Source organism: Sus scrofa, chromosome 6 (genome assembly GCF_000003025.6).
Source record: "Sus scrofa isolate TJ Tabasco breed Duroc chromosome 6, Sscrofa11.1, whole genome shotgun sequence".
Lineage (NCBI taxonomy): Eukaryota > Metazoa > Chordata > Mammalia > Artiodactyla > Suidae > Sus > Sus scrofa.
In genome coordinates, this window is record NC_010448.4 from 147,171,123 (window position 1) to 147,315,301 (window position 144,179).

Genomic DNA, 144,179 nt, shown 5'->3' on the forward strand with positions numbered 1-144,179 from the left:
AATTGAGAAGTTTAACAACTTTTCGTATATGTACCACTTGTATTTCTTTTGTGAATTACTGGTCTCTGTTCATATTCTTTCCCATTGTTCTTTTGACTTTCTTAGTGATTTACAGAAGCTCTTTATACATTACAGATACCACTCTTCTATTATGCATACAGTGGAGTTTTCTTCCCAATCATTTTCAAGAGTATTTCCCTGGATATAACATTTAAATCTTTATGTTATCAAGCCTGTTGATCTTTTATTTTGTGAACGGCTTTTCACTTCAGTATTACAAAACTAAATTTTTTATACTTTCTCTTAATACCATTATAGATTTAAATGTCCAAGTCAATTTAAAGTAGACTTTTCAGGGGTTCCCATTTATGCTCAGCAGGTTAAGAACCCGACATAGTGTCTGTGAGGATGCGGGTTCAGTGCCTGGCTTCGCTCCATGGGTGAAGGATCCAGCATTGCTGCAAGCTTCAGTGTAGGTTGAAGACTCGGCTGGGATCCCATGTGGCTGTGGCTGTGGCAGTGGCGTAGGCTGACAGCTGCAGCTCTGACCCCTATCCTGGGAATTTCCATATGCCACAGGTGTGACCTGAAAAAGGAAAACAGACATAATAAAATATACTTTTCAAAATTCAATGGACTCTGTTCACCAAGTGTTTTCCTTGGACCAGCCTGTGGCAGTCTGGTGCCCACGCTGCAGGAATACTTCACTCAGGCTGCATGCAGAGTGATAAGTGCAGAAATGAGCAGGGAAAAGTAGTACTAAGTGCTGTAGGAACATTCACAGGAGAACTCAGAGATGCCTGTGGGGACAAGGTGACGTGAGCTGGACTGGAAAAGATAAAGAAAGGTTTAACAATGACGAAAGAGAAGAAATATTCTAGGAAGAAGGAATAGTATATATACAAAGACATACAGGTCCCAGAGAGCTAGACATGTTTGAAGATTAATGTAGCCATATCTTTGGGGTTTTTGTTTTTTTATTTTAATTTTATTTATTTATTTATTTTCATCCTTTGTCTTTTGAGGGCTGCACCTGAGGCATGTGGAGGTTCCCAGGCTAGGGGTTGAATCGGAGCTGTAGCTGCCGGCCTATGTCACAGTCACAGCAACGCCAAAGCAAAGCCACGTCTGGGAACTACACACACCACAGCTCATGGCAATGCCAGATCCTTAACCCACTGAGCAGGGCCAGGAATTGAACCCGTGTCCTCGTGGATACTAGCTGGGTTTGTTGACCACTGAGCTACGACGGGAACTCCATCTTAGTTTGAAACAGCTGGAGCACAGGGGCTCATGGGGTTGTGGCAAGATACGCATTTGAAAAGTTAGTCAGGGGCCTTGAAAAATGCACATGGCTTCATAAACTTCTGAGTCATCACTGGCCCCAGGATTCACTTGAAAATAATCTGAGGTTAGGGAAGTGGGTGAAGGATGAAACAAGACTGGCCAAGAGCTGATAACTGTTGAAAATGAACGATGATTGCATGGAATTTATTGAACCTTTCTCTCTCTCCACCATTACGTATGTTTGGATTTTTTTTTTTTTTTTTTTTTTTATGGCCACTCCTGAGGTATATGGAAGTTTCCAGGCCAGGGATTAAATCCAAGCTGCAGCTGCTGCAGTGCCAGATCCTTTCATCTACTGCCCTAGGCTGGGGGTCAAACCCAGACCTCTGTAGCACCCTGGGCCACTGCAGTCAGATTTTAACCCACCGTGCCACAATGGGGAACTCCTAGAAATTTTCATAATAAATATTTGAAAATTGTCACCTTATGCTGCAAAGACATTCTTGATGTAAAATAATATTGGAGAGTTGTCATTAACAGTTTTGTTGAGCTTTTAAAAATCAGGTTATAAATCAGTAAACTATGATTGCATGTATGATAAGTAAGGAGATACTCAGAAAACGGGGCACCAACAGACTAACAGAGTTCCCCTTCTAGGTAGAAGAATTTAGGGCATCATTCTATATTTCATTGCACTGTGTAAATGTTATGTATCAAGTTGTATTCATTTTAAATCATAAAAATATATTTTTTCACTTAACAAGAAAATTAAAAATCCAATTATATAAGAATAATTGATATACGTACATGACGGACAACTGTGCCGTTACTAAAAATTGTATTTAGGAAAAGAATACATTAACAGAGGGAAATTCTTATCCTATAATGCCAACAAGAAAGAAGATAAAAATCCATAATATTATAACTATACATAAGAGAAATGTATACACAAATGGCAAGAAATTGAAAGATAGTGCCAAACTATCAGCCATGGCTCTATGGGGGCAATGGGATTATTACTAATTTATACCTCACCGCTGATATGAGGGCTTTTTTTCACACTTGTAAAGTCATAGAAACAATATGTGCTTAGTAAAGAAAAAGGGGGCGGGGTGTAAATTAGTGATAGTTTCGTTACCCATCTTTCATTGAACTCTGTCTTTTTGATTCCAGAAAAAATACAACCAAGGTATAAGTGACGGAACATAAAAAGGAAAAACACTTCAAGGTAATTGTAAAATGTGCAATTGTCTTCCTCTTTCCAATTTTGGCCAACGGGCATATCCCATCTTAAAGGTTTATGAAATACAGACGTCTAACCAACAAAAGTGATTCGTGAAACCAGTTTTCTGGCAGAATCGTATGTTATATATGGCAATGTAATCCTGATTAAGAATTTCACTTCTTAGATATAACACTTAATGAATTTAATAACTGAACTCTTTTGCAATTGTCCCATAACTTAAATGTAGATACGCAGTAATAGAGAATACACCTTCTTTTCAAGCATACATGGAATCAAAAAACTTGAAAAATATAAAATAAAAGCATATGGAGTTCCTTTGCAGCACAGTGGGTTAAGGATCTGGCGTTGCCACTGCAGCAGCTCGAGTCATTGCTGTGGCATGGGTTCAATCCCTAGCCCAAGAACTTCTGTATGCCTCAGGTGGGGCCAATAAAAAAAAAAAAAAAAAAAAAAGGAGTATGGAAAAAGTCTGTAATGTTTAAATTTGAATTAGAAATATCAGTGTGAACTTAGAATTTTAAAAAATACATTTTTCTTAATTCTGTCTAATGTCATCACACAGCAAAGAGCAGACTTGGTGCCAAAATCTTTTTTTTTGGTCTTTTTAGGGCCATACTCGTGGCAAATGGAAGTTTCCAGGCTAGGGGTCGAATCAGAGCTTTAGCTGTCAGCCTACACCACAGCCACAGCAACGTGGGATCCAAGCCACGTCTTCAACCTATACCACAGCTCACGGCAACGCCAGATCCTCAACCCACTGAATGAGGCCGGGGATGGAACCTGCAACCTCATGGTTCCTAGTCAGATTCGTTTCCGCTACACCACGACAGGAACTCCAACCATTATTTTTTTGCCACATTTGCTTGCTTGATAACTAAAGGTCAGCTTGGTTAGAAAAATTCATTCTTTCTTTAAAAATATTGCTTCATTGTTGTTTTTTTGTACATTGAATCACTTGGTCTTTTTACCCAAAGGTCTAGAGGAGATTTCCTGGACATATAAGAATGTCTTGGAGTTCCCGCCATGGCGCAGAAGAAATGAATCCGACTGGGAACCATGGGGTTGAGGGTTCGATCCCTGGCCTCGCTCAGTGGGTTAAGGATCTGGCGTTGCTGTGAGCTGTGGTGTAGGTCGAAGAAGCAGCTCGGATCCTGCGTTGCTGTGGCTGCACTGTAGCTCCAATTTGACCCCTAGGCCTGGGAACCTCCATGTGCCAGGGGTGCGGCCCTAAAAAGACAAAACAACAACAAAAAAAGAATGTCTTAAAGTTGACTATTCTGAGTCCATTTTCAAAGTTTCAGAGTGTACTTTCAATACACAGTGTCCCTTTCAATATATAGATTCAGAATTTATTTATTTATTTATTTACGTATTTTCAAGGGGTTGTTGTTTGTTTTTGTTTTTTGTCTTCTTAGGGTCACACCTGAGGCACGTGGAGGTCCCAAGGTTAGGAGTCGAATTGGAACTGTAGCTGCCAGCCCACATCACAGCCACAGCCACACCAGATCTGAGCTGCATCTTTGACCTACACCGAAGCTCACAGCAATGCCATATCCTTAACCCACCGAGCGAGGCCAGGGATTGAACCTTCAACCTCATGGATACTAGTTGGGTTCATTACCATTGTGCCACAGTGGGAACTCCTATTTGTAAGTTTTTATTGAATTATAGCTTTAAACATTGGCTTTGATTTATTGTTTTCCATCTTTATAGAATTACAGGTGTATTAGATCTTCTTTGTCTTCTATAATCATTTTCTTTCTGGGCTTTTCACTTTTTAATTCTCATGGAAATTTCCATTTCACTTTTCGGTATCTCCTTTGTACACTTTGCTGAGTCGATTCCCACTTGTGCATCTTGTAATTTAGTCCAAATTTTGGAGATAATTGCCATGTCATTCATTTTCTTTTCTGTATTCAATTAATTCTTATTTCACACATTTTCATTTTGTGCCCACTTATACATTTGTGAATTTCTCATTTGTGATGTTTTTTCATACCCTTTACGGCTCCTCTAACCATGTTTGATTCATATTGGAGTGTGTGCTATACCATCTTCTGCTGCTTTAGGGTTGAGTCTTGAGGGTTTCATCAGCTGAAGAATTTTGATTTTCAGTTTCTTTTTTTTCTTTTTTTTTTTTTTTTTGGTCTTTTGTCTTTTTAGGGCTGCTCTGGAGGCATATGGAGGTTCCCAGGCTAGGGGTCAAATTGGAGCTTAACAGCTGCCAACAGCCTACACCACAGCCACAGCAATGCAGGATCCGAGCCCTGTCTGCGACCTACACCACAGCTCATGGCCATGCCGGATCCTTAACCCACTGATCAAGGCCAGGGATCACACCCACATCCTCATGGATGCTAGTCGGCTTTGCTAACTGCTGAGCCACAACGGGAACTCCATTTATTTCTTTTTAAAAGTAACTTAGTATAGATGTCGGCTGCCTTCATGTGTTCATTTTCAAAAGTTTTGGATTTTGCTGGGCCAGATGTTTCTACAGATGGTGAAGGATTTGCATGGTTTACTAATTTTTTAGTTCAAGTGTGCCCTCTTCAGTTAGTACAGTGAAATACAATTTCTTTAATGAATAGCCTCTTGGGAGCGGGTAAGGGAAGATTACAGAGATTATAGAAGACTATCAAGTGTGTTTCAGATTTAAGGAAACTCTTATTTCTGTAGAAAACTTAATTTTCACCAACTTCTTTTTTTTCCCTTGGCCACACTCATGGCATGTGGAAATTTCCTAGGCCAGGGATTGAACCCATGCCATAGCAGTAACAATACCAGATCTTTTAACCACTAAGCCACCAGGGAAACTCCTCCACCAACGTGTTTATTCTTCCCTCTTCATCACTCAATCTCCAAGTCCCTTGTTCTTTCCCAGAAGCTACACCTGTCAATCTTTAACATGTCTAGACACATTTAGACCTATGGGTTTTTGTTTTTGTTTGGTTTTTTTTTTTTTTTTTGGTCTTTTGGCCATTTCTTGGGCCGCTTCTGCGGCATATGGAGGTTCCCAGGCTAGGGGTTGAATCATCGCTGTAGCCGCAGGCCTACGTCAGAGCCACAGCAACACAGGATCCGATATGTGTCTTTGACCTACACCACAGCCCACCGTATCGCCGGATCCTTAACCCACTGAGCGAGGCCAGGGATCGAACCCACAACCTCAGGGTGGATTCGTTAACCACTGTGCCACGACGGGAGCTCCAAACGAGGAGTTCTTGATGGTGCAGCAGGTTAAGGATCTGGTGTCGTCATTGCCGTGGCTTCAGTCATTGCTGGGCCCAGGTTTGATCCCTGGCCTAGAAACGTCTATGTGCTGCAGGCATGACCAGGGGGAGGGGGAGAGGATGTTAAATGAATCCACTAGTTATAAGCAGAAGGAAAAAACTTTATTTCTATCAAATTAAAAAGTAGGAATCAATCTTCAAGCAAGATAAAATAATCAGTAACACAATTAACAGGTAACAGCGCGAGTACAGATTGGACTACAGGTTTAGAGACTTGGAATTAAGGACATTCACCAAAATTAAGAGGGCTGACAACTCACTGAGGAAAAGCACTGATTCGTCGTAAACACACAACTTCTGGGGAAATGGAGCTGACATTTCACAGGACAGTAAACCAAAGACAAGGCGTCCTTAGGTTAGAGAACTGATGTGAGCTGGAGAGGGATCACAGTGAAACGCCATTCATTGGAACTCAACAATTCCCCGAGATCTGTTCATCTCAAAAACAAGAATATACAAAAATCAGTAGTACAAATTCTCATAAAATGTGAAAAGCCCTCTAAGCCCTGACACTTGAAGCTTAACCTAAAGACTGAGTTTTCATTTTCTTCCCTTTATTCTTCTCCAAATCAAACACAAAACATTGTTTTTATGTAGCACATTTCTGACTTTATACCCAAAGCTTTAAAACGAGGGGTGGAAAAAAGGTTTTATGCAATGGAGTTAGACGCACACGTCATCCCCGGGGAAAACCTTCGAGGTGCGCTGCTCTTTTGACAAGTTTTTAAGCAGGAGATCTTGTATTTCAATCTTTTATTTCCAGCATGACACTGTGCTTCCTTATCACCAAAGAGGGAATGAACATCCATGTCACACAAAAACTTTCGGCCTCTTGGAAATGTTTTAACCATGCCTCTCTCTCTCTCTCTCTCTCTCTCTCTCTCTCTCACACACACACACACACACACACACACACACCCCTGATCAAATTACGCAGTTCCCTGAAGCATACAGATAATGGCATTTATTTTGGCAAGAATTGTGCAGTTTGCTAAAAGAAAGATAAGGAATGGCATTTATCAACAATAGTAATTAAAACATGTCTCAACAGATGGAGGAAGCAGATTTTTCTTCATAGTTGAAATGAACCATGGAAAGGGTGGTCTTGCCACACTTTCATCTGGAAACCCGACTGGATCAGTTAAATACACAAAGGGGTGATAACTTATATATATGACCAGACCACATTCCATATTAAAAGAAGTTTCTAGCCCTAGCTCAGGAACTTCCACATGCTGTGGGTGCAGCCAAAAAAAATTTTTTTATTCAGTCACTGGGTTCTTCTTTTGAAACACAAAACAGACACGAGAGGTGGGCAGCGGCAGGGGGTGAGGGAAGCCATAGAGAAAAAGCTGTATCATACTACAATAGAGAAAAAGCAAGAGCATGCTACACGCACAACTCTGTCTTATGAATTGCCTTTCTGGCAAAATTACTGCAGCAAGGAACATATTGTCTAGTCAAGGAAAGCTACGAAATGAAATGCATCAGGTAGCTGTGAATGCGTCCCCAGATCCTGGGACCCAGCAGAGCACAGATGAGACAGATGCCTCTGTACATACAGTGTGCAACTACCACCAGGACCCGTTTCCTGTCTCAGCACCAGAGCGCCAAAAGCAAAGATTCCAGGTGGGAGCAGATATTGTTTTACCTATTCATGAGACTAGGTGAACTAGGCAAACATACCAAAAAGGCCCTTTGAAATTTCCTGATTAATCCCTGTAGGCATATGAAAAGATTAAGTAAATGGGATTGTTTTTAAATACTTGAGGCAAGATAACAGAGATAGTATTAGCTATTCCATAGGGCAATTGAGGGGATTTAATTAGACAATGGGTGCAGTGTGCTTAGTACCAAAAAAGAGTAACTACCAAGAAGGCTGATACCTTAACATATTTAGAAACGTGCTCCCTTTGTGATCTGAGCAATGACCTCCCCCTCCCCCCAGCAGAGGGAAAAGTCTCTTTAAACAAATAGCCAAAGACAACATTGAAATCCGGTTCCAGTGAACTACATTGTAGAAAAAGGCTTATTTATACATTTGCATAGGCCTGTTTCTGAATGTATCCTGTCATTGACATTATAAACAACAGAAAGCCACAGCAGCATCTCTCTTTCAAGAATCCTCCATCACCTATGTCTATTCTTATCACCTCCCCTGCCCTGCACACCCTGGGTGTAGCTGGGGCTCCCCTGAGCTTGGCGGCAGGAGGGTGCTGGGGGTGACCCTGGCAAAGGCAGGTGAGACACGACTGTGCATGATAAGCAGGGCCGCCACATCAGAGGATGGGCAAAGGCGTGGATGTGGCCTTGAGGATCCCGTTAATGTGTGACGGCACACGGGGAAGACGGTACTCTGTACTGGGTACCACTTGTTGACCTGCTAGCTCTTTGGGAAGATGAGATATCATCAGGGCCTTGTCTGCGGGTAGGAGGGAGAGATTTGTTCTGACATCCGGGAAGCAAAGTGAGTAGTGTCTAGATGGCTCCCAGGAGCCCAGGACTGTGTGTGAGCACCATGCCCGGGGGTAGGGGGGGAAACACACCTCAAGCATAAAGGTCCCTTCAGCGCCACAAGACCATGGACACTGAAAGGGTAGGCAGGTGAGGACCATGAGCTTGTCTGCTCCACAGATTAGCCGGGACCCAAGCCAGCCTACCTCAACCTCAACAGCCTTTCATTTCATTTATACGTGAGTAGTTGTGGAGGAGCAAAGGCTCAAACTCCTCTAGCAGCTTCTTTTGCTTAAGAAAAAGGGTGGGTGGGGGGAGGAAGAGTCCCACACAGAGCTGAATACCGCCATGGTGAAGTCTGCTGTTCTTGATGTGAGGCCCCCTAGAAATACAAGTGAAACCAAGCAGCTCAGCGCCATGTGTTGCTTGGGACACGACGTGGGGAGTTAAGGTCCAGGAGCGGAGTCAGGAGAACATGGGGGTGAGTCCTGTCTACACTGCAGCAGGAGCCAGGGCATGATGCTTCACGTTTCTGACTCTTGAACTGTCTATAAAAATGGGATCGTGCCTATCTCAAGGGATGCTGGAAAGATGAAACGAGCTGTTTAGGAAGGTCCTAAAACGGAACCGAACACTCAGGAGACCTTTGGGAAGTGGGAAGCCTGTCAGGATGAGGGAAACCAAAATGAACGAAGGGCAGGCTAGAGGAAGAAGGTGATTGGAGGCAGGGATCTTGGAAATCTATTCTTTTTGTTAATTATGAAAGAACGTCCCACGTGGCGGTAGAAGGCCAACCCAAGAAAGATGTCCCTTTAATTTCACCTTGGCCAAAATATTTTCGAGATCATTAAAGGAAAAACTAGACTTTGTTGTAGAAAAACACCAGAAAGAGATTTTGGGGCCACTGAACATGAAACATCATCTTTCAAAGATCACGGAGTCAGTGTTTGGTTTTTACTGGTCCAACCCAGCAAAGTTGACGGCCCTCAATACAGGGCAACCTCCTCTGAAACAGCAGACGCTGTGGAGACACACTGATGACCAAGGCTGCCTACAAGTGTCTGTTTTGCTGGAAGGGAAAAGCAAGGGAAGGACGGTGGCATGGAGAATGGATTCGGGGGTCCCCGGGCCATGTCCCACACCTCCATTCCAAAAGCAGTGATGACCCTGGGACATCCGTTAAACACTAAGAAAAAGGTATGAAGGGATTTCTGCTTCCAAAAAAAAAACCCCACTCACTTTCCTCTTCTGAAGAATCCCTGTGATCACCGTCGCGTTCCACTTTTCCTGGCTTGTGGAAATGGTCTCCTTGGGAGTTCCCGTCGTGGCGCAGTGGTTAACCAATTCGACTATGAGCCATGAGGTTGCGGGTTCGATCCCTGCCCTTGCTCAGTGGGTTGACCATCCAGCGTTGCCGTGAGCTGTGGTGTGGGTCGCAGACGTGGCTCAGATCCTGCGTTGCTGTGGCTCTGGTGTAGGCCGGTGGCTACAGCTCCGATTCGACCCCTAGCCTGGGAACCTCCATATGCCACGGGAGCGGCCCAAGAAATGGCAAAAAGACCCCCCCCCCAAAAAAAAAGGTCTCCTTGGCAGTGCTACTCTAAAGGGTGTAATGTTTCTCCTTTCAGAGGTGTTTTTCTCTAAACCTGGTTCCCCAGGAAACCAGAGCTATATCTGCAGGTCTGATTTTCACCCCATCCCCATCAACTGGCATTCAAACGACTCGCCCAAAGCACGCAGAAGCCACTCTCATGCACTGATGTTTTCCATACCCCAACTGGGCACTTGAATTGCACAAACCTAAAAAGTAAATCATCTCACGTCACTGTGATTCAGAGGATGAGGAGGAAATCCGTCTATGTTTCCACTAAGAGAGCCAAAGAACACTCACAAGGAGGGGGACAAAAGGGAGAGGAACTGGCGAGAGCTGGGGCAGTATTGTTAAGGACAGTGGACATGTCACCGTGCAGAATCCATGGGTCAGGGTACAGACTGGGAACTCACTGAGACGTCTTCAGAACCTAAGTAAGCATTTCAACACCGCTGACGTGCTGACATCAGCTTCTTTTGTTTTTTCACCAGTATGAAGAGTCAGACAGAGGTGACTCCTAGGAACAGCAAGGGACCCTCCCTGGGGACAATCATGATGCATAAAGAGGAATATTTATTGCTAAGGCAACAGGAATAAAATTTCATTGTCCTTCCCAGAGGTGAGCAAGAGTTATAAAAGATGGCCACCAAGTCTGGAAACCAGGCAAATCTTGGTTTATTGATATTACATTCCAATGAATGACAAAATAGTATGAGCTCTATTTCTAGACTTCATGGCCACCCTATAGAAAGCATCTTTGGAATAGAATAAAAAATTATGATTTTGTTTTCCCGTCATCGTAAACCTGTCATCATCAGTCTAGGCACAGCTAGTGCAACATTTTCCTCAACCCCACAGGCTCCATTCCCTTTACCAACTATTTATAATATACTTGGGTCACTCACAGAAGAAAAACGCTATCAGCATCGATATTTAGCAGCATTTTCAAAGTACATTTTTTTTTTGTCTTGACTAAAAAGCTAAACTATTATTTTAGTCCAGTAATTCCATACAGTCTTAGTTCTATACATAAGATATGATCTTGTAACATGTATGGAGGTGAATGAGTCCCATTGTGAGGGCTCCCCAAAGACTCTGAGGGTTTGATTTTGCTACAATCAAAGGAGCAGTGTCAACCCATGAGAGTCAGACCAGCAGTTTAAGGAGACCCTTCACATAGCTCAGATCCTGGTGCACGAAGAGAGCCAATACCATCCCACAGCTCTCGGCTCTTAGAAAGGAAGTGGAGAGGGGAAAAAAGCAGTAACAATTTGTATTTGTAACAGTCTAGGAAGGGAGAAAATAGATGTAAAAAAAATAGTCTATCATGGTAGAAACCAAATCCTCTCATTCCAGGATATCCGGAAAGGAGAGATTCTGTGATTCTATGAAGCATGGATGCAGAAAGGTGTCATACCTAACAGAAAAAAATGAACTGTGGAGAGCCACTCAAGGCCACTGAGAGCAGCTGGCTTCAATCCCACTGTCACCAGGAGGGCGTCTATGCCAGGACAAAGCTAGGCTCCAGCCCTTGACATTCTCAGGCTTCCTAGTGCTGTGGTTCAGCCTTTGGGGGCTGGGAAGAACCAGGGACCACCACCCTCACGTGAAAAAGGCTACTATGGCGACAACATGGCTGTCAAATCAGCTAGAGCTTGGGTTACACACATGGGAAAGAAATCCAGCCTGTACGTGCTTGCTTGCTTTCTTATGAAGGACCTGAGACATGTGCAGAGACATCTTAAACCTGTGGAGGTGACCCTTCTATTAGAAAAGCAGAAGAGCCTCTTCGTTAACTCTTCCTATTCATTAGTTTTCTTATCAGTTCACCATTTAAACTAGAAAAGACGCTGCGAGCTATCTCGGCTAGCTTCTAATAGGGACACGGCACCAACACTACACATACGATTGGATGAATGGACCATATCTTCCTGCTTCTTCTACTGGGTGGGCTCAGTATGCTTCTTTGGACTGAATAGGTGTGATCTTGTTCGAGAAAAGTGTGTAAACATAGGGCCAGATTTTGTTAGTCTCCGTTCCCGAAAATTGGTGGAGCACTCCTCGGCCCCTGAAAGACAAAGTCCAACAATAAGGCATTTTTAGGTCTCCTTTTGACATATCACAGCAGATGAAGATCTCGTGGTCTATGTTACATATCAGAAAGTGACAAAACAGTCCCTATAAATGTCTCAACATGCCACTGAGGCCTATCTTTTTTTTTTTTTTTTTGGTCTTTTTGCCATTTCTTGGGCCGCTCCCGCAGCATATGGAGGTTCCCAGGCTAGGGGTCCAGTTGGAGCTGTAGCCGCTGGCTTACACCATAGTCACAGCCAGGAGGGATCCCAGCCGCATCTGCAACCTACACCACAGCTCACGGCAATGCCGGATCCTTAACCCACTGAGCAAGGCCAAGGATCAAACCTATAACCTCCTGGTTCCTAGTCCAATTTGTTAAGCACTGAGCCACAACGGGAACTCTCCGGGCATATCTAAATAAGGCCAGAGCTTCTGCAATTCTGGCTGGCTTGCCATCATGCCTCCTTTTCTTCTCCGCTTTAAAACATATCAAAGAGCAACATTTTAAGGACAATCCCAAATCTGCCTCAATACACACACTGAAAAAAGCAAATCAGGGACACTCTCTGGGACTCTAAAACCCTTAACTTACAACAACAAATCATGAAACGCAAGATACACCCTAATAAGATCAAGAACCCCTGATCTTGCTAAAGTATTTAAGGACTGCAAGGTTGGAAAGTGATTATAGCCGAGACTGTACATGTGGTCATGCAGCCCGGATATGGGTTTTGTTTGGCTTTCATGCTTTTGTTCACAAAATCTGTTGCCAGTATAAAAATTGGCATTTTCTTCCACAGAGAGAGCCTGATTTCTGCGTCTCTTGAAAAACCAGAATCATTGGCCATAATGAGCTAGCTTGAGGGCCCCTGTGGTGGTGATAATTGGCTGGAGCAACAGTGGAGTTGTCCGGTTCAACTGTCACTCAATGGCCCAGCTGGACACGTCCCCTGCCAGGTTTGATACTCATTTCCAATACCTGCCTGACCCCTGTTGTCATCATTTTGCAAACTGTAATTTATAGTTTTAGCATTTCTTTGGCAACTCCCTCCAGACACATCTAGGCCAAAAGTCCCTTCTAATCGTCTATTCAAATCAGATATTTACATGTGGGAGTGTCAAAATAGAAATTCATTTCAGTCCTGTAAGAAGAAAAATGAAACTAAGTCTAGAGGCAGTTTTACAATCAGACAGAGATGACAAGGTTTCAGTCCTTATAAGAGCTTCAGTATAAAAGAACCAGGCATCCTCTGGTGTTCCCATCGTGGCTCAGTGGTTAACGAATCCGATTAGGAACCATGAGGTTGTGGGTTCGATCTATGGTGTTGCTACGTGGGTTAAGGATCTGGCGTTGCTGTGAGCTGTGGTGTAGGTTGCAGACACAGCTTGCATCCCACATTGCTGTGGCCATTGTGTAGGCTGGCTACCAGCTCCGATGACACCCCTAGCCTGGGAACCTCCATATGCCATAGGTGTGGCCCTAGAAAGACAAAAAAAAAAAAGAACCAGGCATCCTCTGCCAGGTACACCTCTAGCATTTCATCTGACTTGCACCTGGGAGGTACTATGCCTTTAGCTTAAAGAAACACGTGCCCACCACAGTCCAATGTCTTTCCCAAGAGGCTCCACGCCATTCTGGTCGCCCATCTGCCATGGAAACATCAAAGCACACTCACTTGTATAATTCGATCACTGGCTTTGCCACATCCTTGTACTGTCTTAGTCTGGCAGCAACTGCTTCAGGTTTGTCGTCTTCCTGCTGGATCAATGGCTCACCAGTAATGTCATCAATCCCCTAAAATACCAGAAAAACCAGTTAGATGGCTGGCAGCTGGACCATGCTGGTGCAAAACTATGTATTCACCTTGGACTCCCACCACGTGATGTGTGAGGCCTGGGTGACAACAGTGACGGCGCAGGTAGTTCGAAAAAGCAAAGGCACTCGTTAGAGTATGTTAACCTTTCTTCATGAGAGCGGACATTAAATCTTGACTAACTTCTCAGATCTTTCTAGTGCTTTTGATAAGTATTACCTTTAACTCACAATTCAAAATTCCAGGCCAACTCCCCCAACAACAACCGACCATTAGACAATGTCATTCTGGCCCTCGAAATAGTCCTCGAACTGGTTTCTAAAGGCTGAATTCTCCACATGGAAAAGAAATGTCTCAGACCAAACGATTTACTTGGGAAAAACACTGATGGAGGAGAAAGTGTCCATCTCTGCTACCTTTCAAATTCTACCATGTAGCTCTTTTGATATTAATCTTACTCAGCTTATTCTACTAAAGCAAACAATGACATCTAAAGGTAGATTAAGGAGTTCCCGTTGTGGCTCCGGAGGTGAAGAACCTGACGAGTGTCCATGAAGATGCAGGTTTTATCCCTGGCCTTACTCAGGAGGTTAAGGATCCGGCGTTGCCATGAGCTGCGGTGTACATCACAGATGTGGCTCAGATCTGGCATTGCTCTGACTGTGGTGTAGGCCAACAGCTGTAGCTCCAGTTTGATCCCTAGCCTGGGAACTTCTATTTGCCACAGGTGTGGTCTTTAAAAAAATAAATAAAATTTAAAAAATAAAGACAGATTAAAATAGGCATGAATCATGACTATGAGAATCAGGAACAAACATTCTGAGAACAGAAAAACTGTAACCAAAAAAAATCTGATGTATTTTCACCTTCTCGGAACCTACACATACTTACAAAAAAGCAAAACGGCACAACCTAATTTGCCTCTCATGTCCACTACTAGAGAAGGACGGTAGTTATAAGAAACAAATCTGGGAGTTCCCGTCGTGGCGCAGCAGAAATGAACCTGACTAGGAACCATGAGATTGCAGGTTCAATCCCTGGCCTCACTCAGTGGGTTAAGGATCCGGCGTTGCCGTGAGCTGTGGTGTAGGTTGCAGACACGGCTTGGATGTGGTATTGCTGTGGCTGTGGTGTAGGCTGCAGCTGTAGCTTCGATTAGATCCCTGGCCTGGGAACCTCCATATGCTGTGGGTACGGCCCTAAAATGCAAAAAAGAAAAGAAAGAAACAAATCTGGCAAAAAGCAGGCTACGGCAAAACTAAAAGGCTCAGGTATTCCATTGGAAAATTCAAAACTGGCCGTAAGTTTGAAATGCCCTAAAACTCCATTAGAGCTCAGGACCTTAGATATGTAACCTGCACTGGTGAGCCACATAATTATCATCTGTGTATTTCATGGCTGATGCCCTGGTGAAACAGGAGAGATGGGGATGGGAAAAGGCTGTATATCAGCTATGTTCCCCTCTCCTTGATTTTACTTATTGCTGAAAAGCTCAGAGGTCATTTCTGGGACTTCAGAGCACCAGGAAACACAACCAATTCCAGAAAAAGCAGAATGACACTAGGACAACAGTGTCTGGAGAGCTTGGCCACAGCAGTTGACCAGGTAGCACTTTCACTGCTGTCTTTGCAAAAGTGTTGTAACTACAGGTCTTCTTTTAGGGAGACCCAGTCTTTGGGAAGAAACTCAGTATTACAGCTTCTCAAATTTGAAGAGAATCTTTGCATCTGCAGATTTAGGCAGAGAAAAAATATGAAGCCTTTAGACTCCAATGCCTACTCAGAACCCTCTTTTCCTCCCTATCCATTTTTTTTTCTCCATACTAGCTTCTTAGGATGGAATGAAAAAAGGGATCTAATAAATAATAAAGGACCTGAAGAACTTAAGATTTTTAAAGTGAAGACTGCAAAAGGAGACTTAGCGCTTAGCCCAAATGGAAAGGACTCATAATGACGACCTAGGTCACCCAGGAGCTAGGAAGGCAAGCTTAACCCCTAGAAGTAGTTTTCTGTATTTATTACTGACTCTAACTTATATTCAAGGCTAACCTATATTAACAATAACATATATTCCATAAATGTTAACTCAGTGAGACACAAGAGCCACCGCTTCCACACTGGTATAATAATAAGTAACACTATCAACACCAAATTAACTGAAACTAAGAATTATCAGGCTGGGAGTTCCCTTTGCGGCTCAGTGGTAATGAACCTCACTAGGATCCATGAGGATTGAGGTTCAATCTCTGGCCTCCAAATAAGCAGCAGTGTAGGTCACAGTCAGGGCTCAGATCCTGTGTTGCTGTGGCTGTGACACAGGCCGGCAGCTGCAGCTCCGATTCAATCTTTAGCCTAGGAATTTCCATAGGCCACCAATGCGGCCCTAAGATATTTAAAAAATAAAAAAGAATTATCAGACTGAACTAATTCATGTCTTGACCAGAAAGAACAATAACTCTTTAAATGAATTTGTCTGGAGTTCCCATCTTGGCACAGTGGAAACGAATCCAACGAGGAACCATGAGGTTGCGGGTTCAATCCCTGGCCTCACTCAGTGGGTTAAGGATCCAGCATTGTCATGAGCTGTGGTGTAGGTCACAGACGGGACGCAGATCTGGCATTACTGTGGCTCTGGCAGCAACAGCTATGATTAGACCCCTAGCCTGGGAACCTCCATATGCCACAGGTGTGGTCCTAAAGAGACAAACACAAAAAAAATAAAAAAATAAAAAAAATAAATGAATTTGTCAGAAGTTTCTTTAAACATGTATCTTGATATGTGTTTAATTTTATGTTAAATGCATAGATGGTATAGTTTGAACTTCTTTTTAAGGGCAATCTTTTATTCCTCTGCCCCTCCCAACTCCCTATACTTCCTCACTCCCACCACACCCAGGACCCCACTCACCTAACCCTGTTCCTTATTTTGTCCCAGCTCCCAGGACAGATCCTTCATACCTTTATCCCTACTCATAATGAAGCTAGAGAGCAGTTATAAAACACATAAACAGATGTACATAAGGGGGGTTGTCACTTATTTTTCAAAAGTCATTCCCACTCAACAATACCCATGGGAAATATTTCTCCAGGTCAAAGAATATAGTACTAAGTCATTCTTTTATTTATGTATTTATTTTTACTGAATATATAATATTCCAAAATGTGGGTATTCTCAAATTTAACCACCCTTATAGATGAACATTCATTTTCAGGTTTTATTCTTCCCACTACAAACAGCACTGAAATGAGTCCCATTTATGTGCGTGACCTTACCTGCCAGTGCTCCCATTTCCATAGATGGTATGCCCACAAGGGGGTTGAGTGAAATATGTATTTAAAAATTTTAATCTAGGAGTTCCCGTTGTGGCGCAGTGGTTAACGAATCTGACTAGGAACCATGAGGTTGCAGGTTCAATCCCTCACCTCGCTCAGTGGGTTCAGGATCCGGCATTGCTGGGAGCTGTGGTGTAGGTCGCAGACGCAGCTTGGATCCTGCATTGCTGTGCCTCTGGCATAGGCTGGCAGCTATAGCTCCAATTCGATCCCTAGCCTGGGAACCTCCCTATGCCGTGGGTGCAGCCCTAGAAAAAGACCAAAAAAAAAAAAAAAAAAAGTAATGTAGATGGCAGGGTTGCATTGTCAAAAGCAGTATTTCACATTGCCCAATACAGATGAGTCTTCCCAGTACCCAACCAGCAGTGGCTGCTGTACATGTTACTTTACATGCCTTGACTCCTAGTAAATATTTGTTGGCTATGGATATTCGCTCTTTTTGGAAGAGCCAGTTCATATTGTTCACCCACTCTTTAAATGCAATGCAATGTTTTACCTCTTTCTTGTCAATTTGTGAGAGTGCTTTATCTATTCTTACATGTACATGAGGTGGGTTGAAGTCCAGGTTATACACCCTTCCACTAGAAGGGTGAATCCAGCGCCGGCTGAGACGATCTTTGAGCGTTTCAAATGGAATGTTCAAAGTGATCACTAGATCCAGGTCACATATTTTGTCCAAGGCTTCAGCCTGAACTAATGTTCTAGGAAAACCTAAATGCCAAAAACAAAACATATCAAACGCGAGACACTTCCCAATTCCAATCAGTTGTTGAAATATTTTCAGTGACAGAATAATCAAACGGGCACATAAACTACCCAGAAAGGAGCTTTCACCAGGACTTTCTATCTACCTCTGTACATTTAATATGAGAAGAAAACATGCTACTTTATATCTGGCTTAAGCATTTGGAACATTCAAGGTTAAGGAGTCACTCGATAAAAGCAGAAAGTGCTACAGGTCACTAGACAAGGTAGGCTCAGCTCCAGACTCTGGGCAAGTTATACCACCGTCACTTCCTCTTCTCTTAAAAAATTGAAGGCACAAAATTTTATCTGTGTCCTTTTAACTCTAACAGCCTATGAGTACATTATTCTTTGGCTACCACTATGTATACACATGTTTTTTTAAGTCTAATCAAGTCAAGAAAGATCCTTCACTCAAACCTTCATTTGAGCTGGCACCTTAAGAAGGGAGACTGGAGTTCCCGTTGTGGCGCAGCAGAAATGAGTCCAACTAGGAAACATGAGGCTACAGGTTCGATCCCTGGCCTTGCTCAGTGGGTTAAGGATCCAGCGTGTCGTGAGCTGTGGTGTGGGTCGAAGATGCGGCTGGAATCCTGCATTGCTGTGGCTCTGGTGTAGGCCAGTGGCTACAACTCTGACTAGACCCCTAGCCTGGGAACCTCCATATACCGCGGGAACAGCCCTAAAAAGACAAAAGACCAAAAGAAAATAAAAGGGGTGGGAGGAGACAAAATTCCAATCTCAAAAAGAACTACTGGGTTTTTTTGGGGCGGCGGCCGGGGTGGGGGGTTGTTTTGGGTTTGGTTGCTTTTTAGGCCGCACCTGTGGCATATGGAAGTTCCCAGCCTAGGGGCTGAGTTGGAGCTGCAGCTGCCGGCTATGTCACAGCCACAGCAATGGGGGATCCAAGCCACTGGTTTTGTTGTTTTAAAATGTCTGCACCTGCAGCATATGGTATGCAAGGTCCCAGGTCAGGGAATGAATCTGAGCTGTAACTGTGGCGCTGTGGCAAGGCCAGATCCTTTAACCCAAAGGGCTGTGGCAACACCAGATCCTTTTACCCACTGTGTGGAGCAAAGAATAGAACCTCCACCTCCACAGTGACTCAAAAGCTGCTGCTGTCAAATTCCTAACTCACTGCACCACAGCAGGATATCAAAGAACTGGTGCTTTTTAAAACTATTTGGATACTGCAAAACTTATAAATTCATCCTAGTTTTCTAAATGAGAGGAAACAAACTAAAATTGAAATTTGGACTCATGGTCATCACTTCTTTTTTTGCAGCTAGCTGACACCAAATTACATACTTTTTTTTTTTTTATCCCGAGGGATTGATCTGTTTTAAACATAACTCCAGGTTTGGCTGGGGTGGGACTATACAATAGTATCTTTTACCTAGAGTTTGTCTGTTCTACTGAAAACCTTAGGGAAGCATAGATAAGGGTTAGTCATGGATGAGAATTCTGATTTCCTTTGGTCTTAAATTTTTCCCAGTTACACCCAACTCACCTCTTCCCACAACTTCACCTATAGGTTTCTCATCCTGCAGCCTAGGCTCTCGTGCCAATAGCCACCCAGCTGTATCTTCTCCTTCCTCCCACACTGACTCACTGGCTAAGCATCCCCTTCACGTAAAGGCACCCACATGTTGGGAGATTATGATTAGAAGTATGTTCGTGGTGCTTTTGCAATGATAAGGCAGGTGGTGCCTTGCTACTCTTTTATGGCTTCTAATTCTTTAAACTGAGAATATAGTATTTTCAAAATGGTCTTTAAATAAACTGCTAGCTAGATTTTTTTTCTTCAATCTCAACATAATTTATGTTAGATCAGATTAAGACTACTCGGTATTTGGGAAAGTAAAAGGTCAAATCATATGTGCCCAAGATCAGAACAATGCAGACACCTTGGCCATATTCGCCCTGGAAGGCAGATATTCCCAGCACAGAGCGGGAAAACACTAGAATAGTTATCGTCTAGTGTTCTAATCAGTGTACACCCTCCTTTGATTAGTCTCCCTTATTTTGAAATAATTCAGTGGAATTATATGACTCTTGAGTTCTGTAAATTCAATATGTAACCTTTCCATTATGGAATGGTTTGATTACTTTAATATCAGTTCAGTAAGCAACTTTTCTTTTGATTATTAAGTTCAAAAACAAACTGGGGGAGTTCCCGTCGTGGGACAGTGGTTAACGAATCCGACTAGGAACCATGAGGTTGCGGGTTCGATCCCTGCCCTTGCTCAGTGGGTTAACGATCCGGCGTTGCCGTGAGCTGTGGTGTAGGTCGCAGATGCGGCTCGGATCCTGCGTTGCTGTGGCTCTGGCATAGGCTGGCAGCTATAGCTCCGATTCGACCCCTAGCCTGGGAACCTCCATATGCCGCGAGAGCGGCCCACAAAATAGCAAAAAAAAAAAAAAAAAAAAGACCGAAAAAAAAAAAAAACCTGACTTTGAAGTTCCCATTGTTGCTCAGTGGTTAACGAACTCGGGTAGTATCCATGAGGCTGCGGGTTCAATCCCTGGACTCCCTCAGTGGGTTAAGGATCCGGCGTTGCCCTCAGCTGTGGTATAGTTCGCAGATGCGGCTTAGGTCCCAAGTTTCTATGGCTGTGGTCTAGGCTGGCAGCTGCAGTTCCAATTCAACCCCTAGCCTGGGAACTTCCATATGCTAAAGGTGTGACCCTAACAAGCAAAAAAAGAAAACACCAAAAACCAGGGAGTTCCTGTTGTGACTCAGTGGTAATGAACCCGAGTAGTATCCATGAGGATGCAGGTTTGATTCCTGGCCTCACTCAGTTGGTTGGGGATTCAGTGTTGCCGTGAGCTTCGATATAGGCTGGCAGCTGCAGCTCTGATTCAACACCTAGCCTAGGACTTCCATATGCTGCAGGTGTTACCCTAAAAAGCAAAAAAAGAAAAATGGAAATAAAGAAGTCTGCAGCCAAAACTACCCCAAATCAATCTCTTTGTTCTTTCCTCAAACCCATTTTCAAAAAGCCATCTTTTAAAGCAGTAACTTCCAAAGAGACTTTTGGAAGACTCTCCAAAGAGAGTACAGAATAGAACATTTCATTCTTTTTAATCTTCTGTTTTAGAGGGTTCATTTTATGTTATATATTTAAAAAATTGTACGTGTACCTCATTTATAAATACATATCTATATATCAAAGATGTAGACGCAACATTTTTACTGATGAATGTACACAAAGAATTTTAGAGACCCCTTTAAAGACCTACATTCTCAGCCACAGTTCCAGGGCCTCGTGTTCCAGCATCACTAGCCATAACCCTGAAAAGGAAACACTCTTCTTTATTTTCTGGGTAGAAGTTGAAAGCTGAAAAAAGCCCTAGGAAATATGCAGCTCTAAAAGAGAAAAAGACAGTTCCTCCAACAAATAAAAACTCAATCTAGGAAGTTCCTATTGTGGCTCAGCAGTAAAGAGCTTGACTAGTATTCATGAGGATTCTGGTTCAATCCCTGGCCTTGCTCAGTGGGTTAAGGATCCAGCTTTGCCACAAGCTGTGGTGTAGGTTGCAAACTCTGCTCAGATCCTGAGTGGCTATGGCTGTGGCGTAGGGCGGCAGTTGTAGCTCCAATTCAACCAACCACCAGCCTGGGAACTTCCATATGCCACAGGTTCAGCACAAGGAAGCAAAACAAACAAACAAATCACACAGCAACAACACTCAAATCTTATTGGCTAAAGTTTCCTTGTCTAAGAGGGAAGAAGCAAGTTGGCTCAGCTCCCCAACTGATTCCAAATGCTGGGGGCCTCTGGAGGAATGGGTGAGAAATACAACTGTGTGCAAAAGAAGCTGAATTCCCAAGGAAGAGATTTCAAAAGCCTGTTGGGTGGTGCCTACCTACTGGGCTCTCACACTCAGACCAGCTGACAACCACAGAGCACCCTTCATTCTGGTGGCTTAGAGGCCTCTTGTTAGGAAGACAGCTCTTACCATGTTCTCCCTTTCACAAAACAGGCTCAAGGTGAAAGAACCAGAGAAATGAAACATCTAAAATGGAAGAGTTATGCTTTAAGATGTTCATATTGTTGGAAAGCAACTGTCTCAGTGGTTTAGAAGTAATTAACAACTGAAATGTGTCATTGCACAATTTCAAGGATTCTCCATCTGGCAGGGTACAAAGTGACAAGGACAGACCAAAAAGAAAAGGTTAGGGATGCTCAGATTTCAACCCAGGCTGATGAGAACGGAAGATTTAGGAGGAAGAATAGGACTTTTTTTTTTTAATTTTTTAAATGATCCAAATGATTTCAATACATATCCCAATTGATTAAGAAGAACCACCAAACTGCTCAGTAATAACAGCAGTGGAGGTGCAGTATCAAGAATCTGACAGCTGGGAGTTCCCATTGTGGCTCAGCAGGTTAAGAACCTTGGGGATGAGGGTATGACCCCTGGCCTTGCTCAGTGGGTTGGGGATCTGGTGTTGCTACAAGCTGCGCAAGGTCACAGATGCAGTTCAGATCCAGCGTGGCGGGAGCTGGGGCTGGGGCAAAGACCTGCAATGCAGCGCTGATTCGACCCTCAGCCTGGGAAATTCCATATGCCGCAGGTGCAGTCCTAAAGAGAAAAAAGAACAATAACTTGTCACCTGCCCCATTGGGGGGGTAATTATAACCACTTCTGAGCAGGTACAAACCCCTTGGAAGAACGAGTCCCCTGTGACCTCGGTTAATGGGAAAACTGGGAAGGAAGCCCACAAACAGAAGCAAATCTTTCCCAGAGTCCCTAGGCACCTAACTCAAGCCACCTGTTAATGCCATTCCCCTGTCTGGTGTCTTAGCTCTAAAGAAAGTGTGCCTGGGGACAAAGGGTTCGGTCTTAGAACAATGGACCAGACGTCAAAGATCTGGGTGCCTGTCGTGGTTTCCTAAGGGAGGAGAAGCAGCCTTAAGCTAGACACGCTCAGGGCTCAGTGTAACCTGTATGTTACTGATGGGCACAAGCTTTGGAATCAGACACACCCAGATCTCAACCCCAGCTCTGTCCAGCCATAACTGAGAACTCCCCCTGGTTTTGTAATCACTCTGATCTTTAGTTTTCTCAGATATAAAACACTGGTGTATTAATTTGCTGGGGCTGCGAAACCACAGAACCAAACTTATTTCTCATTTTTCTGGAGGCTAGAAGTCTGAGATCAAGAGGGTTGAGGCCTCCCTCCTTGGCTTGCAAATGGCCATCGTCTCCCTATATACACACTTCTCCCTATATACTCACACGGTCTGTCTTCAGTGTAGGTCACACTATACTCACATTTCCGCTTCTAACAATGGCACCAAGTCAGTGCAGGTGAGGGCCCACCAGAAGTCCTCATTTTAACTTAATTACCCTTTAAAGACCTTATAGCCAAATACAATCACATTTAGAGGTGCTGGGGGCTAGAACTTTCACATAAGAATTGAGGGGTGGGGGACACACCCTCGAAACTGAACCTGAAAATGAAGGGTAATCCCTACTGCACAGGGCGGTTTTGAGGATGAAAAGAGACAATCGCTTGTAAAATGTTTAAGATGCCAAGTGTTAGGAACACAGTGAGCGCTCAGTAAAGGGCTGCTGTTACTCTTGGTAGAACTCTCCTATTTTCAATTCAATCAAAAGGTAGCAGGAAGGAAAGGTTCCCATCCACCAACTCACCCACTCTTAATTCCTTTTCTGAGATGCTCTGAAGAGTTTGGGCAGTTGCTGGTGCTCTTGTGCTCTCTGCCACAATTATAGCTCAGCACGTCCAGTTACAGACCACATAGATGCCACATTCTGGGTTCCCCCCTTCCCAGTCTCTAATACCTACCGGGTACTCCCTAAGTTTGGACATGTATAATTTGACCAGTCCTCCTACTGGTGGATATCTAAATGCTTTCCAATACACTCCTATGAGTATCACTGCACAGGAATTGAAACATATGATTAGGGAAAAACAGCCTGGCAGACAGGAATATAGACTCCAGAGAATAAACTGCCTGGGGTGGCAGTCCACTTGGCTTGGGTACCTAACCTCACTCTGTATCTATAAAATTAGGATGAAGATACCTAATTCGAAAAGTATGTGGGAGTTCCCGTCGTGGCGCAGTGGTTAACGAATCCGACTAGGAACCATGAGGTTGCGGGTTCGATCCCTGGCCTTGCTCAGTGGGTTAAGGATCCGGCGTTGCCGTGAGTTGTGGTGTAGGTCGCAGACATGCGCGTGCACACACACACACAAAGTCTGTAAATCCCAGAATGGTGGCTTGTCCAGGATAAGCTGCTGTGGGAGCAGTGGCAAATTGGGGGAAAGGCCATGTGGAATGGAGATAAAAAGACAAAAAAGCAAGTCTGATGAAAGGAAAGGCATGAAAGATAAAAGATAAGCTTGGGCTTCAATAAAACAGGCCATGCATGGGGAGACGGAATAATGTTTTCACATGGGAGAGTGAATCTCCTCAATATCGAAAGAGACAAGAAAGAAAGTAGCATCCTAAGGGAGACTCGGGTTTTCCTTAAGACAGAAAGTAGAAAGAGTATTCTGCAAAGAGAGTGAGGGAGTTTGGGAAAGGGGAGAAAATTGTAAGGAAAGAGGATTCCAGAGAGTGCGTTGGAAAAGCCAAGAATCAGTGAAAAAAGAGAACTGGATTTTTTTTCTTTTGGTCTTTTTGCCTTTTCTAGGGCCACTCCCGAAGCATATGGAGGTTCCCAGGCTAGGGGTCTCATTGGAGCTGCAGCCGCCAGCCTACACCACAGCTCATGGCAACGCCGAATCCTTAACCCACTAAGCAGGCCAGGGGTCGAACCCACAACCTCATGGTTCCTAGTCGGATTCGTTAACCACTGAGCCACGACAGGAACTCCAAAAGAGAACTGGATTTTAAAAAGGTTACAGGGCTGACTTAGCTTAATAACCAAGCATCATGGTTGGAAGTAACTCGCTTCAAATACTATAATTCTCAGGGCAGATGTGGTGTCCTCATGTCTGAAGTGGTCACCATGTAGGAGAAAATGTTCCAATAAAAATGTAGAAAGGAGAGCCCCCGGCCATGATGACTAAGCAAAGTCCATCCAACGACCCCAACCACCCCTCCCCCATGCATCTGCTTCTGTAAATTTGGTTCCGCAACGACTACCTTGCCTGATGTCACTCCCGTCCAACTAGCCAAGCATGGACCCGGAAGACGTAGCCCATAAAAGCCTTGTGAAACCCTTCTTCCGAGCTCAGACTCTGGAGAGCGATCTCCTCTGAGCCCACCGGCATCATAAACCTGAGTTCCCCAACTCTCCGAGTGCTCACTTGCTTTCTCGCCGGGTAAAGGAGCTGATCCACTGCAGCCACAGAGCTGCTGGAGCTGGTACGCTGCAGCCACAGGGCTGTCGCCAGAGCGGATACACTGCAGCGCAGGGCTGCCGGGTAGCTGCCGAAACAACCAAGTCCCTGGAGACAGGCATGGGCTCCAGTGAAGCCCAGGGTGCAGTGTCACAAGCCTGAGGGGTCACAGGTCCTGGAGAGGGGCTGGCTGTTACTCTGGTCAGGCATCACGGAAAGGCTCCACAGGGGGAGGAGCAGGGGTTACCCGTCTATGAGATTCTTACTATGCGGAACATCCTTCAGCCTACGGATCCTAGTGTCCAGACTTCAGAGCACACAGTAGGAAACAGTATTGTAGAAGACAGCCTGGGAGCACCAGCATTCCTTAAACTGATTTACGTCCGTGTCTCAAGCTGGGCTAAGCAAACCGTCAAAGTAATTCACAATTACTTCTCATGTCAATTAACTGCCAAGAAGGTAACATCAGAAGAGGTACAATGTGACCAGCACGTCTGATCAGCTGGATAAAGCCATACATTTCTTTCTTTCTTTCTTTCTTTCTTTTTTTTTTTTTTTTTTTTTTTTTTTTTTGTTGTCTTTTTAGGGCTGCACTTGCAGCATATAGAGGTTCCCTGGCTAGGGGTCTGATGGAGCTGTTGCCGCCGGCCTACACCAGAGCCACAGCCATGCCAGATCCGAGCCGCGTCTGCAACCTACACCACAGCTCACGGCAACACCGGATCCTTAACCCACTGAGCAAAGCCAGGGATCGAACCCTCAACCTCATGATTCCTAGTCGGATTCGTTAACCACTGCACCACGATGGGAACCCCAAGCCATACATATTTTTTAAGTGAACATGATGTCAGAGCCGCAGTTATAAAGATTAGTGGAAACCTGTCAAGCAAGATGCCCCTGTTTCAGGACATGAGATGATCAGGGTGACTTGGGGGGAGGAGGGAGCTCATGAGAAATGTGGGCATTCTGCTCTAGAATCTATTCAGTTACCATTTGATATTCACTGATCCGGGTTCTCTTCTGCAGATTTACACTTCGTGTGAGATTCAACTCCATGGTACTTTGAATTGCTAGGATACTGGGATTTGAAAGGGAACAAATAATTAGCAAATATATGGAATGTTAAAAGGTGATTCCCCCGGAAGTCTTGTCATCTGTATTTAAATAAGAATAGCCACTCTGAACACGGAAATATTTCAGTGCATACATAAAGTACTTAAATGCATTCTCAGAGTTTATCTTCTGTAGTGATTTAGACTAGGCAGGCAAGGATGACACTGGCAGGCCCAAGGACAATCTGCTGCGCCAGCTGTGGGTTTATATTCTTCCTTAAATATGCTCGATTGTGGTGCCTATTAAAATTCTAAGATCCTTAAGGACTGGGGCTGTTTATTCCTGCAGTGTCCAGGATATGGTCAGATGCCATGCGGATATGGTTTTCCTGGCGAGCTGGGATTAGGGATGAAGCCGACTAGATGCACACTCAAATTCTGTCAACAGGTGGCAGCATTAATAATCTTTCTGCTGAGAAAAAACTGCCACAACATTGGGGTATGCATTTATTTTTCACTAAAAGTAATCCTCAAAAGACATGCTTTTCAATGGCTAGCAGTATTCCAGCCTCCTTAGACAGCCTAGTCCAAGTGGATACATTCCATTACTGAGGAAAACAGAAAGCCTAGCAGGTAAAGTAAAATAAGGATCCTAATTAAGCATGGAAAGCTTGCCTTCCTCCCTTAACTACGTATATGAGGCTGTCCCCCTGCATGGGTTCTGATCAGGAATATGGAAAACCTACCCCATGGGGTACCTGTCACTCATCTCACAAGTAGAAAAGATGCGCTGTCCTGTTCAAACAGCCAATCCATGTCCAAAGTTAACATTGCTCCGTAGTTAAAATTCTCCCAGGGAGTTCCTGTCGTGGCTCAGTGGTTGAAGGAATCCAACTAGCAACAATGAGGTTGCGGGTTCGATTCCTGGCCTTGCTCAGTGGGTTAAGGATCCGAGTTGCTGTGAGATATGGTGTAGGTTACAGATGTGGCTCAGATCCTGTGTTGCTGTGGCTCTGGCGTGGGCCAGCGGCTACAGCTCCGATTCAACCCCTAGCCTGGAAACCTCCAAATGCCGCAGAAACGGCCCAAGAAACGGCAAAAAGATAAAAAAAGAAAATTCTCCCAGAAACTATCGTGCTATATCTAATTATGGTGCCTGAGGGTTGTTTTACCTGTCAAAAGATTTACTAGGTGCGAGCAGATGTCACTAAATTCCCGACTGGTATGAAGTTCCCAGCAGTGCTGGCCACCAGGCCTTGACACGGGGTCCTCTCAGCCATGCCGAGAGCCTGTGGGAGGGCCACTGGAGCAAGAGGTGCCACACCAATAAGCTGAGGTGGGGGGCAATTGGGGACGAGGACATTTCTGTTTCTCTAATTTAGGGTGCATTCACGCCAGAGGAAGGGTGCTGAGCCAGAGTCCACCACTGCATTCCCAAGCAGAGAAGCACTAGATGGAAAAAAAATGAGAGTTCTGAGGAGTTCCTGTAGTGGCTCAGCGGTTAATGAGCCCAACTAGTATCCATGAGGATGCAGGTTCAATCCCTGGCCTCACTCAGTGGGTTAAGGATCTGGCACTGCTGTGAGCTGTGGGGTAAGTGGCAGACGCGGCTCAGATCCGGCGTGGCTGTGGCTGTGGCCAGCAGCTGTAGTTCAGATTCGACCTCTAGCCTGAAACCTCCATTTGCCACAGGTGTGGCCCTTAAAAAAAGAAAGAAAGGAAGAAAATAAAAGGACAGTTTTGAGGGCAACTTCCAGCAACCTCCTGGGCCTACCAGATGTGAAAAGGCCACGCAACATCATGCCCTGTTTCTACCTCCATTGAAATCTGGAGCCAACATGGTGGCTTCTGACCATCCATCCCACCCCTTCCCAGCTGTTGGGGAAACAAGCACCAAGGTACAAATGCAAGGCACTGTTCATCACAACTGATGGCTGAAGGATTAAGGCTGAAAGCAGTCCATTTGTCCTCCAGGGTCCTCCCTAATCCAGTGGCATTCAAACCATTCACACCGGCAACCAGAAGCCTGAGTAGTAACTTAAACCGCATCCATTAAAATCTGTTTTATGAAGGCCTTTTCTTTTTTCCTATCTTATCTGTTTACATAATATTTATTTGTATGTGTATCTAAGACCTCCATATTCCATTTCAGTGAGTTTTTATAACAGATGGGGAGACGATTAAGAAGCAGCTGTGCTCCAGATGTTGGCAACATCCTATCACTTTGTGAGTTCCACATTTCCCACGATGCCAAGAGAGCTCTGGGGCCGACTCCCTGCTCACTCTCAAGGACACTGGCGGCTCCTTCTGCTATATATCCTAGAGTTTAAGAGATCTGTGACCTGTGGGTACTGCTCAAGGAGCTTAAGTTAGTAGTAAACGATTTAAAAACCTAGATATGCTGAAGTTCCCGTCGTGGCTCAGTGGTCAACGAATCTGACTAGGAATCATGAGGATGCAGTTCGGTCCCTGCCCTTGCTCAGTGGGTTAAGGATCCGGTGTTGCCGTGAGCTGTGGTGTAGGTTGCAGACACGGCTCGGATCCCGCGTTGCTGTGACTCTGGCCTAGGCCAGCAGCTACAGCTCCAATCCGACCCCTAGCCTGGGAATCTCCATATGCCACAGGAACAGCCCAAGAAATGGCAAAAAAAAAAAAAAAAAAAAAGGCAAAAAACAAAAAAACAAACAAAAAAAATGCCTAGATGTGCTATAATCAGTACTTAGTGATCCACCAACAAATACAAGATACAGAAAATTTGGTTTTTCACCCACAAATTTGGATCTTCAAAGTGGCCTATTGAAATTAAAGAATTGCTATTAGGTAGGCATTCTTGGGGAAATGCTCAGTGATGTGGATATCCTCTGGCATTAGCATAAGGATTTTTCCTGTTTAAGGACATTGATGAAACTGCTAACTTAAAATCCCTGTTCTTAAACAAGTTATACTAAAACCACTGAGGCCTTTTCCCAGTAAGGGAAGATGGATAGTGCGCAAAGGAAGGAACAATCATCGGCAAATCCTTTGCTTAAAGGCTCTTCTGTGTTACAATTCTGCTTGCTCGTTCTTAAGAACAAATTGGAAGACGTTCCCTGCGGTGCAGCGGGGCAAGGATCCAGCATGGCCACAGCTGTGCAGCAGGTTGGATCCCTGGACCAGGAACTGCGACATGCCACAGGTGCGGCCGAAGAAAAGATAAGAATAAAGAACAAGGGAGTTCCCACTGTGGCTCAGTGGTTAACGAATCCAACTAGGAACCATGAGGTTATGGGTTCGATCCCTGGCCTTGCTCAGTGGGTCAAGGATCCAGCGTTGCCATGAGCTGTGGTGTCGGTCGCAGATGCAGCTCGGATCCTCCGTTGCTGTGGCTCTGGTGTAGGCCGGTGGCTACAGCTCCAATTGGACCCCTAGCCTGGGAACCTCCATATGCTGAGGGTATGGCCCTAGAAAAGACAAAATAAATAAATAAATAAATAAATAAATAAATAATAAAACAAATTAGAAGAAAATTGGCCCTACTGTACCTCATGAAAACAAAAGAAATTTGTGATTTTCACCACAGGCCCACACTTTAGCCCAAGGTAGACAACACAAGCCAAGTATCCCCTCCACAGGCTCGGCTCAGGCTACAGGTCAGACCTCTTTATAAGCGGACATATATTTATAAGTCTTTTTTCTATGTGTCAGACACAGCGGAAAGGAGTGGAAATACAGCCACGAACAAAACAGATATAATCTCTTTCTGAGAGGTACATGGGGGTGGGCCCGGGGGGGGGAAGGTACCAAATTTGCAGATAAATACCTAATACCTATACATGTTCCTTCACAATTTAACTAACAGAATGTCTCAGTATTAGAGGGTTTTTTTTCCCCCTTTATATACAGTGTGTTCTTTTGGCATTAGGTATTTAGGTATTTATCTGTAAATTATAAGGTAAGAAGAAAGAGTGACGTGGGTAAATGGGATGCTCCAGGAAGGACTCACTGAGGAGGGGTCATTAGGGTAGAGACTTAAAGGCAGCAATCAACATCTGGAGGCAGAGGCGCTGGAGGTAGCAGGCGGAGGAAGTGCAAAGGCCCTGAGGGAGGGTGCGCCTGGCACAAAAAGGTTCATAAACTATAAACAGTGTCTTGCTCTCTTCTGCCTCCAATGCGATTGAAGGCAAAAGAAAACATAGCAACAGGGAAAGGTGAAACAAAATAAGATAAAGACAAAGAATATCCAATGTAACATCCAATATAACTCAACTGCACATCAAAAAGACACACTGTATATAATGGGGAGTGAGGGCCCTAAAACTGAGACATTCTATTTACTTAAATTATAAAGAGACAATTCTTAAAGTTCTCTGCAGGCTCAGCAGGTTAAGGATTCGGAGCTGTGGCCCAGGTTCAATCTCTGGCCCAGGAACTTCCACATGCAGCCATGAGCAAGGACAAGAAAGAAAAAAAGCTAATAAAAAATGGGAGAAAAGGGAGAGGAGATGAGAAGATGTATTTTAATAGCAATAGCAAATGAGCTACGTGCAATTGAAGGTTAATGACAAAACAGGCCCAAAGACAGAGAAACCATAGCTTAATATCTAAAGTATATGGGAACTTAAATTTTTAAAAAAAATTTTGTTTTTTTTTTTTTGTTTTTTTTTTTTTGTCTTTTTGCTATTTCTTTGGGCCGCTCCCGCGGCATATGGAGGTTCCCAGGCTAGGGGTCGAATCGGAGCTGTAGCCACCGGCCTACACCAGAGCCACAGCAACGCGGGATCCGAGCCCGCGTCTGCAACCTACACCACAGCTCACGGCAACACCGGATCGTTAACCCACTGAGCAAGGGCAGGGACCGAACCCGCAACCTCATGGTTCCTAGTCGGATTCGTTAACCACTGCGCCACGACGGGAACTCCTTAAATTTTATTTTTAACTTCCTCGAACTCATTTTTAATATTAACTTTGACATTTACTCAACTCTGTTTTTGAGCCTCAAGAAGTGTTTAACTTTTGCCACCACCCACTTTTCCAGCCTCACCTACTCACATTTTCAGCTCTAGGATCACCCAACTCCTTGTGGTTTCTAGAACACACCGTGCTGTTTCATGCCTCTATGCCTTCTACACACAGCATTCCCTCTGTCTAGAATGTGTTTTATTCCCACTTTCAAAATTCAGCTCTAGGTGTCACCCTCTCCAGGAAGCCTTCCTAACAGCTGCCTCCCTCACCCCTGAAAGAAGGCCACTTTCTCCTCTGTGCTACCTCATTTCTCCCCTCTCATCCCCTTCACTGATACTCCCAAGATCCTATAGGGATTGTAGTTTATGCAGCCTTTGCTCCTCCTAAGCTATGGGGTCAGGAAGTGTGCTATTTCCTCTCAGAGGGATCTAACAATGTGTACTCAATGCTTTTTTTTCTTCTTTTTTTTTTTTTTTAGGGCCTCACACATGACATATGGAAGTTCCAAGACTAGGGGCTGAATCGGAGCTGTAGCCACCGGCCTACACGACAGCCACAGCAACACGGGATGAGAGCCTCGATGCATCTACGACCTACATACACCACAGCTCAGGGCAACGCTACATCCTTAACCCACTGAGCAAGGCCAGGGATCAAACCCACATCCTCATGGATACTAGTCGGGTTGATTACCACCGAGCCATGACAGGAACTCCTCAATTCATTTTTTGATCTCTGAACCAAGTTTTCTAGAATGTGTTGAAATAGCTGTATACAAGTTTTCCATAAGGCCCTGAATGCTTGCATGTTAAAATCTAGTCATTCCCTGAAAATACAAACTGAATAAACAAAGTCAGGATTGTCTACCACATTAAGACGGCTCCTCATCCTGGGCAGTCAGTCACATCATTCAGAAGAAACCCACCAAACCCTGGACAAAGGGACAGAGTCTCAGGAGAGAATCCAAGGAAATGAAGAAAAGATCCAGAGTTTTGCCATGTCTTTCAGTCAGGTACCCTGAGCTCACACAGACCTAAGGACACTGGACAAAGGAAAAGTCATAGAGTGAAAAAACCAGGTTCTTACAGTGTGGATTTAAATCAGAGATGAACCTTACAAAGACTTTACGTATTTTGTTAAGTTGCTCAGCAGTTTATTACTGAAATGCTAGGCTCTAACATCTATATCAATGTCTGTATATACATATATCTCTTTCATTTTCATATTCATTGCTATATATGAGTGAGTTGAGAAGGACAAGCCTGGGGAGGCACCAAGGATGATGTCTTTAGCACTCACTTTCCGTCCAAGGTATGAGTACACCTACTGCCTTAACAATTATCTAAGATGCAAAGGACATGTGACAATATTATGAAGGTTAATGAGTAAGATAACCTACTACCCTTTTATATAGACACACCACATACACATACACACACACAGAAAGCCTGATTCTTTCTTTCCCAAAGAGAATGTCTTCAGTAACCTTCCAAACAAGCTTAGCATTCATTTTATTTTTGAAACATACCCTATTAAAAATTTTTTTTAAAAATAATAGTAATAAAAAAAAAGAAACATACCCTACATTCACAAAGGCCAGAGAAAAAAAAATTGCCCTTGGTACTTCTTAAAAGATGTGATTCAGAAGACATGCCACAACTTAGAATAGATTTACAAGGAGATCCTGCTGAATCGCATTGAGAACTATGTCTAGATACTCATGTTGCAACAGAAGAAAGGGTGGGGGGAAAAATGTAATTGTAATGTATACATGTAAGGATAACCTGACCCCCTTGCTGTACAGTGAGAAAATAAAAAAAAAAAAAAAAACATTTAAAAACAAAACAAAACAAAAATAAATACAAGCACAATGAAATACCATTTAAAAAAAAAAAAAAAAGAAGACATGCGATTGTCGGCTTTTCTTCTGTAGGCATGTGTTGCCCAGTGGGATGTAACACTCTTCAGAGGCCTGATTCAAAAGAAAAATGCTGTATAGCACAGGAACTATATCCAATCTCTTGGGATCGAACATGATAAAAGATAATATGAGAAAAAGAATGTTATATACATGTATGACTGGGTCCCTTGGCTGTGCAGCAGAAATTGACAGAACGTTGTAAATCAACTATAATAATAAATTTACAAAAAAGAAAACTAGGAAGGGGATAAGGTCAAAGCAGTTAAGGGTACCAGTCCAGGGTGGTAAAACACATGTGCAAAACCAGGACGCAATACGGTAGTGCCAGCACATGTGGTTTTGTTCCCCAGCATCTACCTTTTCCTTGGACACCGAGGGCTCTGAGTACACATCCTGGAATATCTGAGGACGAAGATCATTCAACTCTCAGGGAAAACAAAAATACAAACACTGCACACATTCAAGTGGCTCTGACTTCTCTGGCTTGTGCTTTAAAAAAAAGTCCCAGAATTACCCACAGAAAACAGTGTTCAGCACTGCTCAGAACGAATCTAATGGAAAAGATGACCACGGCCGACACGATGACTCGCCTTTTAAAGGTATCATCACCAATGAAAAGGCTAAAATTATATCCTACTTATAATTCCAAAGTTCAAGGTACTTTCTGTGAAACCGAACTTTGACAAAGATTTGAAATGTTTTGATGCCGATACTTCACGGTATCTGGGAGACAATTCTGTTACCTCTTGGGATAAATTATGACCAAGTCTGAGAACGTGCAGGTTACGATTTAAATGCACCTTTTCAGCAGTCAAGTTTAGAAATGAAAAAAAAAACAAAAAACAAAAAAACTATTACCTAATGCACTACACTACCAGCCCCATCTCACTGCCAGCTTTTTTTTTTCTCTTTTTTTAAGTGAAGAATCTCTGTTTGAGCTGGTTACTGTTCCCTAGCTACTAGATCACCTCGTAAGCAGTCAATATACTTTTTTTAAAAAATGGTTTCCTGGAGTTCCCGTCATGGCTTAATGGTTAACGAACTCTAGTCGTATCCATGAGGACGTGGGTTCGATCCCTGGCCTTGCTCAGTGGGTTAAGGATCCCCTGTTGCCATGAGCTGTGGTGTATGTAGGTCTATGGCTACAGCTCTGATTCACCCCCTAGCCTGGGCAACTCCATATGCCATGGGTGTGGCCCTAAAAAACAAAAAAGAAAAAGAGAAAAGAAAAAAGGTTTCCTAACAAAATTAGAAGGCTTATTTGTGCACTACAACCAGCTGGAAGTCGGTGTGTCTTAAAAAGTGGATATTATTTTTAGAAAACTGCTCTCACACGTGAAACGTCTAAGGGAATTAAAAGGGAAAACCCATACCTCTATACACATAGTCACACATAAAAGAGGGCTTCTTACCCAACTGAAAAGGGTCCTGTGAAGGCCAGGTGGGGCTGAACTGTTTTTAGCACGGACCCGGCTGACCAAACCCCAGAGCCCTCACCAGGCCCAGGCCCCACCACCCCCGGGGGAGCCTTGGCTGGCGGCCACGCCACTCACTTCCGCCCGCCATTTGCAGGACGCCTCTCGACCGCCATATGGACCAGGAGGATGAGTCATCCGTCATCCCCAAGTCGCTTCTTGACCTTTCCACATTCTATCACCTTCAGCACGCTCAACAGGCACGTCCTCCCCAGAGCATGTGCCCTGACAGAAGGTGTTTCGAAAGCGCCACCGAGAACTTAGCCTTCCTGACGGCCCTCCCTCTGCCAAATGGATTTATTCCAGAGCTTGAAAGAAAAATCACAACCCAAAACCGTGACCAGATGGGTTTTTCAAGGAGAAACGCTACAAGCTAAATCAGTGAGGAGACTGACGTACTTCACCAAAAACAGGCCTGGATGTACAAGAACTTGAACGGTTATTCGCCCTGAAAGGAGACGTTACAGCAAAAGCAAAGCAGTGAAAAGACACAGAAAACATTTCATAACCGAAGCTGACTTTTAGACGTTGCCTGGCTAAATAGTTTTTCAACTATTTTGGAACATAACACTTCACGGAGTCACCAAAAAAGAATTCATGACCTGCACCTCGTGTACAGCAAGTCACAAAAGCTCATACTTACAGAGCACTTACTCTATTCTTCTAAGCACGTTCCCTATATTCACGTAACTCCATCCTTTTCGGAATCTCTGTTTTCCATGAGGAATAATTTTTTAAAAATTAAAAAAAATAATAGTGCAGAGCTAAGGTAACTTGCCCAAGGTCATCGCCAGTAAACGACAGAGCTAGGTTTCAGAGTGGGTGGTCTGGAACTCACTGGAAGGAGTAGTTATTAACCAACCACCTTCCCAAAGGAGTTTAACATAGATGATGCTTTTCTAAAACACATTTTTAAGCTTACTTAAAACTACCCAAGCCTTACAATTAAAGGATGTAAACTAGCGAAAATACTGTGAGGTGGTAACAAAGCTGAAGTTCTGCTTTGCTTTTTTCAGCCATGGCAAACAGCCACACAAAAAGTAGTGGGGGGCTGACTTTTGTGGGTGGAATGTCTAGAGTCTGGAGAAATAAACATAGCTGGAGAAGTGCAGGGAAGGTGATGAGAGCCAAGAAACTCCAACAGCCGGGCAGGCAATCAAGAAAGGCCAAGAGCCGGCAATACCTAACATCAGTTACAACTCCTCGCAACCCTTCCTCCTCAATGCATTCTTTCAAGAACGGTAATAGAGGTCCTGCCATGGCTCAGCGGTGAGCAAACCGGACGAGCATCCCTGAGGACATGGGTTCGATCCCTGGCCTCGCTCAGCAGGTTAAGGATCTGGCATTGCCGTGAGCTGTGGTGTAGGTCGCAGATGCAGCTTGGATCCTGCATTACTGTGGCTGTGACGTAGGCCAGTGGCTACAGCTCCAATTAGACCCCTGGCCTGGGAACTTCTGTATGCTGCAGGTGTGGCCCTAAAAAGATCAAAAAAAAAAAAAAAAGGTACATCCTCTCCATCTCACTGGTCTTGCCTCAATTCAGGCGTTCAACATCCCTTGGTCCAATTATTCCAACAACAATCGCTTATACGTCCTTTTGTCACCACCTCCTCCCTATCCCAGTACCTAAATGCTCTACTGCGAACAGAAGTCTTTCTGGGACACCAAAAAATCTGATCACGTGACTCCCCTTCTTTACAAGGCTTCAGTGGCCCCAATAATTTCCAGCCCCACCATCTTCGTACAGAATCAAAGTCCTCCACCCCAGGACCTCCCCAGCCTCTCTCTATTTGCAGGCCCAAGAGAACACCAGGCTAAGTCATTCCTCTCTTACCCATCACACTGGCCCTCTGCTGAAAAATCCTTCTCGCCCACCCCCATTCATCAACCTGAAGAACATCTCTCTATTCATCTCTTTTTCCATAAAGTTGTTCCAGGGAGTTCCTGTCGTGGCTCAGTGGTTAACAAATCCAACTAGGCACCATGAGGTTGCGGGATCGGTCCCCGCCCTTGCTCAATGGGTTAAGGATCCGGTGTTGCTATGAGCTGTGGTGTAAGTCACAGACGTGGCTCAGATCCTGGGTTGCTGTGGCTCTGGCACAGGCCAGCGGCTACAGCTCCAATTCAACCCCTAGCCTGGGAACCTCCATATGCTGCAGAAGCAGCCCAAGAAATGGCAAAAAGACAAAAAAATAAAATAAAATAAAATGAAATAAAGTTGTTCCAATCCCACCTCCCACCATTAGAACAGATAATTCTCTCCTTTGTGTCCTCGGGGTACCACATAGATATGATTTTATCATACTGTCAAAACCCAATTTTTTACACATTTAACTCCCCTCCTGGGAGAAGTCCCTTAAGAATAAAGTATCTTGGGAGTTCCTGTTGTGGCAAAGCGGAGGCAAATCCGACTAGGAACAATGAGGTTGTGGGTTTGACCCCCGGCCTCGCTCAGTGGGTTAAGGATCCAGCGTTGCTGTGAGCTGTGGTGTAGGTCGAAGATGCAGCTTGGATCCTGGGTGGCTGTGGCTGTGGCACAGGCTGGCAGCTGCAGCTCTGATTCGACCCCTAGCCTGGGAACCTCCATATACCATGGCTGCGGCCCTAAAAAGCAAAAAAAAAAAAAAGAAAGAAAGAAAGAATAAAGTATCTTGTCATATTATCAAGAGCACCTAAGCATTCTAGACACATAGTAGGAGATTTATTCATTATTGCCTAAGGAATAAACACATGCATTCCACGGGCCATTACAGCCTTGTTCTTTTTTTTTTTTTTATGGCTATTTTACTTTATTATTATTATTTTATTTATTTTTTTTTTTTTTGTCTTTTTGCCATTTCTTGGGCCGCTCCCACTTTTTCTTGGCTCCCACTTTTTCAAAATGGAAGACACCCTAGAAAGATACGACCTACCCTACAGCCAACTTTTCAGAACACCTACTAAGCAAAGAATATAAGTCAAATAGTAGAGTTCACAAAGAATGGTCCACGGGCAAATCCCAGATGTTTGCAGTGGGTGTTGAGAATAGGGCAGGAGATGCTGTGCTCGGGCTCAAATAAACTCAGAAAATGCCTCATGGGAGTTCCCGTCATGGCGCAGTGGTTAACGAATCCAACTAGGAACTATGAGGTTGCAGGTTCGATCCCTGCCCTTGCTCAGTGGGTTAACGATCCGGCGTTGCCGTGAGCTGTGGTGTAGGTTGCAGACGCGGCTCGGATCCCGAGTTGCTGTGGCTCTGGCGTAGGCCGGTGGCTACGGCTCCAATTGGACCCCTAGCCTGGGAACCTCCATATGCCGCGGGAGCGGCCCAAGAAATGGCAAAAAGACAAAAAGAAAAAAAAAGAAAAGAAAATGCCTCATGATGTCTCCTTCTAGGAAGAGTTAAATCACATCATGTTACAGGCTCATGAGTATCCTAAGAAATTGGTTAACTTTTGACTTAATAATGTTGGATAGGCAAGTGAACCTCCTGTGCCTCAGTGTTTTCATCTATTAAATGGAGATAACAGAATCTACTTCATATAGTTATTGCACGGATTGAATGAGGTAAAGTCAAATGTTGAGAATAAGCCTGGCACCCAATACATGCTCAAAATAAAAATAAAAATTGCTCGAATTTATTATTTTATTAATTTATTTATTGCTTTTTAGGGCTGCACCCACGGTATACAGAGGTTCCCAGGCTAGGGGGCAAATCGGCACTATAGCCTCCGGCCTACTTCACAGCCACAGCAAAGTCAGATCTGAGCTGAGTCTGCGACCTACACCACAGCTCACAGCAACGCCGGATCCTTAACCCACTGAGCAAGGCCAGGGATCGAACCCGCAACCTCATGGTTCCTAGTCAGATTCGTTTCTGCTGAGCCACGATGGGAACTCTAGCAATTTTTAATTTTTTTTTTTTTTTTTTTTTTTGGTCTTTTAGGGCCACACTTGCGGCACATGGAGGTTCCCAGGCTAGGGGTCCAGTTGGAGCTGTAGCCGCTGGCCTACACCACAGCCACAGCAACGCGGGATCCGAGCCACGTCTGCAACCTAGACCACAGCTCACAGCAACACCAGATCCTTAATTTTTAATATTTAAACAGACATTTTCTTAACATATTTGACTACGGGGTCTGTTTATTCGCCTAGCCATTATTAACACTGTACTCTTTGAGAAACATTGATAAAAAATAAATACTCCACAACGTATTAGTCATTCTGGAGACCTTTGGCTCCAGACTTTAGGGGAAATTATAGGCAGTCTGCTAATTTCAGGGTAGGAAGTTCTCTATGGCTTCTCTGTGGCTGGCAAACATCAAGGTTTCAACTGTCACAACTTCCTGAAGCTTTACTTTCACCAAATTAAGATAGGACAGAATGTGTAACGTGAACTAAAGGACAACCGCTCTGCAGTAGAAAGTTGTTTGTTTTTTTTTCTTGCCTTTTAGGGCCATGGCGTATGGAAGTTCCCAGGCTAGGGGTCAAATCAGAGCTACAGTTACTGGACTACACTAGAGCCACAGCAACGCAGGATCCGAGCCTCATCTTCAACCTACACCACAACTCACGGCAACACCAGATCCTTAACCCACTGAGTGAGGCCAGAGATCAAACCCACAACCTCATGGTTCCTAGTCCAATTCTTTTCTAGTGCACCACAACAGGAACTGCAGGAAAGAAGTTTTTTATATAAATCTTGTTATCTGCATTTTCTTTTCCTAGAAAGCAGTATATTCATCAGGTTTCTGTTTTCCTGCCCGAAGGAATCTGGCTATTTAAGCAGTCAAATAGTCCACCCAGTCCATTTTTTTCGTTTAGAAAAATCAAAAGATTTATACTGGGCAAAGTATATAAATCTTAATTCCAGCTTCCCGGAGTGCAAAATATGTGATTATTTTGTGTGTGAGCATCTGCAGGCATTCTCCTATGCAAAGTATCATATAAATTACTAACTAAAGTGTTTTGATTCTTTTTTCTTTTTTTTTGGCCGCCCCACAGCCTATGGAGTTCCCGGACAGGGATCAGATCTGAGCTGCGGTTGCATCCTAAGCCACAGCTGCAGCAATACCGGATCCTTAATCCACTGTGCCTGGCCAGGGATCACACCTGCATCCCACTGCTCTCAAGATGCCACCAATCCTGTTGTGCCACAGTGGGAACTCCCTACTTTTTTTTTTTTCCTAAAGCAGTTTTTATTTAAATTGAAGTATATAGTTCATTTATAATGTGTTAGTTTCAGGTGTATAGGAAAGTGATTCGGTTATAATATGCGTTTTTTTTTTCAAATTATTTTCCATTATAGGTTATTATAAAACATTAAATAGTTCCCTATGCTATACAGTAGAGGTCCTTGTTCTGTTATAGTAGTGTGTAGATGTTAAATCCTCAACTTCTCATTTATCCCTGCCCAACCACTATCCCCTTTGGTAACCATAAATTTGTTTTCTAGGTCTGTGAGTCTATTTCTGTTTTGCACATTTTTTAGATTCCATATAAGTGATATCATGATATTAGTCTAAGTTGTTTATAGTAATATTACATTGTCCCTCCATTTTTACAAAAATAGTAGTATGTGATATATACGAAACTGCACGTAGCTTTTTTCGCTCAGTAATTTATCTTAGAGTTCTGTCCATATCAACACGTAGGTACAGATTATTTGGTTAATGAACATACCAAAACTAAGGCAACTCTAAGACAGATATGAGTGTCTTGCTATTTACACATAACACGAAAAATAATCATCCTTGAAGATATTTCTTTAGGCAAAAAATCCAGCATGGAATTCCTTAATCAAAAAGTACAAAGACTGTTAAACTGCCCTCCAAAGGTTGGCCATTTTATACTCTGAAAAATACTTATATTCTACACTCAAAAAGTTGTTCAGATTTTCTATCTTTGTTAATCTGATAGGTGAAAAATGTTAATTAATGCTTTTAATGTGTGTGGCTTATCATGAATGAAAGAACTTCTGAGTTATACTTATGATGACTTAGTTATGGACACAAAAGGCACCGTCAAAACTGGAACAATAATGAGAATTCAAGTTGATGACTCTAGGGATGGGAGTCGGCAGCCAGAAGAATTAAAAGGCTTCACCACCCAGGGTTCCTATTATGTTGCCAAAGTGGAATATGCCTATTTAGGTGATTGAACATTTTTTGGGGAAGAAAGCATTTTTTGCAACCTGTAAGAAGTATGCAACTGTGCAAGAAAACAATGACCCAGTATTGGCAGAAAAGCCCAGGGGACCCACAGGTTGAACTCACCATCCAGTAGCCAGTGCTGGCCACGCCTATTCTCCAGCTCCGACAGCATGAGGCGTGTGATCAAGTGGTCTGGGACCAAGAGACCTTTCTCTATGTACTGCTTTGCCATATCACCAACTTCTATTAAAAAGATAGAAGAAAAAAAAGAGACACTCAAAAAAACATTTCTGAGAAAAAAAAGCTGAAAAATGCTTTTTCTGACAGTTTTGCCTTCTCTCCCATCCCTCCTTGATGGCACAAGTGGAAAGTTTCAGGGAAAAGCATTTGGAGGCACTTTTCTTTTCTCTTTTGTCATTTTAGGGCCGCACCTGTGGCATATGGAGTTCGCAGGCTAGGGGTCTAATTGGAGCTGTTGCTGCCGGCCTATGCCACAACCACAGCCACGCCAGATCCAAGCAGCATCTTCGACTTACACCACAGCTCACGGCAATGCCAGATCCTTAACCCACTGAGTGAGGCCAGGGATCAAACCCACAACCTCATGGTTCCGAGTCGGATTCGTTTCCACTGCACCACGATGGGAACTCCTGGAGGAACTTTTCCAAATATTGGCTCCAGTCATGGTGGCACTGTCTCCCAAAGAATTATAAAAGCATCTCTTGAAGATATACACAGACCGAAATGAAAAAGAAAAGGAAATATAATTAAGCAAAGAGAAAAATTAGAGTAGGAAAGTTGGAGTCTAGAGGGTGGCACACAAAAACTCAGGAGAGAAGTCGGCTACTGCCTAGAAGTGAGCCACACATCGAACCCAAGCCTCCGACCAGCCTATGATGACAAGGAACCAGGATCAGCCACATGGTTCATGGTATACAGGAGACCAAAGGAAGCTGAGAGCCTCAAGGAAAAAATTTCCACTGCTCTTCTAGAAAGAACACTGGCTGATACAAATAGCAACCAGTTTATTTCTCTCCATAAGTCTCAGTATAAGCAGATGGCACCTTGCTGACAGCAGTTGTAAAAGTAACTCAGTCTTATTAGTGGAATGCCAAGTTCATAAAAAGATGTGGGTATTTTTTGGGTTTGTTTTTTTTTTTTTTTTGTCTTTTGAGGGCTGCACTCATAGCATATGGAAGTTCCTTGGCTAGGGGTTGAATCAGAGCTGCAGCTGCCAGCCTACACCACAGCCAGAGCTACACCAGATCTGACCTTATCTGCAACCTACACCACAGCTCACAGCAACACCTGATCCTTAACCCACTGAAAAGGACCAGGAATCAAATCCATATCCTCATGGATTCTAGTTGGGTTCATTACCACTGAGCCACAACAAGAACGCTGAGATGTGGATTTTTTTAAAAAATAAATAAGTTTTTTCCAAAGGAAAAATGCTCCTGGGGAGTTCCTGTTGTGGCTCACCAGGTTACAAAGCCAACTAGGATCCAAGAGGATCCCTGGCCCTACTCAGGGGGTTAAGGATCCGGTGCTGTCGTGAGCTGTGGTATAGGTTGCAGATGTGGCTTGGATCCCACATTGCTATGGCTATGGTGTAGGCCGGTAGCTGCAGCTGCAGCTCTGATTCGACCCCTAGCCTGGGAACTTCCATATGCCATGGGTGTGGCCCTAAAAAGGAGGAAGGAAGGAAGGAAGGGAGAAAAGGAGGGAGGAGGAAGGAAGGAAGGAAGGGAGGGAGGGAGGGAGGAAGGAAGGAAGGGAGAAAGGGAAGGAAGGAAGGTCCTATGTTAATTGAAAACTACCTCTTGCATGTGCAAAAGGTGGGTTGCGTTCAAGAGAACAAATTAGTAGCTTAAATCTGTTAAATTTCTAGGAACTGAGTTTTTTTTTTAACCCTGATGAAGTCCTCTGCTCTCCTGGGATCTAATAATGAACCATCAAGAAACACATTCTTGACAGGCCAATTAAGTTCTTATAAAAACATAAAGCAGAATTATATTACTGGGAAAAAAGCTCAAGAATCATTTTGCCACCACCTTCACCTTGAATTTAAAATAGAGCCTTTCCTTCCGAAGAATAAGTCTACACTCCTAACTGCAACCTCCACACTGAAACAGAGACTGAAGTGTCCTACCACCAGACAAGGAGCTCAAAGTTAGACCCAGGGGTGTGGATTCACCAACATGCTGCAAGAAATAGAACATAAATGTGGCTAAATGTGAATGTGAACAAAACACATTCATGGAGGATCTGTTGACTGCATACTATGTAACAGGTAATATTCTACAAATATAGCAGTGAAGAAGAATTGCAGTTCACTGATACTTAAGCAGTACTACTTTTCTTAAGAGCAACAATAGCAATCCTTAACTGTGTACATAATACCCAGGCGCCATGCTTTAAGCATTTTATATGTGCTATGTCATTGAATCCTCATTTAAGAGTCTCACCTTCAGATAGGAGTAATACCCATGTTTTCTGTGATTTGGGTTTTGGTTTTGATTTTAGCGCCACACATTTGGCATATGGAAATTCCCGGGCTAAGGGTCGAATCAGAGATGCATCTGCAGGCCTATGCCACAGCCACAGCCACAGCCACAGCCACAGCCACAGCCACAGCCATGGGGGATCCGAGCCATGTCTATGACCTACACCACAGCTTGCTGCAATGCCGGATCCCCAACCCACTGAGCTGGGCCAGGGATCGAACCCACATCCTCACGGATACTAGTCTGGTTCATTACCACTGAGCCACCACGTAACTCCAATACCCATATTTTTCATGACAGCTTTATTGAGATATAATTTACATTCCATAACATTCAACACCCTAAAGTATACAATTCAGTGGTTTTTAGTACTCTAAATATTGTGGAACCCAACACAACTTCCTAATTTCAGAATGTTTTTATCACACTAGAAAGAAACCCTGTACCTACTATTAGCAATCACTCCCCATTCCCTCCCACTCTAGGCCCTGAAGACTATTCATCCACTTTCTAGATTTGCCTATTCCATCCATTTCATACAAATGCAAGCACACATTGTGTGGTATTTTGTGTCTGTTTTCTTTCACTTTGCATCATGTTTTCAAGGTTCATCCATGTTGTACCATATATCGGTACTTCATTTTCATGGCCAATTATCATTCCATTGAATGGACATACCATATCTGGTTTATACATAGCTCAGTTAACAGCCATGTGGGTTGTTTTCACTTTGGGGCTATTCTGAACAATGCTGTAATGAAATTCGTGTACAAGTTTTTGTGTAAACATATGCTTTTCAGTTCTCTTGGGAATCTGAAAAATAAATCTAGTCTGTCAGACAGAATGCTGAGAGCGACAAGGTTGCTGCTTACTCTGCAGGGGGTAGTCCAGCCCCAGAGCCCATCAGTCTTTAAGCTGGATACAAACAACAAATAGGAGAAAAACCAAGATGGGAACTGACTCCAAATATCCCACGAGAAAACAGTTAATGAGTAGGAATTGTCTTGTTTGGAAAAGAGAAGACCCAGAGTCCTCATCATGGCGCAGCAGAAACAAATTCAACTAGGGAACCATGAGGTTGCGGGTTTGATTCCCTGGCCTTGCTCAGTGGATTAAGGATCTGGCACTGCCATCAGCTGTGGTGTAGGTCAAAGATGCGGCTTGGATCTGATATTGCTGTGGCGTAGACTGGCAACTGTAACTCCAGTTGGACCCCTAGGCTGGGAACCTCCATTTGCTATGTGACCCTAAAAAAAAAAGGGAGAAGACAAGGAAAAAAAAAAAAATGAAAGAATAAGAGAAAAAAAAAAGAGAGAGAAGACAAGACCTGGAGAAGGATAAGGACATGATAATAATTTACCTATAACCTGATACTTGACACATGGAAAGGGCGTATCTTATTTAATCCCCGGGGATATGAACTGGAACTTGTACTGGGAATTAGACAAGTGTAGGAAAGGCTGCCTAGGGAAATGTTTGACTGCAGACTCAAAGACTCCCAGGTAGGGATATTACAGAAGGATTTTGAAGACTGGATTGGGAGTTGGGATTTCAGCTCCCTTCGGGTGGACAGATTTATAGTCCTGGGATACATTTGGACTTAATCATGTAACAGCATCCAAAATGACACCTCTAAATCCTCTGAGCATCTGCTAAGTGGCTCAACGTGTACCTCCCGCTAATTCCTCAAACTTATCCTGTCCAAAACTCTCTCGTTCCCCTCCCACTGTTCTTGCCCTAGTTGTCTCCTGCCTCTATTGGGTAACAGAGTCCCCTCTTATCCATAGGTTCCCTGGGATTCAGTGACCCGAGGTCCAACAACAGTCTGAAAATATTAAATGGAAATAAGCAACTCCTAAGTTTTATTTTTTTATTTATTTTATTTTTAAATGAGAGTAACTACTTTATTTCTTAGAACCTCTTGCAAAATACATCCCTTAGTCACCCACATTACTTCCTTTCAGAAGAATAGAATAAAGTATATTACCCCCAGCTCCTTCCACCCTCTCCTTTCAAATGACCATGAGGACTTTATTTGGTTTTTGGATTTTTTTGCCATTTCTTGGGCCCATCCCACAGTATATGGAGGTTCCCAGGCTAGGGGTCGAATAGGAGCTGTAGCCCCTGGCCTACGCCAGAGCCATAGCAATGCGGTGATCTGAGCTGCGTCTGCAACCTACACCACAGCTCACGGCAACCATGGATCCTTAACCCACTGAGCAAGGCCAGGGATCAAGCCCGCAACCTCATGGTTCCTAGTCGGATTCGTTAACCACTGAGCCACTACAGGAACTGTGGCCATGAGGACTTTAATACAAGTATGCAGGCATTTGCTAAAAGATCTAAGTTTGAGAAGCACCAGTGAGGACCGATGACCTCTAAAGATGAACTGACCTAGACTGTCAAAGGATCAGAGAGTTCACTACTAGGGATTCACTCCTTGGGGATTTTGGCCTCGTGTAAACAGGTTCCCCTTTTTGGTGCATAATTTTGAAGAGAGTACTAAATATACCACACTCTTACTATTCAATCATGAGCAACTCCTAAGTTTTAAGTTGGGCACCATTCAGAGTCTCACGATGAAATTTCCATCCTGCCTGGGAAGCGAATCATCCATTTTTCCAGAATATCCCATCAGTCACTTAGCGGTCTTGGTTATCAGACTGATGGTCTCCCCTCCATACCGCAGTGCTCAAGTTACCCTAGTGTACGTAGCATGATCCAAAGTACAAGAGTGGTGATGCTGGCCATGTGCTATGCCAAAGAAAAGTCACAAAATGCTTCCTTTAGGTGAAAAGGTGAAAGTTCTGATAATGAGAGAAGTCGAGAACGTGTCTGCTCAGGCTGCTAAAAATGTATGGTAAGAACAAATCTTCTACCTGAGAAACTGTGTAGAAAGAAAAGGAAATTCATGCTCGTTTTGCTGTTGCACCTCAAACTCCAAAAATGATGCCCGCAGTGCATGAAGTGCTCAAAGATGAAAAGCATTCAATGTGTACAAAAATATATTGAGAGAAATAGACAAAACATCCACAAAACTTTCATCACCTATCTGTTCATGTTTTTATCATAACAGGATACTGCTATAATTGTTCTATCACATTAGCAGTTATGGTTGTTAATAATCTCTTACTGTGCCTATTTTACTTTATCATAAAATTATGTATCGATGCCATTCCCATGGCTAAGACCAATCACTTAATTTGCAGGGCCCAGCACAAAATGAAAATATGGAGCCTCCTTGTTCAAAAATTTAAAAATTCAAGATGGTTGGAGGGGGGGGAGGATGGGCTGGGGGTTTGGGATGGAAATGCTATAAAACTGGGGGGTTGTGATGATCATTGTACAACTATAAGTGTAATGAAATTCATTGAGTAATAAAAAAATAAAAATTCAAGATGGCAACAGCAGGACATTAAATTGGGCGGGAAGGGCCTTGTGTGTCTTCACAGGTCACATGCCCACGGCAGTGTACAATTTGGAAGGGGTCCTGGAGTTGGTGTGGTGGGATCAAAGGAGGCTGTGACAATAAACCAAGCATACCAGAAAACCTCCTGTCCCTTGAGAGAGTACCTTGAGCTAACCCATCATAGATGGTGCAACTCTGAGTTCAAAATAGCTCTGTGGAAGACTTCCAGAATCGTCTCAATCCAATTTACTAATGGAGAGAAAGATCTAAGGACAACATCCTTTCCCAGCTATTTTTGGCAGCCTTGGCTCTTCTTTGGCACAGGACAAGCAGCATGCCCTCTAGTCTGATGCCTTCCACCACATCTCTCCGTGCCCCCCATGAAAACGAGGAACAAGCAACAACAGCCAGAGCAAGATGGACTTAGCCTTTCGGCATCTGAATGAAGACCTCACTACAACAGCAAACTCAAATACAACACTGGTCAGAAGACAGGTCCATTGCAGAAAACAGGACCTTCATGTGCCCTTGCTAGTTTGCTTGGAAGAGGCGGCAGTATCATTAAATGCTAGTGCCAGCAGGCTTGGATAAAACACATACCTGACCCAATTTCGCAGGCAGTATTCCAAAGAAAGGCTGTAGACATACATACGTTGTCTTACACAGCTTTTGCACCCTTGGTGTGTACACACTATGTGCAAACACACACACACACTCATGAAAATAATTCATAAACCACCAGGAAGTTTTCAAAAATAAACTTAATAAATTTAGAGTAACCAGAAAGGCCAACAACTTGCATTTATTTTTAAGCATCACAACAACCTCCCCATCGCCCATAAAAATACTAATCATGTTTAAGAAATCAACCAGAACACCAGTGATTAAGGCTGCATTAGGAAAAACTTTCTTTAGAAAGGGAAATATTAAGTGTCAGATTACAAAATGGTATTGTATTATGCAATATGTAAAGACATATTACCATCCTCAATGTTACATGTATTAGAAGAAAAATCAATGATCCACCTATTTTAGAATAGAAATTTTGTGGCAAAGCATCTTAAAAAACCTATTCCTGAGATCCTGCTGTATAGCTCTGGGAACTATATCTAGTCACTTATGATGGAGCACAATGGAGGATAATGTGAGAAAAAGAATGTATATATATATGTGTGACTGGGTCACTTTGCTGTACAGTAGAAAATTGACAGAACACTGTAAATCAGCTATAAAGGAAGAAATAAAAATCGCTTAAAAAAAAAACCTATTCCATTCAGGTACTGCCGAATATATAAATTTAAATATATATATAAATAGATATAACCTTGAGAAATATGTTTTTTTCATTTCTAACTAGATCAGATAACATAAATTTTCAAAATTAAATACAACCTATTAAGTTGCATTTTTAGGAGTTCCCTGGTGGTCCAGTGATTAAGGACCCAGCATTGCGTCACAGGTTCGATCCCTGGCCCAGGAATCTCTGTATGCCTGAAGCATGGGCAATAACAACAAAAAATGTTATATATTTAAAATAACACCAAGTTTGGAGGTCCAGTAGTGGCTCAGTGGTTAGCAAACCTGACTAGTATCCATGAGGATGCGGGTTCAATCCCTGGCCCCCTCAGTGGGTTAAGGATCCAGCACTGCTGTGAGCTGTGGCGCAAGTCACAGATGCAGCTCATACCCCACGTTGCTGTGGTTGTGGTGTAGGCTGGCTGCTACAGCTCTGATTCGACCCCTAGCCTGGGAACCTCCTCCATATGCCATGGGTGCGACCCCAAAAAGACAAAATGGCAAAAGATGAAGTAACACCAAGTTTTAAAATTTTAAATAAGATAGAACTTACCTATAGTCATTTCTCCATAACTCGTGCTTCCAGGATATGAAAAAGATATTTTTACTGGCCTCAATTCTTTCAAATTAAAGCTGCCTACATTCAAACGAACAGACTAATTCAAGCTATAGCCACCCTAAATACTCCAACTGCCAGCTTATTCATTCCAAAGACTGAATGACTTCCTAAAAGAAGCAAAGATCCAAAATGTGAAAGATTAACTGCAACGGTAGAGTGGCAGAGGGCAGGGCTGGTAAGCCCTGCTCACTAAGGGGAAACTGGAGAATATGGGATGTGGTTGGTTTTGCTGCATAAATACTCTCTGAATCCACTAGATACTCAGTTGATATTCATTCGGCATCTACTATGTGCCAATCCCTGTATCAACCTCAGAGGAAGCCTGTCCCAGAGCTTGAAACCCAAACACTGGAAGGAGGTGCTGGCTCACACAAAGTTTTCAAAAGCAAAATTTTATGGAATTTTACTGTCAGGCAAAAATAAATAAAGTAATTAATTAATTAATTAATAGCTGGTAATTTTCACATTAAGTTATACAAGCTCTTACTTTGCCAATAAAGTTCCATGGAAATTCATGTAATGAAATAGAAAGAGGCTATTGGTCACAAACAAATCAGATGCTGAACCTGCCAGCCGATTCACCTTTGACCACTGAGGAGCCATCCCTACAATCCTAGTACGGAGTCATGGAAAGCAAACCAGGCTCCCAATCTCTTGACACTGGAGACAAAGACATTTGTTTTAACAGACGTCGAGATTAAAACTCTGAGATCAACTTTAGTCAGGTAAAATCCACTGCTGGACTGGAAGTCTCTTCAAACCAAACTTCAACTTGTATTAATACTTTAAGCAAAGGCAAGGGAGGGCTTTTATTTTATTTGAATATATTTCTTTTCGTCATATTCTTTAATAACTCACCCAGAAAGTGCCAGCATAAGGACAACAGCAAGGGTGTTTGGCAGCATGGGGCCTCCAACCTGGCAGGCTGTGACCCTGCCAGAACCCCACCAGAGAGGTTCCATTTTACCCTAATCTGTCTCAGGCCCTCCAATTACTCAGAAGCACAGGTGAAAATCCTCTTCCCCCTCAGGAATATGCCACTTATCCATCCAAAGTTTTCTGTGCATCTCCAAACCAGGCTCTGTGCAAGGCACTAGAGATGCAAATAGAAGGACACCTCCAAGAATGAGGAGAGAGGGGAGGAGTGGAACAGACTGGTGAACAAATATATGCTCGGAGTTCCCCGGTGGCCTAGTGATTAAGGACCCAGCATTGTCACCACTCTGGCTTGGGTTTGATCCTTGGCCAGGGAACTTTCACATGCCCGGAACGCTGAGCAAAACAAAACCAAACAAAACGTATATGCTCTGGATCCCCATGAAAGATGTAAAGAGCTCAGAAGTCACCACTATGTCCTAACAAGTAAACATCTAGAGACTAAAAGATAAACAACCCATGGCCCTCAAGACTGGAGAGACAGACAGGGGAATATGAGGGGTCAGTCAGAGTTCCCATCATAGCTCAGTGGTTAACGAATCCGACTAGGAACCATGAGGTTGTGGGTTCGATCCCGGGCCTCGCTCAGTGGGTTAAAGATCCGGCGTTGCCATGAGCTGTGGTGTAGGTCGCAGACGCGGCTCAGATCTGGCATAAGCTGTGGCTGTGGTGTAGGCCGGTGGCTGCGGTTCCGATTAGACCCCTAGCCTGGGGACCTCCATATCCTGCAGGTGTGGTCCTAAAAAGACAAAAAAAAGGGGTCACAGATCCCCTGAGCAAGAAACTCAAAAATGGAAGCCATGTGGGCAACCAGTGCCAGGAAGGAAAACCTGAACTGTAACTGACAAGCTGCTGGAGACTCAATGTGCTCAAAACTCAGGAGAGCCCAGTCATGGGGGCAAGCCCATAATGTTATAGATTTTCCTCCAGAAGTTCCACCAGAGTGCCAGAGTAAGTATCAGAAGAAAATTCCCTCAGCCTTCTGGTAGGGGGAGGAGAAAAGGAAACTTTTTTTTTTTTTTGGTCTGTTTTTTAGGGCCACATGTGTAGCACATGGAACCTGGCATTCGAGCCATGTCTGCGACCCACACCACGGCTCATGGCAACACCGGATCCTCAACCCACTGAGCAAGGCCAGGGATCAAACCAGCATCCTCATGGATATGAGTCAGGTTCGTTACCATTGAGCCACATCAGAAACTCCAAAAAGGAACCATTTTTAAATGGCCAGATCACTCTGTTCTTCTTAGCAATCCCAAGGCAGTTTCATCAAAGGAGAACTATATTTAATCTTAAGTTGAACCTTGGAAAATAAATAGCTTCAAACACAAGGTTCATAATTAGACTACAAAAATTCCCAATGTCGTCTTGCCCCTGGTACAAATCGCAAACTGATTTTATTTCCACTTCAAGGTTAGGCTTCAGAAGATATGATTCAATATTCAGCAGCTCCCTCCTAATGCTAATCTAGCTCCCCCCCACATCCCATGATCGTGTGCCACTGTCCTTCACTCCGCCGCTGGGAGGAGTGGTCCAAGTTGCATACCTAACTATGTCAAAGCCCCGCTCAAAACACTTCCAAGGGGGAGTTCCCTTGTGGCACAAAAGGTTATGGATGCAGTGTTGTCATTGCCGCGGCTAGAGTTCAATCCCTGGCCTGGGAAATTTCCATATGCTGCAGGAGCAGCCAAAAACAAAAAAAAAAACAAAAAACCACTTCAGAGGGATTCTACTGTGTGGCTTTCAGGTCTCTCCAAAGATCTGGCCCCCTCTGCAGCCTCCACGATTTTCTCTGATCACCCATCTGATCCCAACACTTCATCTCTACTCTCCAGCCCCAGGTCCTTCTTCCCTCCTTAACTTCTCCAAAAGAGGTTGGGTCCCCTGTATATGCTCCCCTGGCATCCTGTCCTTCCTCCATACAGCACATAGAACATCTGTTTTATTTCTCACTGCAGCACTATTTACAATAACCAAGACATGGAAACCGCCTAAATGTCCATCAAGAGAGGATACGATAAAGATGTGGTACAGGAACTCCCGAGGTGGCTCAGTGGAAATGAACTCAACTAGTATGCATGAGGACGCAGGTTTGATCCTTGGCCTTGCTCAGTGGGTTAAAGATCCAGCATTGCTGTGGGTATGGTGTAGGTCTAAGACACGGCTCGGATCTGGCATTGCTGTGACTGTGGCCTAGGCTGGAGGCTACAGCTCTGATTCAACCCCTAGCCTGGGAACTTCCATATGCTGCTGGTGCAGCCCTAAAAAGACCACACACAAAAGAAGATGTGGTACATGTGTACAATGGAATATTACTCAGCCATAAAAAAGAATGAAACAATGCCATTTATAGCAACATGGATGGACACAGAAATTACATTAAGCGAAGCAAGCTAGGCAGAGAGACAAATAGCATATGATACAAAAAGAATTTTGATTTGTAGGACATAAAGACTCCAAGACTTCAAGGTCAAACTTAGGGTTACCAAAGGGGAAATGTAGAAAGGCAGATAAATTGGGATGGTGGGGTGGGCACATACACGCTGCTATAGATAACTAACAAAGACCTACTCTCTAGCACAGAGAGATCTATTCAATGTTCTATAATAATCTACATGGGAAAAAAAGAATGTGTGTGTGTATCTGATTCACCTTGCTATAAACCTAAAGCTAATACAACAGTATAAATCAATTAAACCCCAATTTTTAAAAACTGAAAAAAAAAAAAAGTTTTAGTGTATGGCAAAGCAAGAATTGCAAGGTGCAGGACAGCGGTTGGGGTCATGGAAAAAGGGCTTTGGGGGGCTTCTAGGACACTGATGATATTCTAGCTCTTTGGCTGAGTGGCAGACACACAACTGAATCCTTTAAATCACACACATACTACACATCTTCTTTTTGTTCTGATTGCCTATGAAGTGATGGCAACCTGGATACGGAAGACAGCTGGATGAATGTCCACAAGGCAGCAAATTCCCAAGATGCTGGGCTAACTCCCCAGAAATAGCTACTCAATGTTCTTTTTGTTGTTCAAGCTAGAAAATGCTGAAGAGTCAAAGACCCCTGGAAAAGACCTAGATTCCCCCCCCCCATAAGGCTGCCTACATGAGGAGAAACCCCCGCCCACTCCCAGAATCATCCTTTCTCCAAGATGTCAGGGAAGGACCACACACACAAACACACTACAAGGAATAGTCAAAAATGAACTCCAGGAGTTCCTGCTGTGGTGCAATGGCATCAACGGCGTCTTGGGAGTGCTAGTTCCAGCCCCGGCCCGGCACAGTGGGTTAAGGATCTGGCGTTGCTGCAGCTGCAGCTTAGGTCACAAGCAGGACTTGGATCTGATCTTGGCCCAGGAACTCCCTATGCCTCAGGGCAGCCAAAAAAAAAAAAAAAAAAGAAGAAGAAGAAGAAGAAGAAGAAAGAAAAGAAAAGAACTAATGCTTTGTGACTCTGCAAACCACAAGTTCTTTATTCCCTACTCCTGATTGGTAGCAATATTTTGGCACTGAAGTACTTACTTGAAAAAAAAATTAAAATGAAGAAAAATTTTATCTTATAAACGGTTTATCCCTGATATCACTTTGGTGAATCTTCTAGTAATAAAATAAGCTTTTTAGAAAAAAAACTTGGTTAAGAAATAAAGTCCTTCTGGGGCAAAAATTAGGGAAGAAACCCCTAAAATTAAGACATTTGGGCACTGACAAGTGACTCATTTCAGATGTCCAGGATTCACCCTTCAACTGGCCTTGCTCAAAGCCAGACTTTATTGGAAGTTCTCTTATGGCACAGAAGGGCAAGGATCCAGCATTGTCACTGCTGTGGCATGAGGTTCAATCCATGACCTGGGAACTCCCACATGCCATGGGTGCAGCCAAAAAAAAAGCCTAGGTTTCCTTTCCTTCACGCCAGAAAGACATGGGTTTTTGGCCTTTTTTTTTTTTTTTTGCTTTTTAGGGCCACATCTGCAGCATGTAGAGGTTCCCAGGCTAGGGTTCAAACTGGAGCTACAGCTGCCAGCCACAGCCACAGTCACAGCCACGCAGGATCCGAGCCACATCTGTAACCTACACCACAGCTCACGGCAAGGTCGGACCCTTAACCCACTGAGCGGGGCCAGGGATGGAACCCGCAACCTCATGGTTCCTAGTTGGATTCGTTTCCGCTGCGCCAGGACGGGAACGCTGAACATAAGCACTTTGGATGTTAGAGTACATTCTTCTGGAATGTGAAGCAAGTCCCTGCACAAAAGGGACAGGGGCACATACGTCCTGTCATATGCTCTGTGTAACCACGTTGCCTCCATTAGGTGCTGTATCTTCAACTAAATAAACAGAAGACTTGAAGGATTTCTGTACAGCTGCTTCCTACCAAACTCTTAAGCACCCTGCAATGCTATACCTCCCGACTAGTCAGCCTCTTCCTCTCCACAGGGCCCTCTCCCTCCTCTGCCATCCTCAATACAACTCCCAGAGGCCTTCCACAAATACAGTTAGCATTAATTCGCTTCCTCCTCCAACAACAATGTATTCCCTGGCCTAGAGAATGACATGGAAACTCCTACCCTTGGCGGGAATGTAAATTGAATCTTTTTTTTTTTTTTGTCTTGTGAGAGCTGCACCCTAGGAATATGGAAGTTCCCAGGCTAGGGGTCGATTCGGAGCTACAGCCCCTGGCCTACGCCACGGCCACAGCAACATGAGATCAAGCAACGTCTGCCACCTACACCACAGCTCAGGGCAATGCCAGATCCTTAACCCACTGAGTGAGGCCAAGGATCAAACCTTCATCCTCATGGATGCTAGTCAGATTCATTTCCGATAAGCCACGACAGGAACTCCAAGGGAATGTAAATTGGTCCAACCACTATGGAAAACAGTTTTGGAGGTTCCTCAGAAAACTAAATCTAGAACTAACATGAACCAGCAATTCCACTCCTGGGCATCTATCTGGACAAAACTATAATTCAAAAAGATACATGCACGCCTATGTTCATAGCAGCACTATTCACAGTAGCAAAGAAGCAACCTAAACATCCATTAATGGATAAATGGATTATGAAGATATGGTATGTATACACAATGAAATACTACTCAGCCACAAAAAAGAATGAAATGATGCCATTTGCAGCAACATGGATGCAACTAGACAGCTGCTAAGTGAAGTAAGTCAGAAAGAGAAAGACAAATAGCATATATCACTTACATGTGAAATCTAAAATATGGCACAAATGAACCTATCTATGAAAAGAAAACACCCTCAGGCACAGAGGACAGACTTGTGGTTGCCAGGGTGGGGAAGCAAGAAGCAGGATGGACTGGCAGTTTGGGGTTAGTAGGTGAAAACTACTACCTTTAGAATGAATAAGCAATGGGGTCCTATGTACAGCACAGGGAACTATATCCAATGTCTTTAGATAGACCACAACGGAAGATAATATAAGAAAGGGAATATATATAGACAGACAGGTATAGATGTATATGTGTACATATACACATACTTTAAGAAGAAAAAATTTTTAATTATTTCTAAATGGCCCAGAACTACTCCTCAAACCTCACCTCCCACACAGGTCTTTTGTTGTCCAACTTTTGACCCTTTCATTGTGTAGGCAGAGGTCAAAAGGGACCTTGGTCTCTTCCCTCAAGTCATCAACAGACTCATGGAGGCAAGACAGGAGAGAGGCACAGTGGTGACAGAGATGAGCCTGGGATGGGACACAGAGCTGGACACCTCAATCAGACCTCAGCCCCCAAGAAACTTCTCGCTCTGGAGGTGGATTCTGAATGGCAGGCACAAGTTGGCTGGAAGAACAACTTTTCAGGCACTAGTGTACCAACCACCTCACAGCCATGTGTTTTCCAATTCATTCAGAGTTCCCGTCGTGGCTCAACTGAAACAAACCTGACTAGTGTCCATGAGGATGCAGGTTCGATCCCTGGACTCACGCAGTGGGTTAAGGATCTGGTGTTGCCGTGAGCTGTGGTGTAGGTTGCAGATGCAGCTGGGATCCCGTGTTGCTGTGACTCTGGCATAGGCCAGTGGCTGCAACTCCAATTCCACCCCTAGCCTGGGAACCTCCAAATGCCACGGGTGCAGCCCTAGAAAGACAAAACAAAAAACATAAAAACACGCAAACAGAGTAGTAACCCCCTCTGGGCTGATGCCAGTCCACGGATGCCACTTCAGATTAGAAAAAAAGCATCCCTTTAGAAGCTGCCCGTTCCTCCAGGCTGACTCAGCTGTATGCCAGGGAATACAGCTTGGTGGACAGAACCAAGGCTGGACTTGTAAGCCCCCACCCCCCACCACAGGTTACGGTCTATATACATCATACCTACATTTCACTCTACTTGTTGAATGGAGGTTGTTAATAAGTCCTCCATATCGGATTATAGTTAAGGCCAGAGACTCTTTTTTTTTTTTTTGTCTTTTTGCCATTTCTTGGGCCGCTCCTGCGCCATATGGAGTTTCCCAGGCTAGGGGTCTAATCGGAGCTGCAGCTGCTAGCATACACCACAGCCACAGCAACGCACGATCCGAGCCGCGTCTGTGACCTACACCACAGCTCACGGCAACGCTGGACCCTCAACCCACCAAGGCCAGAGATCAAACCCGAAACCTCATAGATCCTAGTCGGATTCGTTAACCACTGAGCCACAACGGGAACTCCGAGACTCTCTTATTTTAATGATCAATAAGAGCCACTTTACTTGAAATGAAGAACTCCAGGAGTTCCTGTCATGGCTCAGTGGAAACAAATCTGATTAGTATCCATGAGGACGCAGGTTCAATCAATCCCTGGCGTCGCTCAGTGGGTTAAGGATCCAGCATTGCCGTGAGCTGTGGTGTTAGGTCAGAAACACGGCTCAGATCTGGCATTGCAAGGTGGCTGCTGCAAAGGCCAGTGGCTACAGCTCAGATGTGACTCCTAACCTGGGAACTTCCATATACCATGGGTGCAGCCCTAAAAATAAAAACAAACAAACAACTCCATCTTTCTATCCCCAAGGTCCTACAAATTAGATGTTCTTTCTTTTTTTTTTTTTTTCCTTTTTATGGTCTCATGCACAGCATATGGAAGTTCCCAGGCTAGGGGTTCAACTGGAGCTGCAATGCCAGCCACAGCCACAGCCACAGCAAGGCAGGAGGATCCAAGCCACATTTGCAACCTACACCACGGTTGTTTCCAACACCAGATCCTTGACCCACACTCAAAGAGGCCAGAGATCAAACCCACATCCTCACAGGCAATATTGGATCCTTAACCTGCTGAGCCACAACGGGAACTCCTAGATGAACTTGATCACTCCTGTTCAATAGTCCTGATAAGCACAGTCCTGACTTGAAGGTAAGTCAGGCTCAGGAAGCCGTCAATCACACAATAAGAGTTATGTACAGCAATGCTTCCTTTAAATATTATCTCTTCTAATTTTTTGGCAAGCCTCGAATAGCTGAGAAAAATCAATTATTGAATTAAGCAAAACATTTTATTGTCTGACTTCTCTATATTAACGGACTGGGCGTACTTTCATCAGTAGGTCTCACAACTGTTGCTTCTGTCTATTCAAACGGGTGAAGGAAGATCATGACCACAGGTGGTTGCATTTGGATCCCAAGCCTGACCTCTTCACAAGAAAGAATCTGTTCTTACAGGTGGATGCCTGCGCCTCTTGAAGCCATCTGACATTCTTAAACACCCATAAGATGTGCCTGAGTCAACTCTTAGAGATTTCTTGGGATTAAGTCTCAAAGAAAAAAGATTCCAAACTACTTTGGGGTTAGTAGATGCAAACTATTGCCTTTGGAGTGGATAAGCAAGGAGACCCTGATATATATATATATATATATATATATATATATATATATATATATATATAGCACAGGGAAGTGTATCTAGTCACTTGTGATGGAACGTGATGGAGGATAATGTGAGAAAAAGAATGTATATATATGTATGTATGTATGACTGGGTCACTTTGCTGTACAGTAGAAATTGACAGAACACTGTAAATCAAATATAATGGAAAAAATAAAAATCATATTAAAAAAAAAAAAAGGAGTTCCCCGTCTTGGCGCAGTGGTTAACGAATTCAACTAGGAACCATGAGGTTGCGGGTTCGGTCCCTGCCCTTGCTCAGTGGGTTAACGATCTGGCGTTGCCGTTGCCGTGAGCTGTGGTGTAGGTTGCAGACGCGGCTCGGACCCCGAGTTGCTGTGGCTCTGGCGTAGGCCAGTGGCTACAGCTCCGATTGGACCCCTAGCCTGGGAACTTCCATATGCCGCGGGAGCAGCCCAAAGAAATGGCAAAAAGACCCAAAAATAAATAAATAAATAAATAAATAAATAAATAAATAAATAAAAAGGCTCCAAACGACTAACAGAAGAAGCAGAAAGTTTAGTGTAAAGGAAACAACTTGCCATTCTCAAAGTACCGTACAGACACTTGGAAGTCACCCCGGGGGAGAGGTTATACTAGGCTAGACTGCCAGACCTGCTGCCTCTAAGTTTTACCCTAATGGTTTCCTGATAAATCACAAGACATTAGGAATTGTAAACTATTTCTAAAGATAAAGTATCAAAGATAGCTTTATACCTTAATGTAAAATAAAAAACACTGACACTATAAAGTAAGACTTCAACCCTCTTTGTTCTTTGTTCCTTTGGCCATCAGACTAAGGTCCCCATGTCATTGACCGAATGTCTCTCCTGAGGAACAGTGACTTCACAGGAGCACATCCGTCCTCAAAACCTCTCCTCTGCCATTTATTCTTGGGCTGAGAAGATATCTAGCTCATTGCAGGGACCATCAGTGTTGGTGGGTTTTTGTGGGGGGTTTTTTTGGCTGCACCCGCAGCATGTGGATGTTCCCAGGCCAGGGATCGAGCCTGCATCACAGCAAGAACCTGAGCTGCTGCACCGACAAGGCCGAATCCTTAACCCGCTGTGACACCAGGGCATTCTCAGTATTGGTGTTTTAACCCAAGGAAATTGCAGCTGAAATTATTTGAATTTGTGATGTATATAACCGAACACTCCCTAAGTCAAAAGAAGATTAATAGTAAAAGCAAAAACGAAAAAAAGTTTCCTTTCAATCTAGATATGAACCTAAATTTATGTGAAGTATAAATGTTGTTTCTCTTTACCTGGAACTGTAAAATTAAAAACAAAAGAATTTGTAGTATGATTCCTTTTGAGGCGTAACTGACATAACATGTTAGTTTCAGACTTACAACATGATTTGTTATTTGTATATACTATAAAATGATCACCACAATAAGTCTAGTTAACATCCGTCACCATACACTGTTATAATTTTTTTTCCTGTGATGAGAACTTTAACGATCTGGTCTCACCAACTATGATGGAAAAAATAAAAATCACCTAAAGAAAATAAAAATAAAATAAAGATCTAGTCTCTTAGCAAGTTTCAAACATGTAATTAACTATAGCTGTCATGCTATACATGACATCTCCAGGACTCACTTATAGCTGGAGGAGTCCCCTGATGGTATGGCAGGTTAAAGATCCGTATTATCACTGCTGTGGATAGGGTTCGATCCCTGGCCCAGGAACTTCCACATGCCGCAGATGGGAAAAAAAAAGTTTATAACTGGAAGTCTGTACCTTCTGATGCTCCCACCCCCCACTTCTGGCAACCATCAGTCTTTTCTCTGCATCTACAAAGCGCCAGGCTTTGTTTTGTTTTTTAGATTCCACATATAAGCGAGATTATACCGGTGATTTATTCACAATCCCTGCAATTTTAATCAAGGGACAATACCATTTTAAAATTACTGGGATGGCTTCACAATGAGGCAAAGAGCCAGTATAATCCAGGGAGTTCCCACCAGGCTGGAACTCTGGAGTTTGGCTCATGTGGCCTCCATGTCACTGCCCACAGGACCAAACACACCCCAGTTCTTACTGTGGCCTCGAATTTCCCGGCCTTGCAGCCTAGAGGACTGGAGTCCCAATATGCCTCAAACCCATGCCAGGATCCTTGCAACCTCCAAAATTCCACCTCTAAGGTGAGAAGAGTCAGCTCAGGGACTAAGGAGAGTCTCCCTCCTTTCACGGGCAGTGAAGGCGCTGATCGCAAGACCCATCCTCCAGGTGGGGAGTGGAGTCCAGACCCGGACACAGGCCCCCACGGCCTGGTAGTGTTCTGTCCTTCATATCTTGCCGGGAAGGGGGGCCAGGGCTTCATGTGCACTTCCTGGAAATAAGGGCCAGGGCTGCATTTGCTTTTTTTCTCTCTAGCCAGACTGGATATTTACATTCACTTCGTCTAATTCTGTACTCAAGGTCCAGAAATGTGTTGGCAGAGGGTATGCGTCTCTAATACCGAAGATAAAAATATGCATGGACAAAAGCCATGACTTTGGGTAGGGGAGCGGCTTGCATGACTGAGAAAGGTGATCCAGGATCTAAGAATCCAGCAGAGTCTTTATCCTTAAGCTTCCTCATCCCAGCAGCAGATCCAATTATTTGATTCCCCCAACGGATTGAAAGAATAAAACACACAGTAACTTCCTTTTAATACCTGGAATGAATCATAAGAAAAGGATACCAGAATTTCAAGAGCCAAAAAAATTGTGGATGTCCTATGTCAGGAGTATTTTCTTGGCCCAGAATAGGAACACATGCATTTATAGACACACCATGAACATCTGGCAATGGACCACATGCTGCCTTACATAAGCAGCCGAGGAGAAAAAGCAAATTGGGATAAAGGCATCAGAAGTTGGGCAAGAGAATAAATGAGAGAAGGCTTAAGTAATCCAAAAGGTTTGCCAAAGATGAGTTTTAGACTCAGAGTGTTTAATCATCTCCTCAAGCTCACCTTCAGCAAGTTTGCCTTGGCATCCACCGCGCCAGGCACTTGCAGCCCTGAAGCGTAAGATCATACTTCAAAGCTCACAAGCTCTTGAGAGATTTTCTCTGCTTCTCTTGTAACCCTACCACAACCCAATTACTAGTCCCATTCAGAAGACAGGGGGGAATTTCACGTTCACAGCAACATAAAAGGAATTCCTGCCCCTAGCAAAAGAGCCTGGGTCTGGGTCTGGCTGTGCCAGGCACCTTGTCGGCGTCCCCTCTGTGTGCAGAAGGATCTTGGCTGCAGACCTGCACAAGGGGAGCTGCTGTTTCCTCCACTGCCATCTGCTCAAACAGGATGGATTGCTACTGCTGCCCATGGGGGGGTTCGTCTCGTCCTCTCTCTCTGCCTGCCTCCCTCCCTCCATCATAGCTTTCTGGCAATCCTCTGCTGGAGAACTACTGCAAGAACACCCCAAATGGGTGCCTACTCACCAGCCTCCCAGGGCTGGTAGCAGACAGTCCTGGCAAAGGGAAAGAGGAGGAGGGAAAGAACCAGTGCTAATGCTCTTTGCTGCCAGGGCTCCCAGTGGGGTCAGAAGATCCACTGAGGCCAACATGAAATCATCCTTCACCACCAGCCAGATCAACAATAATAATAGCAGAGGGCAGATATTATGAAAAATAGTATGGAGGCGCCACAAAAAATTAAAAATGGATTCCTAGAGTTCCCTGGTGGCCTAGCAGTTAAGGATCTGGCACTCTGACTTTTGCAGCACGGCTTCAGCCCCTGGCCTGGGAGCTTATGCATACCACAGGTAGAGTCAAAAAAAAAAAAAAAAAAAAAAAAAAATAGAATTACCATATGACCCAGCAAGTCTTCTGGATATTTATCCACAGAAAATGAAAACGCCAACTTGAAAGGATTTCCTAAATGTCCATAAGAGAATGGATAAAGATGTGAGACACACACACACACACACACACACACACACACACACACACAAGAATATTATTCAGCCATAAAAAATGTAATTTTGCCATTTGCAACAACATGGATATAGACCTTAAAAGCACTATGCTAAGTGAAATACAGCTAGACAAAGACAAATATCATGTGCTCTTTCTTATATGTGGAATCTAAAAACACAAAGAAATACAAGGAGTTTCCTGGTGGCTCAGCGGGTTAAGGATCTGGCATGGTCACTGCTGTGGCTCTGGTTACTGCTGTGGCACAGGTTCAATCCCTGCCCCGGGAACTTCTGCGTACCTTCACAGGCATGGCCAAAATATTGATATATTTAAAAAGAAAAAGAGTGAATTCTCCAGAAGGGAAAAGAGCAAAATGAACTCTAAGCTAAGTGAAGGGCAGGCAGGACTAGAGGAGTGTGCATTAGGAATGGCTGACAGATTAATACCTCTGGTCAAGATGTTGTTTCATTACCCGCAAACTTTCAATACAATCACCTTAAATTCAGAGTCCTTTGGGAAAAGAAGATAAAAGTCATGTCCAACATGGACCGAGGAATGCAAAAAAGGGCAGTCCTTTAAGACTGAAAAGCAGACGAATCCAGAAAAGCATGAAATCTGAGTTCCCATTGTGGCTCAGTGGAAGCGAATCCGACTAGGAACCATGAGGTTGTGGGTTCCATCCCTGGCCTCCCTCAGTGGGTGAAGGATCCAGCGTTGCCGTGAGCTGTGGTATAGGTTGCAGACACGGCTCGGATCTCACATTGCTGTGGGGTAGGCTGGCAGCTGTAGCTCCGATTCAACCCCTAGACTGAGAACCTCCATATGCTGCATGCGTGGCCCTCAAAAGACAAAAAAAACAAACAAACAAAAAAAAAAAAAAAAACAGAAAAGCATGAAATCTAAGAGGTACCTAGGGTGAGTGGCCAGTAGCACAGAGGATGGGGGGGATGTACCCACTGAGCCAATGATGGGAACCTGAATCTTCCTCATTCAACAGATAATGTTGGAAGACCAGCCAATTGCCACAGGCTGTTCCCTAGTGTTGCCAATCAGCCCTCCCGGTGACAGCACCGCTATTCTTGAGCAAAGTCACTTCCAGGCCACACATTGTAATGACTCAACATCAACGACCAGTACTTGTGGTGTGCAAATCTCTTTAAAACTCATTCCAAGCTGGCCCAGAAGCAGAAGTAAGGAGGAAGAGAAGAAAGCACCGGATTTCATCAAGGCTGAAAGTCTTACCTCACTAACTAATCTAAAGTTGAGCTGGTAAAACTACCTAATGGGAAACACTGAACTCTGTCCATTAACCAGGATCGCTTTCAGGCAAGGAAAATGTATCCCCACAGTTGCCTCTCTTCCGGTAAGAGTTCCTAGATAACTGAGGATGTTGCCCTAGTGAAGCCAACTGCCACTAGTATAGGGGCCCCTGGATTTCAGTCTTGAAGCTTGTTCTATACTCAAGTCTCTGTAGCTTCCTCTGAAAGATAGGCACATACGTGAAATCAAATGCTCCACTAGATAACGTTAGACTCAATTTAAAACTTTCGCACTTTCTCCATCTGCCAAATGAAAAGGAGGAAAACAAAGCAGACGTATATAGTTGAGCAGCTGCCACATGTGGTTCTCTAAAAATTGGTACAGGAGTTCCCGCCGTTACGCAGTGGTTAACGAATCCGACTAGGAACCATGAGGTTGCAGGTTCGATCCCTGGTCTTGCTCAGTGGGTTAAGGATCCAGCGTTGCTGTGGCTCTGGCGGAGGCTGGTGGCTACAGCTCTGATTCGACCACCAGCCTGGGAACCTCCATATGCCGCAGGATCGGCCCAAGAAATGGCAAAAAGACAAAAAAATAAATTAATTAATTAATTAAAAAATTAAAATAAAAATTGGTATAAAGAAGGTGACATGCACTGTTTTGAGACAAGAATTTCCCATCCAAAAGGGGGGGAGAGGCTGTAGCACAATGGGATTGGTGTGGCATCTCTGGAGCACTGGGACACATGTTCGACCCCCCGCCCTGCAGTGGGTTAAGGATCTAGTGTTGCTGCAGCTGTGACATAGATCGCAACTGCGGCTCAAATATGATCCCTGGCCCAGGAACTTCTTATGCCGCAGGGCAGCCAAAAAAAAATTCCCATACTCCTCTTTTTAAAATGCTAAACCAGAAGACACCTAAAATCTCTAAAAATGATCAAACTCACGCAATAGATAGAGGTTCCCAGGCTAGGGGTCGAATCAGAGCTGTAGCCACCAGCCTATGCCACAGCCACAGCAACACCAGATCCAAGCCTCACCTGCGACCTACGCCACAGCTCACGGCAACGCTGGATCCTTAACCCACTGAGCAAGGCCAGGGATCGAATCCGCAACCTCATGGATACTAGTCAGGGTCATCTCCACTGAACCACCACAGGAACTCCCATCTCACCTTTAAAAAGCAACTAGTTCTCTTACTCTGTGCAAAAAAACAACACTACATAAACCTGGATCAAAAAGCAAAAAGGAATTCCCATTGTGACTCAGCAGGTTAAGAACCTACCACAGCATCCATGACGATGCGGGTTCCATCCCTGGCCTCCCTCAGAGGGTTAAGGATCTGGCATTGCCGCAAGCTGTGGGTATAGGCTGCAGATGTGGCTCGGATCCGGTGTTGCCAGCTGTGACTATGGCACAGGCCATAGCTGCAGCTCCACTTCAAACCCGAGGCCAGGTACTTCCCATATGCCACAGGCGTGGCTGTAAAAAGACATAAGAAGAAAGAAGAAGGAAAAGGTGAAGAAGAGGAGGAAGGAAGGAAGGAAGGAAAGACACTCAGACAGAAAGAAAGGCGACTGCAATAGGGTAGTGCCCTAACAGCTTGCCTTGCCAGTGTAACTCCTGGACTGTCAAGAACAAAGTTTGAAAACATTGATTGTGCAACTTTTTTTTTTTTTGCCTTTCACCAATGATTATGAAATAGATTTCTGAGACTCGTTCATAATCAGGTCTGTATAAAGGCAAACTGGAGCAGAACCAGAATTATAGAACACGTCTATCGCCATAACTTCTACAAACACCACTTCCCACCCCCTAATGGGTTCCTGGTTTCTGTCACTTAGAACATCTCATGATTAACAGTAGTTCCAGCTCAGGCGCAGCCACCATCTGGGGCTGTCTCACAATCCCCGCCATCGAGGGGAAGCGATGCTGCAGTGCTCTTTGGTTTGGCTAGATGCCTCTTCAGTGCACACATTTTTTATTCTCTGGGGTGTGAACTTCGGCAGTGCTTGAAACATGACATTTCAAAACCTAAAACTGACCTTGATTAATTATGAGGTTTGAAGAGAAATAACTGCTGGAGAAAGAAATCCTACTGTGAGGCTCTTAGAATGCTTTTCCTCCACCAAACTAACATCCTTGCAATAATTACAAACACCAACACACCATCCTGCAACTTGGATGAGATGTCGACTAAAACAATACAACCTCAAAGTTGACAGTTAAGTTTTATCTGGGGTGCAATTAGGATTTAAGCCCGGGAGACAACATCTCAGGTAGCCCTGAGAAACCTCTCTGAGGAGGTGAGGGGCGAAGCTAGGATATATGATGAGTTTTGGCAACCAAGGGAAGGTAGTAGGAACACAAGATTTACAGGTAACCAGATTGACAGAAAACCAGTTTCTATGGGAAGAAGATTTACAGAAAACCAGTTTCTATGGGAAGAGGTAAAGATCTGGGCTTATTGGAATCAACTCCTTAGATAGGCACCTGGGCTGTGGGCCAGCCCTGTTAGTTTCTTCCCTGAGTTCCCTCAGGGCTCAGTGATCCACCCTTGGGAGTGGCTGTTCTCACAATGACTACGACATCTTTTGCTTGGTCCACTCACTACAGCCCAGGAGGCAGTTTCTCAGGTAGCTCTGAAATACTGCCCCAAAGAGGAAAGGGGAACTATCAAGATACAAGACGGGAGTTCCGTCGTCATGGCGCAGTGGTTAACTAATCCGACTAGGAACCATAAGGTTGCGGGTTCGGTCCCTGCCCTTGCTCAGTGGGTTAACGATCCGGCATTGCCTTGAGCTGTGGTGTAGGTCACAGACCGCAGCTCGGATCCCAGACCCCACGTTGCTGTGGCCCTGGTGTAGGCCCCAGTGGCTACAGCTCCGATTAGACCTCTAGCCTGGGAATCTACATTTGCAGCGGAGTGGCCCTAGATAAGGCAAAAAGACCAAAAAAAAAAAAGATACAATGCATAAAGGTGAAGGGGGAGGCATGCGCAGCCAGGCACACATTTTCCAGAAGTTTGCTACTGGTCTCGTGAAGGTTACTACTAGTCACAGACAGCAGTCACCATTGACGGATTTTAGTGTTTTGCTAGATATGAGGAGATACAAGAATTGGGCTCATAAAATCTTCTCCTAAAAATATCTAACTATCTGCAGATCTGTTCTTCCCGTCTTCCCAGAGCACAGAGTGCCTCACTCCTGGTCTCCACCCTGAGCTCCACTCAGGGGGCGCCGGGGGTTGGCACCTGCAGGGGTTCATGTTTTACTCCACGTAGAGGCCGAAGGCAAGTGCCAGACTTCAGTTTTCAGAGATAAATGAGACACTTATCTTGGGCCAAAATTGGAAAGGACACAAGAAAAAACAAACTTTAAGTAATCAAGATAAATAATCATTTAATCCTTTTTTTTTTTTTTTTTTTTGGCAAGGCCTACAGAAATTCCAGGGCCAGGGAATGAACCCAGGTCACAGTATCAACCCAAGCCACATCAGTAATAACAGATCTTTAACCTGCAGAGCCACCAACGAAGTCCTCCAATATTTTAAAATATCAATGGAGGAGTTCCCGTCCTGGCACAGCAGAAGGGAATCCGACTAGGAACCATTGGGTTGAGGGTTCAATCTCCGGCCTTGCTCAGCGGGTTAAGGATCTGGCGTTGCCGTGAGCTGTGGTATAGGTCACAGATGCGGCTCGGATCTGGCATTGCTGTGGCTGTGGTGTAGGCTGGTGGCTGTAGCTCCTGTTAGACCCCTAGGGGCTGGGAACCTCCATATGCCGTGGGTGTGGCCCTAAAAAGCAAAAACATAAAATAAAATAAAATATCAATGGAGTTCCTGTTGTGGCACAGCAGAAACGAATCCGACTAGGAACCAGGAGGTGGCGGGTTCCATCCCTGGCTTCGCTCAGTGGGTTAAGGATCTGGCATGGCCGTGAGCTGTGGTATAGGTCGCACAGGTATAGGTCGCAGATTCGACTCGAATCTGGCATTGCTGTGGCTATGAGCGTAGCCCAGCAGCCACAGCTCCGATGAAACCCCTAGCCTGGGAACCTCCGTATGCTGCGGGTGCAGACCTAAAAAATACAAAACACATAAATAAATAAATAAATAAGATAAACTATCAGAATTGGAGTTCCGGCTGTGGTACAGCAGGGCAGCAGATTAAGGATCCTGCATTGTTTCTACAGCAGCTCAGGTCGCTGCTGAGGTAGGGGTTCAATCCTCCACCCAGCACAGTGGGTTCAAGGATCTGGCATTGCTGCAACTGTGGTGCAGATTCAACCCCTGGCCTGGGAACTTGCCTCTGCCACAGGTGCAGCCAAAAAATAAGATAAAATTTTTAAAAATAAAAATTAAATGATCAACGTTAAAGCCAAAAGAAATCCATGATGAAAGACTCCAAAAATGTTAAGACCAGATCCAGCTCTGCACTTGCACAACTCATTCTCACTCACCTCACCCTGCTGGATCTGGTCTTTATTTAAAATGCTGGTGATGCTGTTCATTTTACTGCAGGAAACTGCCTCTTTATGTTGATTATTGATGTTTGGCACCCCTTTAAATTTTTCATTCAAAGAGAGTGCCTCGCTCCTCTCACCCTAGCCTCAGCTCTGCCAACACATATTAACTTAATACGCGCAAAGAAACCCTATGAGGTCGCTCTACCATTACTCTCATTTATAAATGAATAAACACAAAAGGGTTAGCTGCTTGGACCAAGTTCACACAGCTAGGGTGGCCAAGTCAGATTCCGAATCCAGTGATGCTAAGCAAGACCCTGTGGGGCCCTGCTGGGCACAAAGCCTTTCCCCCTTCTCCTTTTCTTATTTGCAGGATAAAGGCTTTAGCCTCCTTGATCTTCCCTGGGTTGCAAGGGGCAGCTTCAAAGAGCTATGAAACAGAAAGAGGGGCTGCAGAAACAAAGGAGGAACAACTGAGAACCAACAGTGCAGGAGAACCCCCGGTGTCCCCTCAAGGATATATAAATATATATAGAACAATAAGGTTCTTGGGCACCAACTAAAGCCCCACCAAGGTGGAGGAGAGAAGAATACTGACCCTCCTGTCTTCCATCAACTAAGACTTGAGCTCTGTGGATGTCTGCCCAGTTCTGCACTGAATTCAATTCTGCTCCGGCCCCTTCTTGAATATGCATGTGCCCTTAGCTTAAAACTTCCCCAGGTTTGCTGTTTGGGGAGACATTGCTTTGGGAGAGAGATCCCTGGTGTTCTCCTTACTTGCTGGAAGTAATAATAAATCCCTCTTTCTCCCAGGCTTTGGCTTGGTTGTGTCTTCTGGCTATGTTCAAGAGGCAAACCCAGTTTTTTGTAGTTATAAAGATCCTGCCACATTTAGCCAGTTGTCAATAGGGACTGCTATTGTAGATTAAAAGGGCCCCAGTGAAATCAGGCTGCCAAAGAATCTAGAAACAATGGACTTCCTGCTGTTGCCCAGTGGGCTAGGGTTACCGCAAAGAAGCAGGTTCGATCTCCAGCCCGGCCCAGTGGGTTAAAGCCTCGGGCTTTGCCACAGCTGTGAAATAGGTCACAGCTGCAGCTCAAATTTCAATCCCCAGGCTGGAAACTTCCATTAAAAAAAAAAAAAAAAAAAAAGAGTTCCCATTGTGGCTCAGCAGTTAAGAACCCAACACTGTTTTGTGAAGATGCAGGTTCAATCCCTGGCCTTGCAATTGCTCAGTGGGTTAAGGATCCGGCATTGCTGCAAGCTGTGGCATCAGGTCACAGATGTGGCTTGGATCCACCATTGCTGTGGCTGTGGAGTAGGCCACAGATACAGCCATAAAAAGAAAAGGGGGAAAAAAAGCAAAAGAAAAAGAATCTAGAAACAGTATCATGGGAAGAATAGCTGGTGTAACTAGGGCTACTTTTTTTGCAGAGGGGGAGGTGGCGGGAATTTTTTTCCGGGGGAGGGGAGGTGGCGGGAAACATCTTAAGTCAGAGAAGTGGTGCCTAGAAACTATTTTCAATTATCTGAAGAGCTAGTGGATTTAATTTATGTGACACCAAAAGACTGAAGTTGAATAAGTGGATGACAGTTTATGGGTGACAGTTTCAAGGAGTTGGCTTTCATCTCAGTATAAAGGAAAAAAAAAAAAATCTTCCAACAATTAGACCTGTCCCGCAATGAAAGAGCCTGCCTCCAGAGGAGGCAAGTTGGCTGTCAGATGCTATGGAAGGGATCTAGCACAGACAGAATGGCCACTTGGACAGAAGGACTTAAAATCCTTTCCAACTCTAAGATGTTAAGAAATAGAATCATTAAACTTTACACAGTCATTGTTTTGCATACTATTTAGTTCCTAGAGACTCAAGAGAACTGAAACAAAACTGAGTTCAAAGAAAAGGCTTTGCACTTTCATTTTATTTGAAGCTGTATTCTTGATTTTTTAAACACTAAGCCACTGAAGTAATGCAAGTTAAAAATCAATCTCCCTCTTGGAAAAAGTAAATTATGTACAGAGATGATATTTATAGTTATACCATTTAAGAAAATTGGGAAACTATACCCATATATACAATCAATGTTTTATAGCTCTCCTGCAAACCACACTGGCTATTTTTACCAAGATCTACAGGGGTCATGTAGAAGAAGAAATACAGAGGCAGCTGAGTTAGAATTTAGGAAAACAAAGCAAAGCAAAAATTGAATCAGATATGTCAGTTGTCCTGTACATGAAAAGACTCGAGAAAACCTCTCCCACCCAATAGGTAAAGTTAGAGAACTGTCTATCTTAAGGATGGCACCATTTTTAAAAAGCAATTTTAGGAGTTCTACTGTGGTGCAGAAGGTAAAGGATACGGCGTTGTCTTGGGTAGCTGCTGTGGCACTAGAACGTCCATATGCCACAGGTATGGCAAAAAAAAAAAAAGCAATTTTACTTTTAGGGGGTCTTCCAAAAGAGGCACAGAAGGCCATCACAACTGATAGAGTCGACAAAAACAGCTGCGTGAGGCATTCCCATCATGGCTCAGCAGAAACAAATCTGACTAGCATCCATGAGGACAGAGGTTCGATCCCTGGCCTCACTCAGTATGTTAAGAACCTGGCGTTGCTGTGAGCTGTGGTGTAGGTCACAGACGCGGCTCAGATCCAAAGTTGCTGTGGCTCTGGTGTAGGCCGGGGGCTATAGCTCCAATTAGACCCCTAGCCTGCAAACCTCTATATGCCATGGGTGTGGCCCTAAAAAACAAAAAACACACACACAGTTGGGTGAATGCTTATAGCCTCTGCAGAGTGGTGAGTGGTGTACACACATACACACACACACCGCCATATATTGCCTAAACACCACTAGATTGTGTCAGTGATTCCATTCAAAGCACCACATTCGCCAAGGGAGAATATAAATGAAATCAAAGTATCTGACTCCAGAGAATGGAATAAACCAGAGAGAAGCCTCCTACTTGTCGGGCATTTCACATAAATGACCCCGTATGACCCTCCCAATAGCCCTGTGAAATAGGGATTCCTGTAAAGGAGGAAAACAAATTCATTAACTTCCCCCCCAAATTAACAAAGTCCGTAAGAGGTTAAAGTCTGAGGCATGCCTGACTCCAAAGCCCACTAGATAGAGCCAAGCACTTGCTATGCTAATGGTCCACCAGGAACTTCCTGCAGGTAGGTGATCCTCCCACCCCTGGTCTGCCCTCCTGTTAAATGGGACCGCTTTCCCCCACAATCACTGAAGTTCCGCTCTTCCAAGGGCTGCAGCTGGGTCCACCCGTGCCCACCATTCTCATACAGACAGTAGGTACTCCCGTCCCTGCCTCACCTTCTCCTAAACCCCCTTCTTTTTCTTTTTTTCTTTTTTTTTTTGTTTTTCCGCCTTTTCTAGGGTTGCTCCCACGGCATATGGGGGTTCCCAGGCTAGGGGTCCAATCGGAGCTGTAAGCCACCGGCCTACACCATAGCTCACGGCAACGCCGGATCCTTAACCCCGCCGCCACCCCCCCCCCAACCAAGGCCAGGGATCGAACCTACAACCTCATGGTTCCTAGTCGGATTCGTTTCCGCTGCGCCACAATGGGAACTCCCCCTTCTATTACTTTGATCCTATACTTGATCTAAACGGTTGTGATACGACCTCAGCTATGCTTCACTTCCTCCCCACTACAGTCCACTGTGCACTTTGCTAAGAAAAACTACAACTGCACCACTGAAGGAGCCTGAGGAAGGCAGACTCCTCACAGCCTTCCGGTTTGCAAACTCCTGATTTACATATAAACCCCAAGGGACATTTCCAGCCTCAATGCCTATTATGCCTCCAACTCTAGGCTTCAATGAAAATACCCGCAATTTTTTTTTGGTTGTTCTTTTTTTTTTTTTTTTTTTTTTGCTTTTTAGGACCATGACCACGGCATATGGAGGTTCCCAGGCTAGGGGTCAAATCGGAGCTGTTGCTGCCAGCCTACACCACAGCCACAACAACCCCAGATCTGAGCCACGTCTGTGACCTACACCAAAACACCCTTAATTTTAATCACCTACTGGAGTTCCCATCGTGTCGCAATGGAAACAAATCCGACTAGGAACCATGTGGTTTCGAGTTTGATCCCTGGCCTCACTCAGTGGGTTAAGGATCTGTGAGCTGTGGTGTAGGTGGCAGGTGCGGCTCGGATCTGGCGTTGCTGTGGCTGTGGCATAGGCCAGTGGCTGCAGCTCCAATTTGACCCCTAGCCTGGGAACCTCCATATGCCAGGGGTGCAGCTCTAAAAAGACAAAAAAAAAAAAAAAAATTTTTTTATCACCCACTCTCAGATGTGATCCATCAAAAACACCCAGCTCCCGATTTTCCACCGGCTAGTACCTTACCTATTCATCAAGGCTCAGCTCTAACGCCATCTCTCTCATAACTTTCAGTTACTCTGTCATCCATAAGTACAACAAACAACTATTAGGCACTGACTATGTTATACACTGAAGATATAAAAATGAACTCTTCATTGTTCTTATAAAAATTTTTTACTACTTTTTATTCAGTATAATCTGCCTGACAAAACAATTAATTGGATATATGGTTCTTTGGTTTTTGTTTTTTGGGGGTTTTTTTTGGCTGCACCAGTGACATGTGGAAGTTCCCAGGCCAGGGACTGAACCTGAGCCACAAGCAGCAATAACTTCAGATCCTTAAACCACTGAGCTACCAGGAAACTCCACTGGGTGTATTTGTGAATTCCTTAAAGGTAGAGACCATTTTTTTCTATTCCTATTAACAGAATGCTATTGGAATACATTGATTTAACAAGTGCTTACTGGAGTTCCCGTCGTGGCGCAGTGGTTAACGAATCCGACTAGGAACCATGAGGTTGCGGGTTCGGTCCCTGCCCTTGCTCAGTGGGTTAACGATCCGGCGTTGCCGTGAGCTGTGGTGTAGGCTGGCGGCCACAGCTCCAATTAGACCCCTAGCCTGGGAACCTCCATATGCCGCAGGAGCGGCCCAAAGAAATAGCAAAAAGACAAAAAATAAAAAAATAAAAATAAAAATAAATTTTAAAAAAAATTAACAAGTGCTTACTGAAGGTTAAAGTCTACCCATTTGTCTGTGGATGCTGTAACAGCCTCTTAACCCTTTGGTAGTTTAATTCTAGAACCTTCCAATTCAGTTTCCAAATAGCATGAGTGACCTATTAAATATGTGAATCAGGGAGTTCCCGTCATGGCCCAGCAGAAACGAATCCGACTAAGAACTGTGAGGTTGTGGGTTTGTTCCCTGGCCTCGCTCAGTGAGTTAAGCATCCGGCGTTGCCGTGAGCTGTGGCGTAGGTTGCAGATCCAGCTCGGATCTGGTGTTGCTGTGGCTGTAGTGTAGGCCAGTAGCTATAGCTCAAATTCGACCCCTAGCCTGGGAACCTCCATATGCCATGGGTACAGCCCTAAAAAGCAAAAAAAAAAAAAAAGAAAAGAAAAGTGAATCAGATTGTCAGTTCTGTATTTTAAAACAGTAGCTTTACCTTCGATTAGGCAATGGTTTCTTAGCTATAGAACCAAAAGCACAAGCAAAAAAAGAAAAAATAATAACAGATAAACTGAACTTCAAAATTTTAAACTTTTAAGTTTCCAAAACCATCATTAAGGAAAAAACAAAAAAAAAACACAGAATGGGAGAAGATACGTGGAAATCATATTTCTAATAAGGGACTTGTATCCATCATATATAAAGAACTCAATAATGGACAGATGGGCCAATCTTAAAACCTGGCAAAGGATTTAAACGGACATTTCTCCAAAGATATACAAATAGTCAAAAGCATATGAAAGGATGTCCAGTATCATTAGGCCTTAGGGAAGTGCAAACCAAAACCACAATGGGATGTCACTCTGCCCACTAGGGTGGCTAAAAGGAAAAAAAGACAGTAACAAGTGTTGACAAGCAAGTGAAGATACTGGAAAACTCATTAATGGAGAGAACAGAAAATGATGCCACTACTTTAGAAAATAAGTTTGGCAGTTCCTCAAAAACGTTAAAGATGATGTGACCACATGACTTTGCAATTCCAATTCTAAGTACGCATCCAAAGGAGATGAAAACACGTCTGCACAAAAAAGTGTATACTAATGTAGGAAACAACCAAGTGAATTAACAAACAAAATGCGATACAGCATCCATCCAACAGAGCATCATCTGGCCATAAAAAGGAACGGCACACTGATGCACATCACCACATAGTTGAATCCTGCAAACCTGCTAAGTGAAAGAAGCCAGCTACGAAAAGCAGCATATGTTGTATGAGTCCATTTATATGAAAAGGCAAATCCCTGCAAACAGGAAGTAGATTACTGATTGTCAGGGGCTGGAAGGGAGGAGGGAATGGGAATGACTGCCAGTGGGTACAGGGTTTCTTTCTGGGGTAATGAGTATGTTCTGTAATCAGATAGTGGTGATGGTTGCACGATATACTGAAAAGCACGGACTTGTACACTCTAAAAGGATAAATTTTATTAGGTGAAAGTTATATCTCAGTAAAGCTGTTATTTATGTATTTATTTATTTATTTGTCTTTTTAGGGCTACACCCCATGGCATTCAGAAGTTCCCAGGCTAGGGGGTGGAGCTGCCAGCCTACACCACAGCCACAGCAACGCAGGATCGGAGTCACCTCTGCCACCTACACCGCAGTGCAAGGCAACAGCAGATCCTTAACCCACTGAACAAGGCTAGGGACTGAATCTGCATCCTGATGGGTACTAGTTGGGTTGGTAACCTGCTGAGCCACAAGGGAAACTCCTCAGTAAAGCTGTTATTTACAAAAAATAAAAAAAAAGATAACAAAAACACCACCAAAAGCCCCATCATTTAGCATCTGGTTATAATAAGCCCAAGCTCCTGGCCACACCACAAAGCCCTATGCCTACCTTTCCAGCCTCCTCTCCTCCACACTCAGGGTGCTCCAGAGACACCTGCCTCCTCCCCTCTCCACTTATGGAAAGCTCACTCCTACATTCCAGCCGTGCCCGCATGCTCTTCCCTCTGCCCCCAAGTCTTCCCATACCAGGCTTCCACATCCAGAGCTCAGCTTAGACATCAGCTCCTCGGAGAGGGCTCCTCTGACTGCACATGCTGATGCGACCTTCACAGTGACTCTGACACTGCACTGTATTTTCTTCCGAGTGCTCATGTAAGGCACAAGGGATACAAAGTTATCTTTGACTATCTTTCCATCATTTATACTATGTCTCCCCTCCTGCCGTAATAAGCCATCAAAACATGGGTTGAGCTGAACCGATGCTAATGAATGTACTACTCCGATGGTGAAAGAGTAACTGAAGTTATGAAATAGATTGTTGTACAGGGAGGTGATAATGAATGCCACGTTAGAGGTACGGATGGGTATGAGAGAAATTTCAGATGAGAAAACGACATGTAGCTGCAACAGCTGTGGAAAAGCTTCATGGAAGTGATGGGACTGAACACAGACAGTGAGAAATGAACAGAAGTGTGAAAAGCATTATGGGAGAAAGGTATATCTGCGTAACACCCTCCCCCACCGTGTCCATGACATTTGACACTCCATCCACACACATACACCTCACTGTGACGCATGCAAATGTAATGTGGAACCTAGAACTTGAATCCTGGACCGTAAATGCCTCAAGGGCACCTGTGCACGCCTCCCCAGACGTATTGAAGGCATGGAAACATGTGTCAAATGACTAATCGAAAAACAAGCACAGGTATTATTCCAGATATTTTACTGTGATGATGAAAAGCAATTTCTGCCTCCTCACAATTACACATAGCTTCTATTTTAGACCTTTTTTGGTCCTTTTTGGGGGAGAAAGGAGGAAGTCAGTGTTTCCTTTTTTAGATTTTTTAAAAATGTTTTAGGAACAGAAGGACAACAACAAACCACAGAGCTCTAGCCCACCTTTAAAGCGCCTGCTGCATCTCTCCACTTGTGGAGAACTAAGCTGCAAAGATTCCCTGCTATTCACGAAGTAGATACTCACTCTTTACCGGAGTACCTGCACGGCAGCATGTTGTAATGGGAAGTTTAACCCCTATTACAAAGTCTCAAGTTTGTGGGTTTTTTTTTTTTTTTTTTCAATGAACTGCATTGTATTTGTCATTGTACAACCATCATCACAACCCGACTTTACAACATTTCCATCTTAAAGGGGGGGGGGGGTGTTTTGCCTTTTTTTTTTTTTTTTTTTTTTTTTTTTTTGGCAGTTCCAAGTTTGGGGTTTGTTTTGTTTTTATTTTTTTAGGGCCGCGCTCATGGCATATGGAAGTTCCCAGGCTAGGGAGTTGAATCAGAGTTACAACTGCTGGCCACAGACAAGCAACACCAGATTTCCAAGCTGCATCTGCGACCTACACCACAGCTCACGGCAACATTGGTTCCTTAACCCTCGGATCAGGCCAGGGATGGAACGCACATCCTCATGGATACTAGTCGGGCTCCTTTCCGCTGAGCCACAACAGGAACTCCTTCAGTCCCAAGTTTGAATGCTGGCATCTCTATTTAACTGTTTGGCCTAAGGCAAGTAAGTAGCTCAATGTCTCTGAGGCTGTTTCTTTATTCATAAAAATGCCACATTAACAACTGCCCTGTAGACTTGTATGGACTAGACAACGTGCATTCACCAGCCAGCAGAGGGCCTAGCACATGACTGACCCACCGCAAATGTTGATTATAATGACCAAGTCACAAGAATTTCAAAGTGCCAGGGTCACAGGTTGCAGGTCAATAAAAAAGTGCTGAAGAACAGAAAAGAGTTGATGTCAAGCTTCTTGGGAATGTGATGAGCAGGAGTGACTCTGCATTATTTCAATACTGTCAGTCTCTCTGGCTAAGGAAGGGATCCTGGCAGCCGGACCTGTCGTTTAACCAGTAGAAGAACTCTTGGAACTTGGAAGTGAGACTGTTAAAATATAACATCCGGCATGCAGACTAATTGGACTGCATGTAGAAATAAAGACCTTTTGTACTATGTCTTAAGGGGCAACCTGAACGAAACATCAGGGAAAAAGAGAGTTACTAAAAGCCTCTACAATGTGCTCAAAAAAAAAAATTTTTTTTACATATGTGTATATATATATATGTTTGTTAAAAGGCAATACATAGCTGATACATCTGACTATCTGACTCATTGCAAAAGCATATTATCTACACTTTACAAGAAAAACATAATTTCCAAGTCCTTAAATCTTCTCATACCATGGACCACAAAGTGCTGAAGAGTAGACTAGCATAACATAATACCATTTAACAATTTACTTTGGTAGATTTTATCTTATTTTATTTTATTTTATTTTTGTGGGGTTTTTTGTCTTTTTAGGGCCACACCAGTGGCATATGGAGGTTCCCAGGCTAGGGGTCCAATCGGAGTTATAGGTGCCAGCCTACAGCACAGCAATGGGAACGGGGGATGCGAGCCGTGTCTGCGACCCACACCACAGCTCATGGCAATGCCAGATCCTTAACCCACTGAGAGAGGCCAGGGATTGAACCCGCAACCTCATGGTTCCTAGTCGGATTCGTTTCCGCTGCGCCATGACGGGACCTCCTACTTTGGTAGATTTTAAACAAAACAGTCGATTCTATACGTCCTTCACAATGAGTGGATAATACTTTAGTGCCCTGTTTTAGTCGTTTCATGGATCCATGAGTTCCAGGAAGGCTGAAGCAGATTAAGTGTCATGGCACCTCATGTGTATATATCTTAAAGGTAAGCACCAAGTAATAGAACTGAGAAAGCAGGTATAATACCCCTTCCTTTGATAATACATATAATTAAGAGATGAAGATGATCTCAAATGACAATATACAGGGTGTGATCAAGTCACAAAGGCATGATCTCTGTGGACCACAAACAAACTCTGGAAGAGGATTCCGGGTATGTGGTGGCAACAACCACCTCTCCTCACCTCTTGCTGGGCTCATTTGTCACAAGAGCTCAGGAATGTCCTCTAAAAAGCCTTCCCTAATCCCAGCTCCTCCTTCTCACTGCTCTCACAAGGCTCTCTCTTCCCTACACCCCTAGGACCTACAACAAATGCACTCCTTGCAGCCTGTCATAGTCATCCTTATTCACCTGACTGTTTCTCCCAATAAACTTAGCAGCTCCTTCAGGGCACAGACTTTGCCTCACCTCTTTGTACCTTACAAGCCAACACTGCCTGCCACGCAAACACTTGTTGAAAGGATATTTATCCTGTGAAATCAGATTGTTATGATCATTATACAACTACAGATGTGATAAATTCATTTGAGTAATAAAAAAAAAGAATATTTAATACAGGACATTCAGCACAGCATGCTTTATACTAAAAAACTAAATCGGAGTTCCCATTGTGGCTCAGTGGTTAAAGAATCTGATTAGGAACCATGAGGTTGTGGGTTCAATCCCTGGCATTGCTCAGTGGGTTAAGGATCTGGCATTGCCATGAGCTGTGGTATAGGTCGCAGACATGGCTCGGATCTGGCGTTGCTGTGGCCCTGCTGTAGGCTGGCAGCTGCAGCTCCGATTGGACCCCTAGCCTGGGAACCTCCATATGCCATGGGAGCGGCCCTAGAAAAGACGAAAAGACAAAAAAATTTTTTAAAAATTAAAAAACTGTAAATAACCTCAACTGCCATCAACAGGGAACTGGTTAAATCAGCCATTCCCAAAGTGTGGTCGAAGGATCTCTGAGGGTCTGTGAGTTTCCCCTTCCTTGCACTCCATAGCTGCATGAAGCCAAATATTCTTCCAATACTTTAACCAAAACATAGCACACTGACTGAAGAACCAGATGTGAAAATCTAGCCTTTCTTCTATTAAGGGAAACACTGAAGAGATTTGCAAATACGCAAAAACACTACTCTTCCCACTGGAGTCTGTTTCGAAAGTTATTTTTTATAGAAATATGTTAAGAGTAAGGGGTTTATTATTTTAACAATTTAGTAAAATATTTTAATTTTCTCAGTTTTAATTTCTCATACAGTTAGTATCTATAGGTAAAACTTATATAAACAAAGGCTCCTTGGGGTTCTCAATGATTTTTTTCTTTCTTTTTTTTTAAATGGCTGCACCCTCTGCATATGGAGGTTCCCAGGGACTAAATCCAAGACAGAGTTGTGACCTATGCCACAGCTGTGGCAATGCCGAATCCCCAAGACACAGCTGGGACCCATGCCACAACTGCAGCAACGCGCAATCCTTTAACCCACTGCCCTGAACCAGGGATCAAACTTGCACCTCTGTTGTAGTCGGAGTCTGAATCCACTGTGCCACAGCGGGACCGCCTCAATGATTTTTATTTGTTTGGTTGGTTGGTTTTGGAGGGAGATTTGCAAGATTTTTATGTTTTCTATTATAGTTTCAATGATTTTTTAAAGGGGCTAAAAGACCCTGAGACCAAAACAGCTGAGAATCACTGGTTAAAGAAACAATAGTACAGTTGTACAATAAATAAAAGACTATGCAGCCATTCTTTTTTAAAGAATGTAATAAGGTTGATATGTGCCAGTAGAAACCCATATCCAACCTATAGCGCTAAGTTTTAAAAAAAAGAAATACAGAAGAACATTATAACTTTATACTTAAAAAAAAAAAAAAAAAAGGAGGCACCGCTCTACACACGCCTGTGAGATACATGTTTGCACAAATTCTTTGGATGAACATCCAAGAAAAGTTAAAACCAAGCATCCCTGTGGAAAGCAGCTGTGGAACCAGAGGTCAGCAATGGGAGAGAAATTTTCCGCTCCATTCCTGGGGTAGCATTTGAAAATTTTACCATCTGCATCAGAAGTGGAATCAAAATTACATTGAAATAGTAGAAAGCATGAAACTCACATTAAAGAACAGACATAACAACACTGGCAAATATTAAATGATATATTGCGAGATAAAACAAGCAATTTTCAAAACAGTGATACCTAATACATTCTTCAAAAACTGCCTGGAAGATATACTGCATATAAAAGTATTAACAGGAGTTCCTATTGTGCCTCAGTGGTAATGAACCCAACTAGTATCCCTAAGGACTCAGGTTGGATCCCTGGCCTCACTCAGTGGGTTAAGGATCCAGCATGGCTGGGAGCTGTGGTGTAGCTCACAGACGTGGCTCGGATCCTGCATTGCCATGGCTATGGGGTAGGCCGGCAGCTACATCTCCGATTCGACCCCTAGCATGGGAACCTCCATATGCCTTGGGTTCGGCCGTAAAAATTAACTAATCAATTAATTAACAGTATTTTTTTTCCTCCTAGTTAGTGGGATTACAGGTTTTTGCTTCTTCATCTTTCTTGGAATTCTAAACCTGTAACACAAACTATTTCTCTAATTAGCAAAACAAGTAAGTACATATGTACAAATGTCTATGCAGCTGTATCTGTACTTACATATTTGGTAAGCCACAAAGTACATGAGGCAAGTAGCACCTTTAGGAGCACTATTACACCCTTGCACACCAAGACCTTGACTGGATGTTTGTAAGCTAAGTTTAAACCCCACCCCTTGTTAACCTTTGGGTTAAAAACTCTTCTGGTGCAGTCATTTTGTTGCCAGTAACCTATCCCAAGGAAACCATATCCGTTAAGGATTTCCATACAATGGCCTTCCTAAGAGCATTATTAAACAGCAAGTAACCCAAACATTCCACACCACAGTGGTTAGACACGCGGCAGTTCAACCCCAATGCACACTGAACCCAGAGGCTCAAGCCAAAATCCTTCAAACTATCAAAAACAATCCTAGACTCCAAACACACTGCCCTTCTTTCTGTTCTTCCAACCAGCTACACGTCTCACCTTAGGGCCCTTGCATTTGCTGTTCCTCCTCCATGGCACACTGTTCCTAGATCACTACATGTTCATCCCTGTAGTTATTTACCTCCCAAAGAGGAATTACCTGGAGGTTCCTGTCGTAGCTCAGTGATTAACGAATCCGACTAGGAACCATGAGGTTGCAGGTTCGATCCCTGGCCTTGCTCAGTGGGTTAAGGATCCGGAGTTGCCGTGAGCTGTGCTGTAGGTTGCAGGCTCGGCTCCGAGTTGCTGTGGCTCTGGCTCTGTGTAGGGCAGCAGCTACAGCTCCGATTAGACCCCTAGCCTGGGAACCTCCATATGCCACAGGATCGGCCCAAGAAATGGCAAAAAGACAAAAAAAAAAAAAAAGAGGCACTACCAAACTAGACGATCTAGGAGGCCCACCTGAGCCCTCACCACTAACCAACGTGTTCCTTCATAACAAGTACCATTTAAAAAAACTATGCTATTTATTCCATCTGTGCTCATCTCCTACCCCCTCAAGCCCCTTGCCCTCTCACGTCCAAGAACAAAAGGCTATCTGAGTGCTCAAAAAGTACTCAAAAAAGCATCTGCTGAATGGGAGTCCCACTGCAACACAACCAGATTGGCAGAGTCCTGGGAGCACTGGGACACAGGTTTCATCCCCAGCCAGGCACAATGGGTTAAGGATCTGGCGTTGCTGAAGCTGTGGCATAGGTCACAACTGTGACTTGCATCTGATCCCTGGCCTGGGAACTCCATATGCCTCAGGGTGGCCAAAAAAATAAAAATAAGAGGGGGGGAAAAAATGTCTACTGAATAGCAACAACAACAACAGCAAAAAAGACAAAAAAAAAAAAAAAAAAAAAAAAAAGGAGTTCCCGTCGTGGCGCAGTGGTTAACGAATCCGACTAGGAACCATGAGGTTGCGGGTTCAATCCCTGCCCTTGCTCAGTGGGTTAACGATCCGGTGTTGCCGTGAGCTGTGGTGTAGGTTGCAGACATGGCTCGGATCCCGCGTTGCTGTGGCTCTGGCGTAGGCCGGTGGCTACAGCTCCGATTGGACCCCTAGCCTGGGAACCTCCATATGCCGCGGGAGCGGCCCAGGAAATAGCAACAACAACAACAGCAAAAAAGACAAAAAAAAAAAAAAAAAGTCTACTGAATGGACTATTAAACAGAAATGATTTTCAAGAAGCTTTAAGAACCCAAGAAAATGAGGTTCCCTGATGGCCCAGCAGGTTAAGGATCCAGCATTGTCACTGCTATGGCTCCAGTCACTGCAGTGGCACAGGTTCCATCCTTGGCCCTGGAACTCTAGTGTGCTGCAGATGCAGCCAAAAAAACAAAACAAAAAAACCAAAGAAACAAACAAAAACGCACACAGGAAAATACTCATAGTACATATCTAAGTGAGTGTTATAATAATGTAATGCCAACTTAATGTGTTGGGAGTGGTGGGGCAAATTCACAGAAAAGAGGAAAATAACGTCTGTTAGAATTTCCAAATGTCAGGATGGGATTGTGGGTAATTTTTATTTGTCTTTTCAGTTTCTTCCACAGCTTCACATTTTCTAAATTTTCTACAAGGCATGGCTTTGATCAGATAAAGCTACTTTTCAAAGAAATGACCACATTCAAAGTCTGCTCAGATCCAGCTGTGCAAACAGCAAAGCCAGCCTTACTGTCACGGGACACCCTACTCAAGGTGTTCACAGATTGTTCTCTTGAAGTACATGTGAAAACCTTCATACAAAAGAACCAGAGGAGTTCCCGTTGTGGCACAGTGGAAACAAATCCAACTAGGAACCATGAGGTTGTGGGTGCGATCCCTGGTCTCACCCAGTGGGTTAAGGAGCCAGCGTGGCTGAGAGCTGTGGTGCAGGTCACAAATGTGACTTGGATCCCGAGTTGCTGTGGTGTAGCCTGAGAACCTCCATATGCTCTGGGTGTGGCCCTAAAAAGCAAAAAAAATAAAATAAAATAAAAAAAGGAGGATATGGAAGGGATCTTGAGACTGAAGATGATGCCTCCAAACTGGTCAAACCCTTGACCTGGGCTACATCCCAGGCAGGGGGGGGAAAAAATGGATACAACATAGTCTAGAAATCTCAAAATAAGCCAAGATGCTGTATGATCTACAAAAAGGTGAATTATTTAAAGTTGTCTCCTTGTGGCACAGAGTGTTAAGGAGCTGGCATTACTGCTACAGTGACCTGGTCACTGCTGTGGCTAGATCTCTGGCCTGAGAACTTCCATATACTGTGGGCGCAGCCAAAAAGTTGGTTTAGATACATTGTTGGGCATTAGTCTCCCTAACACAACATCTTTATCCTCCCATTCTCAGAAGTTTTCATTCTGGTAAGAAAAAACACACATTTATACTTAATGACTATTAAAAAAAAAAAAAAAAAAAAACTGAGCCCTCTGAATTAGGTCATCTTTTCAGAAAATAAAGGCTCAACCCCTAGTCTAATTTGAAATGCTAGTCCCATCCGCAAACCTCAGCAAGAGCTGCAGTTAATATTAATTAAGAGCATTAACAGGTTTGTTCTTGAACATCTTTTCTCTCAATCAAGTCCAAGATGCTTCCCAATGGAAACTTGCCAGTTTTCCTGCATTTGAGATAGTAGATCCAGTACAGAATGTGATTTTTTTTTTTTAACTCCTATTTGTCCAACACTTAAAACAGGATTCTCATACCCTTCAGAGGGAGGTTTCAGTCACCCATCACTCAACAAAAGAAGCTACCACTACATATAAGTTTCAGTGGAACCCAATACCTGCCCAGTGTGTGTGTGCACGCACGTGCGTGTGCACTTGTGAACATACGTGCGCACACACCCAGGTTCAGATGTATGTATACAAACACACAAAGACACATAGAAAAGATAATGTTGTTTGACACACTGTAGGACCCCGACTTTTGGCAACCTAAGAGAACTCTCCCTTCTATCTACTCAAACCACATGCTAAAGAAAACGTGAGCCAAAGACCTGGGGGTAGGTCTTCAAATAAGGAATCTGACTGATAAGTCTCAGCCTGCATTGCTCCAGGCAGACTAGGCAGAGTCAATGGGTGACATCTATCATGAGGGTGAACCTTGATCCATAGTAAATGCAAACTTTTACCATAAATTAGAGCTAATTTATGGACTTGATTGTCAATGGACTTGTTAAAAGCTGTTTGACTCCTTCTGGGGAAAATGTAGACAGAATCTGTGATCCCCACCTTCATCATAGACTTGCTGGGCTCCTTTTATGCATCTGGCACTTTGTCAGATCTCTGTCCTTTAAGTCTCTTAGTGGGAAGTGGCACGTGGTAAAGGTGGAAATACTGCTACAGCCCTCTGCACCTAGAACACTGACATATAGCAGGTACTCAGCAAGTATCTACTGGGGGAATCAGAAGACATTTGCTGTACTGCATCCCAACTCTTATGATGACAACAGCGACAGAATGTGCAGAGGAGAGAGACAAACGCTGCCAGGGCAGGTGAGGGGAAACTTCCCAAAAGCAATGAGTAGTCCTTCCCCTAGAGGAGCAGCTTCTTCCTGGGCAGTGGCTGTAGGAAAGCCATGTGGACAGGAATGTGGCCCAATCCAAGCTGGAGCAGATGGCCTGAGCCCCTTGCCAATTCCTACCAAGGTTTTATTTCCTGGGGTTTTGCTGCACTTCATCATCTCCTTCAAACCTTCAACTATAAAAGGGTACATACAGAGGGGTGGGTGTACTTCTCTACTAGAAAATTAGTGAAAAGCAAACAGCAGGTAACAAATAACTGTAGAATGTCTTCTTCTTTTTTTTTTTTTTTGTCTTTTGTCTTTTGTCTTTTTGCCATTTCTTGTGCCGCTCCCGCGGCATATGGAGTTTCCCAGGCTAGGGGTCGAATCGGAGCTGTAGCTGCCGGCCTCTGCCAGAGCCACAGCAACTCGGGGGATCGGAGCCGCGTCTGCGACCTACAGCACAGCTCGCGGCAATGCTGGATCCTTAACCCACTGAGCGAGGCCAGGGATCAAACCCGCAACCTCATGGTTCCTAGTCGGATTGTTAACCACTGCGCCACGACGGGAACTCCTGGAATGTTTTCTTATTGACCAGGCAGTGAGCCCCTGAGACTCTTAGACCGTCTGTAAGAGAAAAATAATCTGAGAACACCCTCCGAGTCCACTAAAAACAGGCCACTTTCAAAACAAACCATTGTCGATTATTTCTCCTCTACTTCTCTCCTTGATAAAGTTTGTTGATTCATGCAAAAACTACCTGATTCCTAACAGAACAAGAAAAAAATTAAACATCATATGCACTTCTTACTCCGGGAAGAAACACTGAGGGGGAAATGAAGGCATTTGAAAGAGAATGGAAACTAAAATTTGGAACAAAGGAACGTTAAAAACAAAAACAAAAAAATAAGGGAAAACACCAAGCGGAAAGTTTTCAAAACCTCTAAGAAAAGCGCAGAAATAAACTATTCGCCAACACATTCTCTTTAAAAATGGAAAGCGCCGCTAATCCAGTCCTGGGATGGATGCTATGCCAGAAAGAAGGAAGTTCCTTAGTCAGGTGGAGAATGTGGGAAAATGGGTTCAATCTTATGCCAGCAGTTTCCAGCCCCCTCCCCATGCCTCCATCTCCCTCCCTGGAAGCCCCACCAGACCACAAAACCCAAGGGTGGAGCACCAGCCCACCCTCGCACACGGCTCTCCCCACCCCCCACCTCAACTGCATTCCAAACACAGAATAAAATGCATGTGAATGCGGTATTAAAATTAAAATAGACCCAATTGTAGTAACAATACCCACGAGAGAAAATTCCAGGGGCAATCTGGAACACAGAGTTCCACCTTCAGAGACATGGGGGAGGGAGGGGTCTTGAAAATCAAAAGATTGCTTTTACAACCTGCTTGAGATAATCAATAAAACTCTGCGTTTGGGCTACTTCTTAATCACTGGCTTTTCGACTTTCCGTTTTCTAGCGCCGTCCTCCACCCACCTCTTCCAACTAATCTGTGCTTCTGCGATGAAGGTCGCTGGATAATTCGCCGGTAATGGGCCATAACCACCTAGAACTTCGAGGACAGGGAAGCGCCCAGTCTTCAAAATCAAGTTTTCACAAAGGAGTTGCTAATTGTGAGTATCTACATCCCAGAAGGGCTATGTACCTTGCAGGGCCCCACAGCTACCTCGCGCCTTTTAATGCCAATTCATCAGGAACTGGTGTGAGCGAGGGGTGGGAAGAGATGTGAGAAGGGCCGCGCTGAAAGATAAGAGCGGGCGGTCTTGGAGCTCCAAGTGCACCACGCAAGCCGTGGGAGTCATTCTCAACAAGACACATCCAGGGAAGCTGGATTTAACATGATCCAGTCTCCCAAGGGCCAAGCCCGGGCTTGGGGAGGAGGGGGAGTTAGTGGTGAGAGTTTACCTTAGAAGGCTGCAGCGAACAGACAGGCCTTTCAAAGCCACCTAGGGCTCTGCCCCGAGGCCCGAAGCGGCGCGTGGCTGCGAGCCCCGCAGCGCCACAGGTTCCCCAGCGCGCGGCCGTGCCCGACTCCCACAGGTGGGCGGCGCTCGGCCCATGGGGGCTTTGCCGAGAGAAGGGGGCGCTGCAGGTCCCCAGAGACGCGGAGGAGGGGGCGGGAGACGGCCAAGGGGCGGGGATGGCTTGGCCTTAAGGAAGCAGGGCGAGAAGGAAGCTCGGGGTTTTCAGCTGTCTGGATCTCGCTCACTCAGCAGGGTAGTCACCGGCTTTTCCCCACGGCAAGAGGAGCTCAGGCGGAGAGAGTGGCCCCGTGCACTTCCACCCTCTGCCAGGCAGCCTCGGCCTCCTCCCCGGGCGCGGTTAAGCCGCACAGCCGCGGGCACCCGGCTGCATGCGCCCCGGCACGTAGGAGCTTGCACGACCACACTCGGGCGGGGGAAGGGCGCCCGGGGACCGAAGAGACCCAGCCGCTCGCTAGCCCTTCGCCTCCCGGCCTCACCCGATCCCGCGTCGGCTCACCCCGCCCCTCACCCCCGCACCCCCTTACCCGTGTTGGCCTTGATGTTCTCCCGCAGGAAGTGGCCGCTGGAGAGATGCTGGAGGCCAAAGTTCTGGGCGATCCTCTGGCACACGGTGCCCTTGCCCGAGCCGGGCGGCCCAAGGATGACCGCGCGCAGGAGTTTGGAAGCCATTGCCTTGGTGAGGAAGGGGAGGCCGAACGAGCAACCCAGACCGCGGCCTCGGACACAACCCGGGAACTTTGTTGCTTCTGCCCCTGCTTCTGACACCCTGGGCTCCCGCGGGGACTCGCCGCCGCCCCTGCAGGGGAAGGAGAGACTTTTGAGACAACCCCTCCCCTCAGCCGCGCGTCGGGGCGGCTCGAAGGCGGAGTAAGCGCCACGCTACAGCTCCCCGCCCTCCCCGCCCTCCTCGCCCCTAGGCTGCGACTCCGAAGAACTCCCAAGCGCCTGCCCCTAGCGGGGGCAGCCCTGAAAAACTCGGGGGTCAGCCCGGCCCCTCCCATCTCTATCCCTTACTAGATCTCGCGCCCCACGCCCCGTCCGGGGAGGGGGCCGGCCGGCCGGGCATCCCCAACGCCAGTCTCTACCGAGTGCAGGAGCCGGGAGAGGCAGTGACCCCAAGCAGGACCCCCGTCGCCCCACGCCCGGGGCAACCTAGGGGCCCAGCCCCAACCCGGGTCCCCGCACGTGGGCAGCGTTTGGTCCGCGCCTCGGCCCCTCCTCGGCCGCCGTTGCATCCCGGGAGAAGCAGCGGGCCAGCCCAGCGCCCACCTCCGCCGAGGGGAGACGGATGCGCTTCCCGCCGCGAGGAGCCGGAGACCGGCGCCTCTCCACCCCGAGTGGCCAAATAAACACACACCTCGGCCGGGACGCGGCACTCCGCTAGGCTTCCAGCCCGGATCCCGCTGGGCGGCGCCGCCTCCGCCCGCCCCCACTCGGAGCCCCGGCCGGGCGCGCGGGACTCGCGCCTTACGTAAGCCGGGAGACTGGCTCCGCGCTTAGCCGCCCGCCCGCGCCCGCTCCCGCTCCTTGCACGGCCTCCCCGGCTCACGTGCTCCCCGAGACCCCTGTAGGGCCCGCGGGAGCGAAGGGAGGTGCAGAAGACACAGGGGACAGAAACCCCTCTTTTGCAATCGTTTAAGGGACCCGGTCCACTGTGGAGAGGAAGGAAAAATACAACTTGTTGAGCGCCTACTGTGCGTCAAGTTTGGAGCTAGGTGATTTCTTATGCATCTCCCGTTCCAGGTGGGAACACACAGCGGAGGAAGGGAGGCTTGGAGTGTAGCCATGCATTCCTTGATTCATTCGTTCAACAAATATTTATTGAGCGCCTACTATGTTTTAGTCTCTCCGCATATAGCTGTGAACCAAAAAAGATTGAATCCCGCCCAAGTGGAAGTTACATTCCCGCAGGAGTTTTGAATTCTCAACTGCCAGACTCCAAAGCCCAGAAGGGAAAGAGGAGCATGATCACTGACCTATGCTCAGGGTCTTAGAGTCTTCGGTTCCAGGACTTCCGAAGCCACGATGTTGGCACTGTACTTACAACTCACGAAGTCCCAGTGGGTGCCATCTCCTCCCTCGCTTGGCCGGCATATCCCAGCCCATATTCTCTTAAATCTGTTCCCACCCCACACACAGCCATCATTTCCCAGTCGGACTTGGTGTGATAACGGCCAGCCCACAAGTCTCTGGCTTCCGCTAGGCCATCCGTGATGCAGCTGCCAGAGATACTGCTTAAGTGCAAATCAATTTCTATTTCTTCGCCTCAGATATTATTATCCCTTTAGCATAAAGCAAAAAATCGTCAGCAGGGCACACGGGTGCCTCCCATACACCTTTGCATCCGTTTGCTCAGCTCCTTTGCCCTCCTTCCGCTGGCCTCCTGGATCCTGCCTCCCGCCTTTGGGGAAACCACTGCGGGGTGCTTAGTGCCTCCAGCCCTGGCTCTCAGATTTGGAGGGACGGTGTGGGGAAGAGCATTCTCTGGATTCCTGGCTACTCTGTGTTAAGGGGCTAGGGGCTGAGGGTGCCTAGTATGATGCCCCAGAGCCTAGCCATTCCCCTCCATTGCCTCCTCCACACACTCATGGCCAGAGGGTCTCTGGCCACCTGAGAGCACACCCAGCACCACTCCCTCCCCCCAGTTTTAGACCAGTTCCATAGGCTCATATCCCTGTCTAAAATATCTGAGTGTGGGAGTTCCCATTGTGGCACAGTGGAAATGAATCTGACTAGTAATCATGAGATTGTGGGTTCAATCCCTGATCAAGCTCAGTGGGTTAAGGATCTGGCATCGCCATGAGCTCTGGTGTAGGTCGAAGACTCGGCTTGGATCTGGTATTGCCGTGGCTGTGGTGTAGACTGACAGCTGGAGCTCTGATTCGACCCCTAGTCTAGGAACCTCCATATGCCAGGGGTGCGGCCCTAAAAAGCAAAAATAAATAAATAAATAAAAATAAAATAAGTGTACTGTAGACCTCAGGAGGTTGTTACACTGAGCCCCTCCAGTCCTTGTCCTGGGAACAAAGAGGGGAAAGAGCTTCTGGGGATAGGGGGTAACTTAAATCTCCCCTATTCTTCCAGCCATGTGCTGCATAATGTATAGCAATTACTTTGCAGTCATTCTCAAACCTGAGCATGCAAGCACAATGACTCTGAGGGCTTGTTAAAACAGATTGCTGAAGAGTTCCAGCTGTGGCTCAGCAAGTTAAGGACCCAACTGGTATCCGTGAGTTTTGATCTCTGGCCTCGCTCAGCAGGTTAAGGATCTAGTGTTACTGTGAGCTGCTGTGTGGGTTGAAGATGTGGCTCAGACCTGGCACTGCTGTGGCTGAGGCCTAGGCTGGCAGCTGCAGCTCCACTTTGACCCTGGGAACTTCCATATGCTGCAGGTGCGGCCCTTAAAAAAAAAAAAAAAAAAGGATTGATGAGACCCATGTTCACAGTTTCAGATTCTGTAAGACTGAAGTCTGCATTTTTTTTTTTTTTTAGGGCCGCACCTTTGGCATATGGAGGTTCCCAGCTTGGGGGTTTCATCAGAGCTACAGCTGCCAGCCTGCGCCAGAGCCACAGCAACATGGGATCTGCAGCCGTGCACCGCAGCTCACAGCAACACCAGATCCCTAACCCTGAAGTGGGCATTTCTAACAAATTCCCAGGTAGTTCTAGGACTCCTGACATGGGAGCCCTCTTTGAAAACCAATGCTCTTGGGAAATAAGCATTGAGACCCGGGAGGTATGCAGTCTATTGATTCCTCTGCCTGCTTATAGGCCTTTGGCCCTTAACCTGTTCTCTTTCTAAAATGAGATTGGATTTAGCACAAGCCAAAGTTCCCTTTGTATTTACTGAGAATTGATTCTTTTTCTTTTTTCTTTTTTTTTTTTTTTTTTTTTTTTTTTGTCTTTTTGCCATTTCTAGGGCCGCTCCCACGGCATATGGAGGTTCCCAGGCTAGGGGTCGAATTGGAGCTGTAGCCGCCGGCTACGCCAGAGCCACAGCAACGAGGGATCCAAGCCACGTCTGCAACCTACACCACAGCTCACAGCAATGCCGGATCGTTAACCCACTGAGCAAGGGCAGGGACCGAACCCGAAACCTCATGGTTCCTAGTCGGATTCGTTAACCACTGTGCCACGACGGGAACTCCTGAGAATTGATTCTTTAAGTTCCCACAGGAACTAAAGCTTCTAGCCCCCACAAATTAGATGTGGACATCTTCCCTTGCCCTCTCCCCCAGTGCTTTTGCTTACTTTTGAAATGTCTTGACCGACATCACCTTATGGTGTCAGGCAGCTGTAGGAGCCACTCACACAGCCCTAGGAAGTGGTGCTTTAGGAGCTGAGGAACATGCATTTTGAAATGGAAAGAGGAGTTGTGACATCAATGACCCTAGAGAAGCCCAGCTGAGATTGGAACCTAACATTTCACAAGAGCCCTGAATGGACCCTCCTGTGCACAGCCTTCCTCATGGTCCCATGACTCAGCTGCTGATTGGAAGCAGTAGAACTGGAAGAAATGGGTTTTAGAGTCAAACAACACACCATTCACAAACTCTGTGAGCCTCTGGAGCCTTGGTTTGCTTATCTATTAAAGGCTGATAACACTTATCTCATAGGCTTGGGGTAAGGTTTAAATGAGATAATGTCTATGAGGATTTAGCACAGTGCTGGGCATATAATAAGTCTTTATTCCTGAGCATCATCACCACGACTAACCATGGGACAATTACGTAGCCTCTCTGATCTCAGTTCCCAAACTGGGAGATAAAGCACTGAGCAGGCTCCCCAGCCCTTGGAAGATATCCCATAATGGGATAGTTTATCCCAAAGACTCATGTAATCAGGCTTCTTCCTGTGTTCTTTGCCTAGGGTTTTAAACCCATTTATACTAAGCATCACAGTCTACAAAAGAAAACACATCTTTTTTTTTTGGCTTTTTAGGGCCACACCCGAGGCATATGGAGGTTCCCAGGCTAGGGGTCAAATCACAGCTATAGCTGCCAGCCTATGCCACAGCCACAGCCATGCTGGATCCATGCGGCATCTGTGACCTACACCACAGCTCAGGACAACGTTGGATCCTTAACCCACTGAGCGAGGCCAGAGATCGAACCCACAACCTCATGGTTCCTAGTCGGATCCATTTCTGCTGTGCCATGATGGGAACTCCTGTATTCATTTTTCTATTTTCAAAAATATACACCATTTTGGGGCGTTCCTTTTGTGGCTCAGCAGGTTAAGAACATGACTAGTATCCATGAGAATGCCAGTTCGATCCCTGGCCTTGCGCAGTGGGTTAAGGATCTGGTGTTGTTGTGAGCTGTGGTGTAGGTGGGCAGCGATGCAGCTCCAATTCGACCCCTAGCCTGGGAACTTCCATATGTCTTCCATAAAAAAAAAAAAAAAAAAGAATATATATATATATATACCACTTTGCCCATAGCAAGTACTCTGTTAATGTTGGCAAATCTCCCTCCCCATCCAGACTCACCATCAAACCCTGGTGCCTCTCAGCAGCTTTACTAGATGGTAATATAAGGTCTACATTTGTTCATACTTTACACATTCCTGCATTTCCTGCATCGTAGTCTCACCAGCTTGCAAAGAGGGTCATGTAGAGACTCTTGTCCCCATTTTACAGATGAGAAAAACCAAGGTGCTGAGATGTTAGGTGAGCAAGGTCGAAGAGCTATTTGGTGGTGCAGCAGGAGTTCAATCTCAGATTTTCTCATTCCATGCATAATGCTCTTGTTTACCCAACTTTAGTCATTTCCGTACTACTTTCACAGTTTCGCCATAACCTTGTACCACCTTGGCTCTAACCTGCTTATCATGTTTCTTATATTGACTCAATTTGTTTAAATAATTTATTTGAAAAAGAAACTGTATATAACTCACTAACCATAAATAAAATGATAACGCTAGAATAAATGCAAGAAAGACAAAATAAAGCTACCAAATTCCAGCTGAAATCTGCCTGTTGAGTTTCTGAGCCTAATCTTTGTAAACAACAACAACAAAAAAGGTAAGGGCGGTTTGTTTACCAAATGTCAGAGGTGTTTAGGACATGCAGCGTGTAATAAGACTTTCTGTTTGTCTATAAACACACAACTTAGAATGGAATTAGAAAGAGAATACTTTCTTAACAGTTAGCTTATTATTATCTAAAGCCAGATCCATGTACCACTTAGAATCGGCTCTAGCTGCACTTTAAATTATCTCTTGCATCATCAGAGATGCTTTTACATACTCAAATGTACTTAAGAGCGCACTCTTGAAATGTCGTTTCATATATCTCACCAGGATTTTCTTTAAAGATGTGGCAGATATTATGCCTATCCCACTTCAAATACTAACACACGCACAGCTGGACACCACCCCACCCACCCCTCCCTGTGGTTCTAAGAGCTGTCACTCTCCATTGCTCTCTTTTTATCCGCATTTCAAACTTCCATCTGTTGTATTTGATGTAGATGGTAAGCTCCTTGAACAAAGTCCTCACCCAAACACTGGGTTTGCTTCTTGGTGGGTGTGGAGCCAATAGACACAACCAAGCCAAAGACAGGGAGAAGTAAGGATTTATAATTAGTTGCAGCAAATAAGGAGAACACTGGGTATCATTCCCAAAGCTCTGTCTCCCCAGACAGCAAAATTGGGGAAGGTTTTTGGTGTTGTTGTTGTAGTTGTTTTGTTTTGTTTTGTTTTGTTTGTCTTTTGGGGAAGTCTTAAGCTAAAGGTACATGCTTTTTTTTTTTTTTTTTGTCTTTTTGCCTTTTCTAGGGCTGCTCCCAAAGCATATGGAGTTTCCCAGGCTAGGAGTCTAATCAGAGCTGTAGCCACCGGCCTACGCCAGAGCCACAGCAACTTGGGATCCAAGCTACATCTGCAACCTACACCACAGCTCATGGCAACGCCGGATCCCTAACCCACTGAGCGAGGCCAGGGATCGAACCCGGAACCTCCTGGTTCCTAGTCCGATTCATTAAGCACTGAGCCATGACGGGAACCTCTAAAGGTACATGCTTATTGAAGAAGGGGCTTGAGCAGAAAATTCATCATAGAATTGGGCAAAAGGCGGACAAAGTCCATATCTCAGTTGATTGAAGTCAGGAGGGTCATCATCATTCTGTTCTCCACTTGGGTGGGGGCCTTAATTCCTGCAGAACTCAAAGATGATTTCATACACACACACACACATATACATATATAGGTATCTTTTTATTATTTATTTATTTATTTATTTAGGTCTTTTTTAGGGCCACACCTGTGGCATATGGGAGTTCCCAGCCTAGGGGTTGAATAGGCAGCTGTAGCTGCCAGCCTACACCACAGCCACAGCAACACGGGACCCGAGCCGCTTCTGTGACCTACACCACAGCTCACGGCAACACCAGATCCTTAACCCACTGAGCAAGGCCATGGACCAAACCCACATCTCTATGGATACCAGTGGGGTTCCTTAGCACTGAGTCACCATGGGAACTCCTCAAAGATATATTATGATGTGGAGTTCCCTGGTGGCTCAGCTGGTTAAGGATCTGGTGTTATCATTGCTGTGGTGCAGGTTTGATCCCTGCCCTGGGAACTTCCACATGCCTGTGCATGACCAAAAATTTAAAAATAAAAGATATATTATTATGTATATCCCTTGAGGAGGAAGTTGGATCTGCTTTAGCACTGCGCTATTGTTTGCCTTTTCTCTGTTCTTGCATTCCTTTGTTCCCTTAAGATCATTAATTACTAAGATCCATTCAAGGGCAAGCATTGAGGCCAGGCTTAGGTCATGAAATGGCTTAAGCCAAACTGGTTTCTGTCATGTCAAGAAAACCATTCCTGGAGTTCCTATTGTGGCGCAGTGGAAACAAATCTAACTAGGAACCATGAGGTTGCGGGTTTGATCCCTGGTCTCACTCAGTGGGTTAAGGATCCGGTGTTGGTTGTGTAGGTTGCAGATGCGGCTCAGATCTGGCATGGCTGTGGCTGTGGCTGTGGCTGGCAGCCTGGGAAACTCCATATGCCATGGGTGCAGCCCTAAATAAGCAAAAAAAAAAAAAAAAAGAAAAAGAAAAAAGAAAACCATTCCTGGCTCTCTTTCTCTGGGGACCCCCCCAACTATCTGCTTACATGGTGGCTTCAACTTTTTTTTTTTTTTTTAGTCTTCTTAGGGCCACATCCGTGACATATGAGAGTTCCCAGGCTAGGAGTCAAATCAGAGCTGTAGTCGCTGGCCTATGCCACAGCCACAGTGCCAGATCTGAGCCATGTTTGTGACCTATACCACAGCTCACAGCAATGTTGGATCCTTAACTCACTGATCGAGGTCAGGGATCGAACCTGTGTCCTCATGGGTACCAGTCAGATTCATTTCTGCTGAGCCACACGATGGGAACTCCAGTGGCTTCATCCTGTTCATCATGGCCTCCACAAAGCTAGGTACAGAGTCCAGCAGTGGAGAGCAAACATTATTCAATGACTGACATTCACAGCCGAATGAAGAGTGGATAAAGTTATTTCGCTTTTCGCCTTTTGTGTGGCTTCTCTGGACAGAAGAAAGACTAGTGACTTGGAAATGACAAATTAGAAAAGAATGATATAATTAATATAATGGGAAGAAGACACAAGATATCAGCCCAAGATGTCTGGCTTCTTTCTCCCTGTGGGCACTCGTGAAATACTTAAGAAGCCAAAAGGTTATACTGAGAGAAGAATAAATGGTGGCTTAAGGACTAACATGGCAGTATGTGTTGCAATAGTACATTATTAATAGGTGAAAGAATCATCTTATCTCTAAATTTTACTAGTCCACATGGTTATTAACCTCTAACATCTTAAGAGTTATTGAAAAGCAGCAGCAATATTTATTTTACAAGCTTGCATCTCAGACCAAAAAAAAAAAAAAGCTTCCCAAGCAGTTAAATAAAGAACTGGGAGGAGGAGTTCCCATTGTGGCTCAGCAATAATGAACCTGACTAATATCCATGAGGACATGGGTTCCATCTTTGGTCCTGCTCAGTGGGTTAAGGACCCGGCATTGCCGAGAGCTGTGGTATAAGTCACAGAATGAGGGTCGGATCTGGCATTGCTGTGGCTGTGGTGTAGTTTGGAGGCTACAGCTCTGATTCGACCCCTAGCCTGGGAACTTCCATATACCCTGGGTTCAGCCCTTTAAAAAAAATAAAAACAAGAACTGGGAGGAAAGAAGTCAACATTCTTCATTTGTACCTGGCATACAACCCATATGGTCCTTGAGCACAGCTTACAAATTGCTTCTGGAATAGCAGTCTGTGACCAAGGTGCTCCTTCTGGAGATGAAGAAGTTGAACTCCCACCCTTGGTCTTTTCACTGTGAAACACTAAAAAAAGTAACAATGTCTTAGGCTCCACCCTCCCAATTCGACAATATAACGGTGACGTCTTGTTTAGAACTTTGATTGTGGGGATGGACAAGACTGTGTCATTTCCACTCTTCACCCCACCTTTCTTCTTCTTCTTTTTTTTTTTTTTTTTTTTGTCTTTTTGCCATTTCTAGGGCTGCTCCTGCGGCATATGGAGGTTCCCAGGCTAAGAGTCCAATCGGAGCTATAGTCACCGGCCTATGCCAGAGCCACAGCAAGGCAGGATCCGAGCCGTGTCTGCGACCTGCACCACAGCTCACAGCAACGCCGGATCCTCAATCCACTGAGCAAGTCCAGGAATGGAACCCGCAACCTCATAGTTCCTAGTCGGATTCGTTAACCACTGTGCCACAACGGGAACTCCACCCCACCTTTCTAAACACAGTCAATAGCAGCCCTTCTCCAAGTTGCCTTGGGGTTAGGAGGCAAGTCTCTTCTTTGGTTGCCTTTAGGTGTGTTGCCTCTGTGCAAAGTTAACGGCTTAGGAGGAGTGCAACTTTCTTCCTGCTCCAACTGCATGAAGGAACTGGAACTGAATACTGAGTTTATTCTACCCAAGTCTAGCTTATCAAGACTGAATGGGTGAAGGGGATCCCGCTTGTTGGGAGCCTTCTAAGTTTGGTCTTCTGAAACGGGCAGTAAAGACTAACATTTATTGAGTATTTGCTCTGCGCCTATGTTCTCTCTCTCTCAGTGATAATATATACAAGTAGCATCATAAGTATATTATTACATGTTATATATAATCTTAATTCTTACAGCAGCCCTGTGCCATAGGTGGCCTATTATTGTGTGTCCAGTTTTTTTTTTCTTCAGCTTTTTCAGGGCTGCACCTGAGGGCTATGGAGGTTCCCAGGCAAGGGGTGGAATCTGAGCTGCAGCTGCCAACCTATGTCACAGCCACAGGTACACCAGATCCAAGCCACATCTTTGATCTACACTGCAGCTTGCAGGGTCCTTAACCCATTGAGCAAGGCCAGGGATGGTACCCACATCCTCATGGATACTCGTCGGGTTCCTTACTGCTGAGCCACAGCGGGAACTCCCCATTTTTTCAATTGTTTGTGGATAATTACTGCGAACTAGATGATTTCCACCCTCTACTGCTGCCTCATTCATTCATTTAACAGCTTTTATCAAGTGCCTCCTGCATGTCAGGCACTGCATCAGCTCTGAGGATACAATAATGGTCAAAAGAGTCCCCTGTTTTCGTTGACTTACAGATTATCAGATTCAAGGAATTCAGGTGCAGAAGTGGCTTAAATACTCTGCCAGGAAATCTCTAAATGAAAGAAAGTAATATCAATTAAATTCTTAGATGAAGGAAAACTGAGCAAGGAAGACAGACCCAAACACTAGCCAAATGGAGAGCAGGTTGAATTTGTGGTGAAGTCAAAAATCTAGCAGAGTTTTAAATGGGAGCATCCTAAGAATGCCTCATCTTGGAGTTCCCGTTGTGGCTCAGTGGTAATGAACCCAACTAGTATCCATGAGGACATGGGTTCGATCCCTGGCCTCACTCAGGGGGTTGAGGATTCTGCGTTGCTGTGGCTGTGGTGTAGGCCAGCAGCTTCAGCTCCAATTTGGGCCCTAGCCTGGGAGCTTCCATATGTTGTGGGTGTGGCCCTAAAACGCAAAAAAAATAAAGAACCCAACATAGTATCCATGAGGATTCGGATTTAATCCCTGGCCTTACTCAGTGGATTAAAGAGCAGGTATTTCCACAAGCTGTGGTGTAGGTCACAGATACTGCTCGGCTCCCACATTGCTGTGGCTGTGGTGTAGACTGGCAGCTGCAGCTCCGATTCACACCCTAGCCTGGGACCTTCCTTATGCTCCAGGTACAGCCCTGAAAAGAAAAAAAAAAATTCCTTATCGTAAAGTAGACCATATCTCAGTTTATATTCAAGACTTTTCTCCAACTGGATCCAGAAAATATTGTTTTCTTTTCTTTCTCAACTTAAGTATGTACAAATAAGCCACTATTCACTTTATTCATTTAACAAACAGTACCGAATTTCTACTTTATTCCAACTCTAGGCGAGATGTTAGGGATACAGAATTGACTAGAGTCCCTGTCTTTAATAAAGTTTAAGGTTAATTGAGGAGCCAGACATAGAACAACAAAAACAAAAAGTTTGAAAGAATGGGCTCCAGTGTCAAAGGGACCTTAATTAGAAACCGAGATCCATGGAGTTCCCGTCGCGGCACAGTGGTTAACGAATCCGACTAGGAACCATGAGGTTGCGGGTTCCGTCCCTGCCCTTGCTCAGTGGGTTAACGATCTGGCGTTGCCGTGAGCTGTGGTGTAGGTTGCAGACATGGCTCGGATCCCGCGTTGCTGTGGCTCTGGCATAGGCCGGTGGCTACAGCTCCGATTTGACCCCTAGCCTGGGAATCTCCATATGCCGCGGGAGTGGCCCAAGAAATGGCAAAAAAAAAAAAAAGAAACCGAGATCCATCATTTAGAGGCTGGGTGATTTGCATCCCCTGATTCACCTCAATTCCTTTATATCTAAAAGGGGAATAACAGTCATAGTACCTATTTCATAAGGGTTTTTTTGAGGATTAAGTGCTTTCTGAAAAAATCATGTATCAAACATATAATCAGCACGCAATAAATATTAGCTATTACTATTATTCACTAAGCACTATGATTCAAGCACTGTGTTAAATATTTATGATACGTCAGTGAATAAAACAGAATCTCCATCCTTGGGTACCTTACCTTACTATTTTCATGCATTATAATACATACAATGAAGGAGTTCTCTTTGTGGCTCAGTGGTTAACAAACCTGACTAGGATCCATGAGGACCCAGGTTCAATCCCTGGCCTCGCTCAGTGGGTTAAGGTTTGGTGTTGCCGTGAACTGTGGGGTAGATCGCAGACCCAGCTGGGATCCCACGTTGCTGTGGCTATGGTGTAGGCCAGCAGCTGTAGCTCTAATTCCCCCTCTAGCCTGGGAACTTGCATATGCCAAGGGTGCAGCCCTAAAAAGGAGATGATGATGATAATAATAATACAATGAAATGAAAGCTCACCGTTACATTCTTAGAATCTATCTTTCTTTTTTTTTTTTCGCCAGGCCTGTGGCATGCAGAAATTCTCGGGCCAGGGATCCAGCCCCCACCACACAGCAGTGACAACACTAGATACTTAACCTGCTGAGCCACCAGGAAACTCCTAGAATTTGGCTTTCTTAACTTGGGATTCTCCCAGATCCTGAACAAAGAAATATAGTGTAAGTTATTTTTTATTTTTTATTTTTTTTTGAAACCATGGTGAGGGAAAGATGTGAAAAAGGGAAAAAGAGAAAAGCCAGTTCCTTACACATGAATTACTGGGTCACCTCAAGGAGCAACTGAGCAACTGAGCTCATTCTCACAGGGGCTTTATTTTATTTTTTTAGGGCCGAAATGGCTGCATATGGAAGTTCCTAGCCTAGGGGTCAAGTCGGAGCTGTAGCCACTGGCTTAGACCACAGCCACAGTGACAGGGGATCCAAGCCATGTCTGTGATCTACACCACAGCTCAGGGCAACACCAGATCCTTAACCCACTGAGCGAGGCCAGGGATCGAACCTGTGTCCTCTTGGATCCTAGTCAGGTTCGTTTGCTGAGCCACGATGGGACCTCCCTCACAGGAACTTTTTGTGGGTTTTTTTGTTTGTTTGTTTGCTTTTGTTTGTTTCTTTTGGCTTTTTGCCTTTCCTAGGGCCGCACCCGCGGCATATGGAGGTTCCCAGGCTAGGGGTCCAATCGGAGTTGTACCTGCCAAGCCTATGCCAGAGCCACAGCAACATGGGAGCCGAGCCTCGTCTGCAACCCACACCACAGCTCATGGCAATGCCGGATCCTTAACCCACGGAGCAAGGCCAGGGATCGAATCTGCAACCTTATGGCTCTTAGTCGGATTCGTTAACCACTGAGCCACCACAGGAACTCCGAACAGGGACTTTTTGAATGACTGTGTCAAACACACCTCAGAACTGTCCTGGGTTGTTAGTTGCCAACTTGTTTTCATTGGTAGAAGGTCATTTCTGAAGCTCAATCAGGAAAACACAGGAAGCCATCTATGAGCATAGGAATTAACTGCAGGCGATCTCACAGGAGGGTTAAAGGGATACGGGTGAGGAAACGACAGCTCTGCTCTACTAATAAAATTAATATTTTATTATAAATACCTCTCTTACTAAGAGAAATTATAATTTTAAATATGAATTCGTGTAAGTATTATTGCTAGGTTGAGATAATATTCAGCAGTAATACCACACTATTTTCCATTCTGATACATTAGGTATTAAGGAAATTTCCACACAAATCAGAGGATAGACGTTTTTTGCTTTTTGTTTTTTTCATTTTTCGCCGCCTTAAGCACATGGAGCTCCCCAGCTAGGCATCAGGAGTCTCGACCTAAGCCGCAGTTGCAGTAACACTGGGTCCTTAAACCACTGTGCTGGGCTGGGGATCGAACCCGAGTCCAGGCACATTCAAGATGCTGCCAATCCCATTGCACCACAACGGGAACTCTGGGAATAGAAGATTTGTTTCAGCAGTTATCAGTCAGTTCTTTGAAGTCCTTCCAAATTCCAAAAACTACAGAATGATCTATCATTAAAATGCATTTTTTATGATGGAGGAGGATAATGTGAGAAAAAGAATGTATGCATGTATGTGTGACTGGGTCACCTTGCTGTACAGTAGAAAATTGACATGACACTGTAAACCAGCTATCATGGAAAAAATAAAAATCATTATAAAATTTTTTAAAAATGCATTTTTTAGTCATGTGTTAGCTGAAACTTGATTCTTCCCTCAATTCTGTTGCAAGCGAAGAACTAGAAAGAAACTCTCTTGCAAAAGCATTTGTTATATAGTCAGGACAGCCATTCACTTTCTGGATTTCTGGGAAGTTTATCAAAAAGGTTTTTCTCAAGAATTATCAAAGAATTATTAAATCAGAACTGTTACTTTTCCACCTACAGGCATTTGGATTAACTTGGTATGTTCAGAAATGTTTAGGAAATGCAAATACTATAAATTTCAGGAGTTCCTGTCATGTCTCAGTGGTTAACAAACCCAACGAGTAACCATAAGGTTGTGGGTTCGATCCCTGGCCTCACTCAGTGGGTTAAGGGTCCGGCGTTGCCATGAGCTGTGGTGTAGGTCGAAGATGAGGCTTAGATCCGGCATTGCTGTGGCTCTGGTGTAGGCAGGTGGCTGCAGCTCCGATTCAACCCCTAGCTTGGGAACCTCCATATGCTGTGGGTGCGGCCCTTAAAAAATAAAAATAAATAAATAAATAAATTGTATTAAAAAATCTTAGTGCTAGAGTTCTCTTGTGGAGCAGCAGGTTAAGGATTCAGGTTGTCATTGCTGTGGCTTAGGTTGCTGCTGTGGTACGGGTTTGATCCCTGGCCTGGGAACTTCCACATGCCAGTGGCGTGGCCAAAAACAGAAAAAAAAAAAAAAAAAAAAACTTGGTGCTGTATTTCTAGCACATTTAATTTATGAAAATATCCACCTAATACCTAACTGCAAAGTCAGCCCTCACTGTCAAAACAACCAGCCAAATCAGGTTTTTTTCTGTCAGAAAAGATCTGACTACATTTTTCTATCCAAATAAACATGTTAAGACACATCCCCATGACAACCATCTCACTTCTGAATTCAAAAAGAGAGAGAGGATCTTGCTGAGAATTTGTTCCTGAATGAAATAAAGTACAAAGAGTGCCATCCTGCTTAATCATTTTTTTTCTTTTTATGGCCACACCTTGGGCTAGGAGTCGAATCAGAGCTGCAGCTGAGGCCTACACCACAGCCACAGCAATGCCAGATCCAAGCTCCAGGAGCAACTTCCACCATAGCTCGAGGCAATGCTGGCCGGATCCTTAACCCACTGAGAGAGGCCAGGGATCAAAACCACGTCTTCATGGATACTAGTTGGGTTCATTCCTGCTGAGTCATAAGGAAACTCCAAGGCTGTGGTTGTTAAATAAAAATTGCCATCATGTCCCTACGCTACAGTGTAATGAACTGAATTCAAAACATCCCAACAGGGGCCAACATAGTCCATTCCAGATGCCACCTTTCCTTCTTCACAGGATGTGCATAAATCAGGAAAGAACACAAGCCTTACTTTGGGTACATGCAGCCTAAATTAAAAGAGGCTTAGCCTACCTTAGTATTTTATTTTTTTGTTATTTTTTAAGTTTTTTTTTTGCTGTGCCTGCAGCATGTGGAAATTCCCAGGCCAGGGATCAAACCTGAGCCACAGCAGCAACCTGGGCTGCGGCAGTGCTAACGCCAGATCCTTAACCCAATGAGACACAAGGAAACTTCTACCCTAGTATATTTTATTTTATTTTATTTTATTTTATTTTATTTTATTTTATTTTATTTTATTTTACTTTTTAGAGCCTCACTCATGGAGGTTCCCAGGCTAGGGGTCTAATCGGCCTAGGCCACAGCCACAGCAACATGGGATCCGAGTTTCATCTGAGACCTACACCACAGCTCATGGCAATGCTGGATCCTCAACCCACTGAGCAAGGCCAGGGATCAAACCCACAACCACATGGGTCCTAGTCGGATGTTTCCACTGAGCCACAATGGGAACTCCGAAGCTTATTTTTAAACAAATCTTTGGCAGCTTACATGTACCCTTTCCATAAAACAGGAAAATACCACTGTACCCTCTTCTATCTTTTTGCCTTTTTGGGGCTGCACCCTAGGCATATGGAAGTTCCCTGGTGAAGGGCTGAAATGGCCACAGCTGCCAGCCTACACCACACCACACCAATGCTGGACCTGAGCCAAATCTGTGACCTATACCCCAGCTCACGGCAATGCCAGATCCTTAACCCACTGAGTGGGGCCAGGGATAGAACCAGAGGCCTCATGGATATTGGTCGGGTTTATTACCACTGAGCTAATACGGAAATTCCATCTGGGGAGTCTTTTCAACATACCCATGCCCTGGTTCTATTCCTGATCAAGTAAGTCAGAATCTCTGGAAGTAGGTACAGTATCTGAGCAATCAATTAGCCAGCAGGGAACTAATGAGTGCCAACCATGGTCAGGGGCGTCTCAGACATGGTGGTTAAGAAGGAATGTCCCTGCCTTCATGGAGCTGCATCCTCTTGCCTCGCCCTTACTTCCTCCCTGCATGGGGGGTCTCAGCCCCTTCCATCCAACTCTCCTTCCTTCTCAGACTGCCTCATCTTTGTTCAGGCCCCAGAATATTCCGCTTCCCCTTCTCCACCCAGAGAGAGCCTACTCCTGCCCCAGGTCCAGCTTGCATGTCGACTCCTCTGGAATCTCGCCTGGCCCTATAGATTGATGCTTCCTTCTCAAGAGTCCTACTGCTGCTTTTCTGTATTATCATTATCATAAGATAGAGGCCACTGGTGCAGAGATTTCTGGTTTTATGTGTGGGACTCTGGGTACTGGAAAGAGGCCGAGACTCTTGGATTTGACCTGATAGCCTCATTGTGTAGGAAAGTGCCTGGAACCTGGCACTGCCAAAATTTAAAACAAGCAAAAAAATGCCAGTTGATAATACACTGAATCTAAGCAATCACAACCTCCATGCATGGCATGTTTCCAGAGACTCAGAATTTCTTTGATGATTTCTTTGATGCTCTTTATTTTGCTTTTTTTAGGGCCACAGGTGGGGCATGTGGAAGTTCCCAGGCTAGGGGTGGAATATGAGCTACAGCTGCCAGTCTACACCACAGCTACAGCAACTCGGGATCTGAGCTGCATCTGCAACCTTCAACCCAGCTCACGGCAATGCCTGATCCTTAACCCACTGAGCAAAGACAAGGACTGAACCCCCATCCTCATAGATACTAGTTGGGTTCCTTTCCACTGAGCCACAATGGGAGCTCTTGTTTGATGCTCTTTTTCCTCCAAAGGGACAGAAGCTAGACTTTACAGGCGATAGACCTGATCTGATAATGAAGCGCTCTGGAGGTTTACAAATTGTATTCTTAGATGTTTCTATGTCCTGCAGTGAAAACTCGTTAAAACTCCTGGCCCCACCAACAGAATCTATAGAGGGGACTGTCCTAGGGAAGACAGATCATGAAAGAGTCTACTCATTGACATAGAAATAGTTGTGCACATAAGCTTTATTTATTTATTTATTTTTTTGTACATAAGCTTTGAGGTCCGATGGAACAGAGGATGAAGTCTGACCTCCCCACTACTATCTGTTTGACTTCGACCGTTTACTTAACCTCTCTGAACCTCCGTTTCTTTACCTGTAAAATGCAGATAAATATCCTCACCCTTGTTTTCTCCATATCAGACGGCAGCTTCGTGAACAATAATGTTAATTAATAGCTAACATTTACTGAGTGTTTACCATGTGCCTGGCTCCTTTACAAGTCAACCCACGGACCCTTCAAGGTACCGTTATGATCTTGTTTTGCAGGTCATGAAACCGAGACAAATTAGGTTGTCAATGATTATACAGCTAGTAAAGAGTGGATTCAAATCCAGACAATCTGGCTCCAAGAGTCCACTCTTATCCATGACCTAGAGACCTTGTTTATCTTATTCAGCCTGTATCTTCAGGGGGTAGAATAGTGGCTGACACGGGGGTGCTAAAAATAACAGTTGAATGAATCAATCAATACTTTTTCTTGCATCCCTGTGCTAAGGAGAAAATCCTATTTATGACCCTACCATGTTTCATGCTCTTTTGTGTCTTATCTCACTTGATCCTCCTATGAAGTACGTGCTGTTATCAAATCCATGTTAATGCTAGCATACACAGAAGCAGGAAACCCAGGTAAAAGAACTCGCCCAGTGATTCACACCGACAAACCGCCTCCACGACGCCTCACGTCAAAACCCATGTTCTTTTCTCTATACCTGCGGTCTTTAGACATTTTTGCTCACCTTGTACCTCTTTATGTTGACATCCAGAATTTTCTTTTTTTTTCTTTAAGGGCCACACCTGCAACACATGGAAGTTCCCAGGCTAGGGGTGGAATCAGAGCTGCAGCTGCCGGCCTACACCACAGCCACAGCAATGACAGATCTGAGCCGCATCTGCAACCTGTGCCACAGCTTATGACAATGCTGGATCCTTAACCCACTGAGCAAGGCCAGGGATCGAACCCACATCCTCATGGACACTGGTCAGATTCTTAACCTGCTGAGATAGAGTGGGAATCCTGACATCTAGAATTTTTGATCATTAGTTTCAGTAATTGTAAAGGCTATAATTTCCTGGGTATTATAAATATTGACATTTTAAAATCATTGCGTCACCTTTCTTTGGCTGGGTGGGAGGGGGTAGTTAAAAATGTCTTAATATTTAAAATTGCTGGTACTCCCACAATTTGCAAATCAGGGCACTATGCCTAATGCAACAAAAGGAAAAGGAAAAAGCTATAACCGTTAGAAGACTTCAATAATGCACATCTAATTGTCACTACATTGCATTAATCATTAATTTTCCTTCTTGCAATGTGTATTGAAAATTGGTCAATTATTACATATTTAAAGAAAATTATATTGAAATCTCTTTCTCTCTCTCTCTCTCTCTTTTTTTTTTTTGGTCACACACATGGCATGCTGAAGTTCCAGGGCCAGGGATTGAACCTGTGCCACAGCAGTAACAACACCAGATACTTAACCTGCCACGTCGCACAGGAACTCCTGGAAATCCATCTTTCATTGACCTAGTTGCATTTTTGTTTTTAATTAATTCATAAATTCATGGATTAATATAAACTATTGCTAGAATAGAGAAGATTGCCTTTCAGTTCTATCCCTATTTTATGGATATAAGAGCTAAGAAACCTGTTCATATAAATAAATAGACAGAAATGGAAGGAGTTTTATGACCGTATGTCACTTCATTCTTTGAACTCCTGAGTAGTATATCTGTTATGGAATTCAGGATTGGCTGCTCACAGCTCAAAAGCCAATACTCAAGAGACAATTAATTACTGGTTTGAAAGGAAGCTTTGCTTTATTGAGGAGGCCCATCTTTTCCTGTAAACCTCTTTACCTGGGGAGAAGGCAGACTTGTATCTGACTTTTCCTTTATTTCTGCATTCTCTTCCTTCCCTGATTAGCAACTATGTGAATCTGCCTTTTGGAACTTGGAGAAGATCTAGGAGGCTGAATGTAGCCTATTTCCTACAACAAGAAATGGGGACGTGGAAAGGATTTGTACCTGGGAGGGCTCCACAGGGTCCTGCTCATTTCATATAGTTGGAATTTTCTCGTGGAGCAGCGGGTTAAGGATCTGGTGTTGTCACTGCAGCTGCTTGGGTCACTGCTGTAGTGTGGGTTGGATTCCTGGCCCAGGAACATCCAAACACCACTGGTGAGACCAAAAAAAAGAGAATCACATAATTACATGTCATCAGAAAACATTAATAACCTGTTGGCTATCGACTTGATCAGGTCATTCTTCAATTTTTTTTTTTTTAATTCTTTTTTTTGCTATTTCTTGGGCCGCTCCCGCGGCATATGGAGGTTCCCAGGCTAGGGGGCGAATCAGAGCTGTAGCCACCAGCCTACGCCAGAGCCACAGCAACGCGGGATCCGAGCCGTGTCTGCAATCTACACCACAGCTCATGGCAACGCCGGGTCGTTAATCCACTGAGCAAGGGCAGGGACCGAACCCGCAACCTCATGGTTCCTAGTCGGATTCGCTAACCACTGCGCCACGACGGGAACTCCCCAATTTTGTTAAAAATAAAATATTGGAAACCATCTGACTTGAAAAGGAATTAACACCCAGTCATTAGAATCACTGTTACCAATACTTGGAGTTGCTTCTCTGGATATTTCTACACTCCACTGTCATGCACCAAAGCAAACTGAGGTGGGAGGGGTGCTTATTTTTCTTTTCTTGAAATGGAAAGAGGGCTGACTGTGGAAGTGGATGTAAGGAAAGAGGATCTTCAGGTCACTTTGCAGGAAGATCAGTTTGGGACCAGAACACACGAAACATCAGGATATGAAAACTGATTTTCTTTTTCTTCTTTTTGGCTGGACCTGTGGCCCATGGACGTTCCCAGGCCAGGAATCAAATCCAAGCTGCAGCTATGACCTACACCACAGCTGTAGCAATGCCAGATTCTTAACTCACTGCATTGGGCCAGAGATCAAACCCACATTTCAGCGGCAACCCAAGACACTGCAGTCAGATCCTTAACCCACTGCGTCATGGCAGGAACTCCAGAAAATTGACTTTTTAAAAAAAAACTATCCATGATTGTGTTGTCCTTGAAAATCTTCCTGACTTGCAGAGGTAAACATACCCCCGATTTGAGGACCGTTATCTCTACCCTTTCTGGAGTTGTCACAGTTAGAAATAGTAGATGTTGGGCGTTCGCATCGTGGCGCAGCACAGGCGAATCCAGCTAGGGACCGTGAGGTTGCAGATTGGATCCCTGGCCTTGCTCAGGGGGTTAAGGATCTGGCGTTGCCGTGAGCTGTGGTGTAGGTCGCAGATGTGGCTTGGATCTGGAGTTGCTGTGGCTCTGGCATGGGCCGGTGGCCACAGCTCTGATCAGACCCCTAGCCTCTGAACCTCCATATGCCACAGAACCTCCATATGCCACAAAAAAAAGAAAAAAGAAAAAAGAAATAATAGATGTTTAATGCGTAAAGTAGACACGCTATAACACCTAGTTATCATTACTTTTATTTTTTATTTATTTATTTTTGGGGGTCTGCCCTGGCAGCATGTGAAAATTCCTGGGGCTAAGGATCGAACCCATGCTACAGCATTGACCAGCACCACTGCAGTGACAACTCTGGATCCTTAACCAGCTGTGCCACAAGTGAACTTCTCAATAAGTGTGCTTTTGAAAGGCCGAGGGAGGAAGAAAGAAGTAACGCAACACAACTGCATTCAGGAGAAATATAGAAACTAGGAACAAGATGAAGCCAGGTACAATGGGAAGAACAGAGCAGATGAACCTAAGACCCCTTCCAACCTTGAGCTCTGATGAGTTTCTGGGGTGAGAAAACGCATAATAATGAAAGGGAACTTTCACTGTGATTCATCTCATTCATCTCACTCCCTCTCTTCTCTTATCTGCAAAGAGAAGAAAGATATATTCAGACCCTGAACGAGGAAGAAGCCAATGCTTTTGCAGGTGCCATCATTTTGCTCTTTGCCTATTAAAGCCCAGCAATGCACAATCTTTCCGTGCCTCCTCTTTCTTATTATCTGCCTTTTCATAAAGGAGAAAAAAGGAACAAAAGGCTTACTGGAGGAATATGTGGTTGTTTAATTTGGGCCTCTCTTGTATCCTCCAGTCACCCAGCAAACTAATAATTCTTATTCCATGCTGAATTACAAAGGATATATTATCCCTGCCCATTCTACTGCAGGAGAATAATGGTGTGGGGAAGAAAGAGAAAGGGACATTATTTTTCCAGGCCTCTTTCCCCAACAAAGAGGAAAAAGCTGTCGCCAAAGGGCTGTGTGTTTTGCTAGGCATTGAATCCTTCCCTCTGGTAACAGCGAAAATCCTCAGGTGAACCCGGAAATTCAAAACCTCTCCTACTAAACTAAAAGTCTGAGAAAATAAGAGGATAGAGACGGGACTGTTTTATGCAAACTGTTCTTTGAAGCAGCAAGAGATAAGAACACTAGAAATTGCTTGGACATTTATTATAGGGGAATATAGAAATTAAATATGATATATCCAAGCTATAGACATTATGCATAAAAATAATGTTCAATCTGTATTTACCTGGAAGGGTTGGAATGAAATATAGGTGAAAACAGCAAGTTATTTTTATGCGTTTATAAGTTCCATTGTAAAAGAATATGACAAAACTCTCTAAATATGTGACTATATGTGCATATACATATATATACACAGTGTATATGCATATACAAGAATGCATGTATATATATGCATAGATAAGGGTGTGAAAAGATATGTACCAAAATGTTCACATTTGTTATGATGGGAGTTAGAGGACAGGCAGATTAAGCAGAAGGGGATATTGTTTGATTGGTTGCTTCAAGCTGGCGTTATTTCTGTATTTTGAAACGATGATCTAAAATTTCAAAGCAAACGCGCATGCGCACGCGCGCACACACGCACGCACCCTTTTAAGTCACCAACGGGTGCTTTAAATCTAAAAAACATTTCAACAAGCAGGATCCCTTTGACGTCTCCTAAAGGCGCTTTGGTTAGCTTGTTATGTAGTACACCTGGAGAAAAAAGAGGCTAACACCCTCTGGCTGGGCCGCATAAATCTCTTTTTAAATGGACCCGCCTGCTGAGTGGCAGCATTGAGGGCTCTGGAAGCCCAAGCTCCGGAATGGTCCCTCGGAACTCTGTGTTCTAGGAAAGGAGAAAAGTAGAAAAACGCAGCCTGATTGCTTCTTGGCTCTCAGCCAAAGTTGCTCGTGGTGGGAGTGGAATTTTTCCATGGCAAAGGAAGAGGAAAAATCAGATCACATTTCCTACACGGAGAGCCCTATTTATTCAGGAAGATCTCAGGGCCCTTGCTGTTCATAACAGGAGCATGCTCGCGGGGTCATGCCTTGATTTTCACTATTAGGAATCTTCTCTTGCCTCCTTTCTCTCTCTCTCTCTTTCCTTTTTTGCCTTCAAGTGTGAAGGTGTTTCTCCCTAAAATGCAAATGCCCTAGAAACGTGGCATTCCTGATCGTTTGTTTTTTTTGTTTTTGTTTTTTTTGCCTTTTCTAGGGCCGCTCCCGTGGCATATGGAGGTTCCCAGGCTAGGAGTCTAATCGGAGCCGTAGCCCCCGGCCGAGGCCAGAGCCATAGCAACGCAGGATCTGAGCCATGTCTGCAACCTACACCACAGCTCATGGCAACGCCGGATCCTTAACCCACTGAGCAAGGGCAGGGACCGAACCCGCAACCTCATGGTTCCTAGTCGGATTCGTTAACCACTGCGCCACGATGGGAACTCCCTGATCATTATTAATGGAAACGCAAAAGAGAGTCAGGCCACCAATTAAAAAAAAAAGACAACCAATATGGAGGATCATTGGTTCCACAAGGAAAGCTCCATCCTCTCGAAGAAGCAGACATTTGTTACCTCACTAAACTCGTCCTCACTAAGGACAGCAGCTGCTGTGGGGGACTTGAGGGTCCCCAAGGGGTGGGGGGGGCTCCTGACCCTACATCTTCTCTCACTCTCTCCCAACCAGGGTATTTGGAGAGGAACCATGGACCTTCAGAAACCATCGACCTTCAGAAACCATCATAAAATTTCACTTGGGAGAAAAAGTCTGTGGTGAATGTGGAGACACAGAAGCGTACACACCCCCCTCTACATGGCTGCTGCCTGACAACATTTTCTGAGGGATTACTGTCAGCTCCGTGCTCTGTCACTGGACACCATCCCCACAGCATCCCTGGCCAGAAGGGGCTTCATCTTCCCAGCTTTACAGGTGAAGAAACAAGCTAAGGAACTTTCCAGAGTCACTCTGGCAATACATTATTATGAACAGGCAGCCGACCACCAGATTCCACGCTCTTTGCCCATGGTCTTTGTACCTGCCCCAGGTACACGGCCTCTCTCTATGATGTCACTGAAACACGAGCACCGTCTCTGCTTGGACACCTCCGGTCACGAGAGGCTCCCTATTTTCAGAGGCAATCCTTTGCTAATTATGAGGACTTTGGCTTTAATTTTTATTCATTTATTTATTTTGTCTTTTTGGGACCACACCAATGTCATATGGAAGTTCCCAGGCTAGGGGTCGAATCGGAGCTACAACTTCCGGGCTACACTGCAGCCACAGTCACAGCCACAGCCACAGCCACGCAGGATCCAAGCCGTGTCTGGACCTACACCACAGCTCACAGCAATGCTGGATCTTTAACCCACTAAGCATGGCCAAGGATTGAATCTGCATCCTCATGGATACTAGCTGGGTTCCTTAACCACAGAGCCCTGATGGGAACTCCCGACTTCTCTTTTTTTAGAATGCTGGTTGTCTACTGTTTATACTGTTCATGTTTATACCTTCAAGGATAAGCCAGCATTTATCTAATCTCTAGAGCTTCTGTTTTCTCTTCGTAGTTCTTTCTATGTACTCCCATCCATGTACTAACCAGGCCTGACCCTGCTTAGCTTCAGAGATCAGATGCGATCAGGTATGTTCAGGGTGTTATAGCCCTAGACTCTGTTTAGTTCTTTCAACTGTTCCTTCCTGTTTCTTACTATCCTGGTTTTATTTCTCTGTACACTCTCTTATTGTTAGCTTCCCAACTTAATTGCCATGGCTAGGAGTTCCTGTTGTGGTTCAGCAGTTAACGAACCCGACTAGGGTCCATGAGGACATGGGTTCCATCCATGGCCTTGCTCCGTGGATTAAGAAACAGGCGTGGCCCTAAAAAGAACAAGAAAATAGAGGTGCCAAACAGCTAAATGATGGATCCAAGATTACGAAGCCGGTAAACATATGTAAGTATGTGGCCCAAAAGTATGTTCCTTCCACTATAGCACATTGTATCTAGAGGCAAAAAATTAAAATCTATTTCATAAGAACTGTTTGAGTAAGATGTGCTTGGCTATGTGCCAGTATTTTTTTTTTTTTTTTTTTTTTTTTTTTGTCTTTCGTCTTTTTGTTGTTGTTGTTGTTGTTGTTGTTGCTATTTCTTGGGCCGCTCCCGCGGCATATGGAGGTTCCCAGTCTAGGGGTCAAATCGGAGTTGTAGCTGCCGGCCTACACCACAGCCACAGCCACACCAGATCCGAGCCATGTCTGCAGCCTAGACCACGGCTCCGGGCAATGCCTAACCCACTGAGCAAGGCCAGGGATCGAACCTGCATTCTCATGGATGCTAGTCAGATTTCCACTGAGCCACGATGGGAACTCCTCTATTTTCAACATCTGTAAAATGAGAACAACACCACCTCACTCACAGAAATTTTCTGTGGATTAAATGAGATAACAGATGCAAGATACCCAACATATAAGAAATGTCTGATAGATTGTCAATTTACTCAAGACAAATTTCTATCTTAAATTCTTTTTTTTTTTTTTTTTTTTTCCGCTATTTCTTTGGCCGCTCCCACAGCATATGGAGGTTCCCAGGCTAGGGGTTGAATCAGAGCTGTAGCCACAGGCCTACACCAGAGCCACAGCAACGCGGGATCCGAGCCGCGTCTGCAACCTACATCACAGCTCACGGCAACGCCGGTTCATTAACCCACTGAGCAAGGGCAGGGAGTGAACCCGCAGCCTCATGGTTCCTAGTCAGATTTGTTAACCACTGTGCCACGACGGGAACTCCTCTATCTTAAATTCTTACACAACTTAATGACTCAAGGACATTGCATTCAGTCTGCAAAGCAGAGACAAAGAAGGGTGTCTGAATCTCCTGGTGCTTCTGTGAAGAAAACAAGACCTAGGAACTAAAACACCTGGAAAAACAGACAATCAAGGCTGCTCTGCAGAAGATCAGCTATCGGTGAGATACCTCTCTGGCATAGCTTCAGGCCCAGAACGAGCCACACACATCCTGCAGTAATGAAACACGGATGGCACAGAGGACCGTCGGGTGAGACAGGTGATCCCTCCAGGCTTCCTCGATGCCAGAACAATAAATCCGAGCCTGTAAAGCACCAGAAGTCAAGCAAGAATCAGGGTGGGTTTTCCGGGATTTAATCAATTCACTTAATAAATATTATAGAGTGCCTCATGTATGGGGGGGGGGTTCTGTGTTCAGTGCTGTCCAGATGGAAAGGAAAAAGAATTAATTGCTATCCACCGGCAGTTCGACATTTTAGGGAACACCAGAACACAAATATTCACAGGGCAATAGGGTAAGTGCACAAACGGAATTTGCATTCTAGTGGAGACAAAAGACTGCAAGGGACATCAAAGAATGACCCAATTGGTTCTAAGAGCTTATGTGTGAGCAACAGGCAAGATGTTATGCATGAAAAGCAGGGAGCTGGGAGTTCCCTTGTGGTGCAGTGGGTTAAGGATCTGGTGTTGTCACTGCAGTGGCAGGAGTTGGATCTCTGCCCTGGGAACTTCCACAGGCTGTGGGTGTGGCAAAAAAAAAAAAAAAAAAAAAAAGGCAGTGAGCTGAGTCTCAAAAGAAAGGCATTCCAATCCCTTCCTGCTTACTCTTTGCTTTTGCGCAAATAGTTTCACCTCTTTGGGCCTTAGCGTCTCAGTTGAATGCTGTATATATTTCTTAAGGTTCAAGCAGTGACCTAAGCTAAGTTTCCTGTAAAATTGGAATAGTAATAATTCCTGTCTCAGGAGTTCCTGTTGTGGCTCAGCAGGTTAAGAACCTGACAGGGTGTCCGTGAGAATGCAGGTTCGATCTCTGGCTTTGCTCAGTGGGTTAAGGATCCAGCATTGTCATAAGCTGCTGCATAGGTGGTAGATGTGGCTGGCATCTGGTGTTGCCATGGCTGTAGGATAGGCTGGCAGCTGCAGCTCTGATTTGATCCCTAGCCTGGGAACTTCCACAGGCCACAGGTGTGACCTTAAAAAGAAAGGCCTGTCTCCTATACCTGTTTCATAGGATTCAAGGGCTCAATATTTGTTACAGTATTCCAAACAATACAAGATTCATAATAAGCACTGTGCGTCTGTTAAATGAAATGTAACTAGGAGTTCCCATGGTGGCTCAATGGTTAAGGAATCCGACTAGGAACCATGAGGTTGCCGGTTCGATCCCTGGCCTTGCTCAGTGGGTTAAGGATCCGGCATTGCCGTGAGCTGTGGTGTAGGTCGCAGACGTGGCTCAGATCTGGCGTTGCTGTGGCTGTGGTGTAGGCTGGCAACAACAGCTCCGATTAGACCCCTAGCCTGGAAACCTCCATATACACTAGAAAAGACGTGATAGATAGATAGATAGATAGATAGATAGATAGATAGATAGATAGATAAAATGTAACTATCCTAATTGTTTTTCACCAAGTCCTATTTTCAACTTCTTAGTGAAGGGAATTAAAGGGCTTTTCAAAGACCTTACAAACCTCAGCAGTGAACCTATCATCAGACCACACTGCCCAGGACCCTGCTAGCTGCAGACATCCTCCAATGCTGGGTACCTGGTTTAGCTCCTGGTTCTCTACGACTCTTCCCAACACTACTCCCACTGCTATTCTTGTGATTTCTTTATCCACATAGATGATTCTTCTGGTGTCCCTGTCTCTTCATCCGGGACTTCTCACCCTTCTCTCTATCCTACCCGAGGGGCTCATATGCATGGGTCACATTCTAAATGCTATTTTGTCATTTTGATTTTTGACAGAATGCAGTTTATTCCTATGTTGACTTAGGGAGTTCCTACGTATTCCTAGTTAGTACAGTGCTATGTATAAGACTTTTGTGTGTGTGTGTGTGTGTGTGTGTGTGTGTGTGTGTGTCTTTTTGACTCTTTCTAGGGCTGCACCCGCAGCATATGGAGGTTCCTAGGCTAGGGGTCTAATTGGAGCTGCAGCTGCTGGCCTACACCAGAGCCATAGCAACGCCAGATCCGAGCCGCATCTGCAACCTACACCACAGCTCATGGCAACACCAGATCCTTAACCCACTGAGCGAGGCCAGGGATGGAACCCGTAACCTCATGGTTCCTAGTTGGATTCGTTTCCACTGCGCCACGATGGGAACTCCAAAACTTTGATCCCTTGCTTCCTTCCCTTTTTCCTTCTTTCATGGCAGTACCTGAGGCACATGCAACTTCCTGGGCCAGAGACTGAACCCGAGCTGTTGCTGCAGCTGAAGCAACGCCAGATCCTTTAACCCACCCTATTGGACTGGAGATCAAACCCACACCTCCACTGCCACCCGAGCCACTACAGACAGATTCTTTGTGCCACAAACTTTGATTTCTGAATCTGTTTTCAGTTTTTCTGATAAAGGGACTAAATGAGTCATCACATAGTGGGCTGGAAGAACAGAGCTCATTATAAATGAAGTGACTCAATTCTGTTCCTAGATAAACATATTCTGGATGTTTCTTAGATGAATGTTGCAGTTCTTGAAGATTAAATAGGTAATCTCTCTCTCTCTCTTTTTTTTTTTTTTGGCTGCATGTGGAATTTCCCTAGCCAGGGACTGAACCCACGTCATAGCAGCAACCGGAGCAGCAGCAGTGACACCAGGTCCTTAGTCCACAGAGTCCCAGAGGAACTCCCAACAGGTGGTCTATTTAACATGAAATGAATGGATGGGGTTAGAGAGAGCCTGTGCATTGTGCAGCTAGGAAACGATCTATGTACATCTCAAGAAGGTTGTGATTTTATTATGACAAGAGACAGGAACACTGTTATAAGCCAAGTAAGTCTCTTCTCTTCCAGATTCTCCCATCCTTTTGTTTTCCAAGTTAACAAAATGCTCCTCACTCCCTCTCTCTCGTCTTTTCCAGGCCTCCTAACTCTCCATCGTGGAGCCTTCTGCAGTTTTCACCATGGTGTCCTCTAGCCATCTGGACCAAGTGACTCCCCCAGCTGCTGCAGGAAGGGGGACCCCTTCCAGGGCCCGAGAGCAGGCTCTTGCCTAACACTAGGAAATGAATTGTCCAAGGAGACACGTGTGCTGACAAAGCAAAAGACTTTATTGGGAAGGGACGCCTGGACTGTAGCCTTTCAAACTCCCCATCTATTGACCTCACCTCTGCAGCAGCTGTATGAGGGCTGCAAATTTCTCATTTATACTTGAATTCTCCCACCGGGCTGAGAATTCTTCTCTGAACCTCTCTCTGCTGGTTTGGGTCTTCACACCCTGCTCAGCCCTTGCTGGAATCTCACTTCCCACTAGTTGTGAAACCTGGGACAAGTAACCTAAGCTTTCTGAATCTCCATTTTCTTTTCTTTTTTCACTTCAATCTTATTTTCATATATCTGGTAATCAGTTAGGTCAGGGGGTCCCTGGAGAAAGAAAACCAGGAATGGCTTTCTTTTTTTTTCTTTTTTTTTTAAGAAATGGCTGAGAGAACCCATTTTGGCTTAAGCCATCTTGTGATCTAAGCCTGGCCACAATGCTGGCCCTTGAACAGGTCTCAGTAATTAATGCTCTTTAAAAAAAAGAGCAGTCAAAAGACAATACTACAGGAGTTCCTTGGGGGTGCAGCTGGTTAAGGATCTGGTGTTGTCACTGCCAGGACTTGGGTAGCTGCTGTGGTGTGGTTTGATCCCTGGCCCAGGAACTTCTGCATGCCCTGGACTAGGACAAAACAAAAACAAACAAGCAAACAAAGAAACAATAGAAGAGTTCCCTTTGTGGCTCTGGGGGTTATGAACACAACTAGCATCCATGAGGATGTAGTTTCAATCCCTGGCCCAGCTCAGTGGATTAAGGATCCAGCGTGGCTGTGAGCTGTGCTGTAGGTCGCACATGCGGCTGGGATCTGGCGTTGCTGTGTGAGGTCAGCAGCTGCAGCTCCCTATTCAACCCCTATCCTGGGAATGTCCAGATGCTCCAGTGCAGCAGGTCCCCTGCCCAAAAAAAGAGAAAGAGGAGTTCCCGTGGTGGCGCAGTGGTTAACGAATCTGACTGGGAACCATGAGGTTGCAGGTTCCATCCCTGGCCTTGCTCAGTGGGTTAACGATCCGGCGTTGCCGTGAGCTGTGGTGTAGGTTGCAGACTCGGCTCAGATCCCGTGTTGCTGTGGCTCTGGCGTAGGCCGGCAGCTACAGCTCTGATTAGACCCCTAGCCTGGGAACCTCCATATGCCTCGGGAGCGGCCCAAGAAATAGCAAAAAGACCAAAAAAAAAAAAAAAAAAAAAAAAAAGAAAGAAACAATAGTGCAGCCTTGGGGCAAGGTCCTAGTTCTTGAAGAACATACATAATAATGTATCCTTGAGTTCAGCAGAAACTAAGGCCCCCACCCAGTGGGAGGACAGAATGATATTGACCTTCCTTGCCTTCAATCAACTAAATCTTGGACTCTGTTGACCTTTTGCCCCAATTCTGTGGTGAATTTTCCTCTGCTCAGCCCCCTCATGAATATGCATGTATCCTTAGCTTAAAGCTTCGCCAATTTTGAGGCTGGGGAGACATGGCTTTGGGAAAGATCCTCTGTGTTCTCTTTACTCGCTACAAGCATAATAAATCCTTCCGACTCCCTGTCTCTGGCTTGGTTGTGTCTATTGGCTCCACACCCACCAAGAGGCAAACCCAGTTTTTGGGCAACAACACCCTTGAAGACAGGGCATCTCCTCTCCCTCATCTTCCTCCCCCGCCTGTGCCCCTGAGGTCTCTGCTGGTACCCTAGTGGAGCCAGCACTGACCCCAACACTGACCCCTACCTGGATTGCCTTTCCTTCTTCTTGACTTCTTCCCTCTCCCCACACTCCCAAGCATCCTTGGTACTCAGAGTTCGGCCTGAGGGCCAGCAGCAGCAGCTTGTTAGGAAATGGGGAGCACGGTGCCCCTCCCCAGACCTTCGGAATTAGCTACTACCTTTTTTTTTTTTTGGCTCCCTCCTGATGCCTTCAGAAGTTCCTGGGCCAGGAAATGAACCCAAGCTATAGCAGTAACCCAAGCCACAGCAGTGTCAATGCTAAGTCCTTAAGCACTAGGCCACCAGGGAACTCCAGCTACGGCATTTTAAGAAGATCTCCGGGTGACTCATAAATGCACTAAGGTTTGAAAAGCACTGCACTACATTATTTATTTTCTTGTTTTTCTTTTTAGGGCCCCACCTAAATGATATTGACCCTTCTTGACCTCAATCAACTAAAGCTTGGACGTTCCCAGGCTAGGGGTTGAATCAGAGCTGCAGCTGCCAGCCTACACTACAGCCACAACCACGCAGCATCCAAGCTGCCTCTGCGACCTACACTACAGCTCACAGCAACACGGGATCCTTCACCCACTGCACAAGGCCAGGGGTAGAACCTACACCCTCATAGATACTAGCTGGGTTGGTTACTGCTGAGCAGCAAGAGGATTCCTGTTCTTTAGGGCTTCACTCAAGGTCACCACTCCTATGGAAGTGTCATTGATGCTCCCATCCAGGGCCCATTTACCTCCGTGTGGGCACTGTTATTTACTGTCTCCTCCCTGCTGTCATCTATCTGCACTCATCCATCCATCTATCCATCGGTCCATGCCTCCATCCAGCCCAGAATCTGCAGACACTTAGTGAGAGCTTGTTTTGGTAAGACCTCTCCTCACTGATGAAGATAAAAAGTAAATTCTGCACATTCCTTTCTCAGAGAGATCAGAGTGCTAGGGAGGAGACATCTAGTTGAGAGACAAGTCCAAGATATTGCTAAGTGCCATTTATTTGGCAATCACAAATATGTTTGTGGAATAAGGGTTTAAGCCAGAGGCTAAGGAGTATCAAAGTGGCACACCTCCCTCAGCCAAGGAGGGGAAGACTAACCAGAGATATTGACATCCAAGTTGAATGCTAATCTTTTCCGTCTCAGCCTAGACATTCCTCCCCCTTCTCTGATGTCCCTCTACCAGGTTAGGGGCTCCTGTTTGATGCTTTATGTCACAGGAATCAGCCTGCTGAAATGCCAAGGAAACACATTCCCAGCCTTAGAAACAATACATGCAAACGTCTACAAGGTAAAGACATCAGGGAGCAGATGGTGTGTATATGTGAATACATCCCTGTCTTGTAATGATCACTGTGCCTATCTGCTTCCCCTCCTCATCTGTGATGCCCAAGAGGCAGGACTATGACTTGATCTCTATTTCCCACCCCCAGCACAGTGCCTGGCTTTTAGTCGGAGGTCAGTAAGTAAACAGACAGGACAGTAACAAGAAGATAGGTTCGGAGAGGGATTTCTTCTGGGTTTAGCTCATGGTCCTTCAAACCAGTATCTTGGACACCCTTCTAGAGCAATAGAATAAGACCATTAGGGAAACAGCTTTGTTTGTTTGTTTGTTTGTTTGTCTTTTTGCCTTTTCTTAGGCCACTCCCACGGCACCTGAAGGTTCCCAGGCTAGGGGTCGAATTGGAGCTGTAGGTGCCGGCCTACACTACAGCCACAGCAACACAGGATCTGAGCGGAGTCTGCAACCTATGTCATATCTCACGGCAACACCTGGTCCTTAACCCACTGAGAAACCCGCAACCTCATGAGTCCTAGTTGGATTCGTTAACCACTGAGCCATGATGGGAACTCCGGGAAACAGATTTTCTTTTTAACCAAGGAAAAAAAACTGCAGAATTATGGCAAGTATACGAGTCTTGTGTAAGCTAAAATTATCATAAAAAAAAGTCAATAATTTCATTCATTGGGAACAGTTGAAAGGGTGGGGGAGGGAAAAGATCCAAGGTGGCTTAAAAGGTCAAAGCCTGAGCACATGATTTGGGTTTCATTGCCTCTCCAGTTTCAAGGGCAGGGGCACATACGTCCTTCACTGCGTACTCACGTATGTGACTTAATTACAGTCCCTGTATTACATTTTCTCTGCCTATAGCACAGAGAGGGGGGCCTCTTCTGCTCACTCTCTGCTGAGAAGGGAGCCAGAGGTCAGTTGGCTTGTTCTGGTTACACGAGCTGAAGCTGAGAGAACCTTAATGCTCACCGGGGTGTGTTTTGTTTTGTTTTGTTTTTTAATTCTACAGGGATTATAAATTTTATTTTATTTTTTTAATTTTTATTTTTAATTTTTTGTCTTTTCTAGGGCCGTACCCGAGGCATATGGAGGTTCCCAGGCTAGGGGTCGAAACAGAGCTGTAGCCACCGGCCTACGCCAGAGCCACAGCAACTCAGGATCCGAGCCACGTCTGCAACCTAAACCACAGCTCACAGCAACGCTGGATCCTTAATCCACTGAGTGAGGCCAGGGATCGAACCCACAAGCTCATGGTTCCTAGTCGGATTCGTTAACCACTGAGCCATGACGGGAACTCCAGGGATTATGAATTTTAGAGTCAAGTAGTTCACCAGTCTCTACCTTTCAGCCCTTGGCTCCATTAGCGTTATTGCAAGAGTTCTGCAAATCTCTCTTGGCCCCCTGCCCTGTGCAGCCCAAATTACAGTTACACGTGTGCACACACGTGTACTATATTTTCCAGATCCTAGTAGAGTGGTTTAGAACACCGACTCTGGAGCCAGACTGCCCGGGTTTGAATCTCAGCTCCACTTATACAAGCCACTTTCCACGACTCAGGTTCCCCATCTGTAAAATGGATGTAATAGCTGTCTATCCTCTCTCGTAGGATTAAATGAGCTAATACTTATATAATGCCTAGTATAGTCTCTGGAACATAACAAGGACTAAATAAATGTTGGTTAAATAAAACAAAAATAAAGCTGGTTGTAGCATTCATTACAACTCTAATAAATAATTATGGTGCATATATTTAACACCGTCTCTCCCTAGCTTGTAAGGGCACAGGAGGGCCATGTTGGCCTTTTTTTTTTTTTTTGTCTTTTTACCATTTCTTGGGCCGCTCCCGCGCCATATGGAGGTTCCCTGGCTAGGAGTCCAATCGGAGCTGTAGCTGCCAGCCTATACCAGAGCCACAGCAACGCGGGATCCAAGCCACATCTGCAACCTAAACCACAGCTCACAGCAACACCAGATCCTCACTCCACTGAGTGAGGCCAGGGATCGAACCCATAACCTCATGGTTCCTAGTCGGATTTGCTTCTGCTGCGCCACGACGAGAACTCCCTGGCCTTTGATAACTTCTGTGCTGGCAGAGCAGCTGGCACACAGTGTTTGATGGATACTATTACAATAGGGTAGGCTTTTCAACTCTGTCCTCCCTACACCTCTCTTGCTCAAGAACCTACTATGGCTCCCTGTCGCTTACTGCACCAAGTTCAGTTTCTTTGCCTGAATTTCAAGGCCTTGGTAACCTGGCCACACTGGGTCTCTCTGTCCTATGCATCCTCAACAAGCGCAATATCACCCCCAACGGGGCAAATATTGGTTCTTGGGGGCTGAAAAAATCTTACTCTTTTTTTAAATATATATAGCACATAAAGAGATCCATAGTACAGAAGAAATATACAAATATCTGTGTTATTAAGATTTCTTTTTGCGGAGTTCCCGTCGTGGCGCAGTGGTTAACGAATCCGACTAGGAACCATGAGGTCGCGGGTTCGGTCCCTGCCCTTGCTCAGTGGGTTAACGATCCGGCGTTGCCGTGAGCTGTGGTGTAGGTCGCAGACGCGGCTCGGATCCCGCGTTGCTGTGGCTCTGGCGTAGGCTGGTGGCTACAGCTCCGATTCAACCCCTAGCCTGGGAACCTCCATATGCCGCGGGAGCGGCCCAAGAAATAGCAACAACAGCAACAACAACAACAACAGACCAAAAGACAAAAGACAAAAAAAAAAAAAAAAAAAAAGATTTCTTTTTGCTTTTTTGCTTTTTTCGGGTGGAACCCGTGGCATATGGAGGTTGCCACGCTAGGGGTCCAATCAGAGCTACAGCTGCTGGCCTACACCACAGCCAGAGCAATGCCAGATCCAAGCCGTGTCTGCAACCTACACCACAGCTCTCAACAATGCCGGATCCTTAACCCACTGAGCGAGGCCAGGGATCGAACCTGCAACCTCATGGTTCCTAGTCAGATCCGTTTCCGCTGTGCCACTATGGGAACTCCTGTGTTATTAAGATTTCTCTGGAGAGGGGGCAATTAGGAAAAATGTCTGAAAAGGTTCCTGGGCTACAATGACAAAAAGTTTAAGGAAGACAAAGAACACTTCAGCATAAAGGGTCACAGGAATCATTTTCTCTTCTTTGGTCCTCAGTTTCCAGGACAGGAAAATGAGGGAGCTCTGCCTGTGACCTCAGCCCTGACAGCTGATGCCCTCAAGAACTGGGTGCTCAACAGGCCCACAGGGATGCACTCAACTTGCCCAGAGCCTTTGCCCATCCACTGGCCCTGTTTATGCTTGTCACCCGTCCCCCACTCCCACGACCTCTGTCTGCTGCAGGGGTGGAATCTGAGCCACAGCAGTGACAACTCCGAATCCTTAACCACCAGGCTAACAGGGAACTCCTTCCCCTCCGCTTTTTGAAGCCCCACCTCCTTCACCCTTAGCCTCCCCCAGTACCACTCCCACCTCCAATCCAGGTAGTGCTGGCCTGGATGTATGAGCTAGGATTTGAGTGTTGGATAGTTTCCTTTCTTTCTTTCTTTCTTTCTTTCTTTCTTTCTTTCTTTCTTTCTTTCTTTCTTTCTTTCTTTCTTTTTCTTTCTCTCTCTCTTTTTTTTTTGCTTTTTAGGGCCGCACCTGAGGCATATGGAAGTTCCCAGGCTAGGGGTTGAATCCGAGCAGCAGCTGCTGGCCTACACTGCAGCCACAGCAATGCCAAATCTGAGCCACACATCTGCAACCTACACCACAGCTCACGACAATGCCAGATCCTTAACCCACTGACCAAGGCCAGGAATCGAACCCGCATCGTCATGCATATTAGCCCGGCTCGTTACCAAGGAGCCATAACAGGAATTCCCAGATGGTTCTTCAGAGCCCTAAGAGATGAGATTTCCAACTGACCCAACTGCCTGGCATGAGAGCTACACTTAATAAGCACGTGCGTGCTGAGTGGGGAACATCTGAATGATTTGTCTGTGTCTCTGCCCTTCCTCCTCCCCATCTGCTTTCACAATGTCCAAAGCAACAAAAAGTTCACTGGACAGGGAGGGCTGTCCTGGTTTGGGTTTTGCTAGGAGCAAATCATGAGTCGTATATTTGGAAGGTGACTCCGGAAGACACTGGTAGAGGAGTGGGAAAGTGAGAGATGGAGGGACCAGATGCCAATAACAGCTGTAACGCTAAGCAAGTCACCGCTATGGACCACCAGAAATCCTTTCAACTGGAGCACTCCGGGAGTCAGTGCAGTTACCCCACAAGAGGGGAAGGAGCTGGCGTATTTATCCACCAAATCCCATTAATGGAACGCTGTTCCCAGGAGGCATGAACTCCGGAAGCTGCAGCCTGCAGCAGGACAGGGCACAGTGGTCACTGGCATCTGGCAAATGTCCTCTGCCAAACACCCAGGCACCAGCGGTTGACCTTCAGCCCAGAGACCCTGGAAGTGGTTACGGCCCAAGGGATGGGGGTGGGAGGAGGGACGGGCCCCAGAGCATCTGCTGTAGGGATGCAGGCAGAGGGAGGGAGAAAGGACCACAATCTCTTCCAAACAGATAAAGGACACTTTTGCATGTGTAAAATACCTAGCATTTTAGGTAAAAGTACTCTCTGATATTTGCAAAAACACCTTGAATTTTAGGTAAAAGGACTCTTTTGCACTTGTAAAACACCTAGCATTTTAGGTAAAAGTACTCTCTGACATTTGTAAAACACCTAGCATTTCCTCTTTTACGTTTCCAGCACATCAACCCTGAGGGTATTCCCCTGGCATGTTGCACAATGTCCATCCCTGGATGGGGTTCCTGGAGTTACAAAATACCCTGCCTGAGAGCCAGGCCAGGCAGGAGAGCTGCTGTGGAAAAGAGGTGTCATTACCCTGGTTTCCCTCTGACCTTAAACACCCCTAAGTTAGGGACAGAATGAGGAGTTCCCGTCATGGCTCAGTGGTTAATGAATCTGATTAGGAACCATGAGGTTGTGGGTTTGATCCCTGGCCTTGCTCAGTGGGTTAAGGATCCGGCGTTGCCGTGAGCTGTGGTTTAAGTTGCAGACTCGGCTCGGATCCTGCATTGCTGTGGCTCTGGTGTAGGCCGGTGGCTACAGCTCCGATTGGCCCCCCCCCAGCCTGGGAACCTCCATATGCCGTGGGAGGGGCCCAAGAAATGGCAAAAAAGACCAAAAAAAAAAAAAAAAAAAAAGTCAGGGACAGAATGAATGAGATGATAAGCAGAGGCCAGAGATCTTTTTCCTGCCCTAGGAGGTGGTGCGTTTAGGATGTCCTGGGCTCTACCCCAGCTCCTTCCTGTCCAGGAGGACCCACAGAACCTGAGCCGCTCCTATCCCCAGGCTGCCTTGTGGGCAGCTCAAAGAGCAAGGTCAGAGGCAAGGAAACATGGCTGAGCTTGGCAAAAGTCCCTCTGACCCTCCATCCCACTCATAATTGGGAGGAAAGTGCCCTGAGCTTTAGACCCAACTCTTCCACTAACTTCCCGTAAGGCTGCAGCCAAGCCATTTAGCCTCTTGACTCTTACCTGCCAAGGATATGAAATCGTTCAACTCCTGTTGACACTGAGAGATAAGACCTGAGAAAGCACTTCACAGACGGTAAAGTGCTGTAAAAATATAAGGTATTATCATTGTTGCTGTTAACAATGTCTCCTGTCTCTCTCTCTCTCTTTTTTGCCGTACCCGTGGTATATGGAAGTTCCCAAGCCAGGGACTGAACCCAAGCCACAGCAGCCACTCAAGCTGCTGTAGTGACTACATCAGATCCTTAACTCACTGTGTCACAAGGAAACTCCCAACATCTCCTGTCTCTGAGTGTGCTTGTGTCAGAATCACACAATGAGGGGTTTGGGATTGGTACACTGAGGTATATGGAATGATTGGCCAACGAGGAACTGCTGTCACAGAGGGAATTCTACCCAATATTTCTGTCTTCATCTATGTGGGAAAATAATCTGAACGGGAGCTCCCATTATGGCTCAATGGTAACAAACCTGACTAGTATCCATGAAGATGCAGGTTCGACCCCTGGCCTTGCTCAGTGGATCTGGGATCCGGCATTGCCGTGAGCTGTGGCGTAGGTCGCGGACGCAGCTTGGATCTGGCGTTGCTGTGGCTGTGGCATAGGGGGGCAGCTGCAGCTCCAATTCGTATGGAGAACTTCCATATGCCATGGGTGCGGCCCTAAAAAAAAAAAAAAGAATCTGAAAGAGAATGGACGTGTGTACATATATAACTGAATCCCTCTGTCATGCATCAGAAATAATCACAAACTTGTAAATTAACTATACTGCAATAAAACTTAAAACATAAAAAAGACTCCCACAATCACACTTTGTTTCCCCCCATCTGTGCATTTCAAATGACTTGCTGTTCCCTGCAGGTGCCTGTTCCTTTCTGTCTTCAGAGGTCCCCTCTGCTCTCATAGACTCCCGGTTACCTTATCAACCACAAGTCTATTCTCTAAGTTCATGAGTTTCTTTTCTGTAGAAAGGTTCATTTGTGCTGTATATTATATATCAGATATAAGCAATATCATATGGTATTTGCCTTGGAATAGCAGGATCTGGATAATTCCTTGTTTCGTGTCAGTATAGGAGGAGATCTTTTTAGCAGCAGCATTAAAAGACATCCCTTGGAGGAGTTCCCATCATAGCACAGAGGAAACCAATCCGAGTAGAAACCATGAGGTTGCAGGTTTGATCCTTGGCCTTGCTCAGTGGGTTAAGGATCTGGCGTTGCCGAGAGCTGTGGTGTAAGTTGGATCTGATGTTGCTGTGGTTGTGGTGTAGGCTGGCAGCTGTAGCTTCTATTGGACCCCTAGCCTGGGAACATCCATACGCCATGGGTGCAGCCCCAAAAAGCCAAAAAAAAAAAAAAAAAAAAAAGGTCCTACTGTATAGAACAGGGAGTTATATTCAATATCCTGTGATAGGAGTTCCCATTGCGGCTCAGCAGAAATGAATCTGACTAGTATCCATGAGGACACAGGTTCGATTCCTGGCCTCGCTCAGTGGGTTAAAGATCTGGTGTGGCTATGGCTGTGGTGTAGGCCAGTGGCTATAACTCTGCTTGGACCCCTAGCCTGGGAACCTCCATACGCCATGGCATAAACCATAATGGATAAACCATAACAGAAAAGACTATGAAAAAGCATACATATAACTGAATCACTTTGCTGTAGAGTAGAAATTAACACAACATTGTAAATCAACTAGACTTTAATAAAATAAATTAGAAAGAAAAAAGATGCCCTTTGGAGTTCCCATTGTGGCTCAGCAGGTTAAGAATCGACTCGTATCCATGAGGATATGGGGTTTGATCCCTGGCCTTGCTCAGTGGGTTAATGATCCAACGTTGCTGTGAGCTGAGGTGCGGGTCACAGACTTGGCCCAGGTCTGGTGTTGCTGTGGCTGTAAGCTACCTCTTTATCTGGATCTAACATGCCTGATCCTCTCCTAAAGCCATCAGAGATTCAGGGCATTTATTCTTCACAATGCCTGGAGCACTTGCCAAATTTCACGCTCCTACAATTTCAACCTAAGAAAATGCCACTTGCTGCTAGAAAATTTATTGTGGGCCACCCTTTATCTGCTACATTCTCTTCCATTGAGAAACCACATTTCCCTGCAGAGTTAGTGGTTCTTCCGTAGCCACTTAGTAATCACTGGAGAATCTATTGTGTTTACTAGTGCAGCTTGATTAGTCATTAGTGTTTATTCAGCCTAAATATTTCAGGCACATGTGAATTCTAGCATTTTGGCCTTGGAAGGAAAGGGCTATGGAGCTTTATTTTTTTTTTTAATCCTTAATGACTTTCATTACATTTATAGGTGTGCAACAATCATCACAACCAAATTTTACAGCATTTCCATCCCACACCCCCAGCGCATCCCCCCACCCCCCCAACCTGTTTCCTTTGGAAACCATACGTTTTGCAAAGTCTGTGAGTCAGTGTCTGTTCTGCAAAGAAGTTCATTTTGTCCTTTTTTTAGATTCCACTGTGGAGCTTTATTTTTTATGGTTTATTTATTTATTTATTCATTTATTTATTTTAATTTTTTTTCTTGTCTGCGGTGTGCAGCGTCTTGATGTAGGACGTCAGTTCCCAGACCAGGGCTTGAACCAGGACTGCTGTGGTGAAAGCACCAAGTCCTAACCACTTAACCACCAGGGAACTCCCACAATGGAGCTTTATTTAGACCTGAGCTGAAATTCTGCCTTCTTGGGCAAACTAAGATTTTTTTCATCTGTCAAACATAGAGTAATATGTCATAGATTTATTCTGAGTATAGAATAAGATAATGAATATACAGTGTCTTGGACATAAGAGGACTGATAACTGTTAGTATTCTTCTTCTCTCCATTCTACAGATGGGCAGATCAAAGGCCAGAGAAGTAAAAAGCCTAGAGCAATATCAAATCACAAGCCCTTAAAACAAGCCAGGGTTTGAACCCTGATCTTTTCTTTTCTGTTTTCTTTTTTTTTTTTTGCCTGCAGAAGTTCCCTGGCCACAGATCAAACCTGCGCCACAACAGTGACCCAAGCCATAGCCAGGACCATACCAGATCCTTAACCTGCTGAGCCGCTAGGGAACTCCCAGGGTTTTCTAGAAGAACACAGATTTGATTTTGTCTTTATGAATATATGCGAAATATATTAGAATATAGGTTAAAATGTGTGTGCACAACTGACCAGATCATATGTATGATAGTTTTTGAGGCTGCCATAACAAAGTGACATAGACTGTGAGACTTTTTTTTAATTTTTAAAAAGTATTTATTTATTTTTTTTGTCTTTTTGCCTTTTCTAGGGCCGCTCCTGTGGCATATGGAGGTTCTCAGGCTAGGGGTCAAATCGGAGCTGTTGCTGCTGGCCTACGCCGGAGCCGCAGCAGCATGGGATCCGAGCTGTGTCTGCCACCTACACCACCTCTCACGGTAAAACCGGGACCTTAACCCACTGACTGAGGCCAGGGATGGAACCAGCAACCTCATGGTTGCTAGTCGGGTTCATTAACCACTGAGCCACGACAGGAACTCCCACTCTTGTATTTTATACATGGTGCTGTCTCACACTTGACTGCCCTTTTCCCCAGAAAGCCACCACAGCCATGGAGACCTGGCATATATGCTACAGATAAATACTCCCTCCTTTATTCTCATGTTGCACCAAGTACCTCTTACTGCTCAGTGGATATCAGAATGTATGTATGTATTTATTTATTTATTTTTAAACGTTATGGCCGCACCTGCAGCATATGGAGGTTCCCAGGCTAGGGGACAAATCAGAGCTGCAGCTTCTGGCCTACCCCACAGCCACAGCCACAGCAATGCCAGATTCCAGCTACCTCTGTGAGCTACCCTGCAACTTGCAGCACCGCCAGATCCTTAACCCACTGAGACCAGGGATCAAACCTGCATCTTCATGGATATTAATCAGGTTCTTAGTCTGCTGCGCTGCAATGGGAACTCCCCCAAAATGTATTTTAAAGGTCAGTTTTCCTATCACCCTCATTAGACTTTCTACTCCTTGAGGGCATAAAAAGGGTTCCATCACACAGCAGGCACTCAGTAAATGCCAGCTAGATGAGTCAGCCTGCCGTTCTGCGTGGTGACACGCACAGCCGTCACACGCATGTATGGGCCCAAAGCATGAATTTGCCTTAGCCCCGTGTTTTTCCCAGACCCATGAACAACCACAAGCCTAGCCTGACTCCAAGCCAAAGAGAGGAAGGAGGTCTGTTTGCGATAAGGTCCCAGGATTCTTAGATCTACCCTCAAAGAGGGCCTGAAGCAAAATACAGCTTTGGAAGCTGGTGGCTCCAATTCTCTCAGCCCGCCTGCCTTCCTCTAAGCCACTGCTATCTGACCACAGCACTAGGAACCTCAGACCAGTCTCAGCTGCATGAAAGAATGAACAAGAATGGTCTATCTTTTTTTTTTTTTTTTTTTTTTTTTTTTTTTTTTGTCTTTTTGCCATTTCTAGGGCCGCTCCCAAGGCATATGGAGGTTCCCAGGCTAGGGGTCCAGTCGGAGCTGTAGCCACTGGCCTACACCAGAGCTACAGCAACTCGGGATCCAAGCCTCGCCTGTGACCTACACCACAGCTCACAGCAACGCCGGATCCTTAACCCTCCAAGCAAGGCCAGGGATCGAACCCACAACCTCACGGTTCCTAGTCAGATGTGCTAACCACTGAGCCATGAAGGGAACTCCAAGAATGGTCTATCTTTGAGAAATGTACATGACATTTGACAAATGGGGGAGGGGTTTACTTTGTCATAAATGTGACCGGAAGAGAAAATGCAAATTGCTAATTGTCTTAGGGAGGTGATATTAAGAATGGCTTTTTTTTTTTTTTTTTTTTTTTAGGGCTGCACCTTAGGCAAATGGAAATTCCCAGACTAGGGGTTGAATTGGAGCTAGAGCTGCCAGCCTACACCACAGCCACAGCAACTCAGGATCTGAGCCACATCTGTGACCTAGACTACAGCTCATGGCAATGCCGGATCTTTAACCCACTGATCGAGGCCAGGGATTGAACCCGCATCCTCATGGATACTAGTTTGGTTCAAAACCCACTGAGCCACAATGGGAACTCCAATATTATGAATGATTTTTACTTTATTCCCCAGAACAGTTTACATTGTCTAGATTTTCTGCACAGACCAGGTTTGACTTGTATAATTGAAAATAAAGGCACAGGAGTTCCCTGGTGGTCTAGCAATTTAAGGATCTGGTGTTGTCACTGCTGTGACTCTGGTTAGTGCTGTGGTGTGGGTACCATCCCTGGCCTGAGAACTTCCATATACCGTGGGTGCAGACGAAAGAAAAAAAAAAGAAAAAGAAAATAAAGATACAATAAAACCCCACCATAGCATCCTAGGTGGAACCACAAAATTCATTTCTATAAAATGAGGGGCCTCGGTATTGTAAGGTTACTGAAATGACCAGGGCAAAACTATCAGTCACTCAGGGTAACTGGGAGCCATCCAAATCTGTCCCTGCCCTGGCTGGGGTTTGGCACTTCCTTTTTTTGTGTGTGTGTCTTTTTGCCATTTTTTTGGCCGCTCCCGCGGCATGTGGAAGTTCCCAGGCTAGGGGTCGAATCGGAGCTGTAGCCGCTGGCCTACGCCAGAGCCACAGCAGTGCAGGATCTGAGCCGCATCTACAACCTACACCACAGCTCACAGCAACGCCGGATCCTTAACCCACTGAGCAAGGCCAGGGATTGAACCTGCAACCTCATGGTTCTTAGTTGGATTCGTTAACCACTGAGCCACGACGGGAACTCCCAGCACTTCCTACTGGTGGTGGACAACAGCAGCAATTCCCAGACTTTTCCAATTGGCTGTCTGACCCTCATAATGTCAACCCAATACTGGGGACACTGGGCACCCTTGCAAAATGGAGCTTTCTCTCTCTCCATTCACAACTCATCAGAGAAGGGAGGGGGGAGAGATGTTTGTGGAAGCCTAAGGCAGAGTCAGTTGCCTCTGTTTGCCTTTTTTTTTTTTTTTTTTTTTTTTTTTTTTTTTTTTTTTTAGGGCCGCATCCATATGGAGGTTCCCAGGCTAGGGGTCAAATCGGAGCTATAGCTGCTGGCCTATGGCAGCTACAGCAATGCGGGATCCGAGCTGACTCTGCAACTTAAACTACAGCTCTCAGCAACGCTGGATTCTCAACCCACTGAGCAAGGCCAGGGATCAATCCTGTGTCCTCAAGGATGCTAGTCAGATTAGCTTCCCCTGAGCCACAATGGGAGCTCCTCATAACTGTATCTGGGTCATGGGGAAGAGCCATGACCTTGGGAAGCTATGGCAATCACAGAAGTGCAGCCTACACAGATCTCCCTCTAAGAAAGCAGTTGCTGGAGTTCCCATTGTGGCGCAGCACACATGAGGTTGTGGGTTCGATCCCTGGCCTCGCTCAGTGGGTTAAGGATCCAGCGTTGCTGTGAGCTGTGGTGTGGGTTGCAGACACAGCTTGGATCTGGCATTGCTGTGGCTCTGGCATAGGCTGCAGCAACATCTCTGATTAGACCCCTAGCCTGGGAACCTCCATATGCCACGAGTGCGGCCCTAAAAGACCAAAAAAAAAAAAAAAAAAAAAAAAAAAAAAAAAAGAAAAAGAAAAAGAAAAAAAAAAAAAAAAAGAAAGAAAGCAGTTGCTGCCAGCGGCATGGAGTGCTGTGAGCTGACAGCTTCCAGTTGTCAGTGTCTTCAGGATCTGCCTCAGGATCAGCTTGTGAGCTGAAGGCATGCTCTTTTTCTGCAGCCCCTAGCCAAGAGCTAAGCCTGATGGGATTCTAGGGCCTGGTTGTCTTTGCCCAGTTCAGCCCTCTTCTATTGGGCAAACTTTGTTCCGGCGCTTCACAGTGGATCATCCAAGACGTTCTCAGCTCATGGTCTGAGGTTCTTTCTGCACAGTCCTGCCTCTTCCCCCCTTTTTTTTATCTTGTATAGACATTATCTCCAATTATCTCCAACAAATCTCTTATACTCTCAACTCCAGCTCAGTGGACTGAGAGTTTAACACACACACACACACACACACACACACACACACACACACGAGTGAAAGATCTGTGAGTCTAACACCTGAGCCATCCAGACACCACGGAAAGATCCCTTCATTTAGCTCACGTGTGCTAAGTACTACTTTGTGCAAGAGTATTGCTCCTGCCCTTAACAAAGCCCTGTGTCATGAGGGAGACAGAGAGGAAAATAAATCAGCAAAATACACTGTGATATCTTTGTGTATACACGCATGCTTCTAATTGTTTAAGTACATGGAAACCTCTAATGAGGGCCCAATGTCCTCAGCCTACTGTTTTCTTTAGTGGGACAATCATTCCTCTGGCAATCTTGCTTATCACTTTGCAAAGTCTTTTGCTACTGACAGAACAGAGTTAAACTCAAATGCATATCCAAGGGGGAAATTCTAATAAATTCTAAATTGGGGATTTGAATTAATGAACCCCTGAATAACAGAGTTGATTATATTGTCCTCTGTATTCCAGTTGCTGGGATTTTATTGGTTTTGGCTCTGAAATGACTGATGATCAGCAGATCTAATAATGGCAGTAATGACTGAAATCCAAGAATAATAAGACTTAAGCCACAGTCACAGTAAAGCCGGGAGTAATAACAAGCCTCAACCCACACATTAAAGCCTTAGCTCGCTAATCGTACCTGTAACCTAAGCAAATGACTGCTGAGAGGAAAACCAAGAGCAGGACAGAGGAGCCAATATTCTGTAGCGTCACAGTTGGATTTTCTCTGTTCTAAGAAACTCTAAAAGGATTTGTTTCCACCCTCGGGGAATTCACAGCAAGGTAGAAGTTGGGTCACATTATTAGTTTTCTGGATGCTTATAAAAGGGCCTGAATTGTGTTTTGGACACAGAAGCATTCAAGTACACTAGCCTTTTGGCTATATTTATATGTATAATATAAATATATACATACACACAATGTATAGGTATATGTAACACGCGACAGCATTCCCGTCATGGCGCAGTGGAAACGAATCCGACTAGGAACCATGAGGTTGCGGGTTTGATCCCTGGCCTCACTTAGTGGGTTAAGGATCCGGTGTTGCCAAGAGCCGTGGTGTAGGTTGCAGATGCAGCTTGGATCCCGAGTTGCTGTGGCTCTGGTGCAGGCTGGCAGCTACAGCTCCGATTGGACCCCTAGCCTGGGAACGTCCATATACTGCGGGTGCGGCCCTAAAAAGACAAAAAAAAAAATGTGTATAATACATGAATACACATATGTAATATATACATACATACATATATGTGTATATGCACACACACACACACACACATATATATTAGATGTGTATATGTTTAAGCTGGGTCCCTGATCTCAGGGCTTGTGGAAGTCCAGCACCTCCCCAAGATTTCAGAGGGCTCCTCCCGAGATGGTGGCTGGAAGTTTCCTTCCATGGCTCACTCAGCCTCCCTGCCAGCAGCTTGATTCCTCTTGACCACCCTGTATAGTCTCGAGCCCCCAGAGAGTGCTCTCCTTTCTGCCCCTCTGCACCCCTCCACCCCAACATTCTCTTTCTCCTTCATTTTCCACAGCAGCACCCACATGGGGCTGTTAGAAGTTACAAACTCTTAGTAACTGTATAAGAATAATAAAAGCAGGCACAGGGAAGCCCAAACAGGAATCAGCTAAAGAACTTCTCCAGGAATTCCGCTGGGGTGCTGTGAAAACAGAATCAGACCAGTATCTGTGAGGATGCGGTTTCAATCGTGACCTCGCTCAGTGGGTTGGGGATCTGGCATTGGAAGGAGCTGTGGTGTAGGTCGCAGATGTGGCTTGAATCCCATGTTGATGTGGCTGTGGTGTAGCCCAGCAGCTGTAGCTCCGATTAGAACCCTAGCCTAGGAACTTCCATATCCCATGGATGTGGCCCTAAAAAGACAAATAAAAAAAAAAGTAAATGAACCTTAATGCTGCAAACTAGCAATTCAGTTACCAAACAGGTTGATCAGGGAAATGCTATAGATATAATCTGGTATCATCAAGCTTTTCAAAGTATCTTGCCTAGAGAGTGGAGGGAGGAGATTAAAATGTGTACAAGATAAATGTCATGAAGAATCATGGCAACAAACACTTACTGAATGTAATGCAACATGTGAAACACTTTATATTATTTCATTCAACCATCACAACAACTTTGTAACAAAGGCTCTGCTCTTACAATTATTTTAAAATGAAAAATTGAAGTTTAGAGAAGTTAAACAACTTGTCTAAGGAGGTACAGTAGGAATTTACAAGATGAAGATAAAGGCCAAGCTGGAGTTCCCTGTGGTGCACTGGATTAAGGATCTGAATTGTCACTGCAGCAACTTGGGTTGCTGCTGTGTCTTGGGTTCGATCCCTGGCCCCAGAAACCTCCATATGCCATGGTAACGCCAAAAAAAAAAAAAGAAAGAAAAAAGATAGGAGTTCCTGCATGGCTCAGCAGAAATGAATCTGATTAGTATCCATGAGGATGCAGGTTCGAACCCTGGTCTTTCTCCGGGGGTTAAGGATCCCACGTTGCTGTGAGCTGTGGTGTGGGTTGCAGACGTGGCTCAGATCCCACATTGCTGTGGCTGTGATATAGGCCAGCAACTACAGCTCTGATTCGACCCCTAGTCTGGGAACCTTCATATGTCTTGGGTGTGGCCCCAAAAAGACAAAAAAAAAAAAAAAAAAAGAAAAAGATAAAGGCCAAGCTGTTGACTATAAAACTCTTGCCTTCCCAAGTAACAATGACTCAATTTTTTTTTTGGTCTTTTGCTATTTCGTGGGCCGCTCTTGCGGCATATGGAGGTTCCCAGGCTAGGGGTCGAATCGGAGCTATAGCTGCCAGCCTACGCCAGAGCCACAGCAACGCCAGATCGTTAACCCACTGAGCAAGGGCAGGGATCGAACCCGCAACCTCATGGTTCCTAGTTGGATTCGTTAACCACTGCGCCACGACGGGAACTCCCTGACTCAAATTTTTGAGCACATACCTTGTTCTAACTGCATGGTAGGTGTTTCATCGTATAATCCTTACAGCAGTCCTCTGCATTAGGTATAATTATCTGCATTTAATAGCAGAAGAAAGGGAAGCACAGGTTAAGTAAGTCAATACATACTGGACTGAGCAACCCTTCCTAGAGAGTGCTCATTGCTGACCACAGGCGACCAGAGGAAAGGTCTCCAAGGGCATGCCACAGTGAGCTGTCCCTGCCCTAAGCTTTTGTTCACAACTTACTTGGATAAAGACTATGATTGGAGTTCCCTGGTGGCCTAGAGGTTTAGAATCTGGAGTTGTCACTGTTGTGGTGTGAATCGCTGCTGTGGTTTGGGTTCAATCTGGCCTGGAAACTTAAACATGCTGTGGGCACACCTCCTCCCTCCCCCCAAAAGACTGTGATCTACTGTGCAAATATGGGAATGCATGAATTTGGTGGGATAAATTACACAGGATGGGAAGTTCCTTGTAGCACAGCAGTTAAGCATCTGGTGCGGATGCAGCTGTGGTGCAGGTTGCAACAGTGGCTCGGGTTTGATCCTTGGACTGGAAACTTCGACATGGTGTGGGTGCTGCCAAAAAAAGTCAACCTCATAGAAACAAAGAGAAGAATAGTGGCTGTCAGGGGCTTGGAGGGTGGGGGAAATAGGGAGATGCTGGTAAAAAGGTACAAACTTTCAGTTATAAAATGAATAAGGTCTTAGAATCTAATACATAACATGGTGATACTGTATTGTGTTGCGTTGTATACTATATTGTAAAATTGCAATTTGCTGAGAGTAAAACTTGTGTCTACAACACAAAAGAAAAATGTAAAGGCATGAGGTGATGGATATGTTAACTTGATGATGGGAATCTTTTCACAATGTATATCAAATCATCATGTCATACACTTTAACTATATTAAATTTTTGTCAATTATACCTCTTTTTTTTTTTTTTTTTTGTCTTCTTAGGGCTGTACCCGAAGCATATGGTGGTTCTCAGGCTAGGGGTTGAATCAGAGCTACAGATGCTGGCCTACGCCACAGCCACAGCAACGTGGGATCCGAGCCTCATCTGTGACCTACACCACAGCTCCGGCAATGCCAGATCCTTAACCCACTGAGCAAGGCCAGGGATCGAACCTGCATCCTCATGGATGCTAGTCAGATTCGTTTTCGCTGAGCCATGACAGGAACTCCCAATTATACATACCTTAATAGAGCTGAAAAAAGTTTTTCTTTTAATTACAAAGAATCCATGAAAAAAATGACTAAAATTAATAGTGTGTTTAATAAGTTCACAAGATACAACAGCAACACTCAAAAATTAATTCTTATTTCTTTTTTTTTTTCTTTTCTTTTCTATGCCTGCAATATGCAGAAGTTCCTGGCCCAGTGATCAAACCTGAACTACAGCTATAACCGAGGCCATAGCAGTAACAATGCCAGATCCTTAAGCCACTGAGCCTCGAAGGAACTCCAAAGAGTTCTTATATGTGATACAAAAAGCATGAACCATCAAAGACAAAATCAACACATTGAACTTCATCAAAATTAAAACTTTTGCTCTTTAAGAAACATCATTGGAGTTCCCCTATGGTACAGTGGGTTAATGATCTGGCTTGTCTCTGTGGAGGCACCAGTTCGATCCTCAATCCTCAGCCAGACACAGGGGATTAAAGATCCAGTGTTGCCCCAGCTGTGGCATAGATCCCAGCTCCTGCTCAGATTTGATCCCTGGCCTGGGAACTTCCAAATGCTAGGGGGATGACTGTAAAAGAAAAAAAAAAATCACTAAGAAAGTGAAAATATTTGCAAAACATGTATTTGATAAAGGACTTAAGTCCAGAATATGGAAAAAACTTTGGTAATTCAGCAAGAAGACAAACTACCCAATAAAAAGTGATCAAAATATTTTAATTATCACCTCACCATGAAGATATACAAATGGCAAATAAGTCCATGAAAAGATGCTTGCTCAGAGAAAGGCAAATGAAAACCAAAATGAAATACCACTACATACTTCCTAGGATGGCTAAAACAAAAAAGACTAAGAATTGGTGAGGATATGGAGAAACACATATTTTGCTAGTGGAAATGTAAGATGGGATGGACACTTTGGAAGACTTGTTGGCACACTTTTTAAAAAGTTAAACATATACTAATCATTTGACGTAGCAATTAAATTTCTAGATATCTACCCAGGAGAAATGAAAATGCCCACCAAAACACTTCTATACAAATACTCTTTTTTTTTTCTTTTTTTTTTTTTGTCTTTTTGCTATTTCTTTGGGCCGCTCCCACGGCATATGGAGGTTCCCAGGCTAGGGGTTGAATCGGAGCTTTAGCCACCGGCCTACGCCAGAGCCACAGCAACGCAGGATCTGAGCCGCATCTGCAACCTACACCACAGCTCACGGCAACGCCAGATCGTTAACCCACTGAGCAAAGGCAGGGACCGAACCTGCAACCTCATGGTTCCTAGTCGGATTCGTTAACCACTGCGCCACGACGGGAACTCCTATACAAATAGTCTTTTTTTTTTTTTTTTTCCTTTGTCTTTTTATGGCCACACCTGTGGCATATGGAAGTTCCCAGGTCAAATTAGAGCTGTAGCTGCCAGCCTACACCACAGCCACAGCAACGCTGGACCTGAGCCACATCTGCAACCTACACCACAGCGCATGGCAACAGCAGATCCTTAACCGACTGAGCAAGGCCAGAGATCAAACCCGCATCCTCATGGGTACCAGTCGTTCGTTACCACTGAGCCACAGTGGGAACTCCGTATACACATAGTCATATGGCTATTATTCATAATAGTCCTCCAACTGGAAGCAGTGTTTATCAACTGGTAAATCAATAAACAAAATGTTACACATGTATAGAGCTATTACACATAATAAAAGTGTCATGCTAAATGGAAGGAGGCAGTCACAAAAGACTACCTATGGTATGATTGCACTTCCATGAAAATTCCAGGAAATGCAAAACTGTAGAGACAGTTGCCTAGGGCTGGGGGTGGGAGCAGAGATGGATTGAAAATAGGCCACAGGGATTTTTTTTTTCTGGTGGTGTGAGTGTTCTAAAACTGAATTGTGGTTATTATGGTTCTATAATTGTATGAACTCACCGCAATTTAACAAAGTTTACACTTAAAATGGATGAATTTTATGGCATGTAAATTAAACCTCAATACATGATTTTTTTTCTTTCTTTTTTGGACACCCCGTGGCAGATGGAGTTCCCAGGCCAGGGATCAGATCCAAGCCACAGTTGCGACCTAGGCCCGAGTTTCGGCAACACTAGATCCTTTAACCCACTGTGCCCGGCCAGGGATCAAACCTGCATCCTGGTGCTTCAGAGATGCCACTGATCCTGTTGCACCACAGCCGCAACGCTAATTAACATGTTTTAAAGAAAACGAAATGGAAAGCTAATGTGTCTTTCTGGCACCCTTTCCGGTTCACCTCTGAAATATCCAAGGCCTGCATAACTGTGGTAAAATTCTCCTTGAGTGTGCCTCTCCTCGCCCTCAGAACGCCTTGTAGAAGGCCTGAAGTGGACAGGTTAGCAGAGAGTTCTGATGTCGGTCAGGGGTGGACCTCCTTTTTCTCGGTAGAGATTAGAAGGAGAAAACCGACAAACAGGAGCATAGGCAGAAGAGCAGGAAAGGAACAATAAAGACCTTCAAATCCTAGTCTAGTCATTCATTGTTCTTCTATTCATATGCTTTTGGTCTTTTCTACGCCAGAGAAGTGCTGTGGCATCAAAGGATGAAAATGAATGAGCAAAGTCCTTGTTCGTAGGGGGCTTGTAGTCTAGCAGTGTGAAATATACCAGAAATAGATAGATAGATAGATAGATAGATAGATAGATAGATAGATAGATAGTCAGACAGACAGAGAGACAGGTAGATGGATAGATGATAGATACATATAAATAAATAGATGGATGAATGGATAAAAAAGATAAATAGATGACAGCTAAGAGATAAAGATGCAGATAAGTATAGAGATAAAGGAGTTCCTGTTGTGGTTCAGTGGTTTACAAATCAGACTAGGAACCATGAGGTTGCGGTTCAATCCCTGGCCTAGCACAGTGGGTTAAGGATCTGGCGTTGCCATGAGCTGTGGTGTAGGTCGTGGACGTGCCTTGGATCCTGCGTTGCTGTGGCTTTGGTGTAGGCTGGCGGCTACAGCTCTGATTAAATCCCTAGCCTGGGAACCTCCATATGCCACGGGTGCTGTCCTAGAAAAGGCAAAGATAGATATCTAGATAGATGATAGACAGATAGATAGGTAGACAGACAGACAGACCGATCGATCAAACAGGTTTGATCTCTGGCCTGGGAACTTCCATATACCTTGGGCAAGGCTAAAAAAAAAAAAAAAAAAGTGGAGCCTAAAGATATAACTGAATTGCTACAATCTCATGATAAAATTTTAGTGGATGAAGAGTTGCTTCTTATGGGTGAGGAAAGAGAGAGGTTTTTTGGGTTTTTTGGTGGGGTTGTTTTGGCCATGGAATGATATGGGATCTCAATTCCTAGATAAGGAATTGAACCAGGGCTGAAGTGGTAAAAGTGCTGAATCCTAAATTACCAAGAAAGTGGTTTCTTGAGATGGAATCTGTTCCCGGTAAAGATATTGGGAGGATTGTTGAAATGACAACAAAAGATTTAGAATATTAGGTAAACTTACTTAGTTGATCAAGGAGTGGCAGGGTTTGAGAGAATTAATTCCAATTTTTTTTTTTTTTTAATCTGCGCATGTGGCATGTTGAAGTTCCTTGGCCGGGGATCAAACCCAGGCCACAGCAGCAACAACGAACCACAGCGGTGACAATGCCAGATCCTGAAACCAGTGAGACACAGGGGACTCCTTTGACTCCAATTTTGAAAGAAGTTATCAAACAGCATTTCATGCTCACAGAGAAATCTTTCGTGAAAGGAAGAGTCGGTCAGTATGGCAGGAGTTTCCTCTGCGGCACAGCTGGTCAACAATCAGGTGTTGTTGCAGCTGTGATGTAGGTCCCAGCTGCAGCTCGATTCAGTCCCTGAATTCAGTTCCCTTATGGGACCTTCCATAAGCTGCAGGAGTGGGCAAAGAGCAAGCAAAAGTCAACATGGCAAATTTCACTGCTATGTTTTAAGAAATTGCTGCAGCCCAGCCTTCAGCAACCACCACCCTGATCAGTCAGCAGCGCTCAACGTCAGGGCAAGGTGCTCTACCAGCAAAAAGATTAGGACTCTCTGAAGGCTCAGATGATGGTTAGCATTTTTTAGCAATAAAATATTTTAAAATTAAGGTGTGTACATTTGTTTGGACATAATGCTATGGCATACTTACTAGGCTACAGTACAGTGTAACCATAACTTTTAGAGTCACTGAGACACCAAAAGAATGCGTGTGACTCGCTTTTTTGCAATATTCACTTTATTGAGGTGGTCTGAAACCTAACTCATAATGTCACCAAAGTATGGGTAAAAAGAAGATACGGAAAGTACTCGGAAGAGAATGACAAGGGTAACATCAGAGAACAGCTGAACCACAAGAGGGAGCCAGTCATGCAAAGACCAGAGGGAAGAGCATCTTAGGCACCTTTTTTTATATTGTCCTTCACCCCTGGTGGCCCTGCATTCCCTCTAATTCAACTTAAAATTCAGAATAGGAGTTCCTGTCGTGGCTCAGCAGAAACAAATCTGACTGGCATCCATGAGGACACAGGTTCCATCCCTGGCCTCTCTCAGTGGGTTAAGAATCCGCTGTTGCCATGAGCTGCTGTGTAGGTTGAAGATGCAGCTTGGATCCCATGTTGCTGTGGCTGTGGCGTAGGCCAGCAGCTATAGCTCCGATTCGACCCCTAGTCTGGAAACCTCCATATGCCTTGGGTGTGGCCCTAAAAAGGCAAAAAAAAAAAAAAAAATCAATAATCTAATCACTCCCTAAACTCCCTTGGTCATCTTAATTCTATCCTGCTGGTTGCAAAATCACAACCCCGTAAATTCAACTTTCTGCCTATACTGCTCTCATTTTAAGCTTGTCGCCAGGAACTTAAAGAGGGCCTCACTGTGTCGCAAGACATGTTTCTTTGAAAACTCCATCTTGTCCTTCTTTACTTTATCCCATCTTCTTGTCTTACTTTATCCCATCTTCCTGCTTGGAAAAACAGTCACAGTGCTGGTAAATGACTTAAGCTTAAGAACAAAGACCTAAAGACATAAGTGATTTAAGCTTAAGAACTGTTATAGGAGTTCCCGTCGTGGCGCAGTGGTTAACGAATCCGACTGGGAACCATGAGGTTGCGGGTTCGGTCCCTGCCCTTGCTCAGTGGGTTAACAATCCGGCGTTGCGTTGCCGTGAGCTGTGGTGTAGGTTGCAGACGCGGCTTGGATCCTGCGTTGCTGTGGCTCTGGCGTAGGCCAGTGGCTACAGCTCCGATTTGACCCCTAGCCTGGGAACCTCCATATGCCCCGGGAGCGGCCCAAGAAATAGCAATAACAACAACAACAAAAAGACAAAAGACAAAAAAAAAAAAAAAAAAAAAAAAAAAAAAAAAAAAGAACTGTTATATGCCTAGAGGTCAGAGTAAGAGCTTAACCTTTTACCACCTAAGTGGCTTTTTAAATAGTAAAAGAACTTATATAATAGTAAACAAATCCTGTATCATCCACCCATAGCCACTCCTCCCTTGAGCTCATCTAAAGAGCACAATAAAAGCGGTGTGGATTCTTGCGGCAGGGCTCTTGGTCCCTGAGACCTTGAGTCCCCCGGTTCCCACCTTTACTTAAGGTAAATGTCTCTGTGCCTTGTTTTATGTTAACTTTTTTTCCTTAAGTTTCACAGCACCCGTTCTTTGGCCCCATCCTCCTGAGCTGGTCTCGGCATCACTGTTGCCCAGCTAACATCCTACATCTTCCTGATCTATTCAATTCCCTGCATTCTACGCGCATAGGGTCACTGTCTGTTCAGGGGCCGTTTTACCCTTGTGCCTCTCTTGACCCCCACCTTCGCTCTCAGCTGAGGACTGTGCTTCTTCCCTCATGGAGAAAACTGAAGAATCAGAAGAGAACTTCCGCTCACTCTTACCACGTCCACGTGTCCATACCCTGTGCTCCCTGCACACGTAGTGATCCTACATAAATCTTCCGCTTATGCATTCTCCCCCTCCCCCAGCACAGTCAGGACACGGGACCTGCAAATCCTCCCTCCATCCTACATCATCAACTTTTCCTCTCTTGGATCATTTCCATCAGTGTATGAATTTTTTTCAAGCACTTCAAAGACAAATAAACAAACAAAATCTCCCCTTGACTTGATTTCCCTTATTTGATCACCACGTTATTTCTCTGTAAGTCTTTGTACCCAAACGGTGGTCTACACTAGCTGCTCTAATTCCTCTTGGCTTGCTATCTTAAGAGAATTTTTTTTTTTGGGTCTTTTTTTTTGGTCTTTTCCAGGGCTGCACCCGCAGCATATGGAGGTTCCCAGGCTAAGGGTCTAATCAGAGCTGTAGCTGCCAGCCTATGCCAGAGCCATAGCAATGGTGGATCTGAGCTGAGTCTGTGACCTACACCACAGCTCATGGCAACACCGGATCCTTAACCCATTGAGCAAGGCCAGGGATCAAACCCACAACCTCATGGTTCTTAGCTGGGTTCATTAACCACTGAGCCATGGTGGGAAGTCCCTCTTAAGAGAATTTAAATTCTCTCCAATCCAGTTTTTGGGCCATCACTAATCTGACACTGGTCTTTTCAAGGCCAGCAAAACAGACAAAAATAAAACCCACCATAAGGAAAAATGAACGAGGCAGCCCTGAGTGAAAGAAGCGGGGTTAGGGGGAGAAAATTGTGCATTCTAGTAGCTGGACTGACTACCTGTAACAGAAGTGCTTAGGTTGCTCGTCTTCTTTCCACTCCAGCTGAACAATACTTCCTTTCCATATACTTTCCCTGTTTTCTCTGGGATCTAATATTGCCCAGCTTCTGAATATCAGATTAACCTGTTCACCATTTACGGGAAAGGAGAGTCAAACAAAATCACAGCAGTAAGTGAGAAAACTTTCATTTACCTTTAACTGTGAAACCAAAGTGGAATCTCAGAAACCTAAAATGTCTTTTTAACCCAGCCAGGAATTTTTTTTTTTTTTTTTTTTGTCTTTTTGCCGTTTCTTGAGCCACTCCTGCAGCATATGGAGGTTCCCAGGCTAGGGGTCTAATTGGAGCTGTAGCCGCCGGCCTACGCCAGAGCCACAGCAACTCGGGATCTGAGCCACATCTGTGACCCACACCACAGCTCAGGGCAATGCCAGATCCTTAATCCACTGAGCGAGGCCAGGGATCGAACCCACAACCTCATGGTTCCTAGTTGGGTTCGTTAACCACTGCGCCACGACGGGAACTCTTAATTTTTTTTTTTTTAAGTTTGAGAAAAAATTACCCCTCTCCCTGCACATATCCCTCTATTCTGACTATAGTTGCCATTTGTGATAATTCTGCAGCTAACCCTTTTTATAAAAGGCCTTGCCAGGAACTTTGTATACTACCCTCAGGCAGGTTAGAAAGTCTGGCTGCAGTATTCGGCTTACTGATTTTATCAAAATGGACAACTGTGACTTGCCTCAGCTGAGGTGGCTCAACTCCTTCTGTGGGCAAGGTGGTTCCTGGTGGAGGTTGCACAAAGTGATGAAATTAACTTGATGGGTTGACCAATTGTTAAGAGATGAAAGAGAAGAGAAAATATCAGAGTTTATTACACACACAGAGAGTGATGTAGTTCATGAGACTTTGGTTTCGGTCATGAAGGGGTGCGTCCTGGATCATAAAATTAAAATTTTAAAAATTAAAGCCGCTGGTCCAGATCCATTCATAATGCAATAGCTAGGGTGGTTGAGTGCACTAATGAAATTTAGAGGACATTTGGAAAAATTTCCACATGATTTTCAGCATCATCTATCACCAGATATGAGCAGATACAGAGAGATCCAGAGCATTTTATTTTATTTTGTTTTGTTCTGTTCTAGTCTGTTCTGTCTTTTAGGGCCACACCTGTGGCATATGGAGGTTCCCAGGCTAGGGGTCGAATCGGAACTGCAGCTGCTGGCCTATGCCACAGCCACAGCAATGCAGGATCCAAGCCATGTCTGTGACCTACACAGCAGCTCACGGCATTGCTGGCAATACCGGATCCTTAACCCACTGAGTAAGGCCACATATTGAACCTGCGTCCTCATGGATCCTAGTCAGATTTGTTTCAGCTGAGCACAATGGGAACTCCCAGAGCATATCAGAGAGAGGTTTTCATGTACAGGACCAGATGAAAGAGCTTGTAATTAGTCTCCATCCTAAATTACCACCATAAAGACTTCATAATTTACGAACCACTTTCACAAACTTCCTCTTGAGTCTCTTGTTTAGCCTCTGTAGCACCCAAGACAGGAAGGAGGCAGTATCTGAGACAGGTTTCAACGATCCATCTAGTTCAGTCAGGAGCCCAGCCAGGAGCCGGGAGAAAGACATTAGCCCCACAGCCTCAGGGAGAGTTGGCAAGAATGAAAAACCATGTGTGCGTCCCAGCCAAGTAAATTGGGGTTCAGGGCAGAGCTGCAGTTGCAGGAGGGAGAATGGAAAAGATGAACAGGAACCGGGGCAGAAGTCCAGATATGAAACAAAGCACACAGGTGGCCAGGCCCGTCTCCAGCACACTGGAGCCTAAGCTCACACCTGCAGAGTTCCAGATCCCATCAGTGGCTTTTGAAGAAGCAGCAGGAGTTGCCGTCATGGCTCAGCGGTTAATGAATCTGACTAGCATCCATGAGGATGCAGGTTCAATCCCTGGCCTTGCTTAGTGGGTTAAGGATCCTGTGTTACTGTGGCATAGACCAGTAGATGTAGCTCTGATTCGACCCCTAGCCTGGGAACCTCCATATTCTGCCGGTGTGGCCCTAAAAAAAAAAAAAGAAAAAGAAAAAAAAATGTGAAAAAGCAGCAGAAGAGTATCATTTGGATAAGGAACAGGACAGAGAGGATAACCAAGCACCAACAAAGGTATAAAGAGCCTCGTGGGGAATGGTAAGTAAACTAATCAGGCTGGCATGATAGGGAGGGCTGCCAGATGGAATACAGGATGCTTACTTATGTCTGGAATTCAGATAAGCAATGAATACCTTATTTTTATTTATTTAAAACATGTATTTGTTTTTTCTTTCTTTGCTGCACCTGCAGCATGCGGAAGTTCCCAGGCCAGGGATCAAACCTTAGCCACGGCTGTAACCAGAGTCAAAGCAGTGGCAATGCTGGATCCTTAACCCACTGAGCTGCAAGGGAATGCCTCAATATTTTAGTATAAGTATGTCCTGTATACTTTATAAAAAATTGTTGTTCACCCAAAATTTAAATTTAGCTGGGCAGCCTACGTTTTTATTTACTATGCCTGGTACCCCTACATGTGGGTCTTATGGAGGATGAGGCTAGAAGGCTTGGCAGAGCAAGATCATAAGGAATCTTGTGTGCCATGTTTGGGAGGTAATGGGGCACTATGAAAAATTTTAACCCGGGGAATCATATAATTGGGTTGGTATTTTAGAATGATCATTGTAGAAGTCCTTTGAAAACCAAAATAGTTCAGAAAGACAGGAACTGAGAGACCAGAACGCTGCTTAAATAGCCCTGACTGGAGGAGAATTAAAAAGAACTTCGCTCACTCCACAATTCCGCCTCGCGCTAGTGAGATTCCCAGGTCCACTGGGGCTGTAGAGACCAAACTATTCTTTCAAGAGTTGCTCTTTATTTCAAAGAAAAAAGATCTTTTGAGGATGGGCCAGGGACTATATATACATATATATACACCCACGCCACACACACACATATGTATACCTATTGTCTTGCTCAAACCCTGTGCTGTCCCATGCTTCTTGAGGAAGCTGGAAAGATATGTGTTTATCAGTCTCCCACTGGTAACCTCAAGATCTTGTTCACTATCATATCCCTGGTAGGTAATCAATAAATACGTGTTGAATGAGTTCCTTAAGGGCAAAGCCTATCTTCATCATCTTTGTTTCTTTAGCATCTGACCCAGGGCTGGGAATAAGTTGCTCAGAAAACAGGTCTTGATTAAGGCGGTGTGATTAATTAACAACCAGAAGGGCTTCCTATTAACTACATTTGTCCAACATTACTTTTTTATGGGGGGGGGGCAGCCCAGGGCCAGGGATCAGATCTGGGCCGAGCCGTGAGCAGCTATGGTGACGCCAGATCCTTAACCCACTGTGCCAGTTTCAGGAACTAACCCATGTCCCAGCACTCCCAAGATGCTGCCGATCCCATTACACCACAGCAGGGGCTCCTGTCCAGCATGACTTTAGAGGTACAGCCTGGCATATTTTTCACACAAATGCCAAAGAAACCTGCCTCTTCAATGGCCCATGGGACCAGAAAACTGTTTTCAAAAGCTGCAGCATAATGCTCATTAGATGGAGTTGTTAAGGTAACCTTCCTTATT

At 44.9% G+C, this 144,179-nt stretch overlaps 1 protein-coding gene across 4 annotated transcripts; it reads right to left on the reverse strand.

The window, feature by feature from the left end:
- Positions 5,907-86,677, reverse strand: AK4 (adenylate kinase 4). Of its 4 annotated transcripts, none has more exons than XM_005656154.3 (6): positions 86,592-86,677; positions 85,759-86,030; positions 40,799-40,918; positions 17,629-17,801; positions 13,621-13,739; positions 5,907-11,936 (listed from the first exon to the last, which is right to left on the reverse strand). In XM_005656154.3, exons 2-6 carry the CDS (start codon positions 85,901-85,903, stop codon positions 11,822-11,824), a joined length of 672 nt encoding a protein of 223 aa, XP_005656211.1. In that variant the 5' UTR covers positions 85,904-86,030; positions 86,592-86,677; the 3' UTR covers positions 5,907-11,821.

What these genes read in the sequence shown, in the direction of transcription:
- AK4 (XM_005656154.3), bottom strand. Translation starts at nt 85,903, where the DNA reads ATGGCTTCCAAACTCCTGCGCGCGGTCATCCTTGGGCCGCCCGGCTCG. An exon ending in GAACATCAAGGCCAACACGG is followed by an intron (nt 40,919 to 85,758) that starts GTAAGGGGGTGC and finishes TCTTTTTAATAG; the next exon opens with AAGTTGGTGATATGGCAAAG. An exon ending in TCAACCCACCTCATGTACAT is followed by an intron (nt 13,740 to 17,628) that starts GTAAGAATAGAT and finishes CTGGTATTTTAG; the next exon opens with GGGATTGATGACATTACTGG.